At 36.7% G+C, this 141,587-nt stretch overlaps 9 protein-coding genes across 16 annotated transcripts; all 9 read left to right on the forward strand.

The window, feature by feature from the left end:
• Positions 1 to 2,802: 2,802 nt before the first annotated feature.
• Positions 2,803 to 5,709, forward strand: LOC116326777. Its single transcript, XM_039599404.1, has 7 exons — positions 2,803 to 2,898; positions 3,087 to 3,413; positions 3,555 to 3,821; positions 3,912 to 3,935; positions 4,577 to 4,666; positions 4,754 to 4,782; positions 5,097 to 5,709. Exons 1-7 carry the CDS (start codon positions 2,853 to 2,855, stop codon positions 5,106 to 5,108), a joined length of 795 nt encoding a protein of 264 aa, XP_039455338.1. The 5' UTR covers positions 2,803 to 2,852; the 3' UTR covers positions 5,109 to 5,709.
• A 4,144-nt stretch (positions 5,710 to 9,853) lies between these two features.
• Positions 9,854 to 12,516, forward strand: LOC120433178. Of its 2 annotated transcripts, XM_039599029.1 has the most exons (7): positions 9,854 to 9,949; positions 10,118 to 10,207; positions 10,347 to 10,450; positions 10,554 to 10,835; positions 11,297 to 11,383; positions 11,478 to 11,506; positions 11,785 to 12,516. In XM_039599029.1, coding segments are annotated over exons 2-7 (594 nt in total). In that variant the 5' UTR covers positions 9,854 to 9,949; positions 10,118 to 10,205; the 3' UTR covers positions 11,875 to 12,516. The 2 variants fall into 2 exon arrangements, with proteins under 2 accessions (XP_039454963.1, XP_039454962.1); XM_039599028.1 differs by having other exon boundaries at positions 9,860 to 9,949; positions 10,118 to 10,450.
• Positions 12,517 to 16,182: 3,666 nt separating this feature from the next.
• Positions 16,183 to 26,000, forward strand: LOC120433180 (tyrosine-protein phosphatase non-receptor type substrate 1-like). Its single transcript, XM_039599030.1, has 7 exons — positions 16,183 to 20,125; positions 20,296 to 20,628; positions 20,732 to 21,022; positions 24,427 to 24,510; positions 24,599 to 24,627; positions 25,316 to 25,392; positions 25,584 to 26,000. The coding sequence occupies exons 1-6, from the start codon at positions 20,065 to 20,067 to the stop codon at positions 25,367 to 25,369; spliced, it is 852 nt and encodes a 283-aa protein (XP_039454964.1). The 5' UTR covers positions 16,183 to 20,064; the 3' UTR covers positions 25,370 to 25,392; positions 25,584 to 26,000.
• Positions 26,001 to 52,372: 26,372 nt separating this feature from the next.
• Positions 52,373 to 54,822, forward strand: LOC120433325 (immunoglobulin superfamily member 10-like). Its single transcript, XM_039599433.1, has 6 exons — positions 52,373 to 52,454; positions 52,613 to 52,933; positions 53,027 to 53,314; positions 53,794 to 53,871; positions 53,964 to 53,992; positions 54,266 to 54,822. Exons 1-6 carry the CDS (start codon positions 52,391 to 52,393, stop codon positions 54,329 to 54,331), a joined length of 846 nt encoding a protein of 281 aa, XP_039455367.1. The 5' UTR covers positions 52,373 to 52,390; the 3' UTR covers positions 54,332 to 54,822.
• A 3,783-nt stretch (positions 54,823 to 58,605) lies between these two features.
• LOC116326784 lies at positions 58,606 to 63,048 on the forward strand. Of its 2 annotated transcripts, XM_031748201.2 has the most exons (10): positions 58,606 to 58,705; positions 59,359 to 59,694; positions 59,820 to 60,089; positions 60,250 to 60,342; positions 60,667 to 60,777; positions 60,927 to 61,016; positions 61,108 to 61,136; positions 61,474 to 61,530; positions 61,621 to 61,695; positions 62,629 to 63,048. In XM_031748201.2, exons 1-10 carry the CDS (start codon positions 58,651 to 58,653, stop codon positions 62,743 to 62,745), a joined length of 1,233 nt encoding a protein of 410 aa, XP_031604061.1. In that variant the 5' UTR covers positions 58,606 to 58,650; the 3' UTR covers positions 62,746 to 63,048. The 2 variants fall into 2 exon arrangements, with proteins under 2 accessions (XP_031604061.1, XP_031604060.1); XM_031748200.2 differs by having other exon boundaries at positions 61,474 to 61,695.
• Positions 63,049 to 68,275: 5,227 nt separating this feature from the next.
• On the forward strand, positions 68,276 to 71,166 carry LOC120433290. 2 transcript variants are annotated; one of them, XM_039599332.1, is made up of 8 exons: positions 68,276 to 68,537; positions 68,619 to 68,951; positions 69,071 to 69,319; positions 69,929 to 70,015; positions 70,117 to 70,145; positions 70,265 to 70,321; positions 70,417 to 70,485; positions 70,675 to 71,166. In XM_039599332.1, the coding sequence occupies exons 1-8, from the start codon at positions 68,477 to 68,479 to the stop codon at positions 70,813 to 70,815; spliced, it is 1,026 nt and encodes a 341-aa protein (XP_039455266.1). In that variant the 5' UTR covers positions 68,276 to 68,476; the 3' UTR covers positions 70,816 to 71,166. The 2 variants fall into 2 exon arrangements, with proteins under 2 accessions (XP_039455266.1, XP_039455267.1); XM_039599333.1 differs by having other exon boundaries at positions 68,622 to 68,951.
• A 719-nt stretch (positions 71,167 to 71,885) lies between these two features.
• On the forward strand, positions 71,886 to 74,311 carry LOC116326786. Of its 2 annotated transcripts, none has more exons than XM_039599252.1 (6): positions 71,886 to 71,997; positions 72,182 to 72,517; positions 72,646 to 72,912; positions 73,064 to 73,162; positions 73,333 to 73,422; positions 73,512 to 74,311. In XM_039599252.1, exons 1-6 carry the CDS (start codon positions 71,934 to 71,936, stop codon positions 73,517 to 73,519), a joined length of 864 nt encoding a protein of 287 aa, XP_039455186.1. In that variant the 5' UTR covers positions 71,886 to 71,933; the 3' UTR covers positions 73,520 to 74,311. The 2 variants fall into 2 exon arrangements, with proteins under 2 accessions (XP_039455186.1, XP_031604062.2); XM_031748202.2 differs by having other exon boundaries at positions 73,904 to 74,311.
• Positions 74,312 to 77,649: 3,338 nt separating this feature from the next.
• Positions 77,650 to 81,884, forward strand: LOC120433265. Of its 3 annotated transcripts, none has more exons than XM_039599271.1 (8): positions 77,650 to 78,016; positions 78,426 to 78,761; positions 78,936 to 79,196; positions 79,297 to 79,377; positions 79,555 to 79,644; positions 79,727 to 79,752; positions 80,379 to 80,447; positions 80,556 to 81,884. In XM_039599271.1, the coding sequence occupies exons 1-8, from the start codon at positions 77,953 to 77,955 to the stop codon at positions 80,649 to 80,651; spliced, it is 1,023 nt and encodes a 340-aa protein (XP_039455205.1). In that variant the 5' UTR covers positions 77,650 to 77,952; the 3' UTR covers positions 80,652 to 81,884. The 3 variants fall into 3 exon arrangements, with proteins under 3 accessions (XP_039455205.1, XP_039455204.1, XP_039455206.1); XM_039599270.1 differs by having other exon boundaries at positions 77,655 to 78,016; positions 78,930 to 79,196; XM_039599272.1 differs by lacking the exon at positions 79,297 to 79,377 and having other exon boundaries at positions 77,655 to 78,016; positions 78,930 to 79,196.
• A 9,645-nt stretch (positions 81,885 to 91,529) lies between these two features.
• Positions 91,530 to 94,524, forward strand: LOC116326771. Of its 2 annotated transcripts, none has more exons than XM_039599330.1 (7): positions 91,530 to 91,629; positions 92,382 to 92,717; positions 92,848 to 93,114; positions 93,255 to 93,353; positions 93,446 to 93,535; positions 93,608 to 93,636; positions 93,896 to 94,524. In XM_039599330.1, the coding sequence occupies exons 1-7, from the start codon at positions 91,575 to 91,577 to the stop codon at positions 93,962 to 93,964; spliced, it is 945 nt and encodes a 314-aa protein (XP_039455264.1). In that variant the 5' UTR covers positions 91,530 to 91,574; the 3' UTR covers positions 93,965 to 94,524. The 2 variants fall into 2 exon arrangements, with proteins under 2 accessions (XP_039455264.1, XP_039455265.1); XM_039599331.1 differs by having other exon boundaries at positions 93,255 to 93,320.
• Positions 94,525 to 141,587: the final 47,063 nt, after the last annotated feature.

The following is a 141,587-nucleotide window of genomic DNA, read 5'->3' on the forward strand; positions in this document are numbered from 1 at the left end:
ATGTAAATAAATAAATACAATTACAATTTGCATTTCACATCTTTCTGAACAGTCAGTATATTTAATTTCACATTGTATTGTTACCTAGGGGTCCATCAGCTTAAAAACAAAAAAAACTTAACAATAAAGCCCAGGCAAGAAAAAAAGAGCCTGTCGTCTACAAGTTGGGGATTGTCCATCAATCCATCCATTCTGTCCATCTTATCCAGTTCAGAGCTGCCATAGGGCAAGGGCCGAGGTACACCCTTGACAGGTTGCCAGTCCGTCACAGGACTGTTGTGATGTCACTTTTTACCTGCATTTGAAAAAAAGCAGGCCAACATGTTCAGTAGGTGTAAACAAAACTTTAAAGCAATATCCTCAAAGGGAACTGACTCTGAAACACTGCTTTGCATTTCTTTCACGTTCATTACTAAACATTATGTTGTGTTTATCACAAAGCTGCATTTCCTCATCTTATTCTTTTTTCATGTGTATACTATTTCTCTATTGATTTCAAGGTTTTGAGTAGCATCAATGATGAAGAAGATGACACAGTCATGAAAAGCTCCCTCTGAGCTGGACACCCCAGCAATCTCTATTCTAACATCAAGTAGCCAGTCAAATGAAACACATGTATCAAACTAATTTTTAATATACAGACCACAACATTTAACCAGTTTCAGCATTATGTTTTTTTATTGTATAGCTGAATGCTAAATTGACAACAATGTTATTGAGTAATTAAACTTCATTGTTTGTGTTATTTCCGTTGTTGCACTTGAATATGTTCATTTTATTGGTTTGTGTAGTTGTACATTTTGGTCGACAGGGGACAGTGCTTAAGAGTTAACTACAGTTTTCCCAAAATTTAGCAAAAAAAAATAGCAAAATTTAGCAAAAATGCATCTTGGAACTTCCTGGTTGCCTCGATGTGGAACCTGATTCTCGTGAAGAATTCAGCGTGGGGTGGCCATTTTCTTTGTGTAGGGGATAAGTTGTGAGATCATCTGTGTGCTCCAGTATCCCAGGGTGAGCTGAGATACTGCCGTGGAATTCAGAGGGCACTGCCATATTTTTTCCTTTGTAAGTTTTTTCTTTGATCCCTCGTATTTCTCTGGAGCATTTTTTTTTCTTTTATTCTGTTAATTTGCCACATTTGCTCTAATGCTGCCAAAGTTCAGTACACGTCCATATGTTTGTTGTTGGACAAAAGTAAAGAGGAAAAAAAGACATTTTTACTTATCTTGTCTTCACCGACAATAAAAGACTGAACATTAAGAAACCCACTAAATGTGTCCTGTGTGGCTACTCATTTCCCAGGCTATAATTGTTTTGTCCAGCAGGGGGTGTTGTATATTATAACTACAACAAACTGTAAAGCAGATGTCTTCATGCAATGTCGCACATCACAGTGACTGAAAATGTAAATGGTATACAAATAATGACTTTAAGATTTTAAATAAATAATATGTAAATAATATGTTTCGTGCTGTTGTGGTTTAATTATATCTTTATTTAAACATTAATCATGTACTTTGATATTGCTATCTGTGCTGTCCCTTTTTTTATTACCAATATTGGTTGTTATTGACGTGTATTAAAGTATACTTTGTTTATGTAGTCTTGAAATGTGTCACTGCTGTATATGGGAGTTTGTATCTGCAGTTCTTTGCATTGTTAGGGATGCTGGCTACTTTGGTTTTCTCTGTCAGTGTTATATGTTTTAAATTTTTTGATATTTTTAAGTAGAATGTATGTGGCTGTGTTTGCACCCAAATGGGTTTACATGTGTGTGTGTGTGTGTGTGTGTGTGTGTGTGTGTGTGTGTGTGTGTGTGTGATGTGTGTGTGTGTGTGTGTGTGTGTGTGTGTGTGTGTGTGCGTGCGTGCTACAGTAAAGGGAAGCAACAAGCAGAAGCAAAACATTGGGAAACAGTGCCCATTTGTGTTGATAAAATTTTAAAAAGGCATAAAATCAAAGGGAGACTAATGGTGCTTTAAGCCACAAAAACAGAACTTGCTCTCTGATATACTGTATATAACTAATGTGTTTACAATAAAGTGCATGCAAACTGGAAAATGAAGCCTAGATGAGCTCACAGATGTAATAAAGAGTACCTCAGAGGCTCAACTACAAACAAGAAGCATATTCAAATATATACAAGATAAAATATTTTGCTCTCTCAGGTGAGTAATAGGCTCAATTGAGCAGTGGTTCTTTGGTTCAGAAGTGATGTATTTTATCATATTGAAAATGGCAGTACATACTTTAAATTAATATCACAAACAAAATCTGTGGAATTTCGAATAAAGATTGATCTTTTTCTATAGTGTACACTAACAGGAAGAGGTGTGGGCCACTTTTAAACCACCATCCACACATGCATGGTATTTTGTGGATTGCTCAGGGTTCCTCGCCAATCATTGTCCAATCAGCATGGAAGCAGAATTATATGAAATAGTCATATACCATAGACTCCAGAGCAGAATACCCCTTTGATAAACACCAACTGGCATTCACAGAATTAGACTTTTAAATAAATGTCATAAAATCACATAAAATCCAAATCTGTGCTTCATAGCAAATTTATCTGTGAGGGTGTCCTGTTCTACACACTTTTGAAGTAACGGCTCAAAATAGCAAAAATCTTTTCTTTCATATTGCAATACACACACACAAATGAAGAAGTGATACTACTTCCTTCCTTTCTGTTATGTCCTCAAAGTATCAAAGTATCTATGTAGGAGTGATGTGATAGAAAAGTAAATGTGTAAATGTGTCCTGTTGCTTAAAGTACTTATAGGAAACAGCTGTGTGTGTAAGAAGCTCAAGTAATAGAAGAAACAGAGGAAAAGAGACAGTGAGGAACAATGGGTGCAGTGGTTGTGTTTTTGATACTGGTCCTTCACTTTACAGGTAAGGATGCATTTAAAAGACAGAAAGATCTACCTTCAGATGTTGCTTCATAACATAAACTTTCTTGTTTCATCAAACTTGGACCATGGTGCACCAAAAGATGAGAACCAATTTTTTGCAAACTTGCCTACTTGTGGAAAATATCTAAACTAATATGTAATAGTAATATATGTGTTTCTCTTTCATAGCTGCAGGAACACAGGGTGCAGTGAGGTGTGGGCCCTTAGCTGTCAGAGATGGAAATGAAGTCACTTTGCCTTGTTTCCATCACCGCTGCAACAGTGTCACCTGGCACTTCAAGGGTTTAAGACAAGGAGCAGCAGAAGTAGAGCTGTTTAATCAAGGTCAGATTAAAGAAAAAGCCACATCAGACCAACTGAGTTTGACCGCAAACTGTTCTCTGGTTATACACAAGGTAACAGTTGAGGATGCTGGTCAGTACACCTGCAGTGGGACTGACAAAACAGGGAGTCCTCCTGGTTCTGTTATTTGCACTGACCTTGTTGTCGTTGTCAGTGAGTATTTTCACCTCCAGTATTTTTTTTAATTCGCTTTGTTTTTATTAGAATAACACAAACCCTAATAACACGAACTCTAACCCTATTCATTAAATACAGTAAATATAAAATACTAATTATGCATTTCATTTTCACCAGTAACTGAAGAGAAGTATGGAGATAATGTGACTTTGAACTGCTCTGTGTCGACTTCTAAAAAGTGTGAACAACATAAAGTGAAGTGGATCCACGACCGGATAGGCATCTTTATACGCAATCCATATATAAAAACATCACAGTCTTCATGCTCTGCTTCTGTGGCCATTCTGAACACTAACTGCAGTAACATATCAACTTATGACTTTATGTGTGCCGTTACAATATATAATAAAGTGGATCGTTTTCCTTTCAACCCGTGTTCAACAAGTAAGTAACCAAGAGACAGTTTTATGAATGTGTTCTATAACAAAACATACAGTTTCCTATTGAACAGCTTGTTGAACTTTTTTCTTTCAGCAGCCGAAAACAACGCAAATACAGGTATAACCACAACACGGTCTGACATGAAGGATGGTTTTAGCTTTCAGCTTTGCATTGGTCAATTAGCAAATGAATAAACGTGCAGCAAAAATCATTGAAGATGATATGAACATTGTTTTGTCATTTTGACGGTTCTGTTTAGTGTTATTCTGTCTTATCAGACAGCCGGCTCACAGCCTTTCATTGAGCATTTGATGGAGTTGTGTTTTGTTGTTCAGGTGCAGAAACAAGAACATTTCATCATCATTAACACCAAATTAAGGATGTGGTTAGGTTAAGATAACAAAGCAATTTTGCAAAAGTTGCAGAGTGAAAAAGAGAAGCAACATATCTACCCAACATGAGGGATTATTTTAGGTTTGTTGGTCAACAAGTGAATGTGCAGGAGAAACCACTGTTTCTAATTTTAATTTTTTTGTTTAATGTTATTACATCGCAACACATTACATGCACAAATTAATTATGGAGTTAACGGAGAAATGTTGGAAAAAGCATGCCAAAGAAAAGTGAGAGAACAATCTGACACGCTCACGATTAGAGATTTTGTTTACACCTAAATTGAACTAGATCCTCACACAGCAAAGGGGAAAGGTGATCTACTCTTTTTAAATATGCTTTTCATGTTTTCTTTCTTTTCACAGTCTGGTTCTGGTGCAGGCTCATCATTGTGGTTTTGGGTTTAACTGCATTAATAACAGTTGTTGTGGTCGTCATCATATGGGCAAGAGCTGGTGAGAATATTCACATTTAAACAAGAAGTTTGGAAAAACACGGATTCTATTTTGGAAGCTAAAGTTGAGTCTTTCATCTCTTTTTAGGTAAAAAAGCACAGACGGGTGAAAACACGGTGAGTCCGCTGAATAGAGTGGAAACTTTGAATGATATGATTTGTAAATCAAACTTGTAAAACAGACTTCTTGGTGCAAGTGGCCATTGTTTGAAATGTATTTGTTGTTCATGTTCATTTGAGCTTGATTGCACTTGTTGATTTTTGCTTTGGATGGATTTGTGTTTCAAACAAGTCTAATGTCATATCATGGGTACTACAGTGTATTACCTTGTGCTAAATGAAGGGCAGTGGATGTTTAAAGATTAGATATATTATATTTTTACTGAAAAAAGATCACAGGTTCAAGTATATCATTATAATTTATTTCACAGGTGTTTAATTAGGAAGCTGATGGAGTTGTGAAGCATGAAACTGTCCAGATGAAGTTTGGAGAATAAATGTCAACAACATCAGCATAAACATGTTGTATGTTATTTCCTTTTAAACAGAGAATCATAATTTCACATTACTTTCAATTTAGACTATAATAGTTAAGTCTTGATAATATTTTGTATTTAGAAGCTTGGCAGCTTTTGTAAAACTGATTTCCCTGTATTAGTTGCTGAGACATTTCACTTCTTTTTCTGTATGAGGAAAAAAATCCTGCTGGTGTTCCTTGAACCACAGATATCCATGGAAGTAAAGTGGTAGAAAGTGAAATATTATAACCAAAAGACAACACACATGACATGTTTGGGGGGCATAAAAAATTATCTATGGAAGGATACACTTCAGAATTGAGACGGTCATCCATAATAAACATTTCAATAATTTATAATTTATATTGTTGTTTCCTGAAACGCCTCTGTATGCACTTCAACCCATTTAAACTTCAATATGATTTAGTCTGAAATTTTCCGCTGCAAAGGCTTGAGCTTTTTTTTATTATGACTCTGTGTAAGAAAGAACTCATTTAAAATTAAATAAAATTTGTTTTTTCAAGAATCTAATGTTTGAAAAGAATGTAATCTGCAAGTAAAGTATCGCCTAATAATTCTGTTCTGGTCCGGCACCTCTTAACCTCTCGTGTTATTTGAGTCCAGCTTCTCCCACCTTTTACTTCTCTCCCCACACATTGCTCATTTGTTTCCTCAGTCTGTACACAGCAAGTGCAGATGTATATAGCCTAAAACTTACAGCTTTTTTTTTCTAACATCCTTCTGCAAATGTAGGACTTCAGTCTTGCTTAATATTGTTTGTCTTGTTCATCTATCTTTCAAAGTAAACTTAAATAGACCAGTTATCAAGCATGTAAGGGACACTCAATGTTTTATAAAATTGTTTTTGTTGTATTTCTGATTTGTATTTTATTATCATTAGATACAAAAACCACAAGAGCTCTGCTGCTGCTGTGTTGACATTCTGCCTAAAATACTTCCTCTTTACTTTTCAGAAGAAATCCTTTAGAAATAGAATAAGGAACCAGCAGGTCAAACCAAAAAAATACCTGATGTCTGTATCATGACTATGACTTTTAAGCTTTTACTCTGTTATTACATTTGTATTCCATCTAAAGAAGATCTGTAGCATCACACGCATTTATCTAAACTCCAATTAAAATCTAACAATCTTCAGATGTTTGTTTTCTCTTTCTTTTGAAGACATCAGATACATCACTGGCACTAATGCAACATAGGACACGGTATGTTCTTATTGAATATTATTCTGATAGCTAATATTCTGCTCCTAGTGCTGATGTAACTTCCCTTTTGTCCACTGTACAAGCCCACTTAAGCTATAGAGCTATGGAGGGTCTTTATCAACCTGCACCAGCCTGAATTTTGACTTCCTTAACATTGCTTCCTGTTTGAATATGAGAAGTTCACAAAAATATCAAAACAAGGCAGATGGACTGAGTGTTACAGAAAACTGTTCCCTGGTAATAAATAAATTAACGGTTCAGAATATAAGTTGTCACAACTACAGCAAGTACAACAAATCTGGACAACCAGAAAGTTGAAAGTTGACGTCACCACCTTTGAGAATCTCTCTCCTGAGTGGTTAAACCCACATCCAGGCCTCAGTCAAAACTCCTGACTGGTACTTCACCATTTTAAAAAAAAAAAACCCTGGTTCCAGCAGTAATCACAGAAGCAGCTTTTTTTGCCCTGACTTTGACCTCCAAAGTTGATCGTTGTTTGTTCCCTTGTCAAGTGATGTTCGTGCCTGTTTGCTGGTTTGTCTGATGCAGTCTTTGCAAATAACTTAACTCATGAAGTAACTTTATTTACAGCACTTAGGCAGTAGGGGTAAACTGCAGTTTTCTTTTGTACAATTTTCTCCTATTTTTTGCTTTTTTATAGGGTTAGGCTTAGCATGTCTTTAGTTTGTTTTTGTTTTTCATATTGATAAACGTTATTGTTTGAAAAGATTCTTTGAAAAGCTGTTTCTGATTGTTGTTTTGGGGTGTATGCAGGCACTTATAATTGAATATAATATTCTATTAAGTACACTTAGTTACTTTACACCGCCCCTTAGAGGAACCTGTGTCAGTGCAATAGTTCAGTTTTTAGAAATAGGACATGCAGAGGGTTGGTGTGACAGAGGAGGACCGGGGTATAATGTGAGGTGGATGAAAATGATATGCTGTGAAATGATATGCTAAAGGGAGTAGCTGAAGGAAGAAGTTTTTCTATGCTTGGAAATAGTCTTAACTGCCCCCTACTGGCGGTGTTCTGTATCTGCAGTCTCACACCACTGTTAACATATTATCTTCTATACAAACACACAGAAACAGTAAGGAGGGCATTCTCTGGGATCATCTTAGAAGCCTCACAGAGCAGTGGAGGAGAATGAGAAAGAGAAAAGAGCAATGGCTGGTGTTTGAGGGGCAACACAAGCAGCTGAATCATTATGGGTCAGCCGCTGGGGTCTTCACTGGCAAGCTAAATTCAAGAGGCATTAGGAGGTTGGATATAATAGGTTTAAACTTCTTCAGAAATTCAAGATCAGTTTAAATGAGTTCTGAATCTAAATGGGGTAAGTAAATGTTAACATAATGTAATCTGCAAATAAACAAGCTAACAATCAGTCCTGCTGTCTATTTTGCAATATCCAGTTTAAAAAAAAAAGCTAAAGCAGCCCAGAGTTGACAACCCAAACACTGGGGCTCTATAAACAGCCATTCGTGATCTTATCTTCATGTATGTTCATGCTAGGCCCTCCTACATGTTTCGAGAGCAAGTAACAAGGGAATCTGTTGCAATATGGAACCTTCACAGTGGATGTCACTATAATAAACACTATATAAAGACACAAAGAACTGTGCTACATGAAATATTTATCTCTACTAACAATCTTCACACCTTTGTGCTCTTATTCTTTTTTCATTCTTTTCTCTAGTATCAGACTTGTCACTTTCCAGTGCACCCTATGACATGTTGTGTCCTAAACATAGTTGTTTTGTCACTGACTTATGAATTTATTAAAATTGTGTCCTAAATACAAAAATGCATTTCTCTGTAATAAGTTATTCTACTCTGACTACTTTGATATTGTGTTGTTCTAATAATGTTGATCAACAAAACAATATTTTTTCTTTAGCTTTTCTTTGCTTTAGATTCAAAAGCACATCTGACTATAATGTAATCTGAAAATAACACAGTAGTTTAATCTGTTCTGTATTTTGTGAATCTTTTGTGTGATAACAGTGCTGTGGATTTTTTTTATTAAAGGTGGATATTTTACTGTGCACCTACTGTGAGCACTACAATGTGACTAAAGCCAACATGCAGAGTTATATTTGGCATAAATGCATTGATCACTAGATTACCATCTGCTTGGTGCATGTTAGTCAGACAAGTGGGAGAGGAGTTTGACTCTTTACTTCACTTTAACACTTCATCCTGTTTTCTAATACATGCTATATAAAGGAATGAAGAAGTGTGTTATTGGAAGTAATTATCTCTGTAAACATCTTCACACCTTTTCTCTTATTCTTTTTTTAAGGTATCAAACACGTCTTTCTGCCCTGTGCACGCTATGACACATCGTGTCCTTCACATGGTTTCCTTGTCAACTACTTATACTGTTCTTAAAATTGTGTCCTAAATATAATAATTAATTTGTCTGTATTAACGAATTGTGCATTGACTGCTTACAGCTTTAATGCTGCTTTTATCTAAAATTATTAATCAAAAAAAAAAAAAAAGAAAATAGTGTAGACAATACTTAAAGGTGACTCTGGGGAAATGACATCACACTACTCACAGGAAATCAATATTAGAGACTGTGACAAAAAGACACATACTAATAATCCACATAAAGCTTTGTTCTTATTCGGAACAGCTGGTGATTCGGTGAGGGCTAATCTAATTGAATGCGGTTTTTAGAATATTGTGTTATGTTTCTGATTACTGAAAAGTAAAACTGCTATTAGAAAGTTTAAATAACTGGCGGTTTTTATGACGTTGCAGTCAACCAATGAAAATGTCAGATCTTCTGATGGAGTCTAACTAAACCTCCTCCCTCTCTAAGACTCCACTGAAAAACAACTTACAGTTTATCATTTTGATTTTGCTCACTTTAAGTTTTACATTAGTTGGTGATTTGAAAAAAAAATGTAATTTAAAGTGTTTTAATATATTAGAATACATTTTTATTCATATCTTGCATCTCAGTGAGTCTGGTGTGTGAGGACTTTGACTCTTCATCGCTCATTGTCTTTAAAAGTCAATCTTTTTTTCTTTCTCTATAAAAAATTATATAAAGAAATGTAGAGCTGCATTATGGGAAACATTTATCTCAATGGACATTCTTCACATGTTCCTATTTCTTTTTAAAGCCATCAAACACGTCACTGCCACCAAAGGACTGCACACAGTCTGCATCTTAAAATAGTTTTCCATTCACAGCCGTGTTTTTGCTTTAAATTTAGTTTTAAATTCCTCTTGGAAAAGTTGTATTGTCAAAATTCTCTCCTGTAGTCTCATTTGATTGTTACAGCATCTTTGTGAGCCACCTGTTACTTCTGACATCTTTGTTTTAGAAGCAAAACCTCAAATTGATTTGAAGTAAATGACATCACAGGAAATCATCTCTGAAACTCTCTACAGGAAGCACTATTTTAGACACAGTGACAGTTATTAGTGTGAAATACAAGAAGCAGAAAGGCTGAGGAGCACGATGTTTGACTTCATATGGATTCAAATGTTTTCAGTTATGATACTAATGCTTCAGTTAACAGGTAAGAATGCATATACAGATATAAATGAGATTTCAGGAATGTATTTTATTATTACTGTTGATGATGTAATATGATCAATGGTCATTTAAGTGCAGCAAAGTATGTTGTTTCCTTTTTTTAACGTGCTATTTTAAAATCTCTGATAAGTGTTTAATTTCTTCTCAACAGCAGCAGTAACTGAACACTATGGTGTTGTTGTCAGAGTTGGAGATGAAGTCACTTTGTCTTGTGGAAATGTGACAGATGATCAGGATAAATGTAATGCAACTACCTGGCTCTTCACTAGTTCTAGTAACACAATAGCAATAACACTGTTTGAACATGGAGACATTCACAAAAATGCCAAAACTAAATCACACAAACTGAGTGTGACAGCAAACTGTTCTTTGGTGATAAGGAACGTCTCAGCTGAGGATGTTGGTCAGTACAACTGCAGAAAGTTCAGCAAATCAGAAAAAAAACAAGATCGAGATATTCCAGTTTTCCTCTCTCTTGTTAACAGTAAGTATTTCCATCACAATGTTTTCAGCTCAAGTTTCCCCTCAGAACAACATAAATTCAATGAAGTTCAAACTGTAGTTTTACTCTCGTCTGTTTTAACCAGTGACTGCACATAAGGACAAGAACACAGTGACACTGAGCTGCTCTGTGCTGAAATACAGTAAATGCCAATACACAGTGAAGTGGCTCTATAAGGATGAAGATATTGATAACAATGCCAAAGACTTTGAAACATCACAGTCCACCTGTTCAGCCAGTGTGACCTTTACAACTTCTCATAATGTTTACACATCAGAGAATTATGAGGTATTCAAATGCCAAGTGAGAGAGGGTAAAGCAATGCAACAGTTCTCCTTCAGGAATCATCCTTTAAGTGACCAAACTGGTGAGAATATGAATAGTTTATGTTACACTTTTATCAAATATACTGTGAACTGCTTTTGTAATTGTCTTTTAAATGTAACATTTTTTCTATCATTTACACAGAGCCCACTGTAGTAACTTCATGTATTTATCTCTGCATAACTGAGATAATGTGGTGTCACATTCTTTTAGGAATTTTAAAAGAACTTCATATAATCCTTACGTAGCTGTGGTCGATACACACACACTCACACACACACACACACACACACACACACACACACACACACACACACACACACACACACATATCTAACAATTAAACTACTCAGGCAAAGACGACTCCACATTTCTTAATGTTAGAAAAGTAAAACAACATTTATCATAGATTTAAAACATGCATGTATTTTCTTTTACCTGCTGGACTTTTAACATAAAAGAAAGCTACAGACAGAAATGTTATTAAGTTTTTGTTTTCTCCAGGATGGTGGAAGTTTATTCTTGTGGGCTTGGGTGTAGCAGCACTCTTCATCATTGTTGTAACGTTCATCAGATGGAAGAGAACTAAAGGTGAGAACTTTAAAAGGTCAAACTTATAACACGAGTCTGGAGAAACCTGAGATTCCCCTTCTAAAAAACTGGATTTTTTTTTTGTCTTTTTCAGAAAACAATCCACAGATGAGTAAAAACACAGTAAGTTTTAAAATGAAATGATCAGAAACACTTAAAAGACTAAATACTTTGATATTGTCCTCTGCTGTGTCTCCACACCTTAAAGAGAAACAGACAAAATGAAATTGTGAAAACAAATCACTTTTTACTCTTTAATTTTATTTTATGTGTGAACTGAAACCCTGCAGTTACTCAGTCTCCTTCACACAAACTTTAGAGATCAACAGTTACATGTTATTCGTAACTGTATATGTACAGTTAACATTGTTACTGAGCAGTATGTTGTTTTCACTCTGTAGGTTGAGCCTGAAACTGCTGTTAGCTATGCCACCATCAGCTTCACAAAGAAAACTGCCAGTAAAGCCCAGGTAAGCTGTCTTTTTGTCTAAAAAGGAAATGTCTCTTAATAATACAAATGCCTCATAAAAGAGACGAAAATGTGTCAACGTGCTAAAAACTATCATGTAAAATTCCATCCCAAAAAAAGTTGAAAAACAGTCGACCAACTTTTAACAAAAAGTCCTCAAACTGAACTTATTCTGAATCACTGCTGTGCTTTTATTCCATTTTAAATTTGGGTTCTGTTAAGAGATTTTCAAATGTTTCAAGTATTATTCCCACTGCCATTTGTACGTTATTGAAAGTTTATCTTTAATTTTAGTGTTAATAGTTGTTTACCCATTTATTCTTTCCATTTAATCGTATTTTACTGCTTCACTAGAAGTGAAGCTGAAGTAAAGACAAAAGCATAGTGTTCTCAGATATGATTTACCCAGGACATCTCCTCTGTACCTGGTTCTCTACGAGCCGTTTCACTCCCAGGAAGGGGAGAGCAGGACGTTCTTATCTATACACTCCCAAATACAAAGAGGGGCCCATTCTTCAGAATCACACACACACACTCTGAGATCATAAACTTCACACACACACACATACTCTGAAACGCTATAAATAAAGAACTGCCACATACGCTGGTTGTGAGCCTGAGACAGCAGCGCTCACCCAGCGTGCGCACGTTGTTACCATCTAAACTGTCTTGAGTGTCTTTATTTCACCTGAAGAATGTCTTGTTTAAATATTTACTCCTTACATTTATTTGGTCCTTCGAGCCAACAGAGTGACCTCGTCGTTTCCTGGATTCGTGAACCCACGCTGCAAAGTCTGTCAGCCTGTTTCTAGTGAAACAGTAAAGACCAACTACGTGAATTCGCCGTTGGCCAGCGTTTTTTAGCAAGAGGTCCACGATCCCAGGGAGCGAGGAGGATTCTGTCTGACCGGCATTTTCATCCGAAGCAGGTGAATATAAACACTCAAGAACACATTGCGGCTAAAATCGGTTTTAGATTGACACGGTTCTTAAAAGACTCGTCCTTTAAGGACTGGAGGTCAGGATCTCACTCTTATGAGTGAAAGGACTCGCCTGTAAGACGGAGTTTGACGGTCCTGTGTGGGGTCACTCCGCAGTTTAAAAGGTTGGAAGTCAGGGATCTCACTCTCACGAGTGAATGAAAATAAAGGGATCTCACTCTCACGAGTGAATGAAAATAAAGGATCTCACTCTTACGAGTGAATGAAAATAAAGGGATCTCACTCTCACGAGTGAATGAAAATAAAGGGATCTCACTCTCACGAGTGAATGAAAATAAAGGGATCTCACTCTCACGAGTGAATGAAAATACAGAACGTGTCAATTAAAATAGGATTGTAGTACCGCGTGTGAAGTTTGTGTGTTGTTGAGGAGTGAGTGACCTTTTGAATAGAAACAACAGGTTTCTGCACCACTCTTACTGTTTCCTGTGTTGACCGATGTACTGGTGAGAAGGGGTCAAAGGTTGCGCTTCAACGCATAAAATTAAGGCCGCCCTGGGTCTAGACCAGGGTAGAAGGCTGCCTTAATAACCTCCCCCGACTCTAATATCAGCGAAGGTCACACAGAGTGTATGTTGGCAGTATTAATACATAAAAGCAAAACAAGGTGTTTCCAAATACAATAAATAAAAATAAAATTATAAGAAATTTACAATAAAATATTATTGATAACTCTAAGCCCAAAAAATGGGAAATAAACCCGCAAAGCCTGAATTGACTGCAGATGAACTATGGTTAGAAAAGAAATGCCCCAGTGCAGGACAAATAAGCGCAAACAGATGGAGAAATCCTAAAGAAAACCTAAATGTCCCACGTGGGAGGGAAAATGCATTAACTAAATTATAAGAAACCCTCCAAGCAGAAATAAATACTGAAAAGGAAGCTAAAAAGAAATCAAAACATACACAAGAGTTGTAATATTTTAAAGCATGGAAAGAGGAATGAAGTGGAATAAACAAAAGGTTAAATTAAGGTTAACTTAAATTAAAGCAATGAAATAATATTGGGAAGACAACCAAGCTGAATGAATGGAATGCGTGAAACCAGATAATTCACACAAAATATATCAAATAAAAAAAGAGAGATGCATACGGCATATTAAGGCTGTGTCATTGTTCAGCCAAGGAAAATGTCTCCAGCTTGGGAAAGGGTGAGACTGCAGCTCACCCTCAGCCCTTGGTGGACACAAATAAAATATTGTAATATACTATTGCTGTTATATAAAAAGATAATAACATTAATAATGAAATAATATTAAATATGAAGAGGCACCTCAGTCAGTTGTGATGTGAGGTGGATAATTGTTAAAAGTAGTCTGCATCAAGCTTGAGGTTTGCTCAAATTCAGTATAATGACATATGAGATGAAGAAAATAAAGAAAATATGTAAACTAATTAAGTGCATAGAGACACTTGACCTGCTTGTAAACCTGTCATCCTAGATGAGATTTTGTTAAGATGAAGAGCAAACCTATACTACCAAGCTAATGAGCAAGATACACACTTTTTATTTTGTATTAATTTCTTTTGTTTTTCAGAGCAGAAGCTGCATGATATTAAAAGCTCACACATGCAGCAGTCTGTGATCTCAGTTTTTTCTCTCACACTTCTGCTTTGTTTCTGACAGCAGTTTCTTTTTCTTTTTGTGTCCCAACTCGTGTGTAAAGCGTTCATGCCATCAGCAACTTGTTTTTGTTTGTTTGTTTTGTTGGTTTGAAAAACAAATCTGTGATCATACTTGAGGATCACAGTGACACGAAATGATTAGGCACATGATTTACTGATGCCTAGTTTTAGAGCTGTGAGCTACGAGCTGTAAGCAATGCAAAGTTTTTCCCAACTTAGAAGTTTGACATATGTAACATGTATGAGATATATGAATTATTTTAAAACGAAATAGAAATTGTCCAAAATGCCTTAAGAAAATATGTAGTGCTGTATCTACAGAGAAAAAAGGAAGAAGAAGCATTCAGTAACTTGGAAATAGCCTTTCTACTTGCATGTAGATGGAAGTGCAGGTTGCATGAAAGCTGTTTTAACACAGGCATTTGGAGAAAAACAACGTCTGCTTGCATTTTACTTCTGCAAATTAGACTCTGTTGTGTGCAGGCCGGTGTAGCTGCAGCAGAGGCAGTAAAGGTCAGCTGACATTGTTTTAGGACACACTTTAATCATCAAAGTGCCCCATGCTGTGACTTCTGAAACAGCTCTCTTCATGCAACTTCATGCTTGATGATGATAATTTCGGAGCCAGCTGAGAGCTGGGTTGAGAGCGATGCTTTGTTTTAAGTGACAAAGCAGAAAAGTTAAACTTAGTTTGTTTTGTTTGTTTGTTTGTTTTTTGATACGAGAGAATGGTAATGGATAAGAAGTGATATTTTGTTTAAGTGTTGAAGAAAGCTAAATACTGCAACATACGTCTAGTGCATGATCTGCGAGCAATGAATGGATCATCTTATTTATCTTTAAATAAACTCCGATTATGGAGACCTGAGTCACATACTTAGGGTACACCCTTAGGTGAAGGCAGAAAGCTACTAAACAAAGAAAAGAAGCTATATGCAATGCGCGATAGCCACAAGACTAAGCATTCACATTCTTTCTGACTCTTAATGAGCCTGAGTTATGACCTTGGCTCCCTATTTTTCTGCCTCCACCAGAGATGGGAGTGAAGCTCCCGTGGAATGTGCTCTGTTCTCCTTACTGCATCTATAAAAATAGCATTCAGTAACTTGGATATAACCTTTCTACTTACATTTAGGTGGAAGTGCAGACTAGATGAAAACAGTTAAATTCAACAAAGAGTTCGATTACTCTGGAGAAACGGGAAATGTGTCTGTAACAGGAAAACGTGTAACAGGAACTACATGCCCATACAAAGGAGCTGACTGTGTCAAGACGCAGACAGACAGAGAGACACAGAGACAGCCAATATGTTTACTCTGTTTTAATAGTTTTGCAATTTTCATTAGTTTTATTTTTCTTTAGTTTTGACTTAAGATTTTAAAACTAAACACATTTTTGCTACAAAATCAGTTAATTTTGTGACCACTCATTGCAGTTTTAGATAGTTTTACTTTTGTTTTTATTTTTATTTCTGTTAACGAAAAATTTTTTTTTTTGACTTCTAGTTTTGTTTTTTTCGTTGGTTTGACTTATCAATGATGAATTTGATCTGCAGTACGCCATTTTGGAAATATGGCATAACAGAGGCGACAATTTTGCAGACCAAGCAGCAAAATCAGTAGCAGTACAAACAGTAGACGCACTTATGGTGACAACACCTCTATGCAAATTCCACTGGATATCTTGAGAAATGAACCACACATTTGTGCCATTACTAGAGCGAAAAGAAATGGTTGAGGTGCGGAGCAATTCTACAGGATGATCTGATCATATGTGATGGGAAACCGTTACAACCGAAGTCTTTATACAAAAACAGTAGCTCTTGTGACACATGAAGTTGTTCATGCGTCAACAGGAGGGAGTCTAATTAGTTAAAAACACTAGTTAAAGACACTTCTATACATTAAATTTCAAACAAGTCAATAAGAGAAACAACTCTAGCAGAGTGGATGACAAAGTTGCTGGAAAACAGAGAAATAGTTTTGAACAATCAACTGCCGAGTGATTCTCTTCCAGTTTCTTGCAGGTTGAAAAAGGGTTGAACCAATCCAAGAACCACAATCTCCCGAATAGAAAAGTGAGCAGTAAAGTCTAGACTGCAGACCGCTCTAACCTCTGGTGTTCACTCGGTGGGGAGAAGGGCTATCAGTGGCAACACTGAGACACTCGCTCCTCTTGCTGGGTGTCTACTCATTGGAGGCCAAGGGTGTGTCCACGGTCGAGAAGAGGAGAAACGCTCACAGAGGGAGACATGATGGAGATGGAAATACTAAATGCAAACCAGGATGCCCCTGAGGGTGAGAAACCGCACAGACGACGTCGATGCTGGACAAGAGGATGCCAACTGACCACTGTCACAACGATGTGTTCCATGCTCGTGTTCACAGTATTCTTATCACTGGCCCTGGTAGGCATGAACACGGCCTGCACCAGCAACCCATGTGACCCACACTGCCCGAGGATTTACCGGCAGGCTCCAAATGTGACGTGTCCTGAAAGGGGAACCATTTTTAAGCTGCAGCCTATGCCCAGAAGAACGCGCGGCAGCAACGAGAAACAAAGAAGTGGAGAACAATGCTGCACCTTCATACCTAACAACACTGCAGCTGACGGCAGTCTGACCAGAGCCCTGGAAAGACTGAAGACCCTGAATGAGAGAATGAAAGAACATTCTGGAGTGGACACTTCCATGTGGGACAGCTGGATGGACGTGTTTGGAAAGTACCGCAGCCTAGTGTCATCAATCCTAGTGTCAATAGCTGTTTTTGCAGCCATATTGACCCTATGTGGCTGTTGTTGTATTCCCTGCATAAGATCCATGATCAACAGACTGATAGCCACAGCTATTACACCGGACCCTGTCGGCCAAAAAAGAAATTATGACACTGCTGGAGCACGCCGACACTGACTCAAACACCGACGACGAAGATGAAGAAACAACCTGTAACTAAAAGAAAAAAGACACTCCTGTTAATAATGAAGCAACAGTTAAAATGCACTGTCAAGAGACTGTATGCTGATAAAAGTTAAAATGTGTAAAACAAATTAACAACAGGAGGGATATGTTAAGAGATTTTCAAATGTTTCAAGTATTATTCCCACTGCCATTTGTACGTTATTGAAAGTTTATCTTTAATTTTAGTGTTAATAGTTGTTTACCCATTTATTCTTTCCATTTAATCGTATTTTACTGCTTCACTAGAAGTGAAGCTGAAGTAAAGACAAAAGCATAGTGTTCTCAGATATGATTTACCCAGGACATCTCCTCTGTACCTGGTTCTCTACGAGCCGTTTCACTCCCAGGAAGGGGAGAGCAGGACGTTCTTATCTATACACTCCCAAATACAAAGAGGGCCCATTCTTCAGAATCACACACACACACTCTGAGATCATAAACTTCACACACACACATACTCTGAAACGCTATAAATAAAGAACTGCCACATACGCTGGTTGTGAGCCTGAGACAGCAGCGCTCACCCAGCGTGCGCACGTTGTTACCATCTAAACTGTCTTGAGTGTCTTTATTTCACCTGAAGAATGTCTTGTTTAAATATTTACTCCTTACAGGTTCCATTATTTAACATTGTGTTATTTTTATTAGATATTAAACAGCTGCATTTCATTCAGTTATTTTCTGCCATTTTTATTTCTACTGATTTCTAGGTTCTGGGTAGAAATGATAATGAAGAAGATGAGACAGTGACCTACAGCATCGTGAAGGCTCCCTCCTCTTCTTCTGTGGGAGACCCCAGTGATCTCTATGCTAAGATCAAGTAATGAAGGAAATGAGAAAAATATCTTACAGTATAGATATAGCTTATATTATTACGATCATTTTTCATTTATAAATGATTCGTTTTCTGTGTGCTTGTTTTTGTTTGGTTTTGGGTTGTATTACTGTGTGCAAAAGAAGAAAGTTTTCATTAGGTTATATTTCAGTACAGAAGCTTAGAATATTTTCATATTCCTGTAATCTTTTTAATTCAAAATGCATTTTATGCATTTTACATTTGTACACAATGTCTGTGAATTAAAAAGAAAAAAAGTTTAATTTGTTTTGTTTTGTGACCCTTTTGTGTACTAACCTGTGTTTTGCATTTTATTGAAAAAGAAAGATATTTTATTATCCATTAAAAGCATTCTAATATGACTAAAGCCAACATGCAGACATGCATGCTATATGCATAAAGCAATACATTATATTTGGAACAAATGCAATACCAGATCAGATTACCATCTGCTTGGTGCATGTTAATCAGACAAGCGGGAGAGGAGTTTGACTCTTTACTTCACTTTAACACTTCATCCTGTTTTCTAATGCATGCTATATAAAGGAATGAAGAAGTGCGTTACTGGAAGCAATTATCTCTATAAACATCTTCACACCTTTTCTCTTATTCTTTTTTTAAGGTATCAAACACGTCACTTTTGCTTGTGCATGCTATGAGACATTGTGTCCTTGACATGTCTGTTTTTGTTGTCACATCACGCTACTCACAGGAACACAACACTTTATCACTCTACAAGGAGTATTTTAGAGACTGTGACAAAAAAAGAAATAAATTCATAATGTTTCAACTGAGGGGGATCGAAATATTTTCATTAATGACATCAATGCTTCAGGTTAGCTTTAAAATTGAATTTTTTTTAAATGTATTTATTTGTTTAATGGTAGCTTTAAGATGACTCCACTGTCTCTTAAACTTAAAGACTGTCTTCAGTGGAAAAACAGAACCATGAACAGCTTCAAAGAGTGATCTTCTGAAATTCTTTTTTTTTCTTTTTTCGTTCGCTTCAGGGTTTAAGAAATTAATTTGTTACTAATAGTTAGAGTTGCCCATTATAAATACAGCTTACTTTATCTTTTATTTTTTATAGTATTCAGGTTTCAGTTTTATGTTTTATAAAGCAGACTTTTTTTATTTAAAAAGTTTTATTTATTTATTTTGTTGACATGTGTTTAACGATGAAGATGACAGTGCAGTGAACTTTAAAAATGTCAGATGTTCTGATAGAGTCTAACTGAACCGTCCACAGCAACAGATCACAAAGTCATTTTAAGTGTGTTAATAGAACAATAGAATATAGTTTAACAGTTCAACTTTTTTTTTCTTTCTCTGTAAAAGACATTATATAAAGCAATGTAGAGCTGCATTATGGGAAATCTTTATCTTAAAGTACAATCCTGACATGTTCCTGTTCCTGTTTATGGCATCAAACATGTCATTGCCACCTTCCACCAAGGGACTGCACACAGTGTGCTTATTGAGTCTTAAAAAAGTTTTCCTATCACAGCCCTGTGTTGCTTTAAAGTCTGATTTAAATTGTTAAAATAAATTTTTCTTTAAATAATTATTGTCTCACAATCACTCGTCTCTCCTGTAGTCATACTGGATTGTTACAGCATCTTTGTGAGCCGCGTATTACCTCTGACATCTCAGTTTTAGAAACAAAACCTCAAATTGATTTGAAGTAAATGACATCACAGGAAATCATCTCTGAAACTCTCTACAAGAAGCACTATTTTAGACACAGTGACAGTTATTACTGTGAAATACAAGAAGCAGAAAGGCTGAGGAGACGATGTTTGACTTCATATGGATTCAAATGTTTTCAGTTATGACACTAATGCTTCAGTTAACAGGTAAGAATGCATATACAGATATAAATGAGATTTCAGGAATGTATTTTATTATTACTGTTAATGATGTAATATGATCAATGATCATTTAAGTGCAGCAAAGTATGTTGTTTCTATTTTTTTTAATGTGCTATTTTAAAATCTTGGATAAGTGTTTAATTTCTTCTCAACAGCAGCAGTAACTGAACACTGTGATGTTGTTGTCAGAGTTGGAGATGAAGTCACTTTGTCTTGTGGAAATGTGACAGATGATCAGGATAAATGTAATGCAGCTACCTGGCTCTTCTCTAGTTCTAGTAACACAACAGCAATAACAGTGTTTGAACATGGAGACATTCACAAAAATACCAAAACTAAATCACACAGACTGAGTGTGACAGCAAACTGTTCTTTGGTGATAAGGAACGTCTCAGCTGAGGATGTTGGTCAGTACACCTGCAGAAAGTTCAGCAAATCAGAAAAAATACAAGATCGAGATATTCCAGCTTTCCTCTATCTTGTTAACAGTAAGTATTTCCATCACAATGTTTTCAGCTCAAGTTTCCCCTCAGAACAACATAAATTCAATGAAGTTCAAACTGTAGTTTTACTCTCGTCTGTTTTAACCAGTGACTGCACATAAGGACAACAACACAGTGACACTGAGCTGCTCTGTGCTGAAATACGGTGAATGCCAATACACAGTGAAGTGGCTCTATAAGGATGAAGAGATTGATAACAATGCCAAAGACTTTGAAACATCACAGTCCACCTGTTCAGCCAGTGTGACCTTTACAACTTCTCATAATGTTTACACATCAGAGAATTATGAGGTATTCAAATGCCAAGTGAGAAAGGGTAAAGCAATGCAAGAGTTCCCCTTCAGGAATCATCCTTTAAGTGACCAAACTGACCAAACTGGTGAGAATATGAATAGTTTATGTTACACTTTTATCAAATATGCTGTGAACTGCTTTTGTAATTGTGTTTTAAATGTAACATTTTTTCTATCATTTACACAGAGCCCACTGTAGTAACTTCATGTATTTATCTCTACATAACTGAGATAATGTGGTGTCACATTCTTTTAGGAATAAGAACTTCATATAATAGTTTATCTTAAGGCTACGCTTTTATCGAATATACTGTGAACTGCTTTTGTAAATGTGTTTTAAATGTCTTTTTTCCATCTACTTAGAGCGTATAACATCATGTATTCATCTCTACATAAATGAGATAGCATAGCATCATCTTGAAACCAAATATTTTTTGTATGTTGTGACGTGAATAAGGCATGGCGGCAGGGGCGGATCTAGAGAAATTTCCTTAGGGTGGCATGAGGGTGGCAAAGAAATCAAATGGGGTGGCAAAATCAAAGCCTTTTTTTTTTTCCCCAAACACATATGTAGGTGGCTACATATGGTTAAAATGATTCAAATGCAGTAAGCATACACGTTTTTCATATAAATATAGTCTATAACTTAATTATTGTCTCTAGCCCACATAATTACACACTTTAGTTACATAAAACATGTGAGTTTTGATATTTATGTACTGTATAGCCTGTATAATAAATAAATATGTAGCCCAATAAGTATAAAATCCAGAAAGCTACACAACATGGGGCAGTTCATTTACAAACACAAGTCTAACTTAAGTTTCACACTGTTTTTTGTTAGAAAACAATCACGTTGTTACAGCTTAAATTACACAAAATGTCAGAAATCTGCACTGTCATGAACAAACATTTAAACCTAATTTTTCATGATTTGTTGGATTAACCCACTGAGGTCTGAAATACAACTGGCCATTTTTGACTCCTTTTGAGTTTACGTTTGTAGTTCACCCTCAAATTGTTTCATTTGATTTTTTTCCCCCTTGCCTTGTTTGGTATCATTATTTTCAGCTCAACTGAATTTAGTTGTTTTTTTCACTGACATACTGCATTAGTATTACTGATCTGAAATCACACAAAGAACTTAAAATCCTAGTAGTATTTTTTACTGTAAAAAAACCCCACAGACATGTTGAGTAAATTTTTATAACTTGAAATGCAAATATAAATTGTACTTTTGTAAACATATACAACTATTTATCTAAAAATGCAGCCAATACACCTTTTTTCATTTTGTACAACCATTTAAAAATATTACTAAAACTAAAATGAGAGAACAATCAGGTTTCGCAATAAGATGCCCCACAAATGATGTGTGCCAGTAAAAAAAGTTTGTCCACCAAAAGACAGAGGAGAACAGCACAGGGAGAAACCTGCAGGCCTGACAACAGGTGTATCACTCCGCTGGTTTTCTACTTAGTGACAGTGTTTACACTGCAAATGTGCCTTAGTGACATTCATTAGTGCCCTCACTGACACACAAAACAAAACGACTACACAACAGAACAACTACACAAGACAACACAACACACTAAGTATACACTCCACACTAAACGTCACAAATCTCCCACATCTAAAAACTCTCTCTCTCATTCTCACGCTCGCTCTGTCTCGCTGCCGTTACCGTCACTCTAAAAACTCTCCCCTCTTCCTAAACATCCAAATCCCACGTGTTGACTTTTTTTTTTTAATTGGTCGACATGGTACATTTTTCCACCGATAGGAAAAGAGGTGGCTTTTTTTCTTTCTTTACTGTTTTCGCGCTGTCCTTAGAAAACGCTTAAAACACACACACACACAAAAACGTGACGACAGTATTTAGAAAAAAGCGTGGCTTATATATATGATCATAACTCTGGATTTACTGGCCTGTAATTAAAATTTAAAAACTTTGAAGTCAGAACTTTCAGTGTGGGTTGAAATAGAGACTCAGCGTGGCTGCAGCTTGTTGCTATGTCAGCTTAAAACAGTCATGTGATTTGGAGGTGCAGCATGTCTGTGGACCCCACAGGGTTAATAACACTCACCTTCCTTCCATTTCCAGAATGTAACATCCAACCAAATGTGTAAAATCCGAAATTCCAATGGTGTTGTTCAAAATGTGCTCTGGCACAATCATAAGCATGGCTTGCTACTGAAAACAAGAAAAAAGCCGGTCCTGCTATGGGCTGAACCATTTGTTAACGGTGGAGGGGGGGACACTATGCAATATATTCAGTTTTAGCATTTATATTCACTGTTGACTGTAACTACGCTCAAACTGTTAATGCTATCTTATTTTAATAAACAACACTGTCATATGCAAAACTGGGGTGGCACTTGGGGTGGCAAGGGATCATTTTAGGGTGGCACTTGCCACCCCATGCCACCCTTCTAGATCCGCCCCTGCATGGCGGGACCACAGGTTGTAATTATGAGCCATTTTTATCAGCTCACAAGCTGCCAGCCACACATCACACCACAACACAATCCTCCACCAACCCCTGAGTCCCCGTGTTTTAACAGGCGGGCGTGATTGCGGATGCCGTGCAGGTGCGTCCGCGCGGCACCACCGACCACGTCTTACCACACACCCCTGTCGCTGGATTGAGGCCAGGGAGCCATCCGGCCGAACCTACTCCCCCCAACTGGCGTCCCCACCCCCGACAGGGCGTATCTCTTCCTGAGGCCGCCCACACTTCCAGCGGTGGTGGCGACACTAGTCCAGAAGTGGTTATTATTTTAACTATAATCACACCTGAGATTATAACCTGAATCCATGACCTTTACCTGAACCTGCTGAAAGAACACATTCATGCCATATCTAAATGCAAACAGTTTTTTACCAGTTTCCCCATAATTATATATTTAATTATATATTTAATTGTTTAAAACTTATTATTGTGAGCTTTCAGCTAAAGGGAGCCACGTGTAACTATTTATTCAGGTGCACAATTGATGTTAATGGCATTAGTAGTGAAATTAGTGAACATAACCTTAGACTTACATTATGTTGTTGATGCAAAAACACTCCACCACCCACCAACTCCACCCCCAAATAAAATTACATTAGCTTATTACAACAAATCAATATTTATGTATGTTGACAGTTGCAGTAAAGTTTTCACATCATCACAGGTGAGACACTCTAATTAACAAATGAACATATGATTACATTCAAAATAACAAAGAAATGATATAAAAGTTGCGCTGTCAAATTTCTAACATGACCTTGTATTTACACATCGGAGAATTGGTTTTCAATCACATGTCAAAGAAAAGCAAAAGAACAATCTGATTTATTATAAATCAGATTGATTTATTATTATTTATTTATTTTAATTGAGCAGGCACCCATTAATAACTGAGGACATGTATTCCCTCTTTCTGAAGTCATCCATATTAAAAAGAACAAGAAACAACTTGTAAATTGTATTTTTTCTCTTCCCAGTCTTGTCCAGGCTCATCATTGTGGCTGTGGGTTTGGCAGCACTCATAACAGTCGCTGTGGTTGTTAATACTTGGACAAGAGCTGGTGAGAGTATTCACATCTAAACCAGAAGGTTAGACATATCAAGATTCTGTTTTTTGAAGCTGATCTCGAATCTTTCTTGTCTTTTTAGGTAAAAAAGAAGAAACAAATGAAAACACGGTGAGTCTATTAAACGGAGTTAAAACACTTTGAAAAACACATTTGTATATTAGACTTTACTAATACACAAATTTTAGAGCCAGCTACTATCAGGATGAAATCTAACTTATGAGAAATACGAACAAAGCGCATATAAGGATAAATGAATCAAATAATAAATTCCAGTTCCAATACAAACAGGGTTTTCATCCTGTGATGTTTGATACAGGCCTTGTTGGTCTAGTTTAAAAAGCTGTAAGAAATAATGCCAAATGAGTTGAATATTCATCATCATATTCACTTGAAAAGCTGGACAGAGTCCTGTTTTCCTTTAACTTTAATTTGAATTATGGATTCATATGTGACTCAGTCAAAAGCTAAGTGTAGTTTAAGTCCATAAACTGATTTCCTTCCAGGAATGTGTATCGTATGTGCTCATCAGTCCTCTCGTGCTAAGACTACAGATAATTAATTTCCATTGTGTTCATGCTAAACTTTTAAAATGCTTCAATGTTCATGTTCATTTGAGTTCAATTGCACATGTTTGCTTTGGATGGAAGTGTGCACCAGATGAGCACGATGTCATTTTTACTTATGCTTTATAAAGACCAATAGATGCCCAAAGAGCAGAGAATTTATATTGATATTGTTACTAGAAAATGTGAAGATCTCAGGTGATTTGAGTGTGTCATCATGATTTATTTCACAGGTGCTTAATGAAAATCATGATGGAGCAGTGAACTATGAAAATGTCCAGGCTTGACGTCTCGATGAAGTCTGACCAACGTAAGTGTGCCGTATATTGTACAAATATTAGAACTTCTTAAACATAGATTCATTTTTTCACCTAACTCTCGATACAGTCCTATTTAGAATCCTACAAGCTTTTATAAAAATCAGTTTTTCTGTATTAGTTGTTGTAACCACTGTCCTTGTTCCCCTCTGTGTTGGTTGTTTTTTGTTTGTTTGTTTTGAAGGAAAACACAAAAAGAAGAAAGAAAAAAGGAATGCTATTGGGGTCCATCAAACTGCAGATGTTAGCACAAATGATTATGACCAAAATTTGAAATGAAAAAATACAGGTTCATACACTTAAGGTTTAGACAAGTAATAAAAAGCTTGAGACATTTTTCAGGGTTTCTTCATACTGTAGGCCTTCAGAAGGCCTACAGTATGAAACTTCAAACACTTATACATGCTGGTGTTTTTTTTTCTTCTTCAGAGTTTTAAAGCACTCTAAAATGTTCTTACTATTTCAATGAAGCCCTGTGGATCTTTTTTGACACCAACAGCCTGGCCTGGTCATTGCTGTCACCTTTCTCAAGGGCAGCGTAGTAATTTTTCATGTGTCTGAACGAACACACAAACTCCCTGAGCGATCTCGTGGACCACTGTGAGCGACATCAGACGTGTGCACTGTGGTCACGCCAGCGTGTAATCCATCCAAGTTACATGTTTATTAAAATAATAAAATTACAGCATTTACATTTCTGTTAGACTACTTTTAATTAACTGCTTTAGCCCACTTACAATGAAAATTAAAAAAAAACAATCTTGTTCATGACCTGTGTAGTATGTTAACACTATTGGAAGTAAAAATAACTTGAACTCCAATTTTGAAAACACAACTTTCTTTCTTTTTTTAAAAAAAAAAAACAAAAAACTCTGACAACAAAGTTTTTTGCAGTTCTTTACCTAAAAATGCAGCCAAGGCGGGTTTTTTAAACAAACATTTCAAAATATTTACAGAACAATCAGGTGTTCTGCATCAAATCTGATGCCACTCCAAAAAATAATTTCTTTCCACTATGAGATAAAGGAGAACAACAGCCTGATACCTGCAGGCCTGACAACAGGAGATGTATCACTCCTGTAACACCTGTAACATTCAGCAGCCGCCTCATTGTTCTGACACACACAAGAAAACTATTGACTACACTACACACTAACTACACAAGATTTGCGCTAAACGTTGCAAATCTCTCACGTCTCAAAACACCATCGTCACTCCTAAAACTTCCTCCCGTTTCTTAACAACTAAATGCCGTGTTTTGATTGGTCGACATGGTACATTTTTCGACCAATGGGAAAGGGTGGCGTGTTTCGGTTTCGTCTTTGCTCACAGGCGGAGAGTGCGTTCGAGCGTTTTCCTTATAAAACCCTGTTTTTACCGTTTCTTCCCGCAGTAAATATGAACAACAATAGTATTCAGGAAGAAGACCAAACATTGCATTTTTCTTTAATCATAACTCTGTTTTATGTGGCCTATCAATGCGATTTAAAAACTGGTATAAAGTCCACACTTTTTCCGTCAATTGTTCGTCTGTCCTGCTCACATCTCCAATGGTTGTACACGTTGTCATTAACATGGCTTCACTCCACATCGGCCACGACGCTTTGCTAGCTAAAACACCGGTGCTGGCACATATTTACTTTAATTTCAATTCAGGTTAGAATTTTTTTTGTGTGCGCAACGCAGATTTTCTCTGCGCAGAGACCGTGCCAACAGTGCGCAATTGCGCACGTGCGCAGCTTAGAGGGAACATTGGTGGGGAGTGAATCTGTTGTAAAGCAACTTCACCAGCAGATGCCACCAAATTCTGCGCCCTGCTCCTTTTACCCTTTTAACTCATTCAACAACATAGAAACGTATATGAGGAAAAGTGACCCAGACCAGTAGCGGTTTTAGATACGGGCGACACGGGGCGGCATCGTGATGGGGGGCGGCATCACGGCATCGGCAAAAAAAAAAAAAAAAAAAAATGCTCGTACTCATGCTGCCCCGACGGCAGCCAGCGCATATTGGGAATGTCATAGGCACCAATCGGTTTTCTATCGCCCATTTGCTGGGAGTAAGGGCGCCCTCCGTTTGCGAGGTGCGCCTGCTGCTTGCGGCACAGGGAGCAGAGGGCGGGGCGGCGGGGGATTCTCTGGCTGGCTGGAGCAGCATCTAATAACCAACTCACAAAATAAAACAAAATAAAAACAAAACAACAAACACGAAAACACCGGACATTATGATACAGACTTATAATTTGCACCGATGTTTTTTCGAAATTCTATACACGAAAACTGAGCGCGAGAGCCCTCGGTACGCCTGCGCGCTGCTGAAGTCAAAGTAAACTTTATTGTCATACAGTACAGTATATAGAGAGACGAGACGACGAGGCTCCAGTTACAGCAGTGCAAATAAACGAACAATAAATATAGTAGAGTAAGAAAATAAATATACACTTTAGGACTCGGGGTAAAGGGATCAATAACAATTTAAAATTTATAGAGGGAGTGTTCGCCCAGGGCGCCAAACAGGCTAGGACCGCGACTGACCCAGACCATACTAGAGGATAATAGGATTAGGAGGAAAATAGGATTAAGATTAAAAGCCAAGACATTCTAAGATTTAGTGTGAGTTTCTAAGAGAATGTGTAAAAGTTTCTATTTAATAAACTGAGGGTATATCAATGAAGTGACACTGGTGTTACAAGGTCTTACATGCCAGATGATTTTTGTGTATGATTATGTTGTTGACAGAAGTTACTATTGTAGCTAGAATAGAAGCTACAGACTCTTTTTAAATTCATGAGTGCTTAAAAAACAGAAAAGGAATGCGAAATCACTCTATAACATGCTTGATGACAAAAGCATTTTTGTAACTACAGTGGAATTGACATGTTTTACTTTCTTGACTGTATAAGAACTGCACCAATGCAAAAGCAAATCATTGCAGGACAATGAAAGGTAGATGAGCACAGGAGAAGCAGGTGTGTCTGCAGCTGAGGGTGCTTGATGCCACAGTGCCAGCCATGTTCTCTCAGTGAGAGGAGAGAGAAAGACAGAGAATGAGCAAAAGAAGAGAATGAAAGAATAAGCTGCCTGGCTGAGGAAGGAGCAACCTGAGTCCACCTGGGGTAATATGACAGGCAGATTTGTCAGCGGGATAACTATAAACACCATAAACAATGCAGTCACTACTCTATATACATGTGTAGCTGAAAGCCAAAAAAAAAAGACCAAATTTACATTTGTTTTGTCTGAGTAACATGGTAACATCACACTGTAAGAAATAGAAGAACTGTAATAAATATTTATCTGAAGATGCAATCCTCACACGTCTCTTTGATCTTTCTTTTTTAGGGTGTCAAATATGTCATTACCACAACTGCATGTTGGTATGGAAGGTAACGTTGAGTCTTAATATAGTTTGAACTATGTGGAGTAATGTTACTATTAGAAAGTTTGAAATGCACTATATGTTTCTGATATATTTCTTACTATAGGTGTGTAATGATGATGACGCTGGATGTATGAACAGTGAAAATGTCAGATATCCTAATGGAGTTTGAAACTTGTGTGTTTCTCAGACTTGACCAATCAACACCTTCTACAACATCACATGCCGTATATGTGTATCCATTTCAGGAATTTAATGACATTAAAAAACAATAGCTGATTATTGATGATTATGTAAGGGTCTTTTTTCAGCTACTCTGACTTTGTAGAAGATTACTGGCTTGATTTAATAACACATTAAGAAGCACATTTTTATTTAGTTTTATTTTCCATATGGTGATTATCATAATTACTGCAGAAGCCTGAGTTCAATTTGGATATTCAAGAGCTGTTCAAAATTAATTAAAAAAAAACAATTTAACATTGGGTCGTACCATGTATTTTATGATTCCTATCAGAAAATAGTTTAATCTATAGGGTGCACAGTAACTGTGCTGGATGATGAGCTAGAGAATGTATTATTATTGATTTTCCATTAAAATATCAAGAAACACACACATGAATGTAGAATTTTAGAGAGAACACAGGTGTCCTCTTTTTTGGTCAAAATGACGCAAACAGAACATAACGGTCACTTTCAGGAAGTAATAAAGGCTTGAAGACATCACAGTCATCCTCTTTCCACTGTGGCCTTTTCAACTTCTTGTAATGTTTCCACATAGAAGTGACAAATGGTGAAGATGTGCAGTTTGCCTTCAGGAATCAACTTCCTGGTATTAAAACAGGTGAGAATTTTGTGTGTGAGGTGCTCACAACAGATTTATCCTGATTTTTGTGTTTGTTTGTGTTTTTTCCTTGAAACACAAAGAATCCTATAATTACTACTGATAGGTACAGGATACTTAAGAGTTATCAATCACTGACCAGTGATGCTGTTGTGTAATCCTTTGTACTGATGACATTCAAACATATCACTGTCACGTCTGTGCAGCACATAATGTTGTCTTACTGAGACTGCACATGAATTTCCTCTTACATCTTTATGTTGCTTCTAATTGCAAAAGTTAAGTTTTTTTATTAAGTGTATTGTTGATCAATAATGGAATATACATTTTCAGAGAGAAAACAAATGGCCTCTTTTTTCTTTTTTTTTTTTAGTAAGAATTACGTAGACTTAACATATAGGTCACTTTGAGGAAGTGATGTCATCGGAAATAATTGGTACATATCTTTATAGAAGGGACTATTTTAGAGCCAGTGTGACAAAGAAGAAGAAAAGCCAAGAGGCACGATGGTGGAATTGAGAGGGATTCAAATGTTTTTTTCTCTAATGATACTTATACATCAATTATTAGGTAAGAATACATGTACTTACAAGTAAAATTTTACAAGTAAAATTTCAAACTTTTACTTGGTTGAAAGAGATGTATGGGAGAAACCACTTTCAGTTTAATTAAGTGAAAAAGATCAAATTAAAAAGATGCCATATAGTATAAGTACCATTCAATTTAATCATTCAGCCCCCCCTCACATAATGTCTTTGTGAAAATGAGAAGGACTATTTAAAAACTGATGTATCTAAAGTTATTATAACTGTATTCTAATATCTCATTTTTGCATTTGTTTCTCATTTTACCAGCAACAGAAGTTCAGGGCTCTGATGTTCCTGTTAGAGTTGGAGATAAAGTCACTTTGTCTTGTGGAAATGTGAAAGATGATCAGGATAAATGTAACAGCAGTGCCTGGCTCTTCACTACATCTAGAAAGCCAAGAGCAGTGACACTATTTGAAAATGGGAAGATGCATGCAAATGCTAAGAATAAATCACCCAGACTAAGTGTGACTGTAAACTGTTCGCTGGTGATAAATGTCACAGCTGAGGATGTTGGCGATTACACCTGCAGAATGTTCGACAAATCAGGAAAACAAGAAGGTCCAGATTTTATAAACAGACTCTTTCCTGTTAACAGTGAGTATTTCCATCATAATACTATGGGCTCAAAACGGCTCAGTTCAACATCATATTACTGTAAAAATCATAGTTACTTTTCCTTTTCCATCAGTGAGCGAACGTAAAGAAGGCAACATGGTGACCTTGACCTGTTTTGTATGAACAATGCCCATACACAGTCAAGTGGCTGTATGAAGATAAACCCATTGATAAAAATAACAAAGGCTTGCAGACGTCACAGTCTGCCTGCTCAGCCAGTGTGACCTTTACACCTTCTCATAATGTTTACACATCAAAGAATTATGATTTATTCAAGTGCCAAGTGAAAAATGATGATGATGACAATATAAAGGAGTTTACCTTCAGGATTCAACTTCCTGGTATGAAAACAGGTGAGAATATGGTGGTTTTTTGATTCGTTTCTCTTTTTTTTAATCTTAAAAATATTGCAGTTCCTGTACTCCTGTGTAGTGATGACTCTCTAGGTAAGTTAATGTTGTCATTGGGCTCTTCGTCACAATTTGGAATCCAAGTAATTTCCATATAGAATAATCATTCATTCATTGAAACTCCTACTGTCCTTCTAAGAAATTCAAATGTTGTATTTTGACACATTTCCTATTAAAAGTTAATGTTCTAAGTCACATCTAAGGCTTACATCATGTTGTTGCTCAACAAGATCCTCTTTTACTCACAAGAAAATGATTTCACATTTCTTTGCCTGGACAAAAAAAAACTAAACTTTTGTCATTTATTTTATTTTTAGACAAAGAACAGAACAAAAAACTGCAGCAATATTTTTTTAAATGTTGTCCTTTTCTTCAGAATGGTGGAAGGTGATTGCTGCGTTAGTGGGTGTAGTAGCACTCCTAATAAGTGTAGTTGTTGTTATATTCATCCAGTTGAAGAAATTTAAAGGTAAAAGCCTCCACAAGATGAAGCTTTTATGAAAAACATCTAAGCAGCCTGAAGACTCTAACTGGGTTTCTCTTTTTCAGAAAGCAGATTGCAGACGAGGGAAATCACTGTAAGTTTTTTTTTAATTATGAGCCTGTTATAGGCTATGATTGTTAAAGGCTTGTTGTATGGGGCATTCTTGTGCTCTAACACAAGAATACCCCAAATCTGGGATAAACTAAGCACATGTGAACTTCCAATTTTCTAAAAAAGGGAAGAAAGAATCAGAAAAATGACCTTATACTGACTCAGTCTGCTCTCACAACCATTCAGCTCTCTGTAATAGCAAAGAGTTATGTACTGCTTCCTCTCTGAAGTGTGGAATCAACCGAGCAGTCATTATGTTGTTGTCTCTGTGTAGGCTGATCCTGAAGATAGTGTTAGCTATCAGTAGCGGTTTTAGATACGGGCGACACGGGCGGTTGCCCGGGGCGGCATCGTGATGGGGGGCGGCATCACGGGCATCGGCAAAAAAAGAAAAAAAACGCTCGTACTCATGCTGCCCCTACGGCAGCCAGCGCATATTGGGAATGGCACAGGCATCGATCGGTTTTCTATCGCCCATTTGCTGGGAGTAAGGGCGCCCTCCGTTTGCGAGGTGCACCTGCTGCTTGCGGCACAGGCAGTGGCGGTCCTAGCCTGTTTGGCGCCCTGGGCGAACACTCCCTCTGGCGCCCCCCACACACACACACACACACACACAAACATATATTAAGGATCGTACATTAACATATGAAGAGAGAGAGAGTATGCATAGTATGCAAACGGCTACCAAACAGCCATCATAATTCTTCATACAATGAGAACAGGACAAATCAACAACTGACAATGACTAATTAATATTAAAATCTGTAACACAATGTATTGTTTGGAGTTTAATCTGTTAGTGTTGCTATCTTTACAATTTCTTCTTGGAGCAACTGTAACCCACATTATTTCCTATAAATAAAGTATTAATAAAGTATTCTGATTCTGATTGTTTCAGGATGACCTGCCATTATCCAATGACACATCTGCTTACCTGTATCTTTTGCTTGTTTCTCCTCCTCTTCTTTTCTATTTTTTCTAAACTGAGCACCTGATGGCTTTGAACTTTTCTTGTCCATCTTCATTGGTTTTAATTTTGCACTCCAGTATGAACACCATCCCTCAACCCAAGGATCACCACAACATAACCTAACAGACCTACACCTTAGTTCACAGATTCACTTTGTCTAAGGTGTATTTCTGGGATTTCACACAACCAGGATTCAAATCATGAATACATAATGGGCTTGGATTTACAACATTAGAATGAAATGTGCTCGATTTGGAAGCAGCCGGACCCCCTCCCTTTCGACTGGTTGTGTGTGAGACTTTAAATCATCAAACTGTAAATTTTGAATTGTCATTGATCCCTTTACCCCGAGTCCTAAAGTATATATTTATTTTCTTACTCTTCTTATATTTATTGTTTGTTTACTTGCACTGCTGTAACTGGAGCCCGTCGTCTCGTCTCTCTGGACTGTATGTAGCGGAGATGACAATAAAGTTTACTTTGACTTCAGCAGCGAGCAGGCGCACCGGGCTCTCGCGCTCACTTTTCGTGTATATAGAATTTTGAAAAAACATCGGTGCAAATTATAAGTCTGTATCATGATGTCTGGTGTTTTCGTGTTTGTTATTTTGTTTTATTTTGCTAGTTGATTATTAGATGCTGCTTCAGTCAGCCAGAGAATCCCCGCCGCCTCGCCCTCTCCTCCCTGTGCATAGCAGCAGGTGCACCTCGCAAACGGAGGGCGCCTTACTCCCAGCAAATGGGCGATAGAAAACCGATCGATGCCTGTGCCATTCCCAATATGCGCTGGCTGCCGTAGGGGCAGCATGAGTACGAGCGTTTTTTTTCTTTTTTTGCCGATGCCCGTGATGCCGCCCCCCATCACGATGCCGCCCCGGGCAACCGCCCGTGTCGCCCGTATCTAAAACCGCTACTGGGCACAGGGAGGAGAGGGCGAGGCGGCGGGGGATTCTCTGGCTGACTGAAGCAGCATCTAATAATCAACTAGCAAAATAAAACAAAATAACAAACACGAAAACACCAGACATCATGATACAGACTTATAATTTGCACCGATGTTTTTTCAAAATTCTATACACGAAAAGTGAGCGCGAGAGCCCGGTGCGCCTGCTCGCTGCTGAAGTCAAAGTAAACTTTATTGTCATCTCCGCTACATACAGTCCAGAGAGACGAGACGACGGGCTCCAGTTACAGCAGTGCAAGTAAACAAACAATAAATATAAGAAGAGTAAGAAAATAAATATATACTTTAGGACTCGGGGTAAAGGGATCAATGACAATTCAAAATTTACAGTTTGATGATTTAAAGTCTCACACACAACCAGTCGAAAGGAGAGGGGGTCCGCTGCTTCCAAATCGAGCACATTTCATTCCTAATGTTGTAAATCCAAGCCCATTATGTATTCATGATTTGAATCCTGGTTGTGTGAAATCTCAGAAATACACCTTAGACAAAGTGAATCTGTGAACTAAGGTGTAGGTCTGTTAGGTTATGTTGTGGTGATCCTTGGGTTGAGGGATGGGTGTTCATACTGGAGTGCAAAATTAAAACCAATGAAGATGGACAAGAAAAGTTCAAAGCCATCAGGTGCTCAGTTTAGAAAAATAGAAAAGAAGAGGAGGAGAAACAAGCAAAAGATACAGGTAAGCAGATGTGTCATTGGATAATGGCAGGTCATCCTGAAACAATCAGAATCAGAATACTTTATTAATACTTTATTTATAGGAAATAATGTGGGTTACAGTTGCTCCAAGAAGAAATTGTAAAGATAGCAACACTAACAGATTAAACTCAAACAATACATTGTGTTACAGATTTTAATATTAATTAGTCATTGTCAGTTGTTGATTTGTCCTGTTCTCATTGTATGAAGAATTATGATGGCTGTTTGGTAGCCGTTTGCATACTATGCATACTCTCTCTCTCTCATATGTTAATGTACGATCCTTAATATGTTTTTGTGTGTGTGTGTGTGGGGGCGCCAGAGGGAGTGTTCGCCCAGGGCGCCAAACAGGCTAGGACCGCCACTGTTCGCTATGCTTCCATCACCTTCACCAAGAGTGCTACTAAAACTTTGGTAAGCTTATTGTCATCAATTACATGGACCGGGCAGATTAGGTACACTTTGCTTATACATAGCTGGGCCCCCTTTTTGCCTTAATTCTTAGTGGCAAACATTCCTGATGACAGTTCATATTTAAATGATAGCATCACACAGTTGCTGCAGATCCATGATGGCACTCCCCCACTCCACCACATCCCAAAGGTCTACAGAAGGTACACTGAACCCAATTTCATATTCTAGAGACCCATGTGAGGTGATTTGAGCTGCATAATATGGCACAATATCCTGATGGAAGCAGCTATCAAAAGATGGGTACACTGTGTCATAAAAAGATAGACATGGTCAGCAACAACACTTTGGCTTTTGCATTTAAAGAAAGAGCCCAAGATTACAGTATCCCACACATCAATATACCCACCAGTCTGAACCAGGATGGAGCCACGCTTTTGTTTAAACCAAAGTCTAACCCTGCCTTCCAAATATAAGAGCACAAATTAAGACTCTTTAGACCAGGCAACATTTTTCCATTTACTATTTTTGCTTTGGTTACTTTGGTTTTAATAATTGGTTATTTGAGTTACTGAATCCTTTCCATCAGCTAGAAGCAAACTGGCCTTTGACCTCTGTTATCAACAAGGCATTTGCTCAGAGAATACTGCTCAGTAGAGTTGCTCTCTTTTTATGACTATTGTCTATAATCTGCTGAAATGATTGTGAGAAAAATCCCAGTGCATCAATAGTTTCTGAATGGCTCAGAGCAGCCTGTCTGCCACCAACAATCATGCTACATCAATTAAATCACTTTTCTTTGCCATTCTGATGCTCAGTGTGAACTTCAGGAGATCACCTTGACCATGTCGACATAATACTACTACATTATTTTAGCAAATGCACAATTGCTGACATATGATTATGTGATTATTTGCACTACTGAACAGTCAAACGGTGGAGTCTAACAAAATGGTAAGTGACTGTATACATTATAAAACCAGTCACAATCTTGATTCATTTCTAGGTCCTGGCAAAAAATGGCAGAGATGAAGATGAAGCAGTTACCTACAGTATGGTGAAAGCTTCCTCCTGCTCTTATCCCAAACCTCTAAACATCTATGCTACCATCAACAGCCTGAAACAATAACAGATTTGCGTGACATTACATAAAGAGACATACTTTTGCTGTGTGTTTTGCTTAAATATTAATGCTTTGATATTTTTTCTGCCTTTTTTTTAAACAATAATGAGATATTTAATTCCTCTTTTATTAATGCAAAACTAATAAACTGCATTTCTAGTGTACATCAATAAGCACAGCTAGGTATTCCTGACTACACATCACAGTCCACACATCCATACTACTTTCTGAATAAAGCAGCTAGAAGGTTAGTTTGCTGATAAATTGATCTCTTCTCTCTCATTCTCTTATGTCAGAAACAAAACAGAGTGATCAAGACAATCACAAATAAGAGGCTACACAACAAAATCTACATATTACAAAGCTGGAAAAGTAGCACATATAAGGCATTTTGAAGGACAAAAATATTTGTATTTTATTCCTTTCAATAAATCTCTTCACTTGTACTTGGATCCATTCAGTCCACATTGCAATCGTATTGATTTGTTTACCTGTTTGTTTAATGACCTTGTTTTCAGGTCACAAAAGTGGAATGAACTTCAGGTTGCAAATGTTTCCCCTTAATATTACTGAACCTGTTTTGACCCAAGACAGTGACTGGTTCATCTGTTTTAGACTTGACTGATGTTTTAGTTTTTAAATTTAGGCTGTTTATGTATTTTTATACTTATTTATATACTTTCATAATTTTTACCTCAAGTATTTTGGTATACTTATTTTGTGTAGTTTCACTCTGTGTGTGTGTGTGTGTGTGTGTGTGTGTGTGTGTGTGTGTGTGTGTGTGTGTGTGTGTGTGTGTGTGTGTGTGTGTAATAGCAGTTTGTGCAACCCTTGCTGATGTATTCACAATGCATTTCTGTATTTAGGTGATAGTCAAAATCACTTGCAAATTTTTCTTCAGTGAACAAAATTAGAATAATGTGCTATCAACTACCAGGCCTCATAAACATACACATGTCACGCTGTGAAATGAGATGCTGCTGTACAAAGCCAAAGACAACAGCTATCGGGAAGTTTAATGAAGAAGTTCTCCAAAAGGATGCCAGAATCCATGCTTTTCAGGTGTAATAATAACACTGTTCGTTAGTAAGTCCAAAAAGAATTTTTATGTTTTATTTTATTTACGTGTTTATTGTTTTAATTATTCATTTATTTTAATGCAAAAAGAAAACTTAAACTCCAATCAGTTGAAATAGTTTTAATATTTCAAATATGTAGACATTCATGAAAGTGTATTTGAATGAGCGTGTATTATTTATTTTATTTAAACAAATCAATAAATTGATGTACTTTTTCATGTTACTGATATAACAGTAATTTGGAGATGTTAGCTGCTTTGATTCCCAGAAAGGAAAAATGCCATCTCTGAAAAGTTATGAGTATGGGAAATTGCTATTTTTCAGTGAATTCACTGATCTCTTTTAGAAAATGTTAAAAAGAAAAGAAAAAGGATCTTTTCTATCATCAAAAAAAAAAAGCCATAAACAAACAGAGGCTGCAAATTGCCACCACTCTCCTCCTTAACACAGGTATGTGACACAGCACCATTCAATTTTCTGACAACCTTAATATTTCTCTTTCTTACTGTTGAAATTAACTGTGTAGTTGTCATATGCAGCAGCAAATATATTCTTCTGTGGTGTTACATGCCCTGATAAGTGGCACTGTTGTTTTTCTCTTCCTCTTGTCTTTCAGGTGTAGAACTTCCACCTATTGGCCCATTCAAATTTAACTGGTACACATCTACTGGCTGTTCTGGGCACAGTGGATCAATCACTCACCAGAAATTGTTACAAAAGGCCAGCTCCCTGGCCAGTTGTGCCTCCTTTGGACGCTCTCTCTAATGTTGTGTTGGCTAGTTTCTGTGTGTGTGTGAATAGAGTGTTTGTGGTGGGAGGCTGGACAGATAAGTTTGGGGTACCCTGGACACATGCAATAGAGCAACAATTGTTAGAATCACTGGGTTATGTGGTTGATGCTTCTTTTGTATGGCTTTGCCATACAAAAGAAGCATCGAGTGTTGGTTGACTTGGTCTTTAGAGTCTTTAGAGAAGTGTAGGCCAATTTTGTTTTATTAATTTTTGATTTGGCTCAACTGCCTGATCCTTCTCCCCCACTTTTTCTTTTGTTGAATGTATTATTGTTAAGACATGATAAATGGTTAATAAACACGGCATGCCATTTACACCTGCCCTAGTCCCTGTATTTCATTAATTTTGGTTGTCATATGCTGCTGTTTCCTCCCTGCCTGAGCCCCCTCTGTGTGGGGGGTGAACATAACAATGGGGTTTTTTTGTTTTGTTTTTCGGATTGTTGTTTTTTTCTTTGGGGGGAGGGGGTCGCTGATGTAACTAACCTTTGTCACTACTGCAGCAGGAAGGCAAGACACTGATGACATTTGGGTAAACTTAATCATAAATTCTTGTTGTGAAATGGTTACAGGAAATCCCTGGAAGTTCAGATAATTTGTTTTATTTTATTTTATTTTATTTTATTGTACTGAGTCAGTGTGACCGGTGTGTGTAATGGTTCCACCAGCTCTGTGTGGAAAACCCACCTGTACAATAACTTTTCTTTCTTTGCCTTGTAAATAGTTTTTACACTTAGGCAAGGTTGCCATGGGTACACTGAAGAGTAATTGTGTATATAATCTGCCTTATGATGTTAACAACTTTATTTTTTGACAATAAAATTTTGACTGCACTTCAAGTTGAGTTTAAACTTTACATTCGTGCTGCAAGCGAAAAAGTACAGTAACCTTTTGTTTCTTCAGCTTTACAGTTTTATTGAAATGTATGGAGTTTGGACTGTGGAAGAACAGGTCAATTGCAGGACGTTCTGTTGTAACCCACAAACTGAACGATAATGTAACGATATTCCCCTTTTTACACAAAAGTAAAACATCACTAATAATGGATTGGATTTCATATAGCGCTTTTCAAGGCACCCAAAGCGCTTTACAATGCCACTATTCATTCACTCTCACATTCACACACTGGTGGAGGCAAGCTACTGTTGTAGCCACAGCTGCCCTGGGGCAGACTGACAGAGGCGAGGCTGCCATATCGCGCCATCGGCCCCTCTGGCTACTTCTATGTCCAGTTGGTTGGAATCGAGGCGGAGTCAACTGGATCCGCTGTCCCTGCCCAGTGCGCGCCCCTGATGCAGGGGAATCACGTTGTGTCGGGGTCGGGGATAAAAACCTTGGTGCAGCTCAGCGTCCGCGGCCGCCGGGACCTGGAGAAATAGCTCTTTAGGGCCGGTGTTGTGCCAAAAACTGATTTCCAATGTTTCTGTGTATTTTTTATGTGTAATATCTTTACGTATCTTTGTAAATAGACTTCGGTGAACAGGGTTTACAAAGGGGTTATATACAGAATTAAAAAATTATCTGTTTTTCAAGTATCTTTACAACTCTGTGTTATTGTACTTACATTATAACCAATCCGGTCCTTTATCCCCACTTAAAATATTTTTACTGAACTATTGTAATATTTGCTACCATTTCTTCTGTCCTCTTGGCCAGCTTACTCTTACAAAAGACATTTTTAATGTTAATGAGATTTTTTTAACTGCATAAATAAAGGTTATATAAAAGTCACTGCCAAAAAGTGATTGCGGCTTCTACCTTGTTACACGAATGTTGTTTGTGGCTCAAGATGACTTTATGTCATCCATAAGGGATGCATTTGACATATGTTTCACATATTATAGCCCAACAAGTTACTTATAGCAGTTTAAATACAAGCAATCAGTTTTTGGAAAATACCGGAAATCAGTTTTTGGCACAACACCGGGACCGGCCTGCTCCCCACCACCGGGTGTGGCTGTCCTCGTGGCGTTATGGGCCGCACGGTCAAATGGGTCCTCTGCCATCGTCACCACTGCCACATTTACTTACTGTAACTTTAAATACTGACGAAGATACGAAAATGGAAAACAGGTGTGCAACAAGCCATCCGCCACACCTACTAGAAACCCCAAAGAAAAGGTTCCAAAGAGCAAACGAGCAGGAAATTCAGAGAGATAAAGAACGAAAAGGGGACAGGGAGGGGCGTGGGGTCTTGAGTATATTTGTTTAAATATACAGTGATATTTTCATGGTGAATAGAGTTGGAGGCAATTGATACTCGTCTCACCCCACATGAACACAGTCTTACTGACATGTTTTATGTATCACTACATCAGCTTTATTTTTATTTAAATCTGCTAACCTTGAAACTGTGATAACCCCCGAAGTCAGATTTAGAGAACGTATTCCTCTTTGACAGAATCTGGAGTCTCGGTATTCCTGTGTAAGAATAAATAACCACGATCCTTCTGACCGACTAATAGATGAAAAAGACCAAATTAATCACAGGGGGTGATTATCAATAATAAGTCGTATTCAAAGAAACGGGTGGATTTTGGTGAATTTTGTGAGTCTCTAACTTTCCACACTGCCATACCGGGATTTGGGAGCAGCTCCGTTATTTACTCCAACTCTTGTTTGTGTCCGGGGTGTGGAGGGAGGGGATTACGGTCAGACTACAGCTCTCTCAGTGAAACGAAACTATTCACCGTCACCCCCAGAAAGCAGGGCTGGACTGGGACAAAAAATCGGCCCGGGCATTTTGACTGGAGACCGGCCCACCAGGATAGAGATTGAAAATGTGACGTCAATCAGAGGTAAAACCGCAAAGGATTCTGGGAACTTGAGGCAAGAGGTACTAGCGCACGCAGGCTTTCAATTGAACTCAGTTACACAGCGATAAAAAGAAACACAAAAAATGGCAAGAAGCTGTTGTATTATTAACTGCAATAGCCGGTCGCATGACAGCCACTGGAAGCCGAGGGGTAAAGAGATCGTTTTTTTTTTTATCGGATTACGTGGTTGAAGAGAAATTTTTTAAGCCATGTTTCTGAAGTAAGAGCCGACATATACCAAATATAACGTCCCAGAACACTCCAGCTCACATGTTAGTCTGCTCCAAGCATTCCCACAAAGGTGAGTCTTCTGTTGTAGTTAATATGTCATTTTTCTTAACATAACTGGTGATATAGGTTACAAGCAAGTCTGGCGCTGAACAGAAATTGTCGCGCTATGCTCCTTTATTTATTGTGCATAAATAGTGAATTGTCCTGACAGAATATTGCGTTTCGCTTCTGTTATTACCACGGTACATTGACAAAAACATATACTTTTATTCACAGGATAAAACAGTTGTTTTGTATCACTAATTGTCCAGTGCGATTACAACATACAATATTATTGTCACTGCTACATTTCTGTAATGCGTACCAGAAATTATTTCACTACTAATTAATTACCGTTGAGCTCAAAGGTTATATTAATAAACGGTTAACGAATGTGTATTTATGACGACGATTTGTGAGACTGGTAAACTTACCTTTGTTTGTACGATGGTCTTTCGTTCTACACGGTGCATTTCAAGGTCCTGTACCCATCCATCGGTAAACTGTACCTGGGCTTGTTGCAGTGACCTGAAGTTACTAAAAACTTCATGAGTGTATGCACTCACTCCAAGAACCGTATAATTATAAATCTGAGTGTGGTGAAAGTTGGGCAGCACGCTATCGTCTTTTGTCCACTCTGTGTGCTCGTAAGGGTCTGACCCTTTCACTCCTTTGATTTTTTTCCTTGTATCTTTTCTTTGCCTTTTCGTCGAGTCTGTCTTTGTACGGACCGGCATTGTTCTCCTTAGTTTTGTACCTTCCTTTTTGTGCGGCAAAGAAAAAAACCAAGAAGGTATTGGAACCGGAGAATGAACGTTTTCTGCGGTGCTGCAAATGCTTGCATTTGATGCGGTACTTGGATTGTTTTGCCTCGAATTCCCGGCATGCAATGCGCGAAAGTCACGTGATCTGTCAATCGCTATAGGAAAAACCTTAAATTAAGACCAAGAACACTAGAGGTGAGACATGATCATTAATTAATATTAAAATTAATAAATGACAGATTTAGTGATATTTTCATAAACACCTCCTTTCCTTTTTTGTTCTCCATTTTCTTTAGTTCGTCTATAAGATTGCTAAACAAGGGGAAGGTGCATCCGGCCTCCTCGGCTGTAATTGGTCCAGCCCAGAGTCGATCATGACCAATTGGCCAATCCAGCACATTTCATTATATATACCCTTCCAAAAAAAAAAAAAAAAAAAAAAAAAAATCCATCGGCCCATAAAAACAAAAAATCGCCAGCGGCCCACCGGGCAAATGCCCGGTATGCCCGATGGCCAGTCCAGCTATGCCAGAAAGTGAACACACTTGATCAACTGCTTGGGAAATAACAAACAACACAAAACATGGATTGCAAACCTGCAGAAGAAGGTGAGTACTTTTAACACTTTCACTCTCAGTTAATATTAATTACTATAATAAATATCTTAGAGTTGAAGCACAGTGCGATCTGTTTTATTAGTTTTCTTTAAGATAAGAAACGCTCTATTCATCTTTTTTCTTTTGTATTTATGAAGAGAAATATCAAATATAAAAATTATAAATATTAAAGTCAGTAAAGCCAAAAAATCTTCTTCTTCTTGCGGGGGGATAGAAGCACTCAAGGTTTCAAAAAAAGAAAACGGCAAGGTTAAAATTACATCATACAAGGTAACGTCTCAGTGTTTTTTAAGACTTCAGTCCAGGCTATTACTTTTCAGTCTAGCTTCACTAATGGCAGTTGCTATTAACAAAATGGCTGCAGGTTGACTGTTTTTTACTGATTATCAAAGTGAATACTGGGTGTGGCATTCTTTGGCATGCTGCAGCTTTGCCCACCATTTTGGGCATGAATTTAATCTCTGTGTGGTCATTTACCAGAGTTTTTCTTAACCTTTACTAGAATTTCTGGTTCAGGTATAAACTCCTTCCCTGCCTTCTCTAACACTTTGCTCTGTTGTGATTTGTTGGAGTGTTTCAGCTGTAAACTATGTGAATTTATTTTGAAATGTTCCAGTAAAGACTGGATTGGTTTGTTACATATCCCGGAGATAAAATTCTGAATGAAACTTCTGAGGTTTAGACCAAAAAAAAAAAAAAACTTCGACTGAGACTGAGGTTTGAAAACAACATGTGGGGACCAATATGTTCTCAGTGGGTTTTTGCATAATACCTCATTGTTTTTTGTGGCCTTGTGTAACCACAGGGATAAGAAGAAACCAATCTGGTTTTCATTTTCGGCACACAACAATGCAGAAAAAAGTTGTATTCTGGGGGAAAAAAAGAGCAAAGTCATGAGCTCTCCCCAAAATATTTTAATCTTTGTGCCAAATTCAAACCTCAGTGTCGGAGCATTTCCTCCATCTGTCTGCCATATTTTTTTATTCTAACCACTGAAACTGCAAAAACTCCTGATGTTCACATGAACCAGTTATAGTTACTATACAGTTTTTTGCATACAAAATATTCATTATTATTGTTTAAAAAAAAAAGCCTATATACTTATTGCAAAACTCTATATAACAGTAGTACAAAAAGTAAGGAAATTTGTGTTTGGTTGATTATTTTTTTGTTGTATGAACACTTCTTGGCAATAAATCTTATACCCTTGGAAAGCCTGTTTATTTCCTCTTATTGGGCCACATTTATAAAATGCATTTATGGGTTAAGTAGCAGAGTAGAGTATGTGGGTTGTGCCCATTGAAATCCTGCTCAATCTTCTCTCCCAATGCCAAATGGATTATTTTCCTTGAGCTTCTGGTACTTCAGGTGATGATAATCACTCATCTGGATAAGGTTAGGGTCATTGGGTAATTTCAAGCTGGTGTTCCACAAAACCAAGTTGCATCATTATTTAAAGTGAGTTTTAGTACCATCTCCAAATTGAAGGCTAAATTCCATACAGAGGGTGATGTCAGAGACAGGCTGCGAGGTGGGCATCCCAAGAAGACAACACCGCAAGAAGACCACCCTGTCAGTACTTGGGAACCGTAGGCAGTGTTCTACAGATTTGTAGTCAAGGTTTACAGGATGATATGCCTGATGGCTCTCTCCATAAGAGACTGCACACAGCCAATCTCCAGGCTCATAGGGCTTCCAGGAGGCCTGCCATGACCTCCCTTCACCATCAGTAAAAGTACATACAAAAATTCTAGATTCTTGTTTAATAGCATCCAATAAAATGTAACGGTTAAGAGGCTAAAATGAAAAAGCTAGTTCTAACTTTTGTTTTGAAAATGTAAAGTGTTTTGTGCAATCTCAGTCTCACAGAGAGATATTGAGATGAAATTCTGCAATCAGTCTCAATCTCATATCTCCACAGTCTGTGACTAAAATGACAACTCTCAACTCAGAGTGGGATTTATTAAAGATTACCTCTAGAATTTGAGATTGGAGAGGATGGAATGGTCTTCCTGCAGTCCTGATCTCAACCCCATTGATGACTTGTGGGATCAGCTTGAGCGTGTTGTTCATATGATAGTGACCAATACAACCACATTGGCTGGCTTGCAAAAAATGGTGGTTAAAGAATGAGATGCCTTTGTGGCCGTGTATGTTTTTTCCACATGCTACTGAGGCCATTGTCTTAAATGAACAAACTTACTGAAAATTTCACATTTACATTTATGTCTTGTTTCTTCAGACTTTAATCATCCAATCCAATAGATGACACCAAACAAGAGTCAAGAGTCTGCCAATGCCAAATGGCAAACAGCTGTTTGGCGTTGGCAAAAAAAGATATGACAAATTGTTCATGTTCAACACGAATGCATTTTACTTACAAATGTGGCACCATTCAAGGGGAAATTGGCAGGCTTTCCAGTGGTATATGATTTATTGCCAAGAAGCGTTGATACAGCAAAAAAAAAATTAATCACTTAAAAAAAAAAAAAAATTTTACTTTTTGTGCTAAGTTTATATAATGCATTGTTCATTGCAGTGCAAGTGAGAACTTATAGTGCAAGAGAAGAGTCATCAGTATGACACTGGATGCAAGACAGTCTGGTGGAGGAAGCACCGAGGCTTTGGTAACTTCTCCCTGAGGGCAGGAAATTGAAGAAAGTGTGTGAGGGGTTCATGGAGTCGCCCACAATATTGGCCACCTTTTGGGCTACAGAGGTGTTAAAGATGCCCAGGAGGGAGGGGAGGGAGGCACCAATGATCTTAAGTAACGTTTGTGGTTGGAGGCAGTGGAATTTCCAAACCACACAGTGATGGAGCTGGTCAGAATGCTTTGAATGGTGCCTTGGTAGAAAGCGCACAGGATAGGTACCGGGGATCCTGCTTTCCTCAGTTTGCAGAAGAAGTAGAGGCACTCCTGTGCTTTCTTGGCCAGTGATACATTGTTGCGTGTTCAGGAGAGGTCCTGTGTAATGTGCACACCCAGAATTTTTTGTGCTGATCACCTTCTCCACAGCAGTACCATTTATTGTGAGTGGGGAGTGCTGGGTTTGTCCACTCATATTGTCTCTGGTTTTCTTGTCATTTAAGGAGATATGGTTGTCACGGCACTGCACGACCAACTGTTTCACCTTTTTCCTGTAGTTTATCTTATCAGTGTTGCTAATGAGACCCACCACAGTAGTATCATCTGAAAACTTAGTGAAGACGTTATTGAGGTGCAGCCATAAATCAACGGTGTGTAGAGGAGATGGGTCAGCACACATCCTTGGGGAGCTCTAGTGCTGAGCATAATGGCGCTTGATGTGTGTGAAATTTAAGTCACTCTGAAATAAAATGCTTACTCTAAGAGGTCAGAACAGGAAAACCAGAGAGAGATCTAAAAACACTAACAGTGCTAGACAGACCTAGCACAGAAGTTGGTACCCAAAAAAATGAGCCTAACAATTTTGGTCCAGGCATCCCACCGCGATCAAAACAGTTCCCAGTGTTGTCCCTTTCACTCTTCTCCAGCATATATTAAACCCTATTTAAATTCAGTCACTGACATGAGAAATATTGTGGCTTTAACCACTGTTAAAAAAGTGGTGCTGCAGGTGATATGTGGTCACATCACTTGTCCTTATTGTCTTACTTTTAACTGACACAATCTGCCTTTTTTTCAACTGGAACATGTTTACACATTTGTAAGTCAACAGAATTACAGATGTCACACAGTTTTGCAGTGGTATAAAGAGTAAGGGTAAGAATTTGTGATACAAAAATCCTATTCGACCAAAAAAAAAGTCCCTGAGAACAGAGGAAAATAGAGGGAAGTAAAAGTCAGGCACATTATTTATAGTATTAGAAGTAAACATGACAATAATTAATTCAAACAGAATTAACTTTAGTGAGGTGCCTCTACACAGAAAAGCTACTGGCCGCAATAGTCTGTGATCTGTCAGATTATTGTTTGCCATTTTGGACTGCAAAGATCTAGAGCTTTCATTATTCTTGGTTCAAATCATTATGTACAAATATTGTATATACAGAATAAACTGATGGAGTTAAAAAGGTAACATCACTGTGTTTGTGAAATTCTTCAACAGATGTAAAGCAAGGAGATCTCAGGATTGTACTTGTTGGGAAAACTGGAGTTGGGAAGAGTGCAGCAGGAAACACCATCTTAAGAAGAGATGCTTTTAAATCTGAGCTGTCTTCTTCCTCAGTGACAGAAGTGTGTGAGAAAAAGATGGGAGAGTTTAGTGGCCTTAAACTGGCTGTAATTGATACACCAGGACTGGGTGACACAGATAAATCTGAAGAGCAGGTGAGAAGAGAGATCGCTCAGTGCATGTCCTTTGCTGCTCCTGGGCCACATGTTTTTTTGGTTGTGCTCCAGCCAACCAGATTCACAAAAGAAGAACAAAAATCAGTGAAAATCATTCAGACAATATTTGGAAAAGAGGCACCGCGTTACACCATGGTCCTGTTTACCCATGGAGATGAGCTGAAGAAAAGACATGCCTCCATAGAAAAATTAATTAATGAGAATCCAGATCTCCGCCGCTTCATCAGTCAATGTCACAGAAATTATCATGTTTTTGACACCGATGACAGAGATACCTTACAGGTCAGAGAGCTGCTGCTGAAGATCAGTGCAATGGTTCAACTTAATGGAGGAGGCTTCTACACCAACGAAATGTTCCACGAGGCTGAGAGAGCCATAAAACAAAAGATTGAAGGACTTCTGAGAAAACATCCAAACATGAATCCTGAAGAAGCAAGAAGAAAGGCAGAGGAAGACAACTCCTTTATTCAGGCTGTTCTAAAGGGTGTTGTTATTGGAGCTGCTGCTGGAGGTCTAGGTTTAGCTGCTGTTGGTGCAGCTGCTGCTGGAGTTGCTGCTAGAGCTGCTGTTGGAGCTGGTGTTGGAGCCGGTGTTGGAGCTAGTATTGGAGTTGGTATTGGTGCTGGTATCGCAGCTGCATCTGTCGGGGTTCCACAGCAAGATATATATTTCAGAGTGAAAGACGCAACAGGATGCATCGTACAGTAATGAGTTAGATCATTCCAGCCATATGAAAAATTTAGATAAACTTTAAACTATATTTCATATATATTGTTCATTTTTTCTGGTCTGTCACCATATTATCTTTATCATGAGGCTGATTTCTGCACAGATACAGATATAGATTAGCATCTTATTTCACTAGCAGGGACCACTTCCTTGGTAACGATGGGTAATGAGGGATGAGGAAGTGTGAATAGTGCTGCGGTTTGGGGAAGGCCTTGAAGGGGACTGGCGACGGCTCTCGGGCCGGGCAGAACCCCATGTACTAACGAGAAATAAAGGGAGGAAAGGAAGAGAGGAGAGGACAGGAGAAGAGAGGAAAGAAAAGGGGGGGCAGGGTGGGGCATGAAAATGAGAACAGCAGGTATTGGAGAAGGGGGGGTTTTATAGCCTGAGGCCGGAGGGGGCGTGAAGGAGGAGTGGTCCCGCTCCTGAAATTCAGATGATATCGCCACTTCTTTAATTATTCATGTGATTAAAGAGATGATTTTGACTTGTTTTTTTGTTTTGTTTTTTGTTTTTTGCATGTAGCCATTGACATCTCCTTATGTTGTATGTCTGTAGAACACAGTATCCACACTGATTCTCTTAATTTTGCTCCTATATTCAAAAGCAATAACTGATTGATAACTGTGTGTGTGTAATGTTTCTATACTTGTGGGGACCACCAGCTTTTATGGAGACAAAATGCCTTTTTTTGAGGCTCAAAATGTGGTTTTAGTATGAAGGTTACAATTAGATTATGGTTAGGTTTATGCTAAGGGTTAGAGTTAGGCATTCATTTTTGATGGTTAGGGTTAGGGTAAGCGGCTAGGGAAAGCATTATGTCAATTAGATGTCCCCACTAAAATATGAAAACATGACTGTGTGTGTGTGTGTGTGTGTGTGTGTGTGTGTGTGTGTGTGTGTGTGTGTGTGTGCGCGCGCGTGCATGTGGGGTTCTGTTCTTTTCTGTTGATTAAAAATCAGAACAATTCTGTGCCTTTCCTGTACTTTATGCATGTTCTAATAAAATATAAAGATGGCAATCTGTGTCAGGACTTTTGTTATACAACATTATTTAAAGCATCAACATGTGACCTGAAACATTTCCACATTCAAAAACTAACATTTGAAAGTTTTCTGAAGAACACATAATCACTTCACAATACAGTGTATGGGATGGGAGGCAGGCATTTTTTATGTCATCTTCTGTAATTTGTTTTTTCTGAAATAGTTCAGACCCTCATATATACAAGAGTCTCACTTTGTTTGTTTGCCACAGGCCAAAGTTTGGGTCAAATGTGTCACTTTGGATTATTAAGGGTAAAAAAATGTTAAAGTGATCCTTTTAAAATAAATCTGCATCAAGAGAAAAAGCACATGCTGTCTGAAATGCTTTTTATTGTTATCTGCTGAGCTATTATGTGCACAAGTGGTGAGCATACTGAGACACTGGTGTAATACCCCCGATGACCTGTGTTGTTTCAGGCTCACACCTCAGGGTGGTGCTGGTGGGGCAGGAGAGAGTGGGGAAGAGTTCAGCAGGAAACACCATCCTGGGAAAGAAGGCGTTTGACTGTAAGATCAGTTCCAGCCCGGTGACACTGTGCAGTCAGAAACTAGAAGCTGATGTTCAGGGTCGCAGAGTCTCTGTGGTGGACACTCCTGGACTCTTCAGCACTCGGTTGTCTACAAACATGGTGAAAGCAGAGATGTTAAAAGCACTCGAGCTGAGCGTTCCAGGTCCTCACGTTTTCCTCCTGGTCCTTCAGCTCGGAAGATTCACCAAACAAGAGCAGGAAGGGCTGAAAACCCTGCAGACCATGCTGAGTCCTGACGTCTCCAAACACACCATGGTGCTTTTCACCTATGGAGACCGACTGAAAAACACCATCGACATAGAGAAGTTTGTCAGCAAAGACAACAACCTGCAGGAGCTGCTGAAAAACTGCAGCGGTCTGTACCACGTGTTCAACAATGAAGAAATGGAAGATGGATGCCAGGTCCAGAAGCTGCTAGACAAAATAGACTCTATTACAGATGGAGGACATTTGTACTATCAGAGAAGCTTTGAGTCACAGAGATCGATCAGGAGTTTCTACCTGTATTGCTGGGGTTTAACACTCTGGGTTCTTAGACAAGTTCGTCGTGGTTACATGGGGATATACAGCACTGTCTGTTTCATCTTCACATGGTGGGAGACACATTTTGAGTGAGATAAAATTGAAGAATGAGGCAGAGGAGAGAAAGTACACAGGAAGACAGCTAAGAAACAAAGGAGGAAAACAGGAGTATGTGACAGAGGAGGAATATTTTCATCAGTCCTTGATACCCAGAGTTCATACATCCACATATTTTGTTAACTATATATCCAGATTAGGATCATAGCTGGGTGGAGTCTATTCCAACTGACAAAGGTGTGGTTGAAATCTGAAATAAACTGAGGCGCACACAACCAGGTTGTCTTGATGAGTTGTATTTACCTTTGCAAAAGGGTCAAAAAACAGCACTGAGAAATTAACAGTAGTCTGCATGTTTTTGACAAAGAGAGACTGTAAGCCTAGATTAAAAAAGAAAAAAGAAATATTTTATGTCTCAGAATGCTGGGTAATGAAAGATAACTTGTACATAAACATGTGGTAAATCTATATAAAGCACCTTAAGGCGACTGTTGTTGTGATTTGGTGTTATATAAATAAAACTGAATTGAATTGAACTGAATCTGTAAGATTAAATTGAGAGCCTTTAATTCAGTAAGATCAGCCTGACACAGAAGTAGCAGAATCTCCAATACGCTCTTACATTTATTGATCACTCAAGTATTTACAATTACAAGGTAAACATGAGCTCTAGAAATGCGCACAGGTTAAATCAAGGTCATCATTGTCTGAGCTACAGAAAGAGTATTGTTGTGTTTAGTGTAGGGCAACAGTTATGAGCAACAAAACAGAGGCAAAGCATCCATTTTACACTGAAGCGTCTGATTCTTTATCAGAGTAAAAATAAGTTGGGATCCTCAGGATGTTCCTTGGGGTCACGTGCACACTGAACCTGCTGAGATGACAGGGAGTGATCAGTAAACCATAGAAGTATCAGAGTACTACAGTACTGTAACAGATTGTCACACTGAGGTATGGACAGATAAAACACATCAGAGCAATAATTATGATATTTAGCTCTTTCATATTGCACACAGGTAAGTCAGTCCATCACACCATAGTACCCTGTCCCTCTACAGTTCTGCTGTATCTCAACATGTCACTTTCATAGTGGTTAGGGTGAGGTGTTCTGTCTGCTGACCCCACCCATCACCAGGGACTTCTCCAATCAAAGGCAAAGGTGAGTTCTTGTCCCTTTCCCCGGCAACAGGTAGCAAAATTTTAGATTTATAAATAAATAAATATATAAATCGTCACCTTTTTTCACCACTGACTGAACATAAGGGTGACAACACAGCATCCTTTCTGCATCCTTTCTGACTTATCATGAAGTTTATAAATCAAATTATGAGTTTTTAAGTTGCAGTGTGACAGAAATCCGTGGCAAAGAGCACCTGTTTAGTTTCTATCCTCTATCGCCAAGTAAGAGTACGAAAACAGGTAAGACGAACCTTTTAAAGTCATCTAAATGACATTTTTGAAGAACTGTACTATTTTTCTATTTTGATATTTACTTTTTGCTAAACTGTCTGCTGATTTTTGTTCTTGCATTCAAGGTTCAAGGTTCAAGGTTCAAGGTTCTTTATTTGTCACATGCATAGTTATACAAGTATAACACACAGTGAAATGTGTGGGTTTCACTGGGTGTTGGTTTAGGGTCCGGATGGCTTGAGGATAGAAGCTCTTCTTGAGTCTCTCTGTCCTTGCCCGGATGATGCGGAACCTTCTACCAGATTGTAGAAGTTGGAACAGTTTGTTGCCAGGATGGGACGGGTCCTTCAGTATCTGCGTTGCTCTAGTCCGGCATCTCTCCTGGTGTAGGTGTCCTGAAGTGGGGAGAGCAATCCTGCAGCAGCGTTCTGCTGTACGGATCACTCTCTGGAGAGCTTTTTGGTCCTTCACACAGCTGTTCCCGAACCACGCTGTCATGTTCTTGTGAGGATGCTCTCCACAGCGCCTGTATAGAAGATCCTGAGGATCTTTGGAGAGACCCTGAACTGAAGCATTCATGTGAAAACAAAAGATTCCTTTATATCCAATTTTTTATGTTGCTTGTATTTATGTCAGTGAAAGTAGCTTCACACTGATTAATAAGTAGCTATTAATATCATTGCAATACAACAGAAGACACTGGTTATCTAAAAGGATTAGCATATATTCATTATTAAGGAATAAGGTCATAACAGAAACTACATGCCTCATCTACTCTCGATGTAAAAATTCAAAAATAGAATAAGGAACCAGCTTGATCAGGTGAACTCTTGTCTTAACGCTCTTTAATTTTAGGAAAAAGTCCTGTTTTAAATTGGAAGAGCAGCAACATCCTCCATAGAACCAGCCTATTCCTTTATGTCATCTCTAATGGACATTTGTTTTTGGTCTATATCTTTTAACTTATTTGAGCTAACCTACTAAGTACTGATGTACCAAATAGAGGACATCCTGGGATTTCCATTGATATCCCATGTGTTTGGGAGGCCTCTATTAGTTCAGCGGGAAGATTCTTTTTCCTTGGTTCTCAGGAGGATATTGAAAGCTTTATGTAAACTAACAATCTTCAAAAATGTGTCATTTTTTAACACATCAGTGTCAATAAAAATTTTACTTTTTCCGTCTTATGGTCAGTTGCCCATTGTGCAAGGACATTTCACATATACAGGGTCATTGTCAGCCTGTCATGACCTTTCATATTTTTAATATTGGTTGGTTCTAACTATGTTGATCAAAAAAAATAATGTCAAGAGAGAAAACAAACTTTCTTTTTGAGGAAGTGAAATCACACTCGTTACATGTCAGCTGTTCTCTTTTGAGTCTGTGACCACCATTAGAGTGACAACGACAGCAAAGACTGACATGCACAATGGATCCCAAATTCAAATGGACTAAATTGTTTCTATTACTGATGCCAATGCTTCAGTTAACAGGTAAAAATGCACATTTATTCATAAGTGAGATTTCAAACATTTCCTTTATTAATCTTAAGTCTGCAGATGACATTACTAAACAGCCACTGTGATGTTAACCAAACAAGCCAAACAAGCATCTTCAAATATCTGATAATTTTTTTATTTCTCCTGAACAGCAGCAGCTGAACACTTTGAGTTTGTCGTCAGAGATGGAGATGAAGTCATTTTGCCTTGTAACCATGTGAAAGATCTTTGTAACTCTGGCAATATCACCTGGATTTTTAATAGTTCAAGACAACGAGAAGTGGAACTGGTCAATTTTGGACTCACAGCTCACAATTATTCCAAATCGGACCGGCTGGGTTTTACACAGGAATGTTTTCTGGCTATAAAGAATGTAACCATTGAAGATGCTGGTCAGTACATCTGCAAACAGTTTGACAAGTTAGGAGAACAAAAAGGTGCAGATCACAGAGTTGACCTGTCTGTTGTCACAAGTGAGTGTGCTCCTAGCACAACATAATAAAGCATCACAACAGTTATGTATTATCTTTGTCTCACAGTGTCTGTATCTTTTTCTTCTTCACCAGTGACTGAACGGAAGAACATTGATATTGTGACTGTGAAGTGCTCTGTGCTGACATATGGGAGGTGTAGACATACAGTGATGTGGATGAAAAATGGTCAAATCTGGGCTGTGAATAATACATCTGCAAAGATAACTCAGTCGACCTGCTCAGCCACTGCAACCTTTCTGACTTATAATGAAGTTTATAAATCAAAGTATGAGTTTTTAAGTTGCAGCGTGACAGAAATGAGCGGCAAAGAGCACCTGTTTAGTTTCTATCCTCTGTCACCAAGTAAGAGTAAGAAAACAGGTAAGAATAACCATTTAAAATCATCTAAATGACATTTTTGAAGAAATGTACTGTTTTTCTATTTTGATATTTACTTTTTCCTAAACTGATTTTTGTTCTTGTATTCATCTGATTCCTTTATATGCAATGTTTTATGTTGCTTGTATCTATGTAAGTGGAAGTAGCTTCAAACTGATATTAATAAGTAGCTCTTAATATCATTGCAATACAGGAGTAGCCAATATTCATTATTAAGGAAGAAGATGCAGATCAATAAAACAGTAATTTGATGATGTAGCCCTGTGCAGCTTCTTTTTCCCCCTCTTATGTTAATTTGTTTTAAACAGAACATAAGTTAGCAAACAGATTTCTCTTGTTTGTGCTGTATTGTTTGCATGAACTGAAGCATCTTGGATGAGAGTTGAAACATCTTTAAGAATTTTTACATCCAGTCGCTTTATTTCCAAGCTCCTTAGACTCTTGTTTACATTCTTTACCAGACTGGTGGATGTTCATCATTGTGCCTGTTGGTTTAATACTCCTAATAGCTGTTGTGGTCATCATCATATACAAAAGAGGTAAGGGTCAGAATATTACCAAGCAGGTTGGATTAACTTGAATGTTGTTTGTGGAACAAAAGTTGAGTCCTTGTCTTGTCTTGTCTTGTTAGGGAAACCAGCAAAGATGGATACAAACACTGTGAGTTTTTAAAATAGATGTATTAAATATTTATTACATTCTTTCTTTGCAGACCAAGTGCATGCTAACTTGCCCTTTAATGCACTTATTTTCTAAAGTGATTTGGACAAGGTTGTCTACAAAATGAATAAACTGTAATGACAGGGATACCTTTACAATGTCATTTTGTTGGGTAATAATCACTAAAAGTAGAGTAATGGATGCCCAAAGATGACAAAATTTAGACTTGTCAGATGGTATTGATGTGTGAGAATGCCATTTTGTTTTTTAAAGGTGTGTAATAATGAAAACGATGGAGCAGTAAACTGTGAAAATGTCTCCTCTTCTGATGGAGTTTGACTGACCCTGCTGCTTCTGTCAGACCCACTCACCAAAAACATCAATGTCAACATCAACTTTTTTAAAAGACACTTATTTTATAGTTGGACAACTATCTTACGGTTCTGATTTTATCTCTTAGTTAGAACACCTCTGTGCAAATGATTTTTTGTTCAGTTGTTAAAACCTATGTGTTCTTGTTATGGACAATTTTAGTTGACTCCAATGTTGAGGAGGTCTGAAAGGGATGATAGTGCTTTTTTGGAGCACCTGACCATCTCCTCTTCAGCAATTTCTTTTTTGCCTCTGTAGAGCTTTCATTGACAAGGTGAATGAATGGGACTGGTTACACTGGCTATAACTCATGCTAGTTTGTCTTTATATCAACTATATCAGTAATAAATGTATCTGTTTTATGCTTTACATCTGTTCCTTTGCATTTCGTATTTGTTGATGAGCTTATTGGGCTTTGAATATTAGTGTACACACATAATGTAATGTGCAAATAAAGAAATAAACAGTGATGAATAGTCTCATCAGGATGCTTTCAGAAAGAAAACTTTCAGGGATCACTGAACAGGCAACACTCAAATGCAGGACTCGAAGTTCAGGGCATTTATTTACATTAAATTAGAGTTCAAATAGAAGAGCAACACTAGAGAAGTTCCTGGTTTCTACAAGTTAGTGTTTTCCACAAGTCCAAACAGATTCTCTTCTAAGAACACAAACCAGCCCACTGCTCTCCAGAAAGAGTTTCTCCAGCAGAGAAAAGAGCAGAGCAATCCAGCAAAGATGGAACAACTCCCTTTTTAATAAAAATACAAGTGGAACATAAAATGAGGAAGTGACTAAGGAAGTGAAATGTTGGATTTTTGTAAGTAGAAGCACTATTTTAGTCTTACTGACCGTAAGACTGATCAACAGCAGGAAGGACCTGACCTGCCAAACACACTGCTGAGGTTGTGAAGAAAGAAAGAAAGAAAGAAAGAAAGAAAGAAAGAAAGAAAGAAAGAAAGAAAGAAAGAAAGAAAGAAAGAAAGAAAGAAAGAAAGAAAGAAAGAAAGAAAGAAAGAAAGAAAGAAAGAAAGAAAGAAAGAAAGAAAGAAAGAAAGAAAAAGAAACTACTTTCTGAGGGTTCTCAGAAAGAATAACATCTTTGAAAAACTGTTGGTGTCCTCTTTTCACTGCAAAGCCAACATCAAGCATGCATATAGAGCCATACCCCTCCCCCACCTCGGTCAGTCCGACCACCTCTCCCTCCTGCTCTTCCCAGCCTACACCCCCCTCAGGCGCAGTGCCAGGCCCACCACAAAGACTGTTACAACCTGGCCTGAAAATGCTCTCTCCAAACTACAGGACTGCTTCACAGAGACAGACTGGGACATATTTGAACACCAGGACCTAGAAACTTTCACAGTATCAGTACTGGACTACATCAAGTTCTGTACTGCAAATGTGACTGTGGACAAAAGCATTCAGGTTTTCCCAAACCAAAAACCCTGGATGACCAGCGAGGTCCGCTCACTCCTCAAAGCCCGCCATGCCGCCTTCAGGTCAGGTGACAGAGCTCTGTACAGGGCTGCTCGAGCTGACCTGAAAAGGGGGATTAAAAAAGCCAAGTCAGACCACAAAAGAAACATCGAGTCCCACCTGTCCAGCAACAACACACGGGAGGTGTGGCAGGGAATGCAAGACATCATCAACCACAGAGGCAGCACTGCGAAAACAGAAAACCTGAGTGTGCAGCTGGCAGAGGAAATAAACAGCTTCTTTGCCCGCTTTGAAACACCACAACAGCAACACTCATCTGCCTCAGCCCTGCTCCCATCCTCATCCTCACCCTCACCTGGTTCCTGCACCACTCCACTCACTGTAACGGACCACAATGTCAGACGTGTGCTCCTAGCAGTGGACCCCAGGAAGGCGGCCGGTCCAGACGGAGTACCTGGCAAGGTACTAAGAGCATGCGCACACCAGCTCACCCTCATCTTCACCAGACTCTTCAACCTCTCACTGGATCAGGCAGCCATCTCATCCTGTCTAAAATCAGCCACAATCATCCCAGTGCCGAAGAAGTCTCCCATCTCCAGCCTGAATGATTACCACCCTGTGGCCCTCACACCGGTAATCATGAAATGCTTTGAGAGACTAGTCCTTCAGCACATCAAGGATTACCTCACCCCAGAATTCGACCCCCACCAGTTTGCATACCGCGCAAACAGATCCACAGAAGACGCCATCGCCACAGCCCTCCACGCTGTGCTGAGTCACCTACAGCAGCGGCAGAGCTACGTCCAAATGCTCTTCGTGGACTACAGCTCAGCCTTTAATACAATCATCCCGGACATCCTCATCACCAAACTGGTCACTCTTGGCCTCCCTCCTCTCACATGTGCCTGGATAAAAGACTTTCTCACAAACCGGCCCCAGACTGTAAGACTCGGCCATCATCTCTCCTCCACTCGCACACTGAGCACCGGCTCCCCACAGGGCTGTGTGCTGAGCCCCCTCCTGTATTCTCTCCACACCCACGACTGCAGTTCGACCCACAACAACACTCTCATCATCAAGTTTGCTGATGACACCACGGTAGTCGGACTCATCTCAAAGGGAGACGAGGCAGAGTACAGAGAGGAAGTCCTGAAGCTGGCAGCCTGGTGTTCAGAAAACAACCTGGCACTGAACACTAAGAAAACCAAAGAGCTCATTGTTGACTTCAGGAGACACAGCACTGACTTAGCCCCCCTTTACATCAACGGGGAGTGTGTGGAGAGGGTCCACACCTTCTGGTTCCTTGGTGTCCTCATCTCTGCTGACATCTCCTGGACAGACAACATCTCAGCGGTCGTCAAGAAGGCCCAACAGTGGCTGCACTTCCTGAGAGTCCTCAGGACTCTTGTATATTTGTACATTTTATATATATATATATATCTTTTTCCCTCTGTTAATACTGTCCATATGTATATAGCGCTGCAGAACTGTACCCCGCCCCCCCAGCATGTTTGCACTGAGTAGGAGATGCTCTGTATCTCATTGTACAACTGTATAGTGACAATAAATGCATTCTATTCTATTCTATTCTATTCTATTCTAAGTATCCTGTGCTACTTTCTCTGTGCATGGTTTTGCACAGTGGCACAGAAGAGAGAGCACAATAGGGTTATAAAGGTTACCTAGCACAGCGGTCCCCTACCTCCGGGCCACGGACTGGTACCAGTCCTTGAGTCATTTGGTACTTGGCCGCGGGAGTTGAGGCTTAAGTGTGAAATTTATGGTTTTCAGGGTTTTTATCAGTTTTATCATTATTTATTTTTCTTTTTTTAATCATTTTTATCATTAACTGGGTTTCCCTGGGTCTTTCCCCGTGTGTTATGAATAAATCTTCTTTTTTTGGTACCAGTACTGGTTTTATTTTGTTGTGTTTATCCGTGACACCTTAAAGGCCAGTCCGTGAAAATACAATCAAGGCAACGTAATGATGGAGGGAGAGCATTCCACAACCTGGGGGCCACCGCTCTAAAAGATCTATCTCCTCTGGTCTTAAAACGAGTTTGTGGGACTACCAACAGCCTTTGATTAGATGATCTCAGGCTGCGAGAGGGAGCGTGGGGTTCTAAAAGATCAGAAATGTAGGCAGGTGCATCACAATTCAAAGCTTTAAAAGTCAGTACCAAGATTTTAAAATGAATTTTAAATTGTACTGGAAGCCAGTGTAATGAACGTAACACTGGTGTAATGTGCTCTCTTTTTCGTGTCTTAGTTAAAAGCCTTGCAGCAGCATTCTGGACTAACTGGAGACGGTCAAGATTCCTTTTGCTCAAACTTACAATAATCTAAGCGAGATGAAATAAAAGCATGAATAACCATTTCTAATTCAGATTTAGACAGCAAAGTTTGCAGTTTGTAGATGTTTCTTAGCTGAAAAAGGCAATTTCTAATTAACTGGCGATGTCACACCGCACAATGTAATGTCATTGCTGGTACAAGTACATATTTCTATATATGGCAGTGGACAGGAAGTGTGCTGTGGCTTCAGTGGAGATAAAACTCTACAGCACATTTTTAATATCCTGTAGATTTACTCTAATTTACCTCCATTAAAGTATGTAAGACTGCTGTCTCAGTTTGGTTGAAGAAGGATGGATGTTCTTTTTTTTTCATATCTACACGTTTGTAAAAACTAAGGGAATTCATATGACCTACCAACATTAAAAATAACCACAGCGTGAATGAGGAGGAGACAGGAAGTAAAGAAGATAGACATGTGTCTTTGACAAGTACAACAGAGTTGGCAAGTTGCAGTTGTGACAAGATGAGAAGGAAAACCAGAACAAAAGGCGATGATTGAACACAAATTATTCAACATTTCTCTGTTTTTGTTGCTTCTTTATTCAGGTAAGGAAACCTTTACAAATACTCTAAAACCTAGTTTTTACTTAATATCAACAACAAATTTTTAAAATACATTTTCAGATCTGAAAATAAACTAAGACACTGCATATTAGAGTAAAGACTTTATTTTAGTCCAGGGTCATTATTTATATTTCTTTACTTTTTAAATCAACAGTAACTGCACAAAATGATGCGATTTATGCAAAATATGAGAATTGTTTAGCTAAAAAAAATTTCTATTTCATGTGTTAAACCACAAAAAGCATATAAAGTGCTTTGAGGACTCAGGTAGAGTAGAAAAATGCTATATAAGAACTAGCCCATTTACCATTCGATATAATATATTTTTGGCTACTCACACTGCATTATTTATAATGCAACTGTAGGAAAGGAAGATCTACATGTACCTACAAGTATTAAAATGTTTGGGGGGTTTTGTGCTTCTGTTTAAAGGTAAGGATACATTTAACATGTAAGAGATTTTTTTCCAACTTCTTTTCAGATTTACTTTATTCTGAAATCTTTATGTAGACAGCTGTGCTTTTGTTAGAGCAAAACTCAGTTTGGTGCACACATTTATTTTGTGCACAAGAATGTAAATTATCTGCGTTTGCACAAGTAATGGTAATATTTTTGTTTCTCTTTCATGTTCTCAGGAGCACTTAGTGGAGATCTTTCGCTCACCTTCATTGTCAGAGATGGAGATAAAGTCACTTTGCCTTGTCAAAATCGGATCAACAATCATCACAACTGTCACACTACCACCTGGCTCTTCACTGATTCAAGAAGCACAGCAGCAGTAGAGCTGGTTAATCATGGACAGATCAAAGAAACAGCCAAATCAGACAGACTGAGTGTTACAGCAGAATGCTCACTGGTTATAAAGAAGGTCACAGCTGAGGATGTTGGTCGTTACACCTGCAGACAGTTTAGAGGCAATCCAGGGACACAGCAAGGTCCAGATGCTGTGGTTCATCTGTCTGTTGTCGTCAGTAAGTATTTACACCACAATATATTTTAGTTCAAGTGGTGTCATTGGAACAGCATATTTTCATTATATTTAAGAAATAAATATGTATTCTTGCTTCGTTTTTCTCTTGCAATTCATCTTAACCAGTGACTGAAAAGAAGAACGCTGATAAAGTAACTTTAAGCTGCTCTGTGTCGACATTTGATCGGTGTAGACACAAAGTGAAGTGGATTCATAACAGAAGAGCTCTGGATAGAGATTACTCAAATTTAAAAACATCACAGTCTTCCTGCTCTGCAACTGTGACTTTCTTGAATCTTACATATGGTCACATATCAAGTTCTGACTTTAAGTGTAGCTTAAAAAGAACAGAAAATAACAAAGAGCAGCTTTTTACCTTCAGCCATCATTCATCAGGTAAGAAACCAGGAGGGGTTCTGAAGAGCTTATTAAATAAATTCACAGTATTTTGACTACCTAAAGTATTAAATTATTTTATTAATCTGAAGATTTAATCTACTGAATATACAGAAAGTTTTCTAATGAAAGGGCCACTGAATTTTGTTTTTTTGTTCAGGTGAAGAAACAAATACAGCAACAACAGTCAAATTAGACACAATGACTACAATAAAAGAGCTGGAAATCATGGATGGTTCAACAAACTTACCAGGTAATGTCAACAATATTCTGTATCATTTTTTCAGCAAAGCCTTTTTCTTTCTGAATTTTAGGTGAAAATGTTAGTTGTTGTTAGTGAATGAGCAAAGTTTAATCAAAAGTCACTCAGACTGGTGTTAGTAATGACTTCATTTATGGGTTTTAATTAACAATATTACATATACAAAGCAAACTCTCACAGTTTGCTTTGTATATGAGTAGTTGCCAAAGTTTTGTTTTTTTGTTCAGATTAAGATGCATAAACAAATCATTCAACTGTTATAGAACATACCGAATGAAAGGTCTTCTGAATTTTATTCTTTTGTTTTTGGTGAAGAAATAAATGCAGCAGCAACAATTAAATTGGAAATGATGACTGAATCTGGCATTAAAGGAGGTCTGACAACAAAACAGCTGGAAATCATGAATAGTTTGAGAAAATTACCAGGTAATGGCAACAATATCTCTCTCTCTTTCTACAGACTTCAGTAAATATTAAAAAACAATGTGTTTTTAAAAGGCATGCACTGATATTTCAGATCATGTACTTAAACATACATTTAAAATACACTTTTCATGTTTTCACTCTCTTCCCAGACTGGTCCTGGTACAGGCTCGCCATTGTGGCCCTGGGTTTAGTAGCACTTATAGCAGCTGTTGTTGTCGTCAGCATCTGGATAAGAGCTGGTGGGATTTATTCACATATAAACATAAAGGTTGATAAACCTGGATTCTGTTTGTGGAAGTTAAAGTCGACTTCTTATTTTCTATTGTTTAGGGAAAAAAGCACAGATGGATGAAAACATGGTGAGTTTATTAATCAGAATGAAAGAGATAATTTTAGATTTTTTCCTTCACTTGTGCCACGAGAACAACAAAACAGCATGACACATTAGGACAAGACAGCTAATAAATAGAAAATTAAGCTAGAATGTCTGCAATAAAACAACCTTTCCCAATAACACAAACATGTTGGATTATACAGAAATTTTAGAGCTCACAGTAGAGCTCATGAACAGGCAGCACTCATCAGGATAAAACACTGATTCATGGCAAACCTGATAAAAGCTCACATAAGGATCAATGAATATATATATATATATATATATATATACACATATACATATTTGCCTGTTTGTTTCAGGAACAGAATTTAAACTCTGCAGTAACTTCATCTGCTCCGGGAACCAATCAGGAATCTGTGAGATCAAACAGTTACTCACCACATGTATTTGTTGAATCTGCATTTTATACATTACTGAGCAGTCTTTATGTTGTCTTCACTGTGCAGGCTGATGTCCAAGATGTTGTTCTCTACGCCTCCCTCAGCTACACTGAGACCACCTACAGCTGTCCAGGTCTTCAGGTAATTTGATCGTTAAGGTTGCAGGGTTGCTCCTCCTACTGACCCCTGTCGGTAGTTACTGCTTACCCGTTGATTGAGGTACTTAGTGGTTTTAGGGCACATGGCTGGAAGATCTAGCGTGGTTATTGACCTGTCTGCTGGGGTATCCTCTGGTGCAAAACGTTCTCACTCCTTAAGCAGAGGAACCCTGGCCAAGCATCCATATATAGTAAGGAGTAAGGACCTTGTGGCAGGGTGTGGTCTGTGGTGCCACTGCAGGGGAGGCGGACACACTTGAGCGGCATCACGCCTCGTCAGCTTAAAGTGTGGGCTAACTCCTCTCATGGTTGTTGGAGCGTCAGGCTGTGCGCAAAGAAGCTGCAGCTAAGGGTTTGTACAGCAACCAGTGAATAAAGATGATGCAAAGCATGTTCATGTAGTGGGGTCTGCTGTGATCATTTACAAACGTGTTGGGGGGGTGAGTTGCTTCTGGTCTCTGACCCATTCCTAGACGGCCGGTCTCTGGCTCAAAACTTTTCAGTGAAGTGAAAATATTGAACATGGACATTTTTGTGTTTTTCTGAAATAGTTATGTCATGGTGTGTAAGTAGAAATTATTTATGTTTGATTTATTTATGCAAAAGAAAAATAATATGCTTAAAAATGCAATGCTGAAGACCTCTTGCTGTTAAAAACAAGAAAAACCCCTTGGGGAATTTTGACAAAAATGTTAAATTTCATTGAGAGGCTCGTAATTTTGTCCTCATCTGTTCATATGTCAAAACAAAAAATATTAAAATAAAAAGAAATTGGCTCACAAGAGGAGCCGTAGAGAGTAGAATTCATCTTGGTAAAGTAAATGTGTTTGTAACAAAAACGTTTGTTAAAGCTCCCAGACAGGCCAGGTTAGCAAACAAAAGGAAAAAAAGAAAAAAGCTGTGTATTCTTTTTCAGGTTCCCCATAAAGACGACGAAGAAGGTGAAGCTGTGACCTACATTATATGTCCAGTCTCTTCTCCTGGACCCGCTCCCATCAACCTCTATGCTAGCATCAACAAACCAAAAAACTAAAACACAGAAAAAACACACAGAATCTCTTTTTATTTGATAACTTCTTTCTTTCTTTCCATTCTTGTGTAATGAAAGAGGGTTTCTGTTTGGCTAAAGTTCCCAGGATTTAACTACAGTGATAATGTAATCTGTATTTTAATTATTAATTTCTAACACAGAATGTTGCACTATATTTTTTCATAGATTGTTTATTGCTTTATGTGTTTGTATATCTGCAGATTAGGCCTGACGATTTTATGATATTAAAAAGTGTTTTTACATTATGTAAAATCCCAAGCAGCTAATAAAGGCTCCAGCACATGAGTTTTATTGTCACAGTACTGGGTCTCTGACCCTGTGTTTTTGTTGGTTTTAGTTATGTTCTTTGTTTATTGTATTTCATGGGTTTTGGTTCTCTTCATTGTTTCCTGTATGTGTTATATTCTTAGATCCTTGGATTTAGGTTTCCTGTTAGTTTGCCTTCCCTGTGTCCCATGTCTAGTTACCTTTGTCTCCATCTTCCTTCTGCCTCCCCAGTGAGTCGTGTCTTTTGTCACTCCTGTCTCTCTGCTCCATGTTCAGTTTGTTCAGTGTCAAGTCAGCGTCTTTGTGTTATATTTCCTGTTACTTTGACGTTCCCTTGTCTCATGTCAGTGTTTGTGGTTTTGCTTTCCCTTGGTCTTTTCATGTTTGATTCCTCCCAGCTGTGCCTTGCTCCTGTGTCTCATTCCCTCGTTATCCCTCAGTTTATTTAACCCCTGTGTTTTCCTTGCTCTGTGTTGTGTTGTACGGTGTGTGTTTACCTGTGTGCACCTCTCTGTGTGCTTAGTTTATTTTTCCAGTGTAGTTTTGTATTGTTTCTCCCAGCCAGCAAATAAAGCTGTGTTTTTTTTAGTTTGCTCTTTGCCTCTGTGAGTCTGCATTTGGGTCTTCTCCTACCAGCACACAGCTGGTTCATGACATTTATTGTTGTATTTTGTTTATTTTTAATTTTTTTTGTAGTGTGTAAAACATATGTTCTCAGAATTTAAATATATATATATATATGCAAATTCATTGCCTCAAGCAAATAAGCAATGTTTACTTAAGATAACTACATTAGGACAACTTATTCATTCATGAATCACATTTTTGTCATATTTTATATTTGTATTTTGAAACAGTAGCAATGTCAGCTACCATTTCACACACTTCACATGGGATTTTGTTGGTGGAAGGACCCTAATAGACTCTAGAATTGTCACCATAAATGCTGCCTGTCTGTTTCGTATGAGCATGACAGTTCAGGCACAGCTGTGTTGCATGTGTGTCAAGAAAGAAGCAAGAAGCATCAAGAAAAAGGAAGTGTACCTAATAAAGGAAGGAGGAAAGGAACAAGGTTTATCTGGCAAAAATAAATAAATTGGGAAAAAAATATTAGCAGGAAAAACTTGTATTGTAAGATTTCAATTTATTTTATTTTTCTGATTCTAAATGTTTGGTATGGACATCCAAACCATTATAAAGGCCAAAATATAAACTCAGTAAATAGATGAGGAGATTAATTAATTAGTGTAAGTAAAAGCAATAATAATCTGCCATGAAATGTTTTTATTTTCCATAGTTTTTTCCAATAACAGTATAAATTTGTTTTTCCTTTTTTCCGCAGTGATTAAGATGTGGATGTCAATGTTATGTGACATGAACAAGTTTCCATTAGAGCACCGAAATACCAGCTGTTTCGATATTAAATTTGCCTTCAGGAATTTATTTGTAAGTGCTTGAAATGTAACCTTTATTTAACGTTGTTTTGTGGTGGCGGGGGTCCTAAACAAATGATCCGGTTTTTAACATACAGTTAAAAGGCACTACTGTTCAAAGGAAATCTTCATTTTGTGGGCTATTTACTGTGGCATCATTTAATTTGAGTTTTAGTGGGAATTTTTTGTATTTAACTTACATTAAAAATGGTCAAAGTAACTTACTTTTTTTAACGATTTTTGAAATGGTCGCTAGCAGTTATGTTCCCGCCACTGCCTGTTATGGGTGTAAAGTATGGAGGACCACAAGAGCCACGCACATCAAAAGAATCCTGCTTAAATAATGAATTGTAGAATAAATTCTCCATTTGTGAATTCATTTTTAAATTCCACATTAATAAACTCATTTAAAAAGCTCATTACAAAAACCATTTTCAATTTCCAATTGATTAAACTGATTTTCAAAATGTTTTTTAAAATGGCGATTCCACTCCTCATTTCAAAATCCATTTCCCTTTCCTGTTCGCTCACGGATTAGCTCAGGGATTAACATTTGGCTTAGCAGATGGATTAGCAACTTCATTTTAAAATCCTGCTTCCAATGAAAATTAGCCACACTGTGGATTTTAAGGAGCTCTCTGATTGGTTGGACAGACACATGCTAGCTGCCTGGATTTTTCTATGCTGCTGTTTGTCCTCATAGCTTTGCGCTGCTAAGAAGTGTGTGTGCTTGTACAAAGGCTGTGCAGCCTCAGGATTTACAGTTCAATTCAATTCAATTCAATTTTATATAGCTCCAAATAACAACAACAGTCGCCTCAAGGTGCTTTATATTGTAAGGTAGACCCTACAATAATGCACACAGAGAAAAATCCAACAATCATATGACCCCCTATGACCAAGCACTTTGGCGACAGTGGGAAGGAAAAACTCCCTTTTAACAGGAAGAAACCTCCAGCAGAACCAGGCTCAGGGAGGGGCGGGGCCATCTGCTGCGACCGGTTGGGGTGAGAGAAGGAAGACAGGATGAAAGACGTGCTGTGGAAGAGAGACAGACATTAATGACAAGTGTGATTCAGCAGAGAGGTCTAATAAAACCGTACTCATATGTATATGATGTGTAAATTGATTTATTCTTATACCTCCATGCCCCAGTAGCCGAATTCTTCACCCCAGTGAAGAGATGATCATTTTCTCCTCTTCACTGTGTGTAAGCGGCAATACATGAAAAACCGACCCACCATACAAGCTTGTTAACGGGCAATTTTTAGATTATTATAATTAAAAAATAACCATTATATGCGAAGGCCCAAAGCCTAACAACACAACCACTAAAAAAATGTAACTTTTGTACCACCAAAATTTTATTTACTTACATTTAAAAGTGTGTTCCTCTTCCACATTCACTCCCGCTTCGTCCACGATTGTTATGAGAAAAACTCTCCTGTATGACCCGCATTGAATCCTGGGATATGGTGGGCCATTAAGGATACACCAGACCAATGTTCCCTCTAAATTTTCATGTGTCTGAGCGAACACACAAACTCCCTGAGCGGTCCCTTGGACCACTGTGAGCGACATCAGACGTGTGCACTGTGGTCACGTCAGCATCTAATCCATCCAAGTTACATGGTTTATTAAAATAATCAAATTACAGCATTTACATTTATGTTAGACTACTTTTAATTAACTGCTTTAGCCCACTTACAATGAAAATTTTAAAAATCCTGTTCATGACCTGTGTAGTATGTTAACACTATTGGAAGTAAAAATAACTTGAACTCCAATTTTGAAAACACAACTTTCTTTCTTTCTTTTTTTTTTCATAAAGCTCTGACTTGTATTATGAGTATGAGTCTGTGGTCTGGGAGAGAGTCTGTAACTCTCTGTCTGCCAAATACAGTATATAATGACCAATGTTGGGCAATTAATTATATAGTTACTACTTCAAAAAAGTAACTCAGTTTGGCAAACAACAAAGTTTTTTGCAGCTATTTTTTTTTTAATGCAGCCAAGGCGTTTTTTTAAAATAAACATTTCAAACTATTTACAGAACAATCAGCTGTTCTGCATCAAATCTGATGCCACACAAATTATTTGTGCCACTCCAAAAAATAATTTCTGTCCCCTATGAGATAAAGGAGAACAACAGCCTGATACCTGCAGGCCTGACAACAGGAGATGTATCACTCCTGTAACACCTGTAACATTCAGCAGTCGCCTCATTGTTCTGACACACACAACAAAACTATTGACTACACTACACACTAATTACACAAGATTTGCGCTAAACGTCGCAAATCTCTCACATCTCAGAACACCACCGTCACTCCTAAAACTTCCCCCCGTTTCTTAACAACTAGATGCCACGTTGCCATATCATTTTTTGATTGGTCGACACGGTACTTTTTTTCGACCAATAGGAAAGGGGTGGCGGTTTGGTTTTGTCTTTGCTCACAGGCGGAGAGTGCTTTCGAGCGTTTTCCTTATAAAACGCAGTTTTTACCGTTTCTTCCCGCAGTAAATATAAACAACGATAGTATTCAGGAAAAAAACCAAACATTGCAGATATTTTTATCATAACTCTGGTTTTACATGGCCTATCAACACAATTAAAAAACTGGTATAAAGTCCACACTTTTTCCGTCAATTGTTCCGTCTGTCCTGCTCACATCTCCAATGGTTGTACACGTTGTCATTAATGTGGCTTCACTGCACATCAGCCACGCTGCTTTGCTAGCTAAAACACCGGTGTCGGCACATAAGGACGCTGTCATAGCCTGTCAACAACGTTGATTGGCTGCGTATATACGAATGTGAATCGCATTATTGGCTGGACTATAGGATAAGGTTCGTTCTAATCCCATACAGGAGCAGTCACTTACTGACTAACACTGCAAAACAGAATTGTTAAAGTTTTAATTTTAATTTCAATTCAGGTTAGATTTTTTTTGTGCGCAACGCAGATTTTCTGTGCGCAGAGACCGTGCCAGCAGTGCGCAATTGCGCACGTGCGCAGCTTAGAGGGAACATTGCACCAGACCCATCCTTCAAATCTGGTGAAAAGGAGGACCCATTTGTCGCTGCATTTGGGGGACTCTTCGACTTTGGACAGCTGTGATGTAATTGCCTGCAAATGCGGCCATCGAAGCATGCTACCCCTGAATTTGGACACAGCCACTGGCAGGTGTAAGTTAGTGGGGGTGAAATGGGAGAGTGGAGTGGATGAAAGCAGAGCAACAGCACCACCTGCAGCCTGTTTCTGTTTTGTACTGCTTTTAATTCCTAAAAACAATTTTAAGTCCTCTGTTATGGTGACTGTCTTGATTAAAAAATATTTTTATATATTTAAAAGCATATAAATTATCAAAAACATTAAAGAGTGTTTGAGAACTTTTATCCAGCCATGATTTGAAAGCATATAGCCCAAATTTTAAGAAACTGGTGTAGCAGTGAAGATGTTTAATCTGCAGTGAAACTAATATAATAAAAGCCACATGTTGTACCAGCTGTTCCAGTGGAAGGTTTGTCCAATTAGCTTGTCTATATACCTTTTAAGTTACATTTCATCCAACAGTCCTGAGAGTCCACACAAATGATCCTTTTATATACTACAGTCCAAAGTGAATGCAGATGGTCTTCTGCAGCTGTAAAATATCTAAAGGACACTGAGTGTGGAAACGATCTGTGTTTCTTTTTTTGGTCTTCCTTAAGTGCTAAAAATTCTGCTGCTGATGTACTCACGTTCCTACCAAAAGACTTCCCTTTTTCTTCTCAGAGGAAAAACTATTTCAGAAATGCAATGAGGAACCAACACGTGTTAGCACAAGAAAGAAAACATCTCATCTGTTACAGCTTGGACATCAACAGCAGATAGTTGTCCTCTTCACCTGGCCCTCTCTATCAGCATAATATCAGCATAAATCACAGGAAGTGGACACAGCATCTCTACAAGAAGCACTGTTTCAGAGACTAATTATTAATGTGAGAAACAGGAAGGAGAAAGACGGAGAATGGCTGAATTCAGGTGGATTCAAATGTTTTCATCAGTGATACTAATGCTTCAATTGTCAGGTAAGGATATTTAAATGTTTATAAATGAGATTACAAAAGCTTAGTTTGTTGACATTATTGATTTTATTCTTTTCTTCTCAGCAGCAGCAGCTGACCACTCTGAGTTTATTATCAGGGATGGAAGTGAGGCCACTTTGTCATGTGAAAATGTGACAGATGATCAACATAAATGCAACAGCACTACCTGGCTCTTCAGTAAACCAAATAGAGCCGTAGTAACGCTGTTTGAACATGGGAAGATTCACCGAGAGGCCAAAAATAAATCAGACAGACTGAGTGTTACAGCAAACTGTTCTCTGGTTGTAAAGAAGGTCACAGCTGAGGATGTTGGTCAGTACACCTGCAGACAGTTTAGAGGTAATCCAGGGACACAGCAAGGTCCAGACTCTGTAGCTGAGCTGTCTGTTGTTAACAGTGAGTATTTTCATCATAATGTTTTCAGATTGTTAGAACATCAAACTGAAACATTACAATAACTATAATTACAGTGATGATTACTGTAAATGTTATTCTTGTTCTCTTTTTTTTAACAGTAACTGAATATAAGGATGACAACACAGTGACATTAAAGTGCTCTGTGTCCACATATAAAGAATGCAAATACACTGTGAAGTGGCTCTATGACGGTAACAAAGACCTGAGGATGTCACAGTCTACCTGCTCAGCCAGTGTGACCTTTGCAACATCTGATCATATTTACACATCCAAGAGTTCTGAGATGTTGAAGTGCCAAGTGACACATGGTGGAAACGTGCAGGAGTTTATCTTCAGTCAATCCTCTGGTCAGAAAGGGATAAGTAAACATTTCAGTCCTTACAATAACTTCATCATGTTATAAACAAACAAACAATTTTTTTTTTGATATGATCATAGAAAAAGTGCTTGTATGATTTGGTGAATTTGGTGAAGGCGCGTTATATAAAGCCCGTTGAAGTCAGGTAAAGTAGAAAAGCACTATAAAAGAAGCACCATTTAACAGACTTCAGAAGCCTGCTCCTATCAACAGTCAGCGTTGGATTCTTATACACGATACACTTACTTCACTTCAGCAAGTTCCCAAAAATAAGCTGTAAAAGAAAACATCCTGTGGAGATGTATTAATGGAAAGAAGGAAAAGGGGAAGTCAGCTTAATGAGGCTGTTGTTCATTTTCTGTTCCCTTTTATAAAAAAAGCTTCTTTTTTTAAAAAAAAAAATTCTCTCAGTGAAATAACATTATAACCAGGACAATATTTCTTTGTTGGTCATTTTAAGCAAATACAATGATCTTAACCGAGTACTTTTATACAACCTAAAAACCAAAATAAAACACATTTGATTTTTATACATCAGGATTTTAAAAAGACAACAACCTGCAGACATAATGTGTTTAATGTTTTTCTTTTTCTTCAGGTGTGTGGAAGTTTATTGTTGTAGCGCTGGGGTTAACAGTACTCATAATGAGTGCTTTCATAGGCATCTTATGGAAGAGAGTTAAAGGTGAGAGCTTTCACAAGACTGAGCTGTCATCATCAGGGAGACTGCAGAAACCAGGATGGACTTTCATTCTAAAAGCTTGAATTGATTTTTCTCTTTTTTAGGACACAAATCCCAGATGAATGAAAATGCTGTGAGTTATAACACTTTCATGTTATATACGAGTAATGAGTCTTTCTCACTGATGTGATTATAGTCTGCTGTGTTTATGAGGCTTCTTTGGCTGTTTTTTTTGTTGTTTTTTTGTTTCAGGAACTGAATTTAAACCCTGCAGTGACTCTGTCTGCTCCAGGAACCATTCAGGACTCTGTGAGCTCAAATACTTACTCACCACTTGTATTTGTTCTCCTATATGTTGAATCTAAGCATTACTGAGCAGTCTCTATGTTGTCGTATCTGTGCAGGCTGAATCTGAATACGCTGTTCCCTATTCCTCCATCAGCTACACCAACAACACCACCAGTAAAGCTCAGGTAAGCTGTTCTATTGGTTATTCAGGTGATGTCAGTTAATAACAATAAAAATTCCCATGAAAGAGTAAGGTAAATGTTGATATCTGAGTGTTAAGAATAAATATCAAGATTATGATACTATTATCATATCTGCCTTACCCTACATTATTATGGTCTTAATTATTTCGTTTTTTGTGTATTCACTTTCAGCTTGTGGGTCAAGATGATGATGAAGATGATGACACAGTGACCTACATCACCATGAAAAGTCACATTGCTTCTGCTGCACCCTCCAGTGATCCCAGCAGCCTCTATGCTGCCGTCAACAAACCAGTTGGAGACACATGTTGACGAAACAGCTACAGCTCATACAAGCTTTCTTATGTTACACTGATTATGGTTTCGCTCACACCCTTTTCAACCTGTTATTTGTAGCAGATTGTGTAAAAATGTTTCTGTTAGGCATAAGTTCTCCATGTTTAACAAAAAGGACATTATACTGCTCATTTACATTTCTAACACAGAATGTTTCACTATGTTTTATCCATAAATTGTCTCTCGTTTGACAAAGTTCAGAATTTATTACTGTAGCAACCCCTTTAATCCAGAAGGGGGGGCTGTATATCCATTATAACAAAATGTGAAGCAGTGGAAGAAATGATCTAACATCCTCAGACATGATAAAAGTCACATGTTACATCAGCTGTTTCTGCTTGCAGTCATTTAAACATCTGTATCTCAGAAGTGATTGAGTGTGTGTTTCAAAGTTGAATTAGTTAATTATTCAGTGTTCAACAACAGACATGTAAAACAATATAAACTCACAATGGAAACCAACAAACTGCATTTTTACATTGGGCTATAAATCCTGTGATTAACATTCCTCTAAATCCCTGTGCCTTGTGAAAATCATCTCTTTGGGATTTATGGTCCTGCAAATTTGTCCGTCTCTGTACACTTTTCGATTGGACAAACGGGAGAGAGGGGTTTCACCCACTCAAGATGCATTTCCTGCTGCTCCCTCTACTCGACGCAGCAGGAAAACTGGTATTGCACCACACAAGGAAAAGAAAAAACATGGTTTTCAAAGTGTGTGCCGCTTCATACATCTCATTGCAATTGTATCTGTGGCGTCTGATACAAGCCCTTTTGGTTTGGTGGTGTGAGTAAACTCTGAGCATTATGATTCAGTTTCTCATATTACAGAAGTAAATAAAGCAAAGTGGACAGGAAAACCAAACCTTACTTTACTATCTGAGAGATGAATTTTAGGTGTCGCTTTAACAACAACTCTGGCTGTTAATAAATGAGGAACATGAAAGCTGTGTAAGTCTGGTTGCATAAGAATAACAGCAGCAATGTGAGAAAGAAAACTGAAAGTCATAATGAGGAAGTCATAGACCGATAAGTACAGGAAAAAGACACATTTATGCTTTAGAAGCCTGAGAAGAATAGAGAGACTGAGAGACATGATGGTTACATTTAGATGGATAAAAATGTTTCTGTTCTTTGTACTCATGCTTCAGTTTGGAGGTAAGGATGATTTGTACACTGTACATCAACCAAGGATTTGAAAACTAACTCTTCTTTCTAATTTTGAGTAATATCATTTTACTTAGCACAGACAGCTGTGGTGTTTCTGTGAACAATGAAAACTGAGTTTGATAAACTCTTCAAAAATGCAGTGCTAACATTTTTGATTCTGTCATGTTCTCAGGAGCACATAGTCGAGATCTTTTGTTCTCCTTCACTGTCAGAGATGGAGATAAAGTCACTTTGCCTTGTGAAAACGTGATCAACAATCATCACAACTGTCACACTACTGTCTGGCTCTTCACTGATTCAAGAGGCACAGCATCAGTAGAGCTGGTTGATCATGGACAGATCAAAGAATCAGACAGATCAGACAGACTGAGTGTTACAGCAGAATGTTCACTGGTTATAAAGAAGGTCACAGCTGAGGATGTTGGTCGTTACACCTGCAGACAGTTTATAGGCAATCCAGGGAGACAGCAAGGTCTAGATGCTGTGGTTCATCTGTCTGTTGTTCACAGTGAGTATTTGCAACATCATATTTTTGAGCTCAAACGATGCTGTTAGAACGACATGCTGACAAGTTACATTTTGAAAAAAGGAAACTTGTTCTTATTTGGTCTTTCTCTTGCGTTTCATCTTCACCAGTGACTGAACAGAAGAAAGCTGATGAGGTGACTTTAAACTGCTCTGTGTGGACATATAAACGGTGTAAATACAAAGTGAAGTGGATCCATAACAGTGAAGCTCTGGATAGAGATTACTCAAATTTAAAACCATTGGAGTCTTACTGCTCTGCTACTGTGACTTTTCTGAACCTTGCATACACTCACCTATTGACTTATGACTTTAACTGTAGCGTAACAACAGAAGATAACAAAGTGCAGCTTTTTACCTTCAGCACTCAGTCATCAGGTAAGAAACCAGGAGGGGTTCTGAAGAACCTTTCAAAATAACTTCACATTAATCTGACTAATTACCTAAAATATCTGCTCATTTTATTGATTTGAAGCTTTAATTGACTGAACTTAGTTTCCTAATGAAAAGTCCACCGAATTTTATTCAGGTGAGGAATCAAATACTGCAACAACAATAAAATCAGAAACTACAACTGGAAACACAACAAAAGAGCTGGAAATCATGGATGATTCAACAAAATTACCAGGTAAACAACAATATTAAGCATATTTTCTATATTTCTATATTTTAGAATGAAATGTTTTAATTTCAGATGACATATTTTTTTCCTCTGTATTCATCTACATTAAAAAACAAAAGCAATCAGAATATGACATTTAAAATATTCTTTTCATGCTTTTCATGCTCTGTCTCCAGGCTCATGCTGGTACAGGCTCATCATTGTGCCTCTGGGTTTAGCAGCACTTATAGCAGCTGTTGTGGTCGTCAACATCTGGACAAGAGCTGGTGAGAATATTCACATATAAGCAAGAAGGGTTGATAAACCTAACATGAAGCTCTGAAGAAGCACAGGTTTATGATTTTGTATTTTACAGGTGTGTAAAGATGGTGAACTATGAAAATGTCCAATCTTCTGATGTAGTTTGACCAACCCTCCAGCTTCTGTCAGATCTCACTGATCAGCACATCAACATGCTTTATATTTGCACGAGGAGCAGAAGCTTTTAAAAAGAGACTCGCTAGTTTTGCTTTAGTCACAGTTTGAACAACAATTTTGAAATCTTGATATGATCTTTTTAGAACCACAGTGACTTTTCTAAACTGCCTGCCTGCATCAGCTGTAAAAAGCTCTTTCTCCTTGTACTGTGTTTTTTGGAGGTGACCATTGTTTTTCATCAGTTTTCAGCAGGCAGGGGGCGCTTTTGGAGGTTTTCTGGACCACAAAGATAGGATCACATGTTTGACATGTTGTTTTCTCTTTCTGCAGAGGCCTCCTGTACAGCATGTGTGTTGTAAAAAGAATACACATACCTACATTTTTCTTTTACATCTGCATTTGCTGATCATTTCTGAACTTGGAAAACATGCTCTCACTATTATTTCCAAAACACTCCTGTCGGCACTTTAATCTTGGGTAATAGATTTCAAAGCCATTTTTCATTTCTTTCTTTTTCAGCTGCAGAAACTTAGTTTAAAGTTTTGAGCTTAGTTTTATGAGCCTGAGCCTGGATACAAAGTCATTTGTATCCAGGTGTGGTCGAATCTGGTCTGCACTCAAATGAGTTTTGATTGACGATGATGTAATCACACACACTGTTATCTTTAATGGATTTGAACATAATGCAATCTTTAAAATAAATAAAAATTCTAAGCAGAAAGTCTGTTTTGCATCTCACACTTCAGTCACTTTTGGTGTCCTGTTTCCATTCTTTAACTCTCATGTTATTTTAAGAACAACTCTACCTGTCCCAGTTCCATAAGTACACCCTATCTTCGTTCATTTCTCTCCTTTGAACTCTTTGACAACACTTCCCAGTAGTGCTGGGCGATATGACAATATATATCGTGTGGACGATAGAAAAGTGTCTATCGTGCCATTTGTCTTCTATCGTTTCTATCGTTTCTAACCCTAATTTTATAAATTATTACATAAAATATACCATTAACCCTTTATGGTCGGAACAGGCACGCTCCGTTTTGCCTAACTATTTTTAAATCCCTGTAGAACTGGAACCACATAAGGTAGCGCAATAATTTTTTTTGCATAAGAAACCATATGAGTTGTACTTACATCTTATTCCATTAGCTTGCCCTAGGTCACGGTTTCCTTCCACATATAGCTTTGCAAAAATTGCATAAAAAGCACTTCCAGCAACAAAAACATAACATTCCAGAAACACGCTTTGCCGATCCGATTAGCTGTTCATAGCACTTCCTAAGTTGGAATATAAGTCAGCGCAAACTATTGCATGTCGGCCATTACCTGTCCGAAACCGGAAGTGACGTCATTTTCGAGGAAAATTTAGTTTTTTAGCTTCAAAGCCTATGTTGGTGTTTTTAAAAGTCATGTTTGACTTTATGCTTTTCTGTATCGTTTCTGGGATGCTTAGAAGTCAAATTACACTGTTGGAAATAGTTTATTTTGATGCACATGCTGTGTTCTTGCAAATTTGCATTTATTTATTTTCATTTTTCCCGTAGTATATAAAAATTAGTGTATCTCAAAAATAAAACTATGAAGACACTCAAAATAAATTTCTTGTGGTTGGAAACTATTTTTTTCAAACCTTTTTGTGTTTAAAGTTTTGAGGGATAAGCCTCTTAAATTTCTGTAACTAGAAATATATGTAAAAAACAAAACAAAAACGATTTTCAATTTTTTTGTAGTTTATTGCACTTTTTTGCAATTTATGTAGTTACTATGGACTTAATGCATACATATTACTAAAATTTGGGCTATAACGGTTGTATTGATGAAATGCTCCCACAAATGGCACTACAGCATGTAAAATGTAAAGATAAGCTCTGCCGGACTTGATTCTATGGTAGGTCTTAAAGGGTTAAATAGCCCGTGGCAAATATATTTGTGTTGTCTTCTCACTATACATACTCTTAACTTTATGCAAGAGAAAATAAAGTATAAAAAAAATGATATTTTTCGCAAAGAAACTCCGTCTTGTGGTTTTGCAACATGGTGCTGCTTTACGTGCACCCAGATTTGCGACATGCTTTACGGTAACTCAAAACAAAGACTTCACCCTCTCCACTCGCTGTTTACAGACTGCATACTTTCCAGATGACCACAGGTCAGGTGGTATATCGTGATATATGTTGTTATTGTGATATAAAATAATTCATATCGTGATAAATATTTTTTCCATATCGCCCAGCACGACATCCCAGCATCCTGTGACCAGTTTGTGCTTTCATGACTACAAATGTAAATTTGGATTGGATTTTTGCCCTATCCTGTTAGCTTCTCTATTTGACTTTAAAGTACATTTAAATATGCCATTCAGCCACAACTCTGAGACCTGCCTGTCACAGTCAGGCTGCAAAGCTGACTGTGTGGATAAAGGAGGTGAACCCAAGCGCAGACACTCTAAAACAAAACTCAAACTTAACATAAAGCGAGCCGTTTATTAAGGCTGGTAAGACATTGCAAAACAAAAGGTAGAGGCGATGCTAAACAATAACCTAAACTGGGGAAACTAAAGATAAACATAAAAAACCCAAAACATGAAACTTGATGTGGATACGTGGATACGTGATACGTGACACATGACACATGACACATGACACATGACACATGACACATGACACATGGTGGTACAAAGGACAAAAGACAACCTGACACTGAACAAAGGAGGACAGAGGACTTAAGTACACACAGAGATAATGAGGGGATGTGGAACAGGTGGGAACACAGCTGGGACAAATCAGACCTAACGAGACAAGGGGAAGCAAGACAAGAAACACTGCGCATAGGACAGGGACTTTCACAGTAAAACAAGAAAGAGTGGAATCCAGACATGACAACACAAGCTTGACAATATGAACAAGAAGACAAGAAACATGACAGACTAACACAGATGACCTAAGTAAAACATAACTAAACTATACTTAAGGCAACCAAATGATCATCCTATTACACAACATATTTAAAGGGATAACTTAAAGACTCAAAGCATGAACTGAAAATGCTGGGTCAGAGACCCAGGAACGTGACACTGCCCAAAAGCTTATCTCCATCTATACAAGGACAAGGGACCTCTGAGGAAGTTAGAGCAAGCATGACTTCATCTGTAATATCTAAAACAACTCATTTGGACTGTCTGCAGTGTTAATGTGGCAGCTTTGTGTATCCTATCTCATGTCAAGGCTTTCATTAGGGAGTGTGAACATTTCATTCTGTGGATGGCATTGCTCAACTGAAAATAAATCTCTCGTAAACTGGTTCATTCATTATAGAAGGTGAGAATTTATACTTTGCATGTCCTACTTCTAGTAAACTTTTCCCCTAAAAAGCATAATTGGATACTGAAATGTTTAAACGTAAAGAAACATTCATCTTCCGCAGCTTTAAAATGTCTAAAAGACAGTCTGTGCTTTTCTGACCTGTGTCTGGTCGTCATTAGAGGTTAAAACCTGCAGAGTTATGCTGCTGCTGTCGTATCCACATTTGCACCAAAACACTTCCCCTTCAGTTCTCAGAAAGAGACACTTAAATAAGATGTAATGAGGAAGAAACGATGTACCAATGAAGTGACAACAGTTGGGCCTGTGAGTTTGTTGCCTCTGCACATCTATGCAGATTAATGTTTCTACCCTGTTGCCCTTACTTTCAGTCACGAATAAAAAAAAGAGACAATGAAATTAAAATTTACAGTAATCTTCACTAATGTTCCAGTTTGTGTTTTAATGAGACAGTCTGAGCTGAAAATTATATGATTGAAATGTTTACTATTAACAACATAGACATGAGCCACAAAGAACCAATATGTTGAAATTTATGAAAGTGTAATAACCAACACCCTCAGCTGTGAGAACAGTTTGCTGTTATACTCAGTTTAAATGTCTAAAGGACATTTAGTGTGTGAAGCGTCTGTGTTTCTGACGGTAACGCTTCCACATTCTCACCAACTCTGCCCCTTCACTTCTCAGAAAAACATCACTTCACAGACACAGTGAGGGACCAACAAGTATCAGAGCAAGAAGATATAATCTTACCTTCACAAACACACAGTGGGATTATCATAAGTCACTGAGCTACATTCAGCTGTCTGTTCAACGTGTTCATTTTAGATTTACAGGGTTTGATGGCCTGCAGTGACCTTTGACCTCTTTAATATTCTTTGGTTCCCCAGCTATTTAGAAACAACAGAAATTGTCAGAGAAAGGAATTCCTGAACAGTTAGCGTGAGGTAGTGAGATAACAACAACAGGAAGTCAGCACAGCATCGCCACAAGGAGCACGACTTTAAAGTCTGTGACTGTCGTTAGTGCGAGAAACAGGAAGGAGAAAGACCGAGAAACATGATGGCTGAATTCAGATGGATCCACATGTTTTTATCAGTGATACTAATGCTTCAATTAACAGGTAAGAATACAGATACATTTATAAATGAGATTACAAAAGTTTACACTGAGGACATTATTGATTTTATCTTCTCAGCAGATTCTGAATTGTATGAATGTATTACCTCACTAATAACAGGGAAGTTGATACATTTATTTTTCAGAAGCTAAAGAAGAAAGTGAAAAAAGAGAGACTAAGAGAAATGATGGTTAAATCTATTTAGCTTAAAGTGTTTTTATTGCTGTACCTGTGCTTCAGTTGGTAAGGATACATCCAACATGTGTATGAGAGAAATATTTAAAAACATTTCCAGCTCAGTGCACTAGTGAAAATGAAAACCATACAAATGCAAACGTGTGCATAACTATGCAAACTTATCTGCGCTCTGACATGCAGTGTTAACATTTTTGATTCTCTGTCATGTTCTCAGGAGCACATAGTGGAGATCTTTTGCTCTCCTTCACTGTCAGAGATGGAGATAAAGTCACTTTGCCATGTAAAAATGTGATCAACAATCATCTCAACTGTGACACTACCACCTGGCTCTTCATTGATTCAAGAGGAAAAGCAGCAGTAGAGCTGGTTAATCTTGGACAGATCAAAGAAAAAGCCAAATCAGACAGACTGAGTGTTACAGCAGAATGCTCACTGGTTATAAAGAAGGTCACAGCTGAGGATGTTGGTCGTTACACCTGCAGACAGTTTAGAGGCAATCCAGGAAAACAGCAAGGTCTAGATGCTGTGGTTCATCTGTCTGTTGTCATCGGTGAGTATTTACACCACACCAGACCACCAGTATTTACAAACTGTGAACAACTAAACAATATGCTAACACATTTGATCTATTTTTATTAAAAAAAAGTTTGTTTTTTATGAAAAAGATTTATTATAAAAAATGTTTGTTTGTTTTTTTCTTGCATGTCATCTTCACCAGTGACAGAACAGAAGAAAGCTGATCAGCTGACTTTAAACTGCTCTGTGCAGGTATATGGACGGTGTAAATACAAAGTGAAGTGGATCCATAACAGTGTTGCTCTGGACAGAGATCACTCAAAATTTAAAACATCACAGTCTTCCTGCTCTGCTACTGTGACTTTTCTGAAACTTCAGTATAGTCAGATATCAAGTTCTGACTTTAAGTGTAACATAACAACAGAAGAAAACAAAAAGCAGCTTTTTACCTTCAGTACTCGGTCATCAGGTAAGAAACCAGGAGAGATTCTGATGAGAAAATTACTTTGTGATGTGAGTAAAGAACTTTTTAATTAGCTGAATTTGATCTTTTGTTTGGGTGAATGCAGTAACATCAGCAACAACAGCAAAAACAACAACAAGAAAAACAACAACAACAACAGCAGCACCACCACAGTCTGATAACCCAGGTCCTAATGGGGTTTTTTGTTTGTTTGTTTGTTTTTGCTTTTTCAAAAACATTATTGAATATCTAACTAGTCTTAATGAGGTTTTATTTTGTGAAGACACATGCATGTCATATTTGCACTTTTTTTTCCTCTCAGACATTGAACAGTAAATGAAAAGATTCAGATATTTGTGTTCAGGTGCAGCTCTGGTGTGGCCGTACATCCTCGTGGCTGTTATTTCAGCAGCACTTTTAATCTTTGCTGTGAAACTGATTGTACTGAAGAGAGGTGAGAGAAATCCCACATTAAATATTAAAGCTGAATCTTCTCTGTGGTCAAATGTGTAACCCTGTTTTTCTTTTCTTTTCAGGGAACAAAACACAAGCCAATGAAAATGTGAGTTCAAAAATAATCTTTACTACACATTTTAATTCTATAGATCAGAGGTGATGCAGTGGTTGGTGCAGCAAAAGATCAAGAAAAGAAAAAAGAGGGTGTAAAATTCATTTTTGCTTTGATTTTATAATTATTAACTCCAAAAATGACCGCAGCCTATGTGCGAAGTCCTTTCTGACCCCAAAAAAAGACCCTATGGTACTGGTAGTTGGACCGTTGTGTTGCATTTTATATGTTTTATCATTTTACCTATCTATGATTGCTGCAGATGTTTAAACACTCACATTGTCATGTTGCAAGTAACTGAAAGTTGCACTGATGTAATGTATATATTTATTCAGGCCTTGACCTCAAACCCTTCAGTCACTCAGAAAATAATAAGATCAAACTCACCACAACTTCTGCTGTTTGAATTTGTTCTTCAACATTATAAAACTCACTTTACAACATGACACTGTGCAAGAGATAGATTTCAAACTGAAGGGAAGTAAACTGGTGCTGTCGAACTAAGCCAAAAGAAGTGGTAACACATTTTGAGCGATAACATGACATCTTTGGCAGAGATGGGTCAGTGTAGATTCTCCTGCATGTCAGAGGGTAGTAATTATGTTTTCTTTACTGTGTAGGTGGATCATGAAGATGGTGTTTCCTACATCTCCATCAGCTACACCAACAAGGCTTACAGTCAAAACAAAGTAATGCATATGATCAATGTTTCCAGCTTCATCGGTGCGTTAATAAATGATGTTTTCACTGTGTTGTGTTACATCTGGTGAAACATCCTGTGCTCTGTGTGCTTCCAGGTTTGGGGTAAATGTGACAGCGGTGAGATAGTTACCTACTCCACTGTGAAAGCTTCCTCCACAGATCCCAGCAGCCTCTATGCTACCATAAAGTAAACAAAAAGGAAACTTAATCATCAGGTCATTGCTTCTGTGAAAAAGCTTCGTCTCTATAAGAATTATCGGTTTGCTCAGTTTAAAAGGAGGAAGCAGCTGTGTGAGTGTTTAAAAAGCAGAATTTGTGACACATTTTGTTTTGTAACATTTGCAAGGCTTTCATTTTCATTTTATCTTTTGTTCAAAGTTTTGAAATGATGTACATAGATGTTTTTATTTTGCTATTTGCCTGTAAATTTTCTATAACTTTCTATTTCTATAACTCTATAAGTTTAGTTTCATTTTTTCATAAACAATCATTCAAAGATTTGTGTCTTATTACAGTAAGCATCAAAAGCAGGATTAAATGGAATCAGGCATTAGAGTCGGAGGATATGTCATTACCTGAATGACATAAATAATTTTACATGAATGACTGTGAAAGTTTTATTATGCGGGTCACACTTCTCTACTGAAAACGAACCTTCCCTCTGGTGAGCAGGTTTTTTCACAAAGACCACTTGAACTTATCTAAATGAAGAAATTCAGTTCAAGACACCTGAGATTGATCATAAATCAGGACACATACATATGAGAGTTAAAGTGAAACTAGACAATATCCACTGCAAGTTTAGAATATCTAAAGGACACACATTTCATCCTGTCTCACACAGAAGACTCAAGGTAAAGACTGTAACATGTTTCATTAAGGAAGGTGATATTTTGTTATTTGGATGTCCTTTTCCCGTAAAACGTGTCACTGGATGCTGAAATGTGTAAACAAAAAAAAAAGTATTTATTTAAATACTCCTGAGAATCAATACAAATGATCTGTACATATAAAGAACAAAGTGAGTGCAAACAGTCTTCAGTACCTTTAAAATGTTTAAAGAACACTCTGTGTGTAAAACATCTGCATTTCTAATCTTCAGTTATAATGAAACAAGGAACCAAAAGGTGTAAGAGCACATTTTTTCACAAAAATGTCAAAACGAAATCAGACAGACAGTGTTGCAGCAAACTGCTCTCTGAGGATGTTGATCAATATGTCTGCAGCCAGTTAAACAGATTAGGATCTCATAAAATTTCCGTCTTTGTAGTTAAGCTGTCTGTTGTTAACATTGAGTATTTCGATCATAATATTTTCAGCTTGTTAGAACATTAAATTGAAACATTATAATAACTATAATTACAGTGATGATTACTGTAAATGTTATTCTTGTTCTTTTTTTTTTATCAGTGATTAAACATAACGATGACAACACAGTCAATGTTCCCTCTAATTTTTCATGTGTCTGAGCGAACACACAAACTCCCTGGGCGATCCCTTGGACCACTGCGAGCGACATCAGACGTGTACACTGTGGTCACGCCAGCATCTAATCCATCCAAGTTACATGGTTTATTAAAATAATCAAATTACAGCATTTACATTTATGTTAGACTACACTGTAAAATGTAATTCTAGATGTTTGTTATTTCAACATATTATTCTATATCAGTTTGACGATAGATGACTGAAGTTGTTGTTATAACATAGAATTACAAGTTAAAACGTCCCAATTACACCAAAAAAGCTAACTTGAAAACTCATGTCCAGCTAAATCAGCAACTTATGTGAACTTGACAATGTGGGTAAGTTGAGCACAGCAGGATTCAAAACTGCCTCACGTGACTGCTACCGAGGTGCATCATGGGGAATTGGCGGTTAACGACATGCTCACTTTACTTGGACGTTTTCTAATCGTCTTCTTTGGAATATGCTTTCAAGGTGAGTAACATTGGTTATAACTATAAGGAAAGAGAGCTACAAAAGTTGGAACATGTTTTGAATCTATGGCATGATGTGTGTTTTTCTCTTTTACCGAAATGTTTGCTTTAGCTAATGTAACTTTAGCCGACAAGGTCCAGCTTGTATGTCATGACCAAACTTGAGCTAATAAACTGACATATGGCCTTTTTTATGGGTTTAATGTGGCGCTGAGCAAATCACAAGTATTGTGCCGCTAGCTTTAAGGTTGTGCACTCAACCACTGTTGCGATATTAGCAAGCTAACTCAGCTAATTAATAAAGCTTATTTCATATTGTCTCTGTACTTGTAAATTTCTTTCAAGTTCACAGGCTGTTGTATTTTGGTGGAAGTTCATTTTGGCAATATTTCCAATAACTGACTGGGTTCAAAAAGAACTTTTGGCAGGACTCCGATGCTTGTTGTCATCTGTTTACCCCTATGTAATCACTTAAGTTGTTATTAACTGCTGCATGCTAAGCTGCAAGAGTGCACTGAGGACTGAGACAAAATATGGTCTACAAACCAGCATTATATTAGTTTTTTATCAGATAGTCCTCCAGTGTGTTTAGTTTTTGCTTTAATTCTATTGTGCAGTTATTTGTTACCCTGAAATGCTTTATGCTTAACAACAGCTCACTATTTTGACTTATTTTTGAACTCTTGTGATCAGTATGACTAGATTGTGTGAGTTTCCATACTAAAAGAGCTGTAGTGATAAAATAATTGGCATCAGAGACACTGATTTTTGGCATGGTATACTGCAGAAGTTTTTGGTTTTTTTTGCATAATTTACCTTTTAATTAAACTGCATTCTCTGTATTGTAACAAAACTAACATTGTTTATATGTCAGAAAATTAGCAAACATGAATAAATGGCGAAAACAATATAATTATAACATATATTTTTATTTTACTTATTTTAGGTCTGTGAAGCCAAACTTGATGCTGGGGATTTATTTTTGTCAGTGGAGTCAAATGGTAAGTTACAATTTGTGCATTTTGTCATACTGGAAACACCTCAGATTATATTGTAATTTAATAGCTCGGTAGAACAAATGATACAAAGATTGTAGTGTCAGGGTACTTCTTAAGAAGTAATATGGCACTATTGATGATCATATGCAGGTGGCATAAACTAAATATTCAGACGTGTTACCAACAAATGATTCATTAACAAAAGCAATGGAGCAGACTGTTTAGGTTCTTGTGGTTGTAATAACATCCATAACTGCAAGTTTGTCATTAATTTATTTTCACAGGTCTAGATGATCACATCTGACTTTGTCATTTAAATGAGGTGGACTTGCAAACTTTGCACTCTTTTGGGTAAATTGCTGTCCACTACATATACACAGAATCTGCACAGTATTTCAGATCTAAAAGGGAGTATGTAATGGACTTGCTGGCTTTAATGTAAAAAGCCTGTTGTGTAACTTTAATGAGGCAGTTGGACTAAAACAGTATTGCTCATCAAGGTAAACATCTGAGGAATAAGGAAACTGTTACTTGTCCTTTTACTCAGTGTTCTTTTAATCGCACGCTTTACTAAAGTTTTACATCACATAAGTCATTTTCACAATCATTCTACTTTAAAAGATTTCAGGACAGAGCTTATTGTTCTCTGAACTTCCTTGTTTGCTGAACGGCAGGTAAAGTGCATCTTTTGTTTGTTTGCTTTTGTGCGTTTGTGTTTTCTCTAATGGGCCTCAGATGACTGTTTGCTTAAATTTGGGTCTCAAAGAATCTTTTTTTCATTCTGCCTGTACTCTCCACCCTCTTCTTCTATTGCTCAGGTTGAAGCAGAATTTGCCCGTCTTACATCTGTTGACCTGAAAGGGTTCCTTTTGCTGTGCTTGACCATTATGGAGAGGTTCGTGGAGCTGTACAAAATCAAGAGCGGCATAGGAGGGCTAACTAGGCTCATAAGATGCTTCGGAGATGATGTAAGTGTTCAACTGCGAAATCTAATCCTTTGTTTAAGTTTTAGGTTATCCAGTTCAACTGATGAACTCATTGAAAGAAAGCTGATAAGTAAAGTCTGTCATCATATTTCACAACCGGACATTTAGTGTGGTAACTTTTACAGAATCTATGTATATTGGTGGTAGGTTGGATATCATATTCTACTTGAATGTCCTGATAAGCCTGATTCAAAATCTCCAATGATAATCATATATTGATGGAATTATGTATCAAAAAGCTGTGAATTTGGAGCTGTCTACATGCTTCATAAACACTGTTTAAAAAGTGTTTTTGTTTTCTTTTTGACTTCTTTGACCAGAGCCCTACACAAAGGAAGAGGACAGAGGACCTCATTTTCTAAAGGAAGATCCCTCACACACTTTCAAGACTGTGAAGGTTAGCATTGTTTCTTTTAGTAAATTTAATAATGACAGCACCACAGTGGATTTTAAATTAAACATGTGGCATCTATGAAACAACAGATGCCACATGATAACATGTGTACTTTTTCCTCACCAAATGTATTATTACAAGATCTTTGACACTGGAGTTGGTCTGGGTTTCAGAGAAACTAACTGGCAAGCTAGCATTGATATTATTAGTGTCTTGTGTTTATTCATGTCTTCACCAGGGTCTTTGACATTTCGCTGCTGTACTGTTCACTTCAGCTTTACGTTTGATTTCTCACATTGTATATTGTAATGGCAGAGATATTAGGATATTTAAGGGGCTGCAGTGGCTGCTACAGCTGTGGGGGCAATACTTTGGTGAAATGTCCTGGACCCTGGAAAAGAGACTGTGTAGACTGGGTAAGCAATTAAAGGTTACTGGCCGAGAGTCATTGGGCAGCCGGGTAAAGGTGGATGTTGATATTCAGTGCCAATTATGCAACCTGTTCAGCCATGTCTATATGCTCTTTTTCATGCTGTTAATATAGGGGAAAAAAATAAACTTTAATCAATAAACTGATTAAAGAAGCATTGTCTATGGAGCCACAATCTGATCCTGTAGTGTAGCTGCAGTTTGCACATTTCATGTATTCTCAGCCAGATTTGGTTTAGAGCACAGCCAATATTTAGCATAAGTAGATTTAAATTCACACACTGGTGATGGCAAGCTACATTGTAGCCACAGCTGCCCTGGGGTGCACTGACAGAGGCGAGGCTGCCGGACACTGGCACCACCGGGCCCTCTGACCACCACCAGTAGGCAACAGGTGAAGTGTCTTGCCCAAGGACACAACGACTGAAACTGTCGGAGCTGGGGCTCGAACCGGCAACCTTCCAATTATAAGACGAACTGTCAACTCTTCAGCCACGATTCAGTCATCCACCCATGTGTGTGAATGACTGAATGTGTAAAGCGCTTTGGAGTCCTTAGGGGACTAGTAAAGCGCTATACAAATACAGGCCATTTACCATTTAAATTGAAAATTTTGTTTGAATTCTGCAATTGAAGACATGCTCAGTTATTTATGAACATGGTCTTTGTTTAAAGCAAGAAATGGATTTGTAACATGGGGGTGCATATCTCATTCTGAAAAAACTTTAACAACTGATAAGTGTTACCCAAAGCCAATCACCATCATCCAAAGCATCAGTATGGCTCTTCTTTGGAAAGACATGAATTGTTAAGCACAAGGGATATTGTGTAATTGTAATTGTGTAATTTTTTTTTTTTTTTTTCTTTGAACCCTTTTATAGCCGACAGGTATTGAAGACACGTTTTCTAAGAGGATGAAAGTTGGCATTGCGATGGTGAAAGAAGAAGACATCATCGATGTGTTGGTTGTCCTTGAGGCGGCAGTAATCCTGTCTAATCTGAGCGATGTCTCAAGTGCCATTTCCATGCTGATGGGCCTTCTTTTTGCCCTCAACATAGACTATCCAAAGGAACTTAAGGACATCTTTGAAGTCATTCAGAACATCCTAATGAACATTGGTGGAAGGCAGTGCATCTCACTAGTGCATGGTCTAAGAAACAGACTCTTGGAGAAAGCCATGCAGAACTGTAATTGTATGCTCCTTAGTGTTAAGGACAGTTTTTATTTTACTGTTTGTTTTTTTTATTCTTGGAAGTTCTCATTCTCACTTTTGTATGTCACTAAATGACTACACTTTACAAAATTCCAGATTAGACAATTACTCATTTGTTCATGGTTTAAGAAACTTATGTGAACAACAATATAATGGTGGACTTTGCAGATGCTTATCTCATGCAAGTCAGTAGTTTTTCCTTTGTTTTGCAATTGAGCAGACTCAAACTGATGTTTCTGAAATATTCATATTATCAAATGTTTCAGAAGCATGCACTCATTTTCAGAGATATTGGTTCTGTGGAATTTGTTGCAATTGTAAACAAAGACAAATACAAGAGTTTGATGTCTTACTTGTTATAAACTGATCTTTACTGTCACTTATCAAAGGTTTTGTACTATTTTAATATTTCAAGTTTTATGCTAACAGGTGTGACTGAGCACAATGAAGTTTAAAAATTTTGTAAATGTAAAGAATAACTTTTCTAAAATAGCAAGTGTCCCATTGATACATTACATTAATGCAGACTTTATGTTGTTACTTCACAAGAATCACTACTGCTCCGAGAGTATTGGTCAGAATTTAATCTTCACCCAAACTGGGCTCAAGACCAAGTTCAAATTTATTGTTTCACAGGGAGCAGCCTTTGAGTTTTGATGGATTGTGAGCCTGATGAGCTACGTCACTGATTTTTCTGTTTCTCAGATGACTAAGATGGCACAATAAATGGTGAATGTTGGGTGCTCATGAGTAATTGTCTTGTCATGTTCTTAAAACAAACTTTCTGTATGAAATGATCAGATAGACTTTAATGGAATCTGTGGGTTTTATTTTTTTTCTGTAAACAACAGAAAATTAATTTAAAGGAATGTAGATATTTAAACCTGAGATCTAAGATAAACCTAACAGGTAGTTTTGCTGAAATGGATGTTAGAAAGCCAAAAAACAAAACAAAACTTAAGATGTTTAATACACATTTTTCTTTACATCCAGTCAATCAACTCTGATAATTAAAATGAAACTGATTTACAAGTTCACTCAGCTACCTTAAGGAGCTCAGGTAATTAATAAACTTAAATCAACTTAGCTAACAGATTATGTTAGTTAAGCTAAAATAGATTCCTAAGTTAAAAGAACTACTAAAGTATTTGAATTAACTAAAAAACCCAAGTCAACTGAACTAGGACAAGAGTTTAAACAATAGATTATTTTAATTTAGCTGAAAGGGTTTTCCCAAGTAAAAATGACAATTAAAGGAGTTGAACTGACTAACAAATCTCAGCCAACTAAACTAAGATGAAAGTTTAGACAACATGTGATTTTTCATTAAGATAACAATTGGTTGTGTTATAAGAACAAACTCTATTTCTTGACTTAACTTAAAATTTTAAGGCAGCCCTTTACCTCATATTTTTAAGTTGAAACAACAAGTTATATTTTACAGTGTACTTTTAATTAACTGCTTTAGCCCACTTACAATGAAAATTTAAAAAAATCTTGTTCATGACCTGTGCAGTATGTTAACACTATTGGAAGTAAAAAATAACTTGAACTCCAATTTTGAAAACACAACTTTCTTTCTGTCTTTTTTTTTTTTTTTCATAAAGTTCTGACTTGTATTATTAGTCTGTGGTCTGGGAGAGAGTCCTGTAACTCTGTCTGCCACATACAGTATATAATGACCAATGTTGGGCAATTAATTATATAATTACTTCTTCAAAAAAGTAACTCAGTTTGGCAAACAACAAAGTTTTTTGCAGCTATTTATTTTTTAATGCAGCCAAGGCGTTTTTAAATAAACATTTCAGACTATTTACAGAACAATCAGCTGTTCTGCATCAAATCTGATGCCACACAAATTATTTGTGCCACTCCAAAAAATAATTTCTGTCCACTATGAGATAAAGGAGAACAACAGCCTGATACCTGCAGGCCTGACAACAGGAGATGTATCACTCCTGTAACACCTGTAACATTCAGCAGCCGCCTCATTGTTGTGATACACACAACATAACTATTGACTACACTACACACTAACTACACAAGATTTGCGCTAAACGTCTCAAATCTCTCACATCTCAAAACCGCCGTCACTCCTAAAACTTCCCCCCGTTTCTTAACAACTAGATGCCACGTTGCCATATCATTTTTTGATTGGTCGACATGGTACTTTTTTCGACCAATAGGAAAGGGTGGGGGTTTTTTTGGTTTTGTTTTTGCTCACAGGCGGAGAGTACTTTCGAGCGTTTTCCTTATAAAACACCGTTTTTACCGTTTCTTCCCGCAGTAAATATCAATAGTATTCTGGAAGAAAACCAAACATTGTATATATTTTTATCATAACTCTGGTTTTACGTGGCTTATCAACACAATTTAAAAACTGGTATAAAGTCCACACTTTTTCCGTCAATTGTTCCATCTGTCCTGCTCACAACTCCAATGGTTGTACACGTTGTCATTAACGTGGCTTCACTCCACATCAGCCACGTCGCTTTGCTAGCTAAAACACCGGTGTCGGCACATAAGGACGCTGTCATAGCCTGTCAACGACGTTGATTGGCTGCGTATATACGAATGTGAATCGCATCATTGGCTGGACTATAGGATAAGGTGGCATCGTTCTAATCCCATACAGGAGCAGCCAGTCACTTACTGACTAACACTGCAAAACAGAATTGTTAAAGTATTTATTTTAATTTCAGTTCAGGTTAGATTTTTTTTTTCTGTGCGCAGAGACCGTGCCAGCAGTGCGCAATTGCGCACGTGCGCAGCTTAGAGGGAACATTGAACACAGTGACATTAAACTGCTCTGTGTCCACATATGAAGAATGCAAATACACGGTGAAATGACTCTATAACAATGACAATGGCGTGTGGATATCACAGTCTACCTGCTCAGCTAGTGTGACCTTTACAACATCTGATCATATTTACACATCCAACAATTGTTGGAGATTTTGAAGTGCAAAGTGACACATGGTGGAAAAGGTGGATGGTGGATGTTTTTCCTATTGACTGACTTGGAGAGTGGACTAAAAAAGTAAATAACTGGTCAGCACTGGTCAGTGTTGAACAGATTTAAGCATCTGCTCCAATCAAAGTTTAGTGTTGGATTATTTAGACCTTGATCAGATCAATAACACTGAACAAATACACTTGTTTCATTACATGACAAGCTTACTTGTCGTCTGTGATCAAGTACAAGTAAAACCCAGTAAATTTTCTGCTTCCTTCCAAATGTCAGTGAAAACAGGTGTCCAGTAAAGTTAGAGTCATAACTTTTTACGGCAGTGTTTGTTTCCCTTTCATTTCCTCGTTGTGGGTGTAACCACTCATTCTGTTCTAAGCTTACTGTCTGTCTGCTTGTGAGTTTTCCTGTTGTATATTTAGTTTTGTTTGATGGATACTGTTATCTGGTCCCTGTTGGATTTTTCCTTGCCCCAATAAAAGTTTGGCTTTTGTTTTCCACAGTCTGCATTTTGGATCCACAATTTTCATTTCATTCAACATTACTGTTTTGTTATTAGTTTTATGTCTACTGGAGTGTATAATGGAAGATGTTAGGCTGAAGTTCACCATGTAACATTCTATTTTTATTCATGTATTTTTTACCAGTTTCGTCAGTTTCGTTTATTTTTTTTAACAATTACTGTTGTCCAGCAGGGGGTGCTGTATAATAATTGTAACAAACTAAGCTGGGGAAACAGCAAAAGCAGAGGAGGTAATGATGAACTCCAGTTATTACTTGTTGGTATCTACTTAATGCCAAATAGACACATACACTAGCTGGTTAAAAAAATAAAAATAAAAATGAAGAACTTTTTTTTCATATTTTATTTTTATTTTTTCAAAAATGAGTGCTCTTTATGTAAATATGATGATTGTGATGTTTCTTTAAGCAAAGCAAACTAAGATTGTTGCAGTCTTAAAAATGAAAAAATAAACATCCAAATTCAAACTCTCTCTGCTTAAGTATGTCATTACTCTGCACTCTGAAAGGTAATGGTAACATTTCTACTTCTCTGGCATATTCTCAGTAGATCTTTCTCTTTCCTTTAGTGTCAGAGATGGAGATAAAGTCACTTTGGAGGAAAGGAAAACAAAGGAACAAAGGAAGTAAAACCCAAGACAACGCACACATGGAACACATGCTCACCAAAATAAGACAGGAAATGAGAAAGCTAAACAGAGAAAACAATCAGGGGTGCTAGTTTCAGTCATTATGCAAATCCAATGTTATGAGGTCGGGGAAATCTGCAATCAGATGAGACTGAAGAAGTCACTTGGATGAGTGGCACTGAAAATGTGAAAACCTGCCACTGCATCCACGTGAACAGAACCAACTTTTACACTAAGGGAGGAATAAAGCCAAAGCAACTAGGACCTGAGAACTAAATACACAAAGGACTACAGGAAGTTAATATGAATACCATACAAACCAGGAATCACAATGAATATTTAAATAAACAAAACTCAACATTTTATTTTTAGGTTTCAAGAAAGTAAAGCAATTTAAAATACAAAATATTCCCACTTATGTTTATTCTGGTCATTTGTGGATAACACCTCCCCCACTCTGGTGCTGTTGTAGCCACATTATCGACAAAAAACATAATCATAATTAATTATTTTTTTAAATTAATTAAAAATTAATTGAACCAGCTAAATCATTAAGAGCAAAGTCTTGATCACCATCACCAACATGGATTCTGTTGTTTAATAAACACTGAACAAGCAATATGAGTTTGCACAAGACAGAATGTCACACTGCACAATGTAATGTCATTCCTGGTACGAATACATATTTTGATATATGGCAGTGGACAGGAAGTGTGCTGTGGCTTCAGTGGAGATAAAACTCTACAACACATTATTTAATATCCTATAAAATTACTCTTATTTCCCTCCACCAAAGTTAGTAAGACTGCAGTGTCAGTTTGGTTGAGAAGGGGTCTACACATTTGAAAAAGGGAATTCATGTGATCTACATTTAAAAATAAATACAACAAATAACCATAACATTAAAAATAACCACAGCCTGAATGAGGAGGAGACAGGAAGTAAACTAGATAGGCATGTGTCGTTGACAAGTGCAACAGAGTTTGCCAGTTACAGATGTGACAAGATGAGAAGGAAAACCAGAACAAAACACGATGATTGAACACAAATTATTCAACATTTCTCTGTTTTTGTTGCTTCTTTTTTCAGGTAAGGAAACCTATATTTACAAATAAAACCTTTTTGCTATTTTTACTTAATATCAACAACAAATTTCAAACACACAGGTTCAGATATGAAAATTAATTAGCTTTGCAAACCTCTTCCTACTGTAACACTTTTTCAGCATCTAACTTACTGATTAGATTATTGTTTAGATTAACAGATGCATGAAGTATTTTTGAATAATTCACTGTCTTAATGATAGACTTCTGTTATTGATAAGTATGTTCACTTACAATAGTCACCAAAATCTTGTTTTGTCTCAGTTATTAGGTTTAATTTCTACGTCAATTTTCTTTTACCTACTTTAGCTTTTATGCTGTGATACTTTCTGTTTGCTTTTTGCATTTATTTTTATATTCCTCCTTTGGAGTCTTTGTGGAGCAAATCAGCTGAACTTGTTGTTTCAAACTGTTTGTTAAATAATGTGAGAAGAGAAAGCTGAAAGTCTTTATGAGGACATCATGATTCACTAATTAAAGGAAGCTCTTCATGCATCTAGATGTATTACAATGTCTGGGGTTTTTTATATTTGTGCTTCAGTTTAAAGGTAAGGATACATTTAACATGTAAGAGATTTTTTTCTATCTTCTTTTGAGTTTTACTTTATTTTAAACTCCAAGACAGCTGTGCTTTTGTTTGACAACCCAAACCAAGTTTTTTGTTAGTTCTTTTGTAATAATAATGTAAATCATCTCCGTTCAGACAAGTAATGTTTTTTTTCTCTGTTATATTCTCAGGAGATCTAAGTGGAGATTTTTCACTCTCCTTCACTGTCAGAGATGGAGATAAAGTCACTTTGCCTTGTGAAAACGTGATCAACAATCATCACAGCTGTCACACTACCACCTGGCTTTTCACTGATTCAAGAGGAAAAGCAGCAGTAGAGCTGGTTAATCTTGGACAGATCAAAGAAACAGTCAAATCAGACAGACTGAGTGTTACAGCAGAATGCTCACTGGTTATAAAGAAGGTCACAGCTGAGGATGTTGGTCGTTACACCTGCAGACAGTTTAGAGGCAATCCAGGGAGACAGCAAGGTCCAGATGCTGTGGTTCATCTGTCTGATGTCATCAGTGAGTATTTATACCACAATATGTTGGAGGTCAAATTGTGTTGTTAGAGCAACATAATAAAACATTAAAGTTAGTAAAAAGAAACATATTCATACTGTTTTTAATTCTTCTTGCATTTCATCTTCACCAGTGACTGAACAGAAGAGCAGGGATCAGGTGACTTTAAACTGCTCTGTGCAGGTACATGGACATTGTGAACACAAAGTGAAGTGGATCCATTACAGTGAAGCTCTGAATAGAGATTACTCAAACATAAAAACATCACAGTCTTCCTGCTCTGCTACTGTGACTTTTGTAAATTCTTTATACAGTCACATATCTAACTCTGACTTTAAGTGTAACGTAACAACAGAAGATGACAAAGAGCAGCTTTTTACCTTCAGCCCTCATTCATCAGGTAAGAAAGCAGGAGAGATTTTAATGATTATGATGAACTTTTGAAAATAACTTCACATTATCTGCTTATTTTAACAACTTAAAGTTTTAACTGACCGAATATACAGACAATTTATTACTGAATTTTATTTTTTCATTTAGGTGAAGAAACAATTACAACAACAACAGCTAAATTGGAAATCACAATTGAAAATACAATGAGAGCAGGTCTGGCGACAAAAGAGTTGGAAAGCATGGAAGGTTCAAGAAAATTAGTTTGAGGTTTGTGTTGTGTGTTTTGCAAAGAAAAATACATTTAAAATATGCTTTTCGTGTTTTCTTTATCTTCCCAGACTGGTCCTGGTACAGGCTCATCATTGTGGCTCTGGGTTTAGCAGCACTTATTGCTGCTGTTGTGATCGTCAACATCTGGATAAGAGTTGGTGAGAATAATCATATATAAACAAGATTTTGTTTGTGGAAGCTAAAGTTGACTCCTTACTTGGTCCTTTTAGGGGAAAAAGCACAGATGGATGAAAACACGGTGAGTTTGTTAACTTTTTTAGGTGAAAGTATACACAATAAATAGACGATCACACTGAATTTTGGATAAAACTGTCCTGTAAACTGTTCTGGCTATTATACATTAATTATAATCATGACTAAAAGTGTACCTCCTCATGAACAAGTAGAACCCATCAGGATAAAAGAAAATCTTTACTTTGTTGGCTTATTAGTTTGATTGTGCTAAATGCAAAATGCAGTTACAGTTTTAATGAAGTTCATTATTCTGTATTTTACAGATGTGCAAAGATGAGGATGATGATGGAGCAGTGAACTATGAAAATGTCCAATCATCTGATGAAGTTTGACCGACCCTCCTGCTTCTGTCAGATCTCACATATCAGCACTCGCATATCAGCTGTATATTTCTTTTCACCTTCATACTCAACCTTTTAAACAGAGACTCATGCTCTTGCTTTAGTCACAGTTTGGATAACGGTACTGAAACTGTGATATGATGTTAACTCTCCTACTTTTAAAAACAAAGTGACTTTTATTTGTTTATTGTTTCTTTTGTTTTGTTTTTTGAAGTGACCAGTATTTTTAATGGTTTTTCAACATTTATGTGCTTTGTCTCAGAGGCCTTGAGGACAGCCTGGATATTTCTTGATAAACTAAGATAATGATTTCTCCCCGATTCAAAGATCTACCAGCCATTTGTCCTATACCTTTCTGTTGTAGCAGCAGAGCTTAGTTTTATCACTCTGTGTGAGGAAGAGCTGATTTAATCAGAACTAAATTAGCTTTATATCATTAATGTCAAAGTGCTGTTAAGAATCCAGGCTGTACTTCAGTGAGCTTTGATCTAACACGACACATTGTTATCTCGATTTGAACATAATGAAATCTATCAAATAAATAATTCTTTCCGGAGGACTCTTGATTGGGACCCTTTAGTGACTTCAGCTTGCTGATCGAGGAGGATTGGACTTTTATTGTGGCTAGTTTGTATTTTATTTATTTCCTTCCCCTTTTTGGTTTTTTGGTTTTTGTGTTTGTTTTTTTACTATATTAACTGGGCTCCACATCTTTCTGCTTCCGTAATTACCCCCTGCTGTTCCCCCCTTTTAGAAAGGCTTTCCTGCTAGTGTACACCTGTAGTCAACACATCAAAGAGGAGACTTTAATTTCAAACACACAAAAAACTAAACAAAAAACAACAACTTTTTATTCATTTATTTTGTAATAATTTTGACTTGAATGTAGATCATTTTCATTAGAAAAAAAGAGAAACGCATTTTTATGAAAGACAGGCATTTTGATTTAATATTCACTTTTTTTTTTTGATTGCCACACAGTAACTTCACTTGTTCTAAACGCTCACCAGTCTTTACACATTTCCCTGAGCGATGGCTTTCTCACAAAGTTTACACATGTGACCCGGACAGGTATTGTGCCTTAAGTCACAGCTGCAGACTGAGACTCTCGTCTCTGTCTCAGTGCTACTACACGCATTTGATGGACTAACAGGTTGTTCCTTCATCTCCCGGGCTCTCTCCCAAGGAGCTGCAGCCACTGCTGAACAGCATCATTCCCAAAGTCAACAAGCTTTGCAATAGCTTTAAATATCTGCATTAAAATGGGGAAGTCTGACACCATTATCCTCAGTCAAAATCTTTTTTTTAAGCTGCTGTTTTTCCCAGTTAAGCCTAATTAGTGTGTCCAGGTACATCCAATGCATTTTAATAAACACATCTGTGACAAAAGGGATTCTGCTCTCTACAAGAGTTTAAAAAAAAAGTCAAAGTAAACATCTGTCATTTCCGCTATATACAGTATAGTATATAGAGAGACGAGACTACGAGGCTCCAATTACATCAGTGCAAAAAAACAAATAGATATAAGAACAGTAAGAAAATAGATATACACTTTATACACTAAATATAATGAATATAAACAAAAGTACGTCTTTGTGTTTCCATTTAAACAGAAAAAAACTTGGCACAGAAAATAGACAGATGAAATGGGATGGAGAAGGTATACATAAATTATACAACCTACCACAGTACATTGCACATAAATATTGTTTCTATCAAAACAACATATTTTGTTTTGGACAGCTCTGATAATGTATAAATGTTTTATAGATCCTATATTATTTGAAAGTATGTATTGTGAATCTGTGGAAAAGCACCAGAATCAAGGAACTAATGTTAAGAAAACTTAAAATAAGCTGTGGTCCATTGACACCAAAAGTGATTCGGGTGTTACTCCACCTGTTTATAATCTCTCACACTCAATAAAATATGTTAAACGGGCAATGTTACAGTGATACCCCTGCCCCAGCCAGTTTCCCAAACTCCTCATCACGCAAACTTTAACCTGTAACGTGCAGTTTACCTGCATAAAATGGCAAGAAATTGGTTTCACATGTTATGCTATGTGAAAGAAAACTAAGCTTTTAAGAAAACCCACTCATAGCACTAATAGTAATAAAGATGAGCAGGATTATTTGCTACTTATGCAAAAGTCAGCAAGCTAGTTGATGACATTTAAGAAATCAATTCTTAGTTAATGACATCGTCTTCCATCTTCTCAGTTATAATTATAGAAGATGTGTCTCTGCATGACATAAGATGGAGTGTAAGGAGCTCCCCCAAGAGGACCCAAACACAGGACAAACACCTCAAACCAACTGTCAAGCATGCTGGTTTAAGGATGGTGATTTGAGCTCGTCCTGCAGCCACAAGAGATGGGCACCTTGCAGTCGATGAACTCCCCTGCATGCCAAAGTTTTCTAGAGTCAAAAGTGAGGCCGTCTCTCTGACAGCTAAAGCTTCTCCTAAATTAGACCATGCAACACGATAATGACCCCAAGCACCGCAGCAAATCTATAGCATGGTAGTCCAGATCTCAACCTGACTGAAATGCTGTGTATAAAGGAATGCTTGCAAATGTCAATGAATTTAAGCAGCTGAAGTTACTGCTGCTAACTACTGGTTCTGTAAACTAAACATAGAATGATTGCAATATCAAACTAAAACAAATGCCTGAATCCTAAATTGTGGATCTCTCATTGTGGTGATTGAATCACTAAATGTGATTCAGAATCTTTTCTTTTGTATATATTATTTTACATCCAGCAGTTAAAGAGAGTAGATATTTTGATTATGGTTAGCAAAACTTCAGACTAAAATCTGGATTTAGATACATAAAAGCCTCTTATTCATTTTGTGCCTGGCGCTTGGATTTCTCTACCGTCACATACGCTAAGCCCAATTTCTCAATGATTGCCTGACACTGTTCTGGTTAAGTGATGAAAACCTCAGAGGCAGGTTTCATCCACAGCAGTGGATCTGTGTTGAATCAGCAACATGCAAAACTAAATCAAAATGTGGACAGTTCAACATTTACTACATTTACGCAATTAAATCACCTGAGCAGCTTTACTCGTGAAATTATAACAGTAAGCTGAATTTATATGCAGTGAGATTTACTGATCAATTACCAAAGGGAAGATTTATGCCTGTAAAGAAGAGGACTCCCTTACCACTATTTATATTATAATCTATATAGCACTTTCGGAGCACACCTTTCACTTTATTAAAAGCACCTTATCTAGCACTTTATTTAGCGTCACACTTTAGGTATAGATTTGCACATGAAGAACATTTGCACACAAGAAGTTTAATAATTTATTGAATATTTATTGTGTATCTTAAAATTAGTTGGTAGCCTTTGTTCCAGGTCCTGCAAAGCTGCTCCTCATCAAGAAATGTGGTGATTGTCTGTGAAAAGGAAAGGTTGTGATTGAGAGCAAATAAGGTTTACCAGTAAGGAGAACTAACACAAATGTGTGTACGAAAAATCTAGGAATAAAAGTGGTGCAAAGAAGTGACTGTAAGAAGTGATTACTCACCTTTCTTTCCTGTGTCCTAGGCCAATGTTTCCCCCAGGGGTCCAGACACCATTTAAAGGTTCTGGGAGAGGCCATGGGTTAAGGGAGTGTGGGGAATCTTTTGTGCTTGAGTTTTTATAATAACAGGTATGGTGTCAGATTAAAGTGTAAAATATTTAATAATATGAAAATTTAAAGTGTATTCATAAGTTGATCTGTTGTATAATGTGGGGCAAGGTTGGGATTTAAGAACTTATCTGACAGCTGAAAGTATTTAAGGCTGCTAGTTGTCAGTAGATGTGTGAATAGTTTGTGAGGAAAGCTGCATGAAAATTAAATACTTTTTGTTCCACTAGTTTGTCTTGGTCTGCCTCACTGTAAAGCCAGCCGCAAAAGGCCGCCCTGTTACAATACCATAAAGAAGACTGTCATGAAAAGTAGGTGGCATCTGATCTAAAAACATATGTTTTTAAAGTTATTTGGTTACAAATGTATTTTGGAAATATCGAGCAGTGTGAAAACCTGCACTGATCTGACCTAATTTCTTCCTCATCCTGCTTCCTGACCTGGCTAAGGTGGTTCTGGCATCTGACAAGGATTCCTCCTGTGCGTCTCCCAGGTGAGGTGTACTGCCCGTGTACCACCGGGAGGAGGCCCTGGATCAGACCCAGGACCTGAAGGAGTTACCCTGGATAAGCTGGAGAGGGAGGTCTGAAGTTCTCTGCTTAGGCTGCTGCCCCCGCGGTCGCAGATAAATAAAATGGGTAGAGCAAATTTAGTTTGTAAAGAACGCGATTGTTTCCATGCAGGAAATCTATAGCAAAAAGGAGAGATGAGCCCTTCGTCACAGATGGTGTGGTCACCTGCAGGTTCTAGGTCATTGCATCTCCAACCCACATCTACAGCCACTGTACTTGAGGGAAGTCGGGACAATGTTAAACACTTTCTTCAGGCAATTGTATTTGGATCACCTAAATCAGGGGTCCCCAACTCCTTAAATGTGTCTGTGATCCAACACTGCTGATTCAAATGGCTAAATGACCTCCTCAACATGTCTTGCAGTTCTCCAGAGGCCTGGTAATGAACTAATCATTTGATTCAGGTGTGTAGACCCAGGGTGAGATCTAAAACCTGCAGGACACCGGCCCTCGAGGCCTGGAGTTGGGGACCCCTGACATAAATTCATGACAGTAATTCAAGCAGTAATGCCTAGACAGACAAACCATCCTTAAAGATATTAAAACACACCAAGCTTCTGTGTTGTTTGAGCCAGAGACTGCACTTGTGGATGAACAATAAAAACATTTTATATTTATTATATTAGAAATGTAACTTGCAATACAAAGTTATGGGAAGCTTAGACTTAATTATTCTAAAACGTTTTAAATTGTGTGAAAAATAAATACAAAAATTTAATTTTGAACGTATTTCAATATTATTAAATAACACCAGCTACAATATTGGTAATATGTGTGTTGTTCAGCAGAACATTGTCCAGTATATTGGCTGATATACTTTATTTACCTTTGAAAATAAAAGTTGACCTGATTTTAATGCTTTACAAGGAGTGTTTTTAATTATTATCTTTTAAATAAACATACAGTGTTTATATTAAGTGCTGAATTAGAAATAAGTTCAAGGATAATAAAAGGTAATGTGATTTACCTGCATTCAACTTGTATGCAGCAAAATTAAAACTAAGTTACCAAAGTGTTATAATGTGTGCTCTTTTAAAAACGCTCATCTATTTAAAGACTACACAACCTGTGTTAATTATAATTATACGTGTCAGCATGTGACGTTAAATATACATAAACAGTATGTGTTATCAAATGAAAGTGCAAAACTCTTTGTTAGGAATATCTACCTCTGATAACAAGTTTCATGCTTTTTTCAGATTTTTGGAAAAATGGGCCAGAATTCAGTAATGTCAAGGAACAAAATCAAAAACAAAACAAGACCTAACCTCCAGAAGCTTTGCTTATTCTTTGATCAGCATTTTCTTTACATTGTATTGTATTTTCTGTATATTCATTTTGTTTTCTTTGTTCTTTTTAAACATGTTTTATGAAGCCTGTAGTTCAGTAAAAACAAGTGGAAAGTCCAGGCTTTGGTTATGTGCTCAATTGAAAACCATTTTAATACTTGACATAATTTCTAGTATGATCACTATGTTTTGTGAGGATATAGTACTTGTGTAGCATTTATTTAATTATTTAGTAATAAATATGAAGTAAAAAGTTTTGATCACGAATATGATTTTTCCAAAAATAATTCTTGTCCAACATATCTAACCTGTTACTGTAAAGTTACTGTAGAATCCCTATATATCATTTCCTTTATGCTTATATGTTGTCAAACAGCGGCAGTAAATAACATAGTTTTCAAATAGTTTTACATAGCATTATCTCTTTAACCTTAAAAAAAAATCTTGAGAAGAGGTCAAAGGTAATACTGTTAGCATGAGACCACTCTACAAAGAAGCTACACCTTTAGGACTGACAATTCACAAATGTGCTATAGGCTCACCCCGAAAATAGCGAGTTTTACAAGATTGATTTTCGTGACAAAGGCTTGCACAGGTCTAAGCTCACTTATGACCACCAACGCTGGAAACGAGACCTCAACCAATCCCAAAGCTAACTGGCACGCTAGTTTTGGCAACCGTAACCAGGGCCCGCCGAGGGTATATAAAGGCTGCACAGCGTTCCATTAGTCAGTTTGGACTTGCTCTTGGGCTTGTCTTGACCTGTTCCAAACTCATCCTGTGGAAAGATAACTTTTGGAGGCCAAAGGAGTTTGCAAAGAAAAGCGTCTGGACTTCTTTAAGTTGCTTGAAGACGTTTCACCTCTCATCCGAGAAGCTTCTTCAGTTCTAAGGTCAAAACATAGGACATAACTTTTGGAGAATATTTTTCTACTGAAAACGGATTTTAGTAAAACTCCGACTCCTCGACAGTCACTTGGACTTCCCTGCAGGTACATTTCAAAATTTCTTTAGTTGTTTAAAGGGTCACAAAATGAATGTAATAATTTAACAAGTTCCAGTGTGAATATCATCTTTTAATGTGATCAAAATATTTGTAGTCCACGATTTTCCCCGTAAATTGTTTGTGTGCTTTAAATTTTCCGGGAGAGGTGTAGAATTTATTAAGGACTGGTGTATGAATTAGAAAAAGGTGTTACTTTGATTTGAAGGCTTCAAATTTGACACTTTATTTTTCCCAGTAAAATGGTTAAAAAATAGCATAACAGACTCGTAAAATGCCCCCAAATGAGTTTCTGTGGTAACAGCATCTCCAAAACATCAAAACGTTAGAACGTACAGGTGTAAACGCACCAGATCCCCGGTAGGTTCTAACATCAATTTCTTCTCCAGCTCTAAGGCTTTATTTAAATAAACTATAATTTTTTCCCAGCTACAGATGATAACAAATAATACAATTAAACAACATAAAAAAGAATATTGAAAACAATCATCATAGTAAAAATTAATCATGAAGTCAAACTTTTATGAAAATGTGTTTTATTTTTAAAACTGTTTAAAGTTCTACTGCCTTTGTTTGTATTGGCAACATTTAGGACATGAAATTGACGCATGGGGAGTCTACAGTTACATTATAGTTTGCATCCACATGTTGAACCTCTGACCTTGTTTCCAAATGTGTTACATAGTTAATGAAAGAAATGTTAAAACTTAAGAGAATGAGCTGCATAGTTAGTTATAAATTTACTTTAATATATTTATACAATAAGCTATTCATGTCCAGTTATTTACAAATCAATACCTATTATCCATTACCTATTCCAATGTAGTTTGTTTGCATAAAGGTTTAAAAAGAAGAAATCAAACAAAATGAAGTATACAAAATACAACAGTGTTACTTTAAAATTACACACAGAGTAGGCTGCCTTGGTGGAGGTTTGGTACTCTTCTTTTAAAAATGGATGCTTCACTTAATGATTGTGAACATAGCTGAGATCTTGTTTTCTTCTCAAATGAACAAGTACAACTGCCATTGAGTCTGACATAAATGTAGCCTAAAGTGCTCTCATGCTCATCATTTGCTCAAACTAGCAGACGTAGGCTGCTTCAGCACTGGATGTCTATTACATTCCTAATGTTATTTTAAACTTGTTTCCTCACAGGTCGTTTTAAGTACATTCTTGAACATCCCACAGAAGAAGGCCTTTCTGAAGTCATCAGGATCCTTGATCACAGTCTCCCGATCAACATCTTTTCTGATGAAGCATAGGACACTGATGCCGAACATGTCAGTGTAGGTGAGTACATCGCTCTCTCCCCCTCTTCTCATGAAGAATTGGATGCTGATGTCAAGCGTGACAGTGAAGTGCAAGGTGAGTACCCCCCCTACATCCCTGAAGACGATGATTCAGTGTTGGTAAGACACTTTCTTACACTGAGGTCTGGTTATTTTAAATATCTTTGACTTATTTTACACCTTGTAATGTTTAAGTTGTCCTTTCTCTCCTGCAGTGTTGGTAAGGTATTTTCTTGTACTGAGATCTGCTTAATGTAAATATCTTTGACTTGTTTTTACACCCTGTAATGTTTAAGTTGTCCTTTCTCTCTTGCAGTGTTATTAAGGTATTTTCTTGCACTGAGGTCTGCTTAATGTAAATATGTTATGCTTGTTTTTACACCCTGTAATGTTTAAGTTGTCCCTTCTCTCTTGCAGTGTTATTAAGGTATTTTCTTGCACTGAGGTCTGCTTAATGTAAATATGTTATGCTTGTTTTTACACCCTGTAATGTTTAAGTTGTCCCTTCTCTCTTGCAGTGTTATTAAGGTATTTTCTTGCACTGAGGTCTGCTTAATGTAAATATGTTATGCTTGTTTTACACCCTGTAATGTTTAAGTTGTCCCTTCTCTCTTGCGGTGTTGGTAAGGTATTTTCTTGCACTGAGGTCTGCTTAATGTAAATATGTTATGCTTGTTTTACACCTTGTAATGTTTAAGTTGTCCCTTCTCTCTTGCAGTGTTATTAAGGTATTTTCTTGCACTGAGGTCTGCTTAATGTAAATATGTTATGCTTGTTTTTACACCCTGTAATGTTTAAGTTGTCCTTTCTCTCTTGCAGTGTTATTAAGGTATTTTCTTGCACTGAGGTCTGCTTAATGTAAATATGTTATGCTTGTTTTTACACCCTGTAATGTTTAAGTTGTCCCTTCTCTCTTGCGGTGTTGGTAAGGTATTTTCTTGCACTGAGGTCTGCTTAATGTAAATATGTTATGCTTGTTTTTACACCTTGTAATGTATAAGTTGTCCCTTCTCTCTTGCAGTGTTTGTAAGGTATTTTCTTGCACTGAGGTCTGCTTAATGTAAATATGTTATGCTTGTTTTACACCCTGTAATGTTTAAGTTGTCCCTTCTCTCTTGCTTGCGGTGTTGGTAAGGTATTTTCTTGCACTGAGGTCTGCTTAATGTAAATATGTTATGCTTGTTTCTACACCTTGTAATGTTTAAGTTGTCCTTTCTCTCTTGCAGTGTTATTAAGGTATTTTCTTGCACTGAGGTCTGCTTAATGTAAATATGTTATGCTTGTTTTTACACCCTGTAATGTTTAAGTTGTCCTTTCTCTCTTGCAGTGTTATTAAGGTATTTTCTTGCACTGAGGTCTGCTTAATGTAAATATGTTATGCTTGTTTTTACACCCTGTAATGTTTAAGTTGTCCCTTCTCTCTTGCAGTGTTATTAAGGTATTTTCTTGCACTGAGGTCTGCTTAATGTAAATATGTTATGCTTGTCTTTACACCCTGTAATGTTTAAGTTGTCCCTTCTCTCTTGCGGTGTTGGTAAGGTATTTTCTTGCACTGAGGTCTGCTTAATGTAAATATGTTATGCTTGTTTTTACACCTTGTAATGTTTAAGTTGTCCCTTCTCTCTTGCAGTGTTATTAAGGTATTTTCTTGCACTGAGGTCTGCTTAATGTAAATATGTTATGCTTGTTTTACACCCTGTAATGTTTAAGTTGTCCTTTCTCTCTTGCGGTGTTGGTAAGGTATTTTCTTGCACTGAGGTCTGCTTAATGTAAATATGTTATGCTTGTTTTTACACCTTGTAATGTATAAGTTGTCCCTTCTCTCTTGCAGTGTTTGTAAGGTATTTTCTTGCACTGAGGTCTGCTTAATGTAAATATGTTATGCTTGTTTTTACACCCTGTAATGTTTAAGTTGTCCTTTCTCTCTTGCGGTGTTGGTAAGGTATTTTCTTGCACTGAGGTCTGCTTAATGTAAATATGTTATGCTTGTTTTTACACCTTGTAATGTATAAGTTGTCCCTTCTCTCTTGCAGTGTTTGTAAGGTATTTTCTTGCACTGAGGTCTGCTTAATGTAAATATGTTATGCTTGTTTTACACCCTGTAATGTTTAAGTTGTCCTTTCTCTCTTGCGGTGTTGGTAAGGTATTTTCTTGCACTGAGGTCTGCTTAATGTAAATATGTTATGCTTGTTTTTACACCTTGTAATGTATAAGTTGTCCCTTCTCTCTTGCAGTGTTTGTAAGGTATTTTCTTGCACTGAGGTCTGCTTAATGTAAATATGTTATGCTTGTTTTTACACCCTGTAATGTTTAAGTTGTCCCTTCTCTCTTGCAGTGTTATTAAGGTATTTTCTTGCACTGAGGTCTGCTTAATGTAAATATGTTATGCTTGTTTTTACACCCTGTAATGTTTAAGTTGTCCTTTCTCTCTTGCAGTGTTAGTAAGGTATTTTCTTGCACTGAGGTCTGCTTAATGTAAATATGTTATGCTTGTTTTTACACCTTGTAATGTTTAAGTTGTCCTTTCCGTCTTGCAATGTTGGTAAGGTATTTTCTTGCACTGAGGTCTGCTTAATGTAAATATGTTATGCTTGTTTTTACACCCTGTAATGTTTAAGTTGTCCTTTCTCTCTTGCAGTGTTAGTAAGGTATTTTCTTGCACTGAGGTCTGCTTAATGTAAATATGTTATGCTTGTTTTTACACCTTGCAATGTTTAAGTTGTCCTTTCTCTCTTGCAGTGTTAGTAAGGTATTTTCTTGCACTGAGGTCTGCTTAATGTAAATAACTTTGACTTGTTTTTACACCTTGTAATGTTTAAGTTGTCCTTTCTCTCTTGCGGTGTTATTAAGGTATTTTCTTGCACTGAGGTCTGCTTAATGTAAATATGTTATGCTTGTTTTTACACCTTGTAATGTTTAAGTTGTCCTTTCTCTCTTGCAGTGTTAGTAAGGCATTTTCTTGCACTGAGGTCTGCTTAATGTAAATAACTTTGACTTGTTTTTACACCTTGTAATGTTTAAGTTGTCCTTTCTCTCTTGCGGTGTTATTAAGGTATTTTCTTGCAGTGAGGTCTGCTTAATGTAAATATGTTATGCTTGTTTTTACACCTTGTAATGTTTAAGTTGTCCTTTCTCTCTTGCAGTGTTGGTAAGGTATTTTCTTGCACTGAGGTCTGCTTAATGTAAATAACTTTGACTTGTTTTTACACCCTGTAATGTTTAAGTTGTCCTTTCTCTCTTGCAGTGTTAGTAAGGTATTTTCTTGCACTGAGGTCTGCTTAATGTAAATAACTTTGACTTGTTTTTACACCTTGTAATGTTTAAGTTGTCCTTTCTCTCTTGCAGTGTTGGTAAGGTATTTTCTTGCACTGAGGTCTGCTTAATGTAAATATCTTTGACTTGTTTTTACACCTTGTAATGTTTAAGTTGTCCTTTCTCTCTTGCAGTGTTGGTAAGTTATTTTCTTGCACTGAGGTCTGCTTAATGTAAATATGTTATGCTTGTTTTTACACCTTGTAATGTTTAAGTTGTCCTTTCTCTCTTGCAGTGTTAGTAAGGTATTTTCTTGCACTGAGGTCTGCTTAATGTAAATATCTTTGACTTGTTTTTACACCTTGTAATGTTTAAGTTGTCCTTTCTCTCTTGCAGTGTTGGTAAGGTATTTTCTTGCACTGAGGTCTGCTTAATGTAAATATGTTATGCTTGTTTTACACCTTGTAATGTTTAAGTTGTCCTTTCTCTCTGCAGTGTTGGTAAGGTATTTTCTTGCACTGAGGTCTGCTTAATGTAAATATGTTATGCTTGTTTTACACCCTGTAATGTTTAAGTTGTCCTTTCTCTCTTGCGGTGTTAGTAAGGTATTTTCTTGCACTGAGGTCTGCTTAATGTAAATATCTTTGACTTGTTTTTACACCTTGTAATGTTTAAGTTGTCCTTTCTCTCTTGCAGTGTTGGTAAGGTATTTTCTTGCACTGAGGTCTGCTTAATGTAAATATGTTATGCTTGTTTTTACACCTTGTAATGTTTAAGTTGTCCTTTCTCTCTTGCAGTGTTGGTAAGGTATTTTCTTGCACTGAGGTCTGCTTAATGTAAATATGTTATGCTTGTTTCTACACCCTGTAATGTTTAAGTTGTCCTTTCTCTCTTGCGGTGTTGGTAAGGTATTTTCTTGCACTGAGGTCTGCTTAATGTAAATATGTTGTGCTTGTTTTTACACCCTGTAATGTTTAAGTCGTCCTTTCTCTCTTGCGGTGTTGGTAAGGTATTTTCTTGCACTGAGGTCTGCTTAATGTAAATAACTTTGACTTGTTTTTACACCCTATAATGTTTAAGTTGTCCCTTCTCTCTTGCAGTGTTATTAAGGTATTTTCTTGCACTGAGGTCTGCTTAATGTAAATAACTTTGACTTGTTTTTACACCTTGTAATGTTTAAGTTGTCCTTTCTCTCTTGCAGTGTTATTAAGGTATTTTCTTGCACTGAGGTCTGCTTAATGTAAATAACTTTGACTTGTTTTTACACCTTGTAATGTTTAAGTTGTCCCTTCTCTCTTGCAGTGTTATTAAGGTATTTTCTTTCACTGAGGTCTGCTTAATGTAAATATGTTATGCTTGTTTTACACCCTGTAATGTTTAAGTTGTCCCTTCTCTCTTGCAGTTTTATTAAGGTATTTTCTTGCACTGAGGTCTGCTTAATGTAAATATGTTATGCTTGTTTTACACCCTGTAATGTTTAAGTTGTCCTTTCTCTCTTGCAGTGTTATTAAGGTATTTTCTTGCAGTGAGGTCTGCTTAATGTAAATATGTTATGCTTGTTTTTACACCTTGTAATGTTTAAGTTGTCCCTTCTCTCTTGCAGTGTTATTAAGGTTTTTCTTGCACTGAGGTCTGCTTAATGTAAATATGTTATGCTTGTTTTACACCCTGTAATGTTTAAGTTGTCCTTTCTCTCTTGCAGTGTTATTAAGGTATTTTCTTGCACTGAGGTCTGCTTAATGTAAATATGTTATGCTTGTTTTACACCCTGTAATGTTTAAGTTGTCCCTTCTCTCTTGCACTGTTATTAAGGTTTTTCTTGCACTGAGGTCTGCTTAATGTAAATATGTTATGCTTGTTTTTACACCCTGTAATGTTTAAGTTGTCCCTTCTCTCTTGCAGTGTTATTAAGGTTTTTTCTTGTACTGAGGTCTGCTTAATGTAAATATGTTATGCTTGTTTTACACCTTGTAATGTTTAAGTTGTCCTTTCTCTCTTGCGGTGTTAGTAAGGTTTTTCTTGCACTGAGGTCTGCTTAATGTAAATATGTTATGCTTGTTTTTACACCTTGTAATGTTTAAGTTGTCCTTTCTCTCTTGCGGTGTTATTAAGGTATTTTCTTGCAGTGAGGTCTGCTTAATGTAAATATGTTATGCTTGTTTTACACCTTGTAATGTTTAAGTTGTCCTTTCTCTCTTGCAGTGTTATTAAGGTATTTTCTTGCACTGAGGTCTGCTTAATGTAAATATGTTATGCTTGTTTTACACCCTGTAATGTTTAAGTTGTCCTTTCTCTCTTGCGGTGTTATTAAGGTATTTTCTTGCAGTGAGGTCTGCTTAATGTAAATATGTTATGCTTGTTTTACACCTTGTAATGTTTAAGTTGTCCCTTCTCTCTTGCAGTGTTGGTAAGGTATTTTCTTGCACTGAGGTCTGCTTAATGTAAATATGTTATGCTTGTTTTACACCCTGTAATGTTTAAGTTGTCCCTTCTCTCTTGCAGTGTTATTAAGGTTTTTTCTTGCACTGAGGTCTGCTTAATGTAAATATGTTATGCTTGTTTTTACACCCTTGTAATGTTTAAGTTGTCCCTTCTCTCTTGCAGTGTTGGTAAGGTATTTTCTTGCACTGAGGTCTGCTTAATGTAAATATGTTATGCTTGTTTTTACACCCTGTAATGTTTAAGTTGTCCCTTCTCTTGCAGTGTTAGTAAGGTTTTTCTTGCACTGAGGTCTGCTTAATGTAAATATGTTATGCTTGTTTTACACCCTGTAATGTTTAAGTTGTCCCTTCTCTCTTGCAGTGTTATTAAGGTATTTTCTTGCACTGAGGTCTGCTTAATGTAAATATGTTATGCTTGTTTTTACACCTTGTAATGTTTAAGTTGTCCTTTCTCTCTTGCGGTGTTGGTAAGGTATTTTCTTGCACTGAGGTCTGCTTAATGTAAATGTGTTATGCTTGTTTTTACACCGTGTAATGTTTAAGTTGTTCCTTCTCTCTTGCAGTGTTGGTAAGGTATTTTCTTGCACTGAGGTCTGCTTAATGTAAATATGTTATGCTTGTTTTTACACCTTGTAATGTTTAAGTTGTTCCTTCTCTCTTGCAGTGTTGGTAAGGTATTTTCTTGCACTGAGGTCTGCTTAATGTAAATATGTTATGCTTGTTATTACACCTTGTAATGTTTAAGTTGTCCCTTCTCTCTTGCAGTGTTATTAAGGTATTTTCTTGCACTGAGGTCTGCTTAATGTAAATATGTTATGCTTGTTTTTACACCCTGTAATGTTTAAGTTGTCCCTTCTCTCTTGCAGTGTTGGTAAGGTATTTTCTTGCACTGAGGTCTGCTTAATGTAAGTATGTTATGCTTGTTTTTACACCTTGTAATGTTTAAGTTGTCCCTTCTCTCTTGCAGTGTTATTAAGGTATTTTCTTGCACTGAGGTCTGCTTAATGTAAATAACTTTGACTTGTTTTTACACCTTGTAATGTTTAAGTTGTCCTTTCTCTCTTGCAGTGTTGGTAAGGTATTTTCTTGCACTGAGGTCTGCTTAATGGAAATATGTTATGCTTGTTTTTACACCTTGTAATGTTTAAGTTGTCCTTTCTCTCTTGCAGTGTTGGTAAGGTATTTTCTTGCACTGAGGTCTGCTTAATGTAAATATGTTATGCTTGTTTTTACACCCTGTAATGTTTAAGTTGTCCTTTCTCTCTTGCGGTGTTATTAAGGTATTTTCTTGCACTGAGGTCTGCTTAATTTAAATATGTTATGCTTGTTTTTACACCCTGTAATGTTTAAGTTGTCCTTTCTCTCTTGCAGTGTTTGTAAGGTATTTTCTTGCACTGAGGTCTGCTTAATGTAAATATGTTATGCTTGTTTTACACCCTGTAATGTTTAAGTTGTCCTTTCTCTCTTGCAGTGTTATTAAGGTTTTTCTTGCACTGAGGTCTGCTTAATGTAAATATTTGCTTGTTTTTACACCCTGTAATGTTTAAGTTGTCCTTTCTCTCTTGCAGTGTTATTAAGGTATTTTCTTGCACTGAGGTCTGCTTAATGTAAATATGTTATGCTTGTTTTACACCTTGTAATGTTTAAGTTGTCCTTTCTCTCTTGCAGTGTTTGTAAGGTATTTTCTTGCACTGAGGTCTGCTTAATGTAAATATGTTATGCTTGTTTTACACCCTGTAATGTTTAAGTTGTCCTTTCTCTCTTGCAGTGTTATTAAGGTATTTTCTTGCACTGAGGTCTGCTTAATGTAAATATGTTATGCTTGTTTTTACACCCTGTAATGTTTAAGTTGTCCTTTCTCTCTTGCAGTGTTATTAAGGTTTTTTCTTGCACTGAGGTCTGCTTAATGTAAATATGTTATGCTTGTTTTTTTACACCCTGTAATGTTTAAGTTGTCCTTTCTCTCTTGCAGTGTTATTAAGGTATTTTCTTGCACTGAGGTCTGCTTAATGTAAATATGTTATGCTTGTTTTTACACCTTGTAATGTTTAAGTTGTCCTTTCTCTCTTGCAGTGTTTGTAAGGTATTTTCTTGCACTGAGGTCTGCTTAATGTAAATATGTTATGCTTGTTTTTACACCCTGTAATGTTTAAGTTGTCCTTTCTCTCTTGCAGTGTTTGTAAGGTATTTTCTTGCACTGAGGTCTGCTTAATGTAAATATGTTATGCTTGTTTTTACACCCTGTAATGTTTAAGTTGTCCTTTCTCTCTTGCAGTGTTATTAAGGTATTTTCTTGCACTGAGGTCTGCTTAATGTAAATATGTTATGCTTGTTTTTACACCTTGTAATGTTTAAGTTGTCCTTTCTCTTTGCAGTGTTTGTAAGGTATTTTCTTGCACTGAGGTCTGCTTAATGTAAATATGTTATGCTTGTTTTTACACCCTGTAATGTTTAAGTTGTCCTTTCTCTCTTGCAGTGTTATTAAGGTTTTTTCTTGCACTGAGGTCTGCTTAATGTAAATATATGTTATGCTTGTTTTTACACCTTGTAATGTTTAAGTTGTCCTTTCTCTCTTGCAGTGTTAGTAAGGTATTTTCTTGCACTGAGGTCTGCTTAATGTAAATATGTTATGCTTGTTTTTACACCCTGTAATGTTTAAGTTGTCCTTTCTCTCTTGCAGTGTTTGTAAGGTATTTTCTTGCACTGAGGTCTGCTTAATGTAAATATGTTATGCTTGTTTTTACACCTTGTAATGTTTAAGTTGTCCTTTCTCTCTTGCAGTGTTTGTAAGGTATTTTCTTGCACTGAGGTCTGCTTAATGTAAATATGTTATGCTTGTTTTACACCTTGTAATGTTTAAGTTGTCCTTTCTCTCTTGCAGTGTTTGTAAGGTATTTTCTTGCACTGAGGTCTGCTTAATGTAAATATGTTATGCTTGTTTTTACACCCTGTAATGTTTAAGTTGTCCTTTCTCTCTTGCAGTGTTGGTAAGGTATTTTCTTGCACTGAGGTCTGCTTAATAAATATGTTATGCTTGTTTTACACCTTGTAATGTTTAAGTTGTCCTTTCTCTCTTGCAGTGTTGGTAAGGTATTTTCTTGCACTGAGGTCTGCTTAATGTAAATATGTTATGCTTGTTTTTACACCTTGTAATGTTTAAGTTGTCCTTTCTCTCTTGCAGTGTTAGTAAGGTATTTTCTTGCACTGAGGTCTGCTTAATGTAAATATCTTTGACTTGTTTTTACACCTTGTAATGTTTAAGTTGTCCCTTCTCTCTTGCAGTGTTATTAAGGTATTTTCTTGCACTGAGGTCTGCTTAATGTAAATATGTTATGCTTGTTTTTACACCTTGTAATGTTTAAGTTGTCCTTTCTCTCTTGCAGTGTTATTAAGGTATTTTCTTGCACTGAGGTCTGCTTAATGTAAATATGTTATGCTTGTTTTTACACCCTGTAATGTTTAAGTTGTCCTTTCTCTCTTGCGGTGTTGGTAAGGTATTTTCTTGCACTGAGGTCTGCTTAATGTAAATATGTTGTGCTTGTTTTTACACCCTGTAATGTTTAAGTTGTCCTTTCTCTCTTGCGGTGTTGGTAAGGTATTTTCTTGCACTGAGGTCTGCTTAATGTAAATAACTTTGACTTGTTTTTACACCCTGTAATGTTTAAGTTGTCCCTTCTCTCTTGCAGTGTTATTAAGGTATTTTCTTGCACTGAGGTCTGCTTAATGTAAATAACTTTGACTTGTTTTTACACCTTGTAATGTTTAAGTTGTCCTTTCTCTCTTGCAGTGTTATTAAGGTATTTTCTTGCACTGAGGTCTGCTTAATGTAAATAACTTTGACTTGTTTTTACACCTTGTAATGTTTAAGTTGTCCCTTCTCTCTTGCAGTGTTATTAAGGTATTTTCTTGCACTGAGGTCTGCTTAATGTAAATATGTTATGCTTGTTTTTACACCTTGTAATGTTTAAGTTGTCCCTTCTCTCTTGCAGTGTTATTAAGGTATTTTCTTGCACTGAGGTCTGCTTAATGTAAATATGTTATGCTTGTTTTTACACCCTGTAATGTTTAAGTTGTCCCTTCTCTTTGCAGTTTTATTAAGGTATTTTCTTGCACTGAGGTCTGCTTAATGTAAATATGTTATGCTTGTTTTTACACCTTGTAATGTTTAAGTTGTCCTTTCTCTCTTGCGGTGTTAGTAAGGTTTTTTCTTGCACTGAGGTCTGCTTAATGTAAATATGTTATGCTTGTTTTTACACCCTGTAATGTTTAAGTTGTCCCTTCTCTCTTGCAGTGTTATTAAGGTTTTTTCTTGTACTGAGGTCTGCTTAATGTAAATATGTTATGCTTGTTTTTACACCTTGTAATGTTTAAGTTGTCCTTTCTCTCTTGCGGTGTTAGTAAGGTTTTTTCTTGCACTGAGGTCTGCTTAATGTAAATATGTTATGCTTGTTTTTACACCTTGTAATGTTTAAGTTGTCCTTTCTCTCTTGCAGTGTTATTAAGGTATTTTCTTGCACTGAGGTCTGCTTAATGTAAATATGTTATGCTTGTTTTTACACCCTGTAATGTTTAAGTTGTCCTTTCTCTCTTGCGGTGTTATTAAGGTATTTTCTTGCAGTGAGGTCTGCTTAATGTAAATATGTTATGCTTGTTTTTACACCTTGTAATGTTTAAGTTGTCCCTTCTCTCTTGCAGTGTTGGTAAGGTATTTTCTTGCACTGAGGTCTGCTTAATGTAAATATGTTATGCTTGTTTTTACACCCTGTAATGTTTAAGTTGTCCCTTCTCTCTTGCAGTGTTATTAAGGTTTTTTCTTGCACTGAGGTCTGCTTAATGTAAATATGTTATGCTTGTTTTTACACCCTGTAATGTTTAAGTTGTCCCTTCTCTCTTGCAGTGTTAGTAAGGTTTTTTCTTGCACTGAGGTCTGCTTAATGTAAATATGTTATGCTTGTTTTTACACCCTGTAATGTTTAAGTTGTCCCTTCTCTCTTGCAGTGTTATTAAGGTATTTTCTTGCACTGAGGTCTGCTTAATGTAAATATGTTATGCTTGTTTTTACACCCTGTAATGTTTAAGTTGTCCCTTCTCTCTTGCAGTGTTATTAAGGTATTTTCTTGCACTGAGGTCTGCTTAATGTAAATATGTTATGCTTGTTTTTACACCTTGTAATGTTTAAGTTGTCCCTTCTCTCTTGCAGTGTTATTAAGGTATTTTCTTGCACTGAGGTCTGCTTAATGTAAATATGTTATGCTTGTTTTACACCTTGTAATGTTTAAGTTGTCCCTTCTCTCTTGCAGTGTTATTAAGGTATTTTCTTGCACTGAGGTCTGCTTAATGTAAATATGTTATGCTTGTTTTTACACCTTGTAATGTTTAAGTTGTCCCTTCTCTCTTGCAGTGTTATTAAGGTATTTTCTTGCACTGAGGTCTGCTTAATGTAAATATGTTATGCTTGTTTTACACCCTGTAATGTTTAAGTTGTCCCTTCTCTCTTGCAGTGTTATTAAGGTATTTTCTTGCACTGAGGTCTGCTTAATGTAAATATGTTATGCTTGTTTTTACACCTTGTAATGTTTAAGTTGTCCTTTCTCTCTTGCAGTGTTATTAAGGTATTTTCTTGCACTGAGGTCTGCTTAATGTAAATATGTTATGCTTGTTTTTACACCCTGTAATGTTTAAGTTGTCCCTTCTCTCTTGCAGTGTTATTAAGGTATTTTCTTGCACTGAGGTCTGCTTAATGTAAATATGTTATGCTTGTTTTACACCCTGTAATGTTTAAGTTGTCCCTTCTCTCTTGCAGTGTTATTAAGGTATTTTCTTGCACTGAGGTCTGCTTAATGTAAATATGTTATGCTTGTTTTTACACCTTGTAATGTTTAAGTTGTTCCTTCTCTCTTGCAGTGTTGGTAAGGTATTTTCTTGCACTGAGGTCTGCTTAATGTAAATATGTTATGCTTGTTTTTTTACACCTTGTAATGTTTAAGTTGTTCCTTCTCTCTTGCAGTGTTGGTAAGGTATTTCTTGCACTGAGGTCTGCTTAATGTAAATATGTTATGCTTGTTTTTACACCTTGTAATGTTTAAGTTGTCCCTTCTCTCTTGCAGTGTTATTAAGGTATTTTCTTGCACTGAGGTCTGCTTAATGTAAATATGTTATGCTTGTTTTACACCCTGTAATGTTTAAGTTGTCCCTTCTCTCTTGCAGTGTTATTAAGGTATTTTCTTGCACTGAGGTCTGCTTAATGTAAATATGTTATGCTTGTTTTACACCTTGTAATGTTTAAGTTGTCCTTTCTCTCTTGCAGTGTTATTAAGGTATTTTCTTGCACTGAGGTCTGCTTAATGTAAATATGTTATGCTTGTTTTTACACCTTGTAATGTTTAAGTTGTTCCTTCTCTCTTGCAGTGTTGGTAAGGTATTTTCTTGCACTGAGGTCTGCTTAATGTAAATATGTTATGCTTGTTTTACACCTTGTAATGTTTAAGTTGTCCCTTCTCTCTTGCAGTGTTATTAAGGTATTTTCTTGCAGTGAGGTCTGCTTAATGTAAATATGTTATGCTTGTTTTTACACCCTGTAATGTTTAAGTTGTCCCTTCTCTCTTGCAGTGTTATTAAGGTATTTTCTTGCACTGAGGTCTGCTTAATGTAAATATGTTATGCTTGTTTTACACCTTGTAATGTTTAAGTTGTCCTTTCTCTCTTGCAGTGTTATTAAGGTATTTTCTTGCACTGAGGTCTGCTTAATGTAAATATGTTATGCTTGTTTTTTACACCTTGTAATGTTTAAGTTGTCCTTTCTCTCTTGCAGTGTTATTTAGGTATTTTCTTGCAGTGAGGTCTGCTTAATGTAAATATGTTATGCTTGTTTTTACACCCTGTAATGTTTAAGTTGTCCCTTCTCTCTTGCAGTGTTATTAAGGTATTTTCTTGCACTGAGGTCTGCTTAATGTAAATATGTTATGCTTGTTTTACACCCTGTAATGTTTAAGTTGTCCCTTCTCTCTTGCAGTGTTATTAAGGTATTTTCTTGCACTGAGGTCTGCTTAATGTAAATATGTTATGCTTGTTTTTACACCTTGTAATGTTTAAGTTGTCCTTTCTCTCTTGCAGTGTTATTAAGGTATTTTCTTGCAGTGAGGTCTGCTTAATGTAAATATGTTATGCTTGTTTTTACACCTTGTAATGTTTGTTGTCCCTTCTCTCTTGCAGTGTTATTAAAGTATTTTCTTGCACTGAGGTCTGCTTAATGTAAATATGTTATGCTTGTTTTACACCTTGTAATGTTTAAGTTGTCCTTTCTCTCTTGCAGTGTTATTAAGGTATTTTCTTGCAGTGAGGTCTGCTTAATGTAAATATGTTATGCTTGTTTTACACCCTGTAATGTTTAAGTTGTCCCTTCTCTCTTGCAGTGTTATTAAGGTATTTTCTTGCACTGAGGTCTGCTTAATGTAAATATGTTATGCTTGTTTTTACACCTTGTAATGTTTAAGTTGTCCTTTCTCTCTTGCAGTGTTATTAAGGTATTTTCTTGCACTGAGGTCTGCTTAATGTAAATATGTTATGCTTGTTTTTACACCTTGTAATGTTTAAGTTGTCCTTTCTCTCTTGCAGTGTTATTAAGGTATTTTCTTGCAGTGAGGTCTGCTTAATGTAAATATGTTATGCTTGTTTTACACCCTGTAATGTTTAAGTTGTCCCTTATCTCTTGCAGTGTTATTAAGGTATTTTCTTGCAGTGAGGTCTGCTTAATGTAAATATGTTATGCTTGTTTTTACACCCTGTAATGTTTAAGTTGTCCCTTCTCTCTTGCAGTGTTATTAAGGTATTTTCTTGCAGTGAGGTCTGCTTAATGTAAATATGTTATGCTTGTTTTACACCCTGTAATGTTTAAGTTGTCCCTTATCTCTTGCAGTGTTATTAAGGTATTTTCTTGCACTGAGGTCTGCTTAATGTAAATATGTTATGCTTGTTTTTACACCCTGTAATGTTTAAGTTGTCCCTTCTCTCTTGCAGTGTTATTAAGGTATTTTCTTGCACTGAGGTCTGCTTAATGTAAATAACTTTGACTTGTTTTTACACCTTGTAATGTTTAAGTTGTCCTTTCTCTCTTGCAGTGTTATTAAGGTATTTTCTTGCACTGAGGTCTGCTTAATGTAAATAACTTTGACTTGTTTTTACACCTTGTAATGTTTAAGTTGTCCTTTCTCTCTTGCGGTGTTGGTAAGGTATTTTCTTGCAGTGAGGTCTGCTTAATGTAAATATGTTATGCTTGTTTTACACCCTGTAATGTTTAAGTTGTCCTTTCTCTCTTGCAGTGTTATTAAGGTATTTTCTTGCACTGAGGTCTGCTTAATGTAAATAACTTTGACTTGTTTTTACACCTTGTAATGTTTAAGTTGTCCTTTCTCTCTTGCGGTGTTGGTAAGGTATTTTCTTGCAGTGAGGTCTGCTTCATGTAAATATGTTATGCTTGTTTTTACACCCTGTAATGTTTAAGTTGTCCTTTCTCTCTTGCGGTGTTGGTAAGGTATTTTCTTGCACTGAGGTCTGCTTAATGTAAATATGTTATGCTTGTTTTACACCCTGCAATGTTTAAGTTGTCCCTTCTCTCTTGCGGTGTTGGTAAGGTATTTTCTTGCACTGAGGTCTGCTTAATGTAAATATGTTATGCTTGTTTTACACCTTGTAATGTTTAAGTTGTCCTTTCTCTCTTGCAGTGTTATTAAGGTATTTTCTTGCACTGAGGTCTGCTTAATGTAAATATGTTATGCTTGTTTTTACACCTTGTAATGTTTAAGTTGTCCCTTCTCTCTTGCAGTGTTATTAAGGTATTTTCTTGCACTGAGGTCTGCTTAATGTAAATATGTTATGCTTGTTTTTACACCCTGTAATGTTTAAGTTGTCCCTTCTCTCTTGCAGTGTTATTAAGGTATTTTCTTGCACTGAGGTCTGCTTAATGTAAATATGTTATGCTTGTTTTTACACCCTGTAATGTTTAAGTTGTCCCTTCTCTCTTGCAGTGTTATTAAGGTATTTTCTTGCAGTGAGGTCTGCTTAATGTAAATATGTTATGCTTGTTTTTACACCCTGTAATGTTTAAGTTGTTCCTTATCTCTTGCAGTGTTATTAAGGTATTTTCTTGCACTGAGGTCTGCTTAATGTAAATAACTTTGACTTGTTTTTACACCTTGTAATGTTTAAGTTGTCCTTTCTCTCTTGCAGTGTTATTAAGGTATTTTCTTGCACTGAGGTCTGCTTAATGTAAATATGTTATGCTTGTTTTACACCCTGTAATGTTTAAGTTGTCCCTTCTCTCTTGCAGTGTTATTAAGGTATTTTCTTGCACTGAGGTCTGCTTAATGTAAATAACTTTGACTTGTTTTTACACCTTGTAATGTTTAAGTTGTCCTTTCTCTTTGCGGTGTTGGTAAGGTATTTTCTTGCAGTGAGGTCTGCTTCATGTAAATATGTTATGCTTGTTTTTACACCCTGTAATGTTTAAGTTGTCCTTTCTCTCTTGCGGTGTTGGTAAGGTATTTTCTTGCACTGAGGTCTGCTTAATGTAAATATGTTATGCTTGTTTTTACACCCTGCAATGTTTAAGTTGTCCCTTCTCTCTTGCGGTGTTGGTAAGGTATTTTCTTGCACTGAGGTCTGCTTAATGTAAATATGTTATGCTTGTTTTTACACCTTGTAATGTTTAAGTTGTCCTTTCTCTCTTGCAGTGTTATTAAGGTATTTTCTTGCACTGAGGTCTGCTTAATGTAAATATGTTATGCTTGTTTTTACACCTTGTAATGTTTAAGTTGTCCCTTCTCTCTTGCAGTGTTATTAAGGTATTTTCTTGCACTGAGGTCTGCTTAATGTAAATATGTTATGCTTGTTTTACACCCTGTAATGTTTAAGTTGTCCTTTCTCTCTTGCAGTGTTATTAAGGTATTTTCTTGCACTGAGGTCTGCTTAATGTAAATATGTTATGCTTGTTTTTACACCCTGTAATGTTTAAGTTGTCCTTTCTCTCTTGCAGTGTTGGTAAGGTATTTTCTTGCAGTGAGGTCTGCTTAATGTAAATATGTTATGCTTGTTTTACACCCTGTAATGTTTAAGTTGTCCCTTCTCTCTTGCAGTGTTATTAAGGTATTTTCTTGCACTGAGGTCTGTTTAATGTAAATATGTTATGCTTGTTTTTACACCCTGTAATGTTTAAGTTGTCCCTTCTCTCTTGCAGTGTTATTAAGGTATTTTCTTGCACTGAGGTCTGTTTAATGTAAATATGTTATGCTTGTTTTTACACCCTGTAATGTTTAAGTTGTCCCTTCTCTCTTGCAGTGTTATTAAGGTATTTTCTTGCACTGAGGTCTGTTTAATGTAAATATGTTATGCTTGTTTTACACCCTGTAATGTTTAAGTTGTCCCTTCTCTCTTGCAGTGTTATTAAGGTATTTTCTTGCACTGAGGTCTGCTTAATGTAAATATGTTATGCTTGTTTTACACCCTGTAATGTTTAAGTTGTCCCTTCTCTCTTGCAGTGTTATTAAGGTATTTTCTTGCAGTGAGGTCTGCTTAATGTAAATATGTTATGCTTGTTTTACACCCTGTAATGTTTAAGTTGTCCCTTCTCTCTTGCAGTGTTATTAAGGTATTTTCTTGCACTGAGGTCTGCTTAATGTAAATAACTTTGACTTGTTTTTACACCTTGTAATGTTTAAGTTGTCCTTTCTCTCTTGCAGTGTTATTAAGGTATTTTCTTGCACTGAGGTCTGCTTAATGTAAATATGTTATGCTTGTTTTTACACCCTGTAATGTTTAAGTTGTCCCTTCTCTCTTGCAGTGTTATTAAGGTATTTTCTTGCACTGAGGTCTGCTTAATGTAAATATGTTATGCTTGTTTTTACACCCTGTAATGTTTAAGTTGTCCCTTCTCTCTTGCAGTGTTATTAAGGTATTTTCTTGCACTGAGGTCTGCTTAATGTAAATATGTTATGCTTGTTTTTACACCCTGTAATGTTTAAGTTGTCCTTCTCTCTTGCAGTGTTATTAAGGTATTTTCTTGCACTGAGGTCTGCTTAATGTAAATAACTTTGACTTGTTTTTACACCTTGTAATGTTTAAGTTGTCCTTTCTCTCTTGCAGTGTTATTAAGGTATTTTCTTGCACTGAGGTCTGCTTAATGTAAATAACTTTGACTTGTTTTACACCTTGTAATGTTTAAGTTGTCCTTTCTCTCTTGCGGTGTTGGTAAGGTATTTTCTTGCAGTGAGGTCTGCTTAATGTAAATATGTTATGCTTGTTTTTACACCCTGTAATGTTTAAGTTGTCCTTTCTCTCTTGCGGTGTTGGTAAGGTATTTTCTTGCACTGAGGTCTGCTTAATGTAAATATGTTATGCTTGTTTTTACACCCTGTAATGTTTAAGTTGTCCTTTCTCTCTTGCAGTGTTAGTAAGGTATTTTCTTGCACTGAGGTCTGCTTAATGTAAATAACTTTGACTTGTTTTTACACCCTGTAATGTTTAAGTTGTCCCTTCTCTCTTGCAGTGTTAGTAAGGTATTTTCTTGCACTGAGGTCTGCTTAATGTAAATATGTTATGCTTGTTTTTACACCCTGTAATGTTTAAGTTGTCCTTTCTCTCTTGCAGTGTTATTAAGGTATTTTCTTGCACTGAGGTCTGCTTAATGTAAATATGTTATGCTTGTTTTTACACCCTGTAATGTTTAAGTTGTCCTTTCTCTCTGGCAGTGTTGGTAAGGTATTTTCTTGCAGTGAGGTCTGCTTAATGTAAATATGTTATGCTTGTTTTACACCCTGTAATGTTTAAGTTGTCCCTTCTCTCTTGCAGTGTTATTAAGGTATTTTCTTGCACTGAGGTCTGCTTAATGTAAATAACTTTGACTTGTTTTTACACCTTGTAATGTTTAAGTTGTCCTTTCTCTCTTGCAGTGTTATTAAGGTATTTTCTTGCACTGAGGTCTGCTTAATGTAAATATGTTATGCTTGTTTTTACACCCTGTAATGTTTAAGTTGTCCCTTCTCTCTTGCAGTGTTATTAAGGTATTTTCTTGCACTGAGGTCTGTTTAATGTAAATATGTTATGCTTGTTTTTACACCCTGTAATGTTTAAGTTGTCCCTTCTCTCTTGCAGTGTTGGTAAGGTATTTTCTTGCAGTGAGGTCTGCTTAATGTAAATATGTTATGCTTGTTTTTACACCCTGTAATGTTTAAGTTGTTCCTTCTCTCTTGCAGTGTTATTAAGGTATTTTCTTGCACTGAGGTCTGCTTAATGTAAATAACTTTGACTTGTTTTTACACCTTGTAATGTTTAAGTTGTCCTTTCTCTCTCTGCGGTGTTGGTAAGGTATTTTCTTGCAGTGAGGTCTGCTTAATGTAAATATGTTATGCTTGTTTTACACCTTGTAATGTTTAAGTTGTCCTTTCTCTCTTGCGGTGTTGGTAAGGTATTTTCTTGCACTGAGGTCTGCTTAATGTAAATATGTTATGCTTGTTTTTACACCCTGTAATGTTTAAGTTGTCCCTTCTCTCTTGCAGTGTTATTAAGGTATTTTCTTGCACTGAGGTCTGCTTAATGTAAATAACTTTGACTTGTTTTTACACCTTGTAATGTTTAAGTTGTCCCTTCTCTCTTGCGGTGTTGGTAAGGTATTTTCTTGCACTGAGGTCTGCTTAATGTAAATAACTTTGACTTGTTTTTACACCTTGTAATGTTTAAGTTGTCCCTTCTCTCTTGCAGTGTTATTAAGGTATTTTCTTGCACTGAGGTCTGCTTAATGTAAATAACTTTGACTTGTTTTTACACCTTGTAATGTTTAAGTTGTCCTTTCTCTCTTGCAGTGTTATTAAGGTATTTTCTTGCACTGAGGTCTGCTTAATGTAAATAACTTTGACTTGTTTTTACACCCTGTAATGTTTAAGTTGTCCTTTCTCTCTTGCGGTGTTGGTAAGGTATTTTCTTGCACTGAGGTCTGCTTAATGTAAATATGTTATGCTTGTTTTTACACCCTGTAATGTTTAAGTTGTCCCTTCTCTCTTGCAGTGTTATTAAGGTATTTTCTTGCAGTGAGGTCTGCTTAATGTAAATATGTTATGCTTGTTTTTACACCCTGTAATGTTTAAGTTGTCCCTTCTCTCTTGCAGTGTTATTAAGGTATTTTCTTGCACTGAGGTCTGCTTAATGTAAATAACTTTGACTTGTTTTTACACCTTGTAATGTTTAAGTTGTCCTTTCTCTCTTGCAGTGTTATTAAGGTATTTTCTTGCACTGAGGTCTGCTTAATGTAAATATGTTATGCTTGTTTTTACACCCTGTAATGTTTAAGTTGTCCCTTCTCTCTTGCAGTGTTATTAAGGTATTTTCTTGCACTGAGGTCTGCTTAATGTAAATAACTTTGACTTGTTTTTACACCTTGTAATGTTTAAGTTGTCCTTTCTCTCTTGCAGTGTTATTAAGGTATTTTCTTGCACTGAGGTCTGCTTAATGTAAATAACTTTGACTTGTTTTTACACCTTGTAATGTTTAAGTTGTCCTTTCTCTCTTGCGGTGTTGGTAAGGTATTTTCTTGCAGTGAGGTCTGCTTAATGTAAATATGTTATGCTTGTTTTTACACCCCTGTAATGTTTAAGTTGTCCTTTCTCTCTTGCGGTGTTGGTAAGGTATTTTCTTGCACTGAGGTCTGCTTAATGTAAATATGTTATGCTTGTTTTACACCTTGTAATGTTTAAGTTGTCCCTTCTCTCTTGCAGTGTTATTAAGGTATTTTCTTGCACTGAGGTCTGCTTAATGTAAATATGTTATGCTTGTTTTTACACCCTGTAATGTTTAAGTTGTCCTTTCTCTCTTGCTGTGTTGGTAAGGTATTTTCTTGCACTGAGGTCTGCTTAATGTAAATATGTTATGCTTTGTTTTTACACCCTGTAATGTTTAAGTTGTCCTTTCTCTCTTGCAGTGTTATTAAGGTATTTTCTTGCACTGAGGTCTGCTTAATGTAAATATGTTATGCTTGTTTTTTACACCCTGTAATGTTTAAGTTGTCCTTCTCTCTTGCAGTGTTATTAAGGTATTTTCTTGCACTGAGGTCTGCTTAATGTAAATATGTTATGCTTGTTTTACACCCTGTAATGTTTAAGTTGTCCTTTCTCTCTTGCAGTGTTGGTAAGGTATTTTCTTGCAGTGAGGTCTGCTTAATGTAAATATGTTATGCTTGTTTTTACACCCTGTAATGTTTAAGTTGTCCCTTCTCTCTTGCAGTGTTATTAAGGTATTTTCTTGCACTGAGGTCTGTTTAATGTAAATATGTTATGCTTGTTTTACACCCTGTAATGTTTAAGTTGTCCCTTCTCTCTTGCAGTGTTATTAAGGTATTTTCTTGCACTGAGGTCTGTTTAATGTAAATATGTTATGCTTGTTTTTACACCCTGTAATGTTTAAGTTGTCCCTTCTCTCTTGCAGTGTTATTAAGGTATTTTCTTGCACTGAGGTCTGTTTAATGTAAATATGTTATGCTTGTTTTTACACCCTGTAATGTTTAAGTTGTCCCTTCTCTTTGCAGTGTTATTAAGGTATTTTCTTGCACTGAGGTCTGCTTAATGTAAATATGTTATGCTTGTTTTACACCCTGTAATGTTTAAGTTGTCCTTTCTCTCTTGCAGTGTTGGTAAGGTATTTTCTTGCAGTGAGGTCTGCTTAATGTAAATATGTTATGCTTGTTTTTACACCCTGTAATGTTTAAGTTGTCCCTTCTCTCTTGCAGTGTTATTAAGGTATTTTCTTGCACTGAGGTCTGCTTAATGTAAATAACTTTGACTTGTTTTTACACCTTGTAATGTTTAAGTTGTCCTTTCTCTCTTGCAGTGTTATTAAGGTATTTTCTTGCACTGAGGTCTGCTTAATGTAAATATGTTATGCTTGTTTTTACACCCTGTAATGTTTAAGTTGTCCCTTCTCTCTTGCAGTGTTGGTAAGGTATTTTCTTGCAGTGAGGTCTGCTTAATGTAAATATGTTATGCTTGTTTTTACACCCTGTAATGTTTAAGTTGTTCCTTCTCTCTTGCAGTGTTATTAAGGTATTTTCTTGCACTGAGGTCTGCTTAATGTAAATAACTTTGACTTGTTTTTACACCTTGTAATGTTTAAGTTGTCCTTTCTCTCTTGCGGTGTTGGTAAGGTATTTTCTTGCAGTGAGGTCTGCTTAATGTAAATATGTTATGCTTGTTTTACACCTTGTAATGTTTAAGTTGTCCTTTCTCTCTTGCGGTGTTGGTAAGGTATTTTCTTGCAGTGAGGTCTGCTTAATGTAAATATGTTATGCTTGTTTTTACACCTTGTAATGTTTAAGTTGTCCTTTCTCTCTTGCAGTGTTATTAAGGTATTTTCTTGCACTGAGGTCTGCTTAATGTAAATAACTTTGACTTGTTTTTACACCTTGTAATGTTTAAGTTGTCCTTTCTCTCTTGCGGTGTTGGTAAGGTATTTTCTTGCACTGAGGTCTGCTTAATGTAAATATCTTTGACTTGTTTTTACACCTTGTAATGTTTAAGTTGTCCCTTCTCTCTTGCAGTGTTATTAAGGTATTTTCTTGCACTGAGGTCTGCTTAATGTAAATATGTTATGCTTGTTTTTACACCCTGTAATGTTTAAGTTGTCCTTTCTCTCTTGCAGTGTTGGTAAGGTATTTTCTTGCAGTGAGGTCTGCTTAATGTAAATATGTTATGCTTGTTTTTACACCCTGTAATGTTTAAGTTGTCCTTTCTCTCTTGCGGTGTTTGGTAAGGTATTTTCTTGCACTGAGGTCTGCTTAATGTAAATATGTTATGCTTGTTTTTACACCTTGTAATGTTTAAGTTGTCCCTTCTCTCTTGCAGTGTTATTAAGGTATTTTCTTGCACTGAGGTCTGCTTAATGTAAATATGTTATGCTTGTTTTTACACCCTGTAATGTTTAAGTTGTCCTTTCTCTCTTGCTGTGTTGGTAAGGTATTTTCTTGCACTGAGGTCTGCTTAATGTAAATATGTTATGCTTGTTTTTACACCCTGTAATGTTTGTTGTCCTTTCTCTCTTGCAGTGTTATTAAGGTATTTTCTTGCACTGAGGTCTGCTTAATGTAAATATGTTATGCTTGTTTTTACACCCTGTAATGTTTAAGTTGTCCCTTCTCTCTTGCAGTGTTATTAAGGTATTTTCTTGCACTGAGGTCTGCTTAATGTAAATATGTTATGCTTGTTTTTACACCCTGTAATGTTTAAGTTGTCCTTTCTCTCTTGCAGTGTTGGTAAGGTATTTTCTTGCAGTGAGGTCTGCTTAATGTAAATATGTTATGCTTGTTTTTACACCCTGTAATGTTTAAGTTGTCCCTTCTCTCTTGCAGTGTTATTAAGGTATTTTCTTGCACTGAGGTCTGTTTAATGTAAATATGTTATGCTTGTTTTACACCCTGTAATGTTTAAGTTGTCCCTTCTCTCTTGCAGTGTTATTAAGGTATTTTCTTGCACTGAGGTCTGTTTAATGTAAATATGTTATGCTTGTTTTTACACCCTGTAATGTTTAAGTTGTCCCTTCTCTCTTGCAGTGTTATTAAGGTATTTTCTTGCACTGAGGTCTGTTTAATGTAAATATGTTATGCTTGTTTTTACACCCTGTAATGTTTAAGTTGTCCCTTCTCTCTTGCAGTGTTATTAAGGTATTTTCTTGCACTGAGGTCTGCTTAATGTAAATATGTTATGCTTGTTTTTACACCCTGTAATGTTTAAGTTGTCCTTTCTCTCTTGCAGTGTTGGTAAGGTATTTTCTTGCAGTGAGGTCTGCTTAATGTAAATATGTTATGCTTGTTTTTACACCCTGTAATGTTTAAGTTGTCCCTTCTCTCTTGCAGTGTTATTAAGGTATTTTCTTGCACTGAGGTCTGCTTAATGTAAATAACTTTGACTTGTTTTTACACCTTGTAATGTTTAAGTTGTCCTTTCTCTCTTGCAGTGTTATTAAGGTATTTTCTTGCAGTGAGGGTCTGCTTAATGTAAATATGTTATGCTTGTTTTTACACCCTGTAATGTTTAAGTTGTCCCTTCTCTCTTGCAGTGTTGGTAAGGTATTTTCTTGCAGTGAGGTCTGCTTAATGTAAATATGTTATGCTTGTTTTTACACCCTGTAATGTTTAAGTTGTTCCTTCTCTCTTGCAGTGTTATTAAGGTATTTTCTTGCACTGAGGTCTGCTTAATGTAAATAACTTTGACTTGTTTTTACACCTTGTAATGTTTAAGTTGTCCTTTCTCTCTTGCGGTGTTGGTAAGGTATTTTCTTGCAGTGAGGTCTGCTTAATGTAAATATGTTATGCTTGTTTTTACACCTTGTAATGTTTAAGTTGTCCTTTCTCTCTTGCAGTGTTATTAAGGTATTTTCTTGCACTGAGGTCTGCTTAATGTAAATAACTTTGACTTGTTTTTACACCTTGTAATGTTTAAGTTGTCCTTTCTCTCTTGCGGTGTTGGTAAGGTATTTTCTTGCACTGAGGTCTGCTTAATGTAAATATGTTATGCTTGTTTTTACACCCTGTAATGTTTAAGTTGTCCTTTCTCTCTTGCGGTGTTGGTAAGGTATTTTCTTGCACTGAGGTCTGCTTAATGTAAATATGTTATGCTTGTTTTACACCTTGTAATGTTTAAGTTGTCCCTTCTCTCTTGCAGTGTTATTAAGGTATTTTCTTGCACTGAGGTCTGCTTAATGTAAATATGTTATGCTTGTTTTACACCCTGTAATGTTTAAGTTGTCCTTTCTCTCTTGCTGTGTTGGTAAGGTATTTTCTTGCACTGAGGTCTGCTTAATGTAAATATGTTATGCTTGTTTTTACACCCTGTAATGTTTAAGTTGTCCTTTCTCTCTTGCAGTGTTATTAAGGTATTTTCTTGCACTGAGGTCTGCTTAATGTAAATATGTTATGCTTGTTTTTACACCCTGTAATGTTTAAGTTGTCCTTTCTCTCTTGCAGTGTTATTAAGGTATTTTCTTGCACTGAGGTCTGCTTAATGTAAATATGTTATGCTTGTTTTTACACCCTGTAATGTTTAAGTTGTCCCTTCTCTCTTGCAGTGTTATTAAGGTATTTTCTTGCACTGAGGTCTGCTTAATGTAAATATGTTATGCTTGTTTTTACACCCTGTAATGTTTAAGTTGTCCTTTCTCTCTTGCAGTGTTGGTAAGGTATTTTCTTGCAGTGAGGTCTGCTTAATGTAAATATGTTATGCTTGTTTTACACCCTGTAATGTTTGTTGTCCCTTCTCTCTTGCAGTGTTATTAAGGTATTTTCTTGCACTGAGGTCTGTTTAATGTAAATATGTTATGCTTGTTTTACACCCTGTAATGTTTGTTGTCCCTTCTCTCTTGCAGTGTTATTAAGGTATTTTCTTGCACTGAGGTCTGTTTAATGTAAATATGTTATGCTTGTTTTTACACCCTGTAATGTTTAAGTTGTCCCTTCTCTCTTGCAGTGTTATTAAGGTATTTTCTTGCACTGAGGTCTGTTTAATGTAAATATGTTATGCTTGTTTTACACCCTGTAATGTTTAAGTTGTCCCTTCTCTCTTGCAGTGTTATTAAGGTATTTTCTTGCACTGAGGTCTGTTTAATGTAAATATGTTATGCTTGTTTTTACACCCTGTAATGTTTAAGTTGTCCCTTCTCTCTTGCAGTGTTATTAAGGTATTTTCTTGCACTGAGGTCTGCTTAATGTAAATATGTTATGCTTGTTTTTACACCCTGTAATGTTTAAGTTGTCCTTTCTCTCTTGCAGTGTTATTAAGGTATTTTCTTGCACTGAGGTCTGCTTAATGTAAATAACTTTGACTTGTTTTTACACCTTGTAATGTTTAAGTTGTCCTTTCTCTCTTGCAGTGTTATTAAGGTATTTTCTTGCACTGAGGTCTGCTTAATGTAAATATGTTATGCTTGTTTTTACACCCTGTAATGTTTAAGTTGTCCCTTCTCTCTTGCAGTGTTGGTAAGGTATTTTTCTTGCAGTGAGGTCTGCTTAATGTAAATATGTTATGCTTGTTTTTACACCCTGTAATGTTTAAGTTGTTCCTTCTCTCTTGCAGTGTTATTAAGGTATTTTCTTGCACTGAGGTCTGCTTAATGTAAATAACTTTGACTTGTTTTTACACCTTGTAATGTTTAAGTTGTCCTTTCTCTCTTGCGGTGTTGGTAAGGTATTTTCTTGCAGTGAGGTCTGCTTAATGTAAATATGTTATGCTTGTTTTTACACCTTGTAATGTTTAAGTTGTCCTTTCTCTCTTGCGTGTTGGTAAGGTATTTTCTTGCAGTGAGGTCTGCTTAATGTAAATATGTTATGCTTGTTTTACACCTTGTAATGTTTAAGTTGTCCTTTCTCTCTTGCAGTGTTATTAAGGTATTTTCTTGCACTGAGGTCTGCTTAATGTAAATGACTTTGACTTGTTTTTACACCTTGTAATGTTTAAGTTGTCCTTTCTCTCTTATGTGTTGTGTTAGTAAGGTATTTTCTTGCACTGAGGTCTGCTTAATGTAAATATCTTTGACTTGTTTTTACACCTTGTAATGTTTAAGTTGTCCCTTCTCTCTTGCAGTGTTATTAAGGTATTTTCTTGCACTGAGGTCTGCTTAATGTAAATATGTTATGCTTGTTTTTACACCCTGTAATGTTTAAGTTGTCCTTTCTCTTGCTTGCGGTGTTGGTAAGGTATTTTCTTGCACTGAGGTCTGCTTAATGTAAATATGTTATGCTTGTTTTTACACCCTGTAATGTTTAAGTTGTCCTTTCTCTTGCAGTGTTATTAAGGTATTTTCTTGCAGTGAGGTCTGCTTAATGTAAATATGTTATGCTTGTTTTTACACCCTGTAATGTTTGTTGTCCCTTCTCTCTTGCAGTGTTATTAAGGTATTTTCTTGCAGTGAGGTCTGCTTAATGTAAATATGTTATGCTTGTTTTACACCCTGTAATGTTTAAGTTGTCCTTTCTCTCTTGCGGTGTTGGTAAGGTATTTTCTTGCACTGAGGTCTGCTTAATGTAAATATGTTATGCTTGTTTTACACCTTGTAATGTTTAAGTTGTCCCTTCTCTTTGCGGTGTTGGTAAGGTATTTTCTTGCACTGAGGTCTGCTTAATGTAAATATGTTATGCTTGTTTTTACACCCTGTAATGTTTAAGTTGTCCTTTCTCTCTTGCAGTGTTATTAAGGTATTTTCTTGCAGTGAGGTCTGCTTAATGTAAATATGTTATGCTTGTTTTTACACCCTGTAATGTTTAAGTTGTCCCTTCTCTCTTGCAGTGTTATTAAGGTATTTTCTTGCACTGAGGTCTGCTTAATGTAAATAACTTTGACTTGTTTTTACACCTTGTAATGTTTAAGTTGTCCCTTCTCTCTTGCGGTGTTGGTAAGGTATTTTCTTGCACTGAGGTCTGCTTAATGTAAATAACTTTGACTTGTTTTTACACCTTGTAATGTTTAAGTTGTCCCTTCTCTCTTGCAGTGTTATTAGGTATTTTCTTGCACTGAGGTCTGCTTAATGTAAATAACTTTGACTTGTTTTTACACCTTGTAATGTTTAAGTTGTCCTTTCTCTCTTGCAGTGTTATTAAGGTATTTTCTTGCACTGAGGTCTGCTTAATGTAAATAACTTTGACTTGTTTTTACACCCTGTAATGTTTAAGTTGTCCTTTCTCTCTTGCGGTGTTGGTAAGGTATTTTCTTGCACTGAGGTCTGCTTAATGTAAATATGTTATGCTTGTTTTACACCCTGTAATGTTTAAGTTGTCCCTTCTCTCTTGCAGTGTTATTAAGGTATTTTCTTGCAGTGAGGTCTGCTTAATGTAAATATGTTATGCTTGTTTTACACCCTGTAATGTTTAAGTTGTCCCTTCTCTCTTGCAGTGTTATTAAGGTATTTTCTTGCACTGAGGTCTGCCTAATGTAAATAACTTTGACTTGTTTTTACACCTTGTAATGTTTAAGTTGTCCTTTCTCTCTTGCAGTGTTGCTTATTAAGGTATTTTCTTGCACTGAGGTCTGCTTAATGTAAATATGTTATGCTTGTTTTTACACCCTGTAATGTTTAAGTTGTCCCTTCTCTCTTGCAGTGTTATTAAGGTATTTTCTTGCACTGAGGTCTGCTTAATGTAAATAACTTTGACTTGTTTTTACACCTTGTAATGTTTAAGTTGTCCTTTCTCTCTTGCAGTGTTATTAAGGTATTTTCTTGCACTGAGGTCTGCTTAATGTAAATAACTTTGACTTGTTTTTACACCTTGTAATGTTTAAGTTGTCCTTTCTCTCTTGCGGTGTTGGTAAGGTATTTTCTTGCAGTGAGGTCTGCTTAATGTAAATATGTTATGCTTGTTTTTACACCCTGTAATGTTTAAGTTGTCCTTTCTCTCTTGCGGTGTTGGTAAGGTATTTTCTTGCACTGAGGTCTGCTTAATGTAAATATGTTATGCTTGTTTTTACACCTTGTAATGTTTAAGTTGTCCCTTCTCTTTGCAGTGTTATTAAGGTATTTTCTTGCACTGAGGTCTGCTTAATGTAAATATGTTATGCTTGTTTTTACACCCTGTAATGTTTAAGTTGTCCTTTCTCTCTTGCTGTGTTGGTAAGGTATTTTCTTGCACTGAGGTCTGCTTAATGTAAATATGTTATGCTTGTTTTTACACCCTGTAATGTTTAAGTTGTCCTTTCTCTCTTGCAGTGTTATTAAGGTATTTTCTTGCACTGAGGTCTGCTTAATGTAAATATGTTATGCTTGTTTTACACCCTGTAATGTTTAAGTTGTCCCTTCTCTCTTGCAGTGTTATTAAGGTATTTTCTTGCACTGAGGTCTGCTTAATGTAAATATGTTATGCTTGTTTTTACACCCTGTAATGTTTAAGTTGTCCTTTCTCTCTTGCAGTGTTGGTAAGGTATTTTCTTGCAGTGAGGTCTGCTTAATGTAAATATGTTATGCTTGTTTTACACCCTGTAATGTTTAAGTTGTCCCTTCTCTCTTGCAGTGTTATTAAGGTATTTTCTTGCACTGAGGTCTGTTTAATGTAAATATGTTATGCTTGTTTTACACCCTGTAATGTTTAAGTTGTCCCTTCTCTCTTGCAGTGTTATTAAGGTATTTTCTTGCACTGAGGTCTGTTTAATGTAAATATGTTATGCTTGTTTTTACACCCTGTAATGTTTGTTGTCCCTTCTCTCTTGCAGTGTTATTAAGGTATTTTCTTGCACTGAGGTCTGTTTAATGTAAATATGTTATGCTTGTTTTTACACCCTGTAATGTTTAAGTTGTCCCTTCTCTCTTGCAGTGTTATTAAGGTATTTTCTTGCACTGAGGTCTGCTTAATGTAAATATGTTATGCTTGTTTTTACACCCTGTAATGTTTAAGTTGTCCTTTCTCTCTTGCAGTGTTGGTAAGGTATTTTCTTGCAGTGAGGTCTGCTTAATGTAAATATGTTATGCTTGTTTTACACCCTGTAATGTTTAAGTTGTCCCTTCTCTCTTGCAGTGTTATTAAGGTATTTTCTTGCACTGAGGTCTGCTTAATGTAAATAACTTTGACTTGTTTTTACACCTTGTAATGTTTAAGTTGTCCTTTCTCTCTTGCAGTGTTATTAAGGTATTTTCTTGCACTGAGGTCTGCTTAATGTAAATATGTTATGCTTGTTTTACACCCTGTAATGTTTAAGTTGTCCCTTCTCTCTTGCAGTGTTGGTAAGGTATTTTCTTGCAGTGAGGTCTGCTTAATGTAAATATGTTATGCTTGTTTTTACACCCTGTAATGTTTAAGTTGTTCCTTCTCTCTGCAGTGTTATTAAGGTATTTTCTTGCACTGAGGTCTGCTTAATGTAAATAACTTTGACTTGTTTTTACACCTTGTAATGTTTAAGTTGTCCTTTCTCTCTTGCGGTGTTGGTAAGGTATTTTCTTGCAGTGAGGTCTGCTTAATGTAAATATGTTATGCTTGTTTTTACACCTTGTAATGTTTAAGTTGTCCTTCTCTCTTGCGGTGTTGGTAAGGTATTTTCTTGCAGTGAGGTCTGCTTAATGTAAATATGTTATGCTTGTTTTTACCTTGTAATGTTTAAGTTGTCCTTTCTCTCTTGCAGTGTTATTAAGGTATTTTCTTGCACTGAGGTCTGCTTAATGTAAATAACTTTGACTTGTTTTTACACCTTGTAATGTTTAAGTTGTCCTTTCTCTCTTGCGGTGTTGGTAAGGTATTTTCTTGCAGTGAGGTCTGCTTAATGTAAATATGTTATGCTTGTTTTTACACCTTGTAATGTTTAAGTTGTCCTTTCTCTCTTGCGGTGTTGGTAAGGTATTTTCTTGCACTGAGGTCTGCTTAATGTAAATAACTTTGACTTGTTTTTACACCTTGTAATGTTTAAGTTGTCCTTTCTCTCTTGCGGTGTTGGTAAGGTATTTTCTTGCACTGAGGTCTGCTTAATGTAAATAACTTTGACTTGTTTTTACACCTTGTAATGTTTAAGTTGTCCTTTCTCTCTGCAGTGTTATTAAGGTATTTTCTTGCACTGAGGTCTGCTTAATGTAAATAACTTTGACTTGTTTTTACACCTTGTAATGTTTAAGTTGTCCTTTCTCTCTTGCGGTGTTGGTAAGGTATTTTCTTGCAGTGAGGTCTGCTTAATGTAAATATGTTATGCTTGTTTTTACACCTGTAATGTTTAAGTTGTCCTTTCTCTCTTGCGGTGTTGGTAAGGTATTTTCTTGCACTGAGGTCTGCTTAATGTAAATATGTTATGCTTGTTTTTACACCTTGTAATGTTTAAGTTGTCCCTTCTCTTTGCAGTGTTATTAAGGTATTTTCTTGCACTGAGGTCTGCTTAATGTAAATATGTTATGCTTGTTTTACACCCTGTAATGTTTAAGTTGTCCTTTCTCTCTTGCTGTGTTGGTAAGGTATTTTCTTGCACTGAGGTCTGCTTAATGTAAATATGTTATGCTTGTTTTACACCCTGTAATGTTTAAGTTGTCCTTTCTCTCTTGCAGTGTTATTAAGGTATTTTCTTGCACTGAGGTCTGCTTAATGTAAATATGTTATGCTTGTTTTACACCCTGTAATGTTTAAGTTGTCCTTTCTCTCTTGCAGTGTTGGTAAGGTATTTTCTTGCAGTGAGGTCTGTTTAATGTAAATATGTTATGCTTGTTTTTACACCCTGTAATGTTTAAGTTGTCCCTTCTCTCTTGCAGTGTTATTAAGGTATTTTCTTGCACTGAGGTCTGTTTAATGTAAATATGTTATGCTTGTTTTTACACCCTGTAATGTTTAAGTTGTCCCTTCTCTCTTGCAGTGTTATTAAGGTATTTTCTTGCACTGAGGTCTGCTTAATGTAAATATGTTATGCTTGTTTTACACCCTGTAATGTTTAAGTTGTCCTTTCTCTCTTGCAGTGTTGGTAAGGTATTTTCTTGCAGTGAGGTCTGCTTAATGTAAATATGTTATGCTTGTTTTTACACCCTGTAATGTTTAAGTTGTCCCTTCTCTCTTGCAGTGTTATTAAGGTATTTTCTTGCACTGAGGTCTGCTTAATGTAAATAACTTTGACTTGTTTTTACACCTTGTAATGTTTAAGTTGTCCTTTCTCTCTTGCAGTGTTATTAAGGTATTTTCTTGCACTGAGGTCTGCTTAATGTAAATATGTTATGCTTGTTTTTACACCCTGTAATGTTTAAGTTGTCCCTTCTCTCTTGCAGTGTTATTAAGGTATTTTCTTGCACTGAGGTCTGTTTAATGTAAATATGTTATGCTTGTTTTTACACCCTGTAATGTTTAAGTTGTCCCTTCTCTCTTGCAGTGTTGGTAAGGTATTTTCTTGCAGTGAGGTCTGCTTAATGTAAATATGTTATGCTTGTTTTACACCCTGTAATGTTTAAGTTGTTCCTTCTCTCTTGCAGTGTTATTAAGGTATTTTCTTGCACTGAGGTCTGCTTAATGTAAATAACTTTGACTTGTTTTTACACCTTGTAATGTTTAAGTTGTCCTTTCTCTCTTGCGGTGTTGGTAAGGTATTTTCTTGCAGTGAGGTCTGCTTAATGTAAATATGTTATGCTTGTTTTTACACCTTGTAATGTTTAAGTTGTCCTTTCTCTCTTGCGGTGTTGGTAAGGTATTTTCTTGCACTGAGGTCTGCTTAATGTAAATATGTTATGCTTGTTTTTACACCCTGTAATGTTTAAGTTGTCCCTTCTCTCTTGCAGTGTTATTAAGGTATTTTCTTGCACTGAGGTCTGCTTAATGTAAATAACTTTGACTTGTTTTTACACCTTGTAATGTTTAAGTTGTCCCTTCTCTTGCGTGTGTTGGTAAGGTATTTTCTTGCACTGAGGTCTGCTTAATGTAAATAACTTTGACTTGTTTTTACACCTTGTAATGTTTAAGTTGTCCCTTCTCTCTTGCAGTGTTATTAAGGTATTTTCTTGCACTGAGGTCTGCTTAATGTAAATAACTTTGACTTGTTTTTACACCTTGTAATGTTTAAGTTGTCCTTTCTCTCTTGCAGTGTTATTAAGGTATTTTCTTGCACTGAGGTCTGCTTAATGTAAATAACTTTGACTTGTTTTACACCCTGTAATGTTTAAGTTGTCCTTTCTCTCTTGCGGTGTTGGTAAGGTATTTTCTTGCACTGAGGTCTGCTTAATGTAAATATGTTATGCTTGTTTTACACCCTGTAATGTTTAAGTTGTCCCTTCTCTCTTGCAGTGTTATTAAGGTATTTTCTTGCAGTGAGGTCTGCTTAATGTAAATATGTTATGCTTGTTTTTACACCCTGTAATGTTTAAGTTGTCCCTTCTCTCTTGCAGTGTTATTAAGGTATTTTCTTGCACTGAGGTCTGCTTAATGTAAATAACTTTGACTTGTTTTTACACCTTGTAATGTTTAAGTTGTCCTTTCTCTCTTGCAGTGTTATTAAGGTATTTTCTTGCACTGAGGTCTGCTTAATGTAAATATGTTATGCTTGTTTTACACCCTGTAATGTTTAAGTTGTCCCTTCTCTCTTGCAGTGTTATTAAGGTATTTTCTTGCACTGAGGTCTGCTTAATGTAAATATGTTATGCTTGTTTTTACACCCTGTAATGTTTAAGTTGTCCCTTCTCTCTTGCAGTGTTATTAAGGTATTTTCTTGCACTGAGGTCTGCTTAATGTAAATAACTTTGACTTGTTTTTACACCTTGTAATGTTTAAGTTGTCCTTTCTCTCTTGCAGTGTTATTAAGGTATTTTCTTGCACTGAGGTCTGCTTAATGTAAATATGTTATGCTTGTTTTACACCCTGTAATGTTTAAGTTGTCCCTTCTCTCTTGCAGTGTTGGTAAGGTATTTTCTTGCAGTGAGGTCTGCTTAATGTAAATATGTTATGCTTGTTTTTACACCCTGTAATGTTTAAGTTGTTCCTTCTCTCTTGCAGTGTTATTAAGGTATTTTCTTGCACTGAGGTCTGCTTAATGTAAATAACTTTGACTTGTTTTTACACCTTGTAATGTTTAAGTTGTCCTTTCTCTCTTGCGGTGTTGGTAAGGTATTTTCTTGCAGTGAGGTCTGCTTAATGTAAATATGTTATGCTTGTTTTTACACCTTGTAATGTTTAAGTTGTCCTTTCTCTCTTGCGGTGTTGGTAAGGTATTTTCTTGCAGTGAGGTCTGCTTAATGTAAATATGTTATGCTTGTTTTTTTACACCTTGTAATGTTTAAGTTGTCCTTTCTCTCTTGCAGTGTTATTAAGGTATTTTCTTGCACTGAGGTCTGCTTAATGTAAATAACTTTGACTTGTTTTTACACCTTGTAATGTTTAAGTTGTCCTTTCTCTCTTGCGGTGTTGGTAAGGTATTTTCTTGCACTGAGGTCTGCTTAATGTAAATATGTTATGCTTGTTTTTACACCTTGTAATGTTTAAGTTGTCCTTTCTCTCTTGCGGTGTTGGTAAGGTATTTTCTTGCACTGAGGTCTGCTTAATGTAAATATCTTTGACTTGTTTTTACACCTTGTAATGTTTAAGTTGTCCCTTCTCTTGCAGTGTTATTAAGGTATTTTCTTGCACTGAGGTCTGCTTAATGTAAATATGTTATGCTTGTTTTACACCCTGTAATGTTTAAGTTGTCCTTTCTCTCTTGCAGTGTTGGTAAGGTATTTTCTTGCACTGAGGTCTGCTTAATGTAAATATGTTATGCTTGTTTTTACACCCTGTAATGTTTAAGTTGTCCTTTCTCTCTTGCGGTGTTGGTAAGGTATTTTCTTGCACTGAGGTCTGCTTAATGTAAATATGTTATGCTTGTTTTACACCCTGTAATGTTTAAGTTGTCCTTTCTCTCTTGCAGTGTTATTAAGGTATTTTCTTGCAGTGAGGTCTGCTTAATGTAAATATGTTATGCTTGTTTTTACACCCTGTAATGTTTAAGTTGTCCCTTCTCTCTTGCAGTGTTATTAAGGTATTTTCTTGCAGTGAGGTCTGCTTAATGTAAATATGTTATGCTTGTTTTTGTTTTACACCCTGTAATGTTTAAGTTGTCCTTTCTCTCTTGCGGTGTTGGTAAGGTATTTTCTTGCACTGAGGTCTGCTTAATGTAAATATGTTATGCTTGTTTTTACACCCTGTAATGTTTAAGTTGTCCTTTCTCTCTTGCAGTGTTATTAAGGTATTTTCTTGCAGTGAGGTCTGCTTAATGTAAATATGTTATGCTTGTTTTACACCTTGTAATGTTTAAGTTGTCCTTTCTCTCTTGCAGTGTTATTAAGGTATTTTCTTGCAGTGAGGTCTGCTTAATGTAAATATGTTATGCTTGTTTTTACACCCTGTAATGTTTAAGTTGTCCCTTCTCTCTTGCAGTGTTATTAAGGTATTTTCTTGCAGTGAGGTCTGCTTAATGTAAATATGTTATGCTTGTTTTACACCCTGTAATGTTTAAGTTGTCCTTTCTCTCTTGCGGTGTTGGTAAGGTATTTTCTTGCAGTGAGGTCTGCTTAATGTAAATATGTTATGCTTGTTTACACCCTGTAATGTTTAAGTTGTCCCTTCTCTCTTGCAGTGTTATTAAGGTATTTTCTTGCAGTGAGGTCTGCTTAATGTAAATATGTTATGCTTGTTTTTACACCTTGTAATGTTTAAGTTGTCCTTTCTCTCTTGCAGTGTTATTAAGGTATTTTCTTGCAGTGAGGTCTGCTTAATGTAAATATGTTATGCTTGTTTTACACCCTGTAATGTTTAAGTTGTCCCTTCTCTCTTGCAGTGTTATTAAGGTATTTTCTTGCAGTGAGGTCTGCTTAATGTAAATATGTTATGCTTGTTTTTACACCCTGTAATGTTTAAGTTGTCCTTTCTCTCTTGCAGTGTTATTAAGGTATTTTCTTGCAGTGAGGTCTGCTTAATGTAAATATGTTATGCTTGTTTTTACACCTGTAATGTTTAAGTTGTCCCTTCTCTCTTGCAGTGTTATTAAGGTATTTTCTTGCAGTGAGGTCTGCTTAATGTAAATATGTTATGCTTGTTTTACACCCTGTAATGTTTAAGTTGTCCTTTCTCTCTTGCAGTGTTATTAAGGTATTTTCTTGCAGTGAGGTCTGCTTAATGTAAATATGTTATGCTTGTTTTTACACCCTGTAATGTTTAAGTTGTCCTTTCTCTCTTGCGGTGTTGGTAAGGTATTTTCTTGCACTGAGGTCTGCTTAATGTAAATATGTTATGCTTGTTTTACACCTTGTAATGTTTAAGTTGTCCCTTCTCTCTTGCGGTGTTGGTAAGGTATTTTCTTGCACTGAGGTCTGCTTAATGTAAATATGTTATGCTTGTTTTTTACACCCTGTAATGTTTAAGTTGTCCTTTCTCTCTTGCGGTGTTGGTAAGGTATTTTCTTGCACTGAGGTCTGCTTAATGTAAATATGTTATGCTTGTTTTACACCTTGTAATGTTTAAGTTGTCCCTTCTCTCTTGCGGTGTTGGTAAGGTATTTTCTTGCACTGAGGTCTGCTTAATGTAAATATGTTATGCTTGTTTTTACACCCTGTAATGTTTAAGTTGTCCTTTCTCTCTTGCGGTGTTGGTAAGGTATTTTCTTGCACTGAGGTCTGCTTAATGTAAATAACTTTGACTTGCTTTTACACCTTGTAATGTTTAAGTTGTCCCTTCTCTCTTGCAGTGTTATTAAGGTATTTTCTTGCAGTGAGGTCTGCTTAATGTAAATATGTTATGCTTGTTTTTACACCTTGTAATGTTTAAGTTGTCCTTTCTCTCTTGCAGTGTTATTAAGGTATTTTCTTGCAGTGAGGTCTGCTTAATGTAAATATGTTATGCTTGTTTTTACACCTTGTAATGTTTAAGTTGTCCTTTCTCTCTTGCAGTGTTATTAAGGTATTTTCTTGCAGTGAGGTCTGCTTAATGTAAATATGTTATGCTTGTTTTTACACCCTGTAATGTTTAAGTTGTCCCTTCTCTCTTGCAGTGTTGGTAAGGTATTTTCTTGCAGTGAGGTCTGCTTAATGTAAATATGTTATGCTTGTTTTTACACCCTGTAATGTTTAAGTTGTCCCTTCTCTATTGCAGTGTTATTAAGGTATTTTCTTGCACTGAGGTCTGCTTAATGTAAATAACTTTGACTTGTTTTTACACCTTGTAATGTTTGTTGTCCTTTCTCTCTTGCGGTGTTGGTAAGGTATTTTCTTGCAGTGAGGTCTGCTTAATGTAAATATGTTATGCTTGTTTTTACACCTTGTAATGTTTAAGTTGTCCCTTCTCTATTGCAGTGTTATTAAGGTATTTTCTTGCACTGAGGTCTGCTTAATGTAAATATGTTATGCTTGTTTTTACACCCTGTAATGTTTAAGTTGTCCCTTCTCTCTTGCAGTGTTATTAAGGTTTTTTCTTGCACTGAGGTCTGCTTAATGTAAATAACTTTGACTTGTTTTTACACCTTGTAATGTTTAAGTTGTCCTTTCTCTCTTGCAGTGTTATTAAGGTATTTTCTTGCACTGAGGTCTGCTTAATGTAAATAACTTTGACTTGTTTTTACACCTTGTAATGTTTAAGTTGTCCTTTCTCTCTTGCAGTGTTATTAAGGTATTTTCTTGCACTGAGGTCTGCTTAATGTAAATAACTTTGACTTGTTTTTACACCTTGTAATGTTTAAGTTGTCCTTTCTCTCTTGCAGTGTTATTAAGGTTTTTCTCTTGCACTGAGGTCTGCTTAATGTAAATAACTTTGACTTGTTTTTACACCTTGTAATGTTTAAGTTGTTCCTTCTCTCTTGCAGTGTTATTAAGGTATTTTCTTGCACTGAGGTCTGCTTAATGTAAATATGTTATGCTTGTTTTTACACCCTGTAATGTTTAAGTTGTCCTTTCTCTCTTGCGGTGTTGGTAAGGTATTTTCTTGCACTGAGGTCTGCTTAATGTAAATAACTTTGACTTGTTTTTACACCTTGTAATGTTTAAGTTGTCCTTTCTCTCTTGCAGTGTTGGTAAGGTATTTTCTTGCACTGAGGTCTGCTTAATGTAAATAACTTTGACTTGTTTTTACACCTTGTAATGTTTAAGTGTTCCCTTCTCTCTTGCAGTGTTATTAAGGTTTTTTCTTGCACTGAGGTCTGCTTAATGTAAATAACTTTGACTTGTTTTTACACCTTGTAATGTTTAAGTGTTCCCTTCTCTCTTGCAGTGTTATTAAGGTATTTTCTTGCACTGAGGTCTGCTTAATGTAAATAACTTTGACTTGTTTTTACACCTTGTAATGTTTAAGTTGTCCTTTCTCTCTTGCGGTGTTGGTAAGGTATTTTCTTGCACTGAGGTCTGCTTAATGTAAATATGTTATGCTTGTTTTTACACCTTGTAATGTTTAAGTTGTCCTTTCTCTCTTGCGGTGTTGGTAATGTTTTTTCTTGCACTGAGGTCTGCTTAATGTAAATATCTTTGACTTGTTTTTACATCTTGTAATGTTTAAGTTGTCCCTTCTCTCTTGCGGTGTTGGTAAGGTATTTTCTTGCACTGAGGTCTGCTTAATGTAAATATGTTATGCTTGTTTTTACACCCTGTAATGTTTAAGTTGTTCCTTCTCTCTTGCACTGTTATTAAGGTTTTTTCTTGCACTGAGGTCTGCTTAATGTAAATATGTTATGCTTGTTTTTACACCCTGTAATGTTTAAGTTGTCCTTTCTCTCTTGCGGTGTTGGTAAGGTATTTTCTTGCACTGAGGTCTGCTTAATGTAAATATGTTATGCTTGTTTTTACACCTTGTAATGTTTAAGTTGTCCCTTCTCTCTTGCGGTGTTGGTAAGGTATTTTCTTGCACTGAGGTCTGCTTAATGTAAATATGTTATGCTTGTTTTTACACCCTGTAATGTTTAAGTTGTCCTTTCTCTCTTGCGGTGTTGGTAAGGTATTTTCTTGCACTGAGGTCTGCTTAATGTAAATATGTTATGCTTGTTTTTACACCTTGTAATGTTTAAGTTGTCCCTTCTCTCTTGCAGTGTTATTAAGGTATTTTCTTGCAGTGAGGTCTGCTTAATGTAAATATGTTATGCTTGTTTTACACCTTGTAATGTTTAAGTTGTCCTTTCTCTCTTGCAGTGTTATTAAGGTATTTTCTTGCAGTGAGGTCTGCTTAATGTAAATATGTTATGCTTGTTTTTACACCTTGTAATGTTTAAGTTGTCCTTTCTCTCTTGCAGTGTTATTAAGGTATTTTCTTGCAGTGAGGTCTGCTTAATGTAAATATGTTATGCTTGTTTTTACACCCTGTAATGTTTAAGTTGTCCCTTCTCTCTTGCAGTGTTATTAAGGTATTTTCTTGCAGTGAGGTCTGCTTAATGTAAATATGTTATGCTTGTTTTTACACCTTGTAATGTTTGTTGTCCCTTCTCTCTTGCAGTGTTATTAAGGTATTTTCTTGCACTGAGGTCTGCTTAATGTAAATAACTTTGACTTGTTTTACACCTTGTAATGTTTAAGTTGTCCTTTCTCTCTTGCGGTGTTGGTAAGGTATTTTCTTGCAGTGAGGTCTGCTTAATGTAAATATGTTATGCTTGTTTTTACACCTTGTAATGTTTAAGTTGTCCTTTCTCTCTTGCAGTGTTGGTAAGGTATTTTCTTGCACTGAGGTCTGCTTAATGTAAATATGTTATGCTTGTTTTTACACCCTGTAATGTTTAAGTTGTCCCTTCTCTCTTGCAGTGTTATTAAGGTTTTTTCTTGCACTGAGGTCTGCTTAATGTAAATAACTTTGACTTGTTTTTACACCTTGTAATGTTTAAGTTGTCCTTTCTCTCTTGCAGTGTTATTAAGGTTTTTTCTTGCACTGAGGTCTGCTTAATGTAAATAACTTTGACTTGTTTTTACACCTTGTAATGTTTAAGTTGTTCCTTCTCTCTTGCAGTGTTATTAAGGTATTTTCTTGCACTGAGGTCTGCTTAATGTAAATATGTTATGCTTGTTTTTACACCCTGTAATGTTTAAGTTGTCCTTTCTCTCTTGCGGTGTTGGTAAGGTATTTTCTTGCACTGAGGTCTGCTTAATGTAAATAACTTTGACTTGTTTTTACACCTTGTAATGTTTAAGTTGTCCTTTCTCTCTTGCAGTGTTGGTAAGGTATTTTCTTGCACTGAGGTCTGCTTAATGTAAATAACTTTGACTTGTTTTTACACCTTGTAATGTTTAAGTGTTCCCTTCTCTCTTGCAGTGTTAGCAAGGTATTTTCTTGCAGTGAGGTCTGCTTAATGTAAATATGTTATGCTTGTTTTTACACCCTGTAATGTTTAAGTTGTCCCTTCTCTCTTGCAGTGTTATTAAGGTATTTTCTTGCACTGAGGTCTGCTTAATGTAATTAACTTTGACTTGTTTTTACACCTTGTAATGTTTAAGTTGTCCTTTCTCTCTTGCAGTGTTATTAAGGTATTTTCTTGCACTGAGGTCTGCTTAATGTAAATAACTTTGACTTGTTTTACACCTTGTAATGTTTAAGTTGTCCTTTCTCTCTTGCAGTGTTATTAAGGTATTTTCTTGCACTGAGGTCTGCTTAATGTAAATAACTTTGACTTGTTTTTACACCTTGTAATGTTTAAGTTGTCCTTTCTCTCTTGCAGTGTTATTAAGGTATTTTCTTGCACTGAGGTCTGCTTAATGTAAATAACTTTGACTTGTTTTTACACCTTGTAATGTTTAAGTTGTCCTTTCTCTCTTGCAGTGTTATTAAGGTATTTTCTTGCACTGAGGTCTGCTTAATGTAAATAACTTTGACTTGTTTTTACACCTTGTAATGTTTAAGTTGTCCTTTCTCTCTTGCGGTGTTGGTAATGTTTTTTCTTGCACTGAGGTCTGCTTAATGTAAATATCTTTGACTTGTTTTTACATCTTGTAATGTTTAAGTTGTCCTTTCTCTCTTGCAGTGTTGGTAAGGTATTTTCTTGCAGTGAGGTCTGCTTAATGTAAATATGTTATGCTTGTTTTTACACCTTGTAATGTTTAAGTTGTCCTTTCTCTCTTGCAGTGTTGGTAATGTTTTTTCTTGCAGTGAGGTCTGCTTAATGTAAATATGTTATGCTTGTTTTTACACCTTGTAATGTTTAAGTTGTCCTTTCTCTCTTGCAGTGTTGGTAATGTTTTTTCTTGCACTGAGGTCTGCTTAATGTAAATAACTTTGACTTGTTTTTACACCTTGTAATGTTTAAGTTGTCCTTTCTCTCTTGCAGTGTTATTAAGGTATTTTCTTGCACTGAGGTCTGCTTAATGTAAATAACTTTGACTTGTTTTTACACCTTGTAATGTTTAAGTTGTCCTTTCTCTCTTGCAGTGTTGGTAATGTTTTTTCTTGCACTGAGGTCTGCTTAATGTAAATAACTTTGACTTGTTTTTACACCTTGTAATGTTTAAGTTGTCCTTTCTCTCTTGCAGTGTTATTAAGGTATTTTCTTGCACTGAGGTCTGCTTAATGTAAATATGTTATGCTTGTTTTACACCTTGTAATGTTTAAGTTGTCCTTTCTCTCTTGCAGTGTTATTAAGGTATTTTCTTGCACTGAGGTCTGCTTAATGTAAATAACTTTGACTTGTTTTTACACCTTGTAATGTTTAAGTTGTCCCTTTCTCTCTTGCAGTGTTAT

The sequence above is a fragment of the Oreochromis aureus genome, linkage group 15 (assembly GCF_013358895.1).
Source record: "Oreochromis aureus strain Israel breed Guangdong linkage group 15, ZZ_aureus, whole genome shotgun sequence".
In the NCBI taxonomy this organism is placed as follows: Eukaryota; Metazoa; Chordata; class Actinopteri; order Cichliformes; family Cichlidae; genus Oreochromis; species Oreochromis aureus.

Bases quoted from the DNA above. Each gene is read 5' to 3' on its own strand.
- LOC116326777 (XM_039599404.1), top strand. From the start codon at position 2,853: ATGGGTGCAGTGGTTGTGTTTTTGATACTGGTCCTTCACTTTACAG. The intron at 3,414-3,554 runs GTGAGTATTTTC...CATTTTCACCAG, and splicing joins TGACCTTGTTGTCGTTGTCA to TAACTGAAGAGAAGTATGGA. The intron at 3,936-4,576 runs GTATAACCACAA...TTCTTTTCACAG, and splicing joins CGAAAACAACGCAAATACAG to TCTGGTTCTGGTGCAGGCTC.
- LOC120433178 (XM_039599028.1), top strand. From the start codon at position 9,889: ATGTTTGACTTCATATGGATTCAAATGTTTTCAGTTATGATACTAATG. The intron at 10,451-10,553 runs GTAAGTATTTCC...TGTTTTAACCAG, and splicing joins TTTCCTCTCTCTTGTTAACA to TGACTGCACATAAGGACAAG. The intron at 10,836-11,296 runs GTGAGAATATGA...TGTTTTCTCCAG, and splicing joins TCCTTTAAGTGACCAAACTG to GATGGTGGAAGTTTATTCTT.
- LOC120433180 (XM_039599030.1), top strand. From the start codon at position 20,065: ATGTTTGACTTCATATGGATTCAAATGTTTTCAGTTATGACACTAATG. The intron at 20,126-20,295 runs GTAAGAATGCAT...TCTTCTCAACAG, and splicing joins ACTAATGCTTCAGTTAACAG to CAGCAGTAACTGAACACTGT. The intron at 21,023-24,426 runs GTGAGAATATGA...TTCTCTTCCCAG, and splicing joins TGACCAAACTGACCAAACTG to TCTTGTCCAGGCTCATCATT.
- LOC120433325 (XM_039599433.1), top strand. From the start codon at position 52,391: ATGGATCCCAAATTCAAATGGACTAAATTGTTTCTATTACTGATGCCA. The intron at 52,455-52,612 runs GTAAAAATGCAC...TCTCCTGAACAG, and splicing joins GCCAATGCTTCAGTTAACAG to CAGCAGCTGAACACTTTGAG. The intron at 53,315-53,793 runs GTAAGAATAACC...ATTCTTTACCAG, and splicing joins AAGTAAGAGTAAGAAAACAG to ACTGGTGGATGTTCATCATT.
- LOC116326784 (XM_031748200.2), top strand. From the start codon at position 58,651: ATGATTGAACACAAATTATTCAACATTTCTCTGTTTTTGTTGCTTCTT. The intron at 60,090-60,249 runs GTAAGAAACCAG...TTTTTTGTTCAG, and splicing joins CTTCAGCCATCATTCATCAG to GTGAAGAAACAAATACAGCA. The intron at 61,137-61,473 runs GTGAGTTTATTA...TGTTTGTTTCAG, and splicing joins CACAGATGGATGAAAACATG to GAACAGAATTTAAACTCTGC.
- LOC120433290 (XM_039599332.1), top strand. From the start codon at position 68,477: ATGGCTGAATTCAGGTGGATTCAAATGTTTTCATCAGTGATACTAATG. The intron at 68,952-69,070 runs GTGAGTATTTTC...TTTTTTTAACAG, and splicing joins TGAGCTGTCTGTTGTTAACA to TAACTGAATATAAGGATGAC. The intron at 70,146-70,264 runs GTGAGTTATAAC...TTTTTGTTTCAG, and splicing joins CCCAGATGAATGAAAATGCT to GAACTGAATTTAAACCCTGC.
- LOC116326786 (XM_031748202.2), top strand. From the start codon at position 71,934: ATGATGGTTACATTTAGATGGATAAAAATGTTTCTGTTCTTTGTACTC. The intron at 72,913-73,063 runs GTAAGAAACCAG...AATTTTATTCAG, and splicing joins CTTCAGCACTCAGTCATCAG to GTGAGGAATCAAATACTGCA. The intron at 73,423-73,903 runs GTGAGAATATTC...CTCTTTCTGCAG, and splicing joins CAACATCTGGACAAGAGCTG to AGGCCTCCTGTACAGCATGT.
- LOC120433265 (XM_039599270.1), top strand. From the start codon at position 77,953: ATGATGGCTGAATTCAGATGGATCCACATGTTTTTATCAGTGATACTA. The intron at 78,762-78,929 runs GTGAGTATTTAC...CATCTTCACCAG, and splicing joins TCATCTGTCTGTTGTCATCG to TGACAGAACAGAAGAAAGCT. The intron at 79,378-79,554 runs GTCCTAATGGGG...ATTTGTGTTCAG, and splicing joins ACCACAGTCTGATAACCCAG to GTGCAGCTCTGGTGTGGCCG.
- LOC116326771 (XM_039599330.1), top strand. From the start codon at position 91,575: ATGATTGAACACAAATTATTCAACATTTCTCTGTTTTTGTTGCTTCTT. The intron at 92,718-92,847 runs GTGAGTATTTAT...CATCTTCACCAG, and splicing joins TCATCTGTCTGATGTCATCA to TGACTGAACAGAAGAGCAGG. The intron at 93,637-93,895 runs GTGAGTTTGTTA...TGTATTTTACAG, and splicing joins CACAGATGGATGAAAACACG to ATGTGCAAAGATGAGGATGA.